The 144179-nt window shown below is 34.1% G+C and overlaps 4 protein-coding genes, 1 long non-coding RNA gene and 1 pseudogene across 6 annotated transcripts; 5 read left to right on the forward strand and 1 right to left on the reverse strand.

Moving 5' to 3' along the window:
• Positions 1-15259: 15259 nt before the first annotated feature.
• LOC128155498 (cholecystokinin receptor-like) lies at positions 15260-31396 on the forward strand. Its single transcript, XM_052817232.1, has 3 exons — positions 15260-16039; positions 28647-29024; positions 30451-31396. The coding sequence occupies exons 1-3, from the start codon at positions 15688-15690 to the stop codon at positions 30939-30941; spliced, it is 1221 nt and encodes a 406-aa protein (XP_052673192.1). The 5' UTR covers positions 15260-15687; the 3' UTR covers positions 30942-31396.
• Positions 31397-37501: 6105 nt separating this feature from the next.
• On the forward strand, positions 37502-47004 carry LOC128157311 (hemicentin-1-like). 2 transcript variants are annotated; one of them, XM_052819806.1, is made up of 15 exons: positions 37502-37543; positions 39087-39169; positions 40900-41181; positions 41320-41586; positions 41951-42217; positions 42635-42904; positions 43025-43297; positions 43462-43731; positions 44143-44436; positions 44566-44865; positions 45038-45136; positions 45286-45304; positions 45407-45483; positions 45758-45931; positions 46170-47004. In XM_052819806.1, exons 2-15 carry the CDS (start codon positions 39121-39123, stop codon positions 46493-46495), a joined length of 2967 nt encoding a protein of 988 aa, XP_052675766.1. In that variant the 5' UTR covers positions 37502-37543; positions 39087-39120; the 3' UTR covers positions 46496-47004. The 2 variants fall into 2 exon arrangements, with proteins under 2 accessions (XP_052675766.1, XP_052675765.1); XM_052819805.1 differs by lacking the exon at positions 37502-37543 and having other exon boundaries at positions 39033-39169.
• Positions 47005-48849: 1845 nt separating this feature from the next.
• LOC128192288 (hemicentin-1-like) lies at positions 48850-57457 on the forward strand (annotated as a pseudogene).
• Positions 57458-57516: 59 nt separating this feature from the next.
• Positions 57517-61563, reverse strand: LOC128192290 (uncharacterized). Its single transcript, XR_008244524.1, has 3 exons — positions 60640-61563; positions 60143-60242; positions 57517-59732 (listed from the first exon to the last, which is right to left on the reverse strand). It is a non-coding gene; the product is annotated as an uncharacterized LOC128192290 (long non-coding RNA).
• Positions 61564-69732: 8169 nt separating this feature from the next.
• On the forward strand, positions 69733-74757 carry LOC128192289 (uncharacterized). The gene is made up of 8 exons (XM_052864865.1): positions 69733-69902; positions 70035-70301; positions 71017-71280; positions 71846-72139; positions 72892-72993; positions 73144-73162; positions 73314-73390; positions 73478-74757. The coding sequence occupies exons 1-8, from the start codon at positions 69803-69805 to the stop codon at positions 74638-74640; spliced, it is 2286 nt and encodes a 761-aa protein (XP_052720825.1). The 5' UTR covers positions 69733-69802; the 3' UTR covers positions 74641-74757.
• Positions 74758-81379: 6622 nt separating this feature from the next.
• On the forward strand, positions 81380-88978 carry LOC128192287 (B-cell receptor CD22-like). The gene is made up of 12 exons (XM_052864864.1): positions 81380-81461; positions 83259-83350; positions 83588-83683; positions 85225-85515; positions 85643-85909; positions 86492-86761; positions 86889-87152; positions 87290-87583; positions 87771-87872; positions 87992-88016; positions 88167-88243; positions 88331-88978. Exons 3-12 carry the CDS (start codon positions 83614-83616, stop codon positions 88684-88686), a joined length of 2016 nt encoding a protein of 671 aa, XP_052720824.1. The 5' UTR covers positions 81380-81461; positions 83259-83350; positions 83588-83613; the 3' UTR covers positions 88687-88978.
• The last annotated feature ends 55201 nt before the right edge of the window (positions 88979-144179 follow it).

The raw sequence follows: 144179 nt of genomic DNA on the forward strand, positions 1-144179 counted from the left end.
AATGAACAGTGGCATTGTAAATATACACCAAGTATGGAAGATATTCAGGCCATTTCTTCTTCTTTTCCGGAGGTAATGTCCTTAGTCTATCATGCATGGTTCTATTAAATCTCTCACACTGTCCATTCCCTTCTGGATGGTAAGGTGTTGTGCGGGATTTTTCAATGTTGTAGTAGTTACACAGTTCTTGAATAATGAAACTCTCAAAATTACGGCCCTGATCACTGTGAATACGTTTAGGAATTCCATAATTCACAAACCAATCTTTAACAAGAATTTTTGCCACCGTAGTTGCTTTCTGATCTTTACACGGTACAGCTTGAGTAAATTTAGAGAAAATGTCTGTCATGATTAACACATTCTCACGTCCATCCGATGATTTTTCTAATACAGTGAAGTCAATGGCGAGAATTTCTTGAGGTTTGTAAGCTATTAAATTACTCATTGCAGGATTAATGGCTGGAACAGGGGCTTTCCCTATTAAACACCTTTCACAAGATTTACACCATTTATGGACATCCTGTAGCATCCTCGGCCAAAAACATCTTTTCTTCAGCAAAGAATATGTTCGCTCGACACCTTGATGACCTGCATGGTTATGAATATTTTCCAGAACTGTCTTCTTTAGGACTTCAGGAAGTAATAACTGTCTCTGTTCACCGGTCTCATCTGTGATCTTCCTGTGCAAGACACAATTGTCAATGAAAAGTTTATCCTTCTGATTAAGAAGTTTTCTCACATCTTTGTGTTCCTTTTTCAAGTCATTAACTGAAGGTTTACGATCTTCCTCCATCCAGTAACGAACTCTTTTCAACTTCGGGTCATGGTCTTGAAGTGCTGCTATATCTGCAGGAATATACTCTGGAAGCGTTGTCATGGCGCTCACTGTCCGCATTTGAAAGTCTGACATCTCTTCTGAATTCAACTGAGTCGGTAAACGTCTATCTAACATCTCTAACGATGTGCTCTGAGTAATCCTATTAAAGGAAACTTTCAATTCTTCTTCTTCCAGTGAAGTAGGTCTACGGCTCAACGCATCCGCGTTGCGATTAACCTTACCAGAACGGTATTTCACTGTAAAATCAAACTGAGCTAGCTCTCCTATCCATCTCATCGTCGTTGCATCTACTCGTTGTTTGGGTTTGTTGATGTAACTGAGCGGATTATTGTCGGTATAAATGACAAACTTCGATCCAAGAAGGTAATCACGAAATTTTTCACTAACTGACCACTTGAGTGCCAAAAGTTCAAGCTTCATAGAACTGTATTTTTCCATATTCCTTTCAGATTTTCTAAGTGATCTTGATGCGTAAGCTATCACAATCTTTCCGTTTGGTCTTTCTTGAGATAAAACTGCTCCGAGTCCTTCAAAACTTGCGTCTATTTCCAAAATGAATTCTTGTGAAAAATCAGGAAATCCAAGAATTGGAGGTGAAATAAGTTTCTCCTTTAGGGCGTTGAATGACTTGGTACACTCGTCAGTCCATAATTTTTGAAATTGCTCTGCTTTCAGTTTGGTATTCTTTGGTCTTGATAGTAATGCATGAAGAGGAGCTGCTATGCTAGCGAATCCTTGGACAAATCTCCTATAATAACTAGCTAGTCCGAGGAATGAGCGGAGTTGCTTTTCTGTAGTTGGAATAGGCCATGACTCAATAACAGCTGTTTTGTCAGGATCTGTAGATACACCTCTTTCAGAGACTATATGTCCAAGAAATCTTATTTCTTTTTGGAAGAAATGACACTTTGTCGGTTTAATCTTTAATCCATTGGATTTAAGTTTCATAAACACTTGATCTAATCTATCAATATGTTCTTCTATTGTCCTTGAAAACACTAGGATGTCATCCAAATAAAGAACTAGTATGTTGAAATTTTCATCCCCTAAACATGCCTCCATAAGTCTCTGGAAGGTGGCTGGGCTATTACACAAGCCAAACGGCATTCTGACATATTCGTAAAGTCCACCAGTACCTACACGAAATGCTGTCTTAGGAATATCTTCTTCTCTTACTGCTACTTGATGGTATCCTTGTATCAGGTCTATGCTACTGAAATATTTGGCTCCATTTAGAATATCCAAACTGTCTTCAATGCGCGGTAGTGGATATGCATCTTTGACGGTCTTTGAATTGAGTGCTCTATAATCTACACAGAGTCTTATGCTTTTGTCCTTCTTTCTGACGATCACAACAGGTGAAGCGTATGGACTGGTACTCTTACGAATAACTCCTTGGTTTAACAGTTTTTCTATATGTTGTTTCACTTCAGAAATTTGATTTGGAGGAATTCTCCTATGAGGAATTTTCACTGGTTGACTATCTGTCACAGTTATAGGATGAGTTACAGTTGTCGTATAACCCAAATCTTCATCACTTTTCGCAAACACATCTTCATGCTTAGAAAATAGTTCAAGCAGTTTCTGTTCTTGCTTGGATGTAAATGGAACATTTCCAAGATCAAGTTTAGATGTTAGCTCGGAATTATCAGAATTTAAAGTTTTGTTCGACACCGAGACACTACGAATGTTCAATTCTGTTGGTTCAATATCAACTGTATATTCTTGGTCTGAACTCTTCAAAATTTCTATCTGATGTAGAGTTCCAATACGAGTCTTTGGTTGAATCCAAACATCTTCTTCTCCAATGTTTAACATTCTTACTGGAATTCTTCCACTTTCAACAACACTAACAGTATCCACCACCAGTATATTTCGAGGTAGAGATCCATTCTCAATAGAAATAGGTTGGACGGCTGCTACGTATGGATGATTTTTCTTATTTTGTCGTGTTGATCCCACTATGGTTTTCATAGAGTTTGCTGGAATTCTTATTGTTTCTCTTCCTGCCACTTTGACAAGTCCAATCTTCACATCTACTTCATTCTCAGCTAACGCTAAGACAGACATAACATTGTTCCATATAGGGTCTTTCATAATAACATTATCACATTGACAGGCTGTTCTAATATGTTTCAGCACATTACATCCAAGAATCACTTGTACAGCATTTGGATCTGTTGTTACAGTTTCAACTAACATTCCCACGTCACTGAATAATTGGTCTTGAATCTTCAAGTCTACTTCAATGTATCCTAGATATGGTATTGTGATTTTGTTAGCAGCTGACAGTCGTAGAAATTTTCTCGTGTCTGTAATATCTTGTTGATGTAGGAACTGTTTATAAAACATTTCAGATATAGTAGAAACTTCTGCTCCTGTATCGAGAAGGCACTTGATAGGTTGTCCATTTATTTCAACTATTGTAGTGGGACTGTCTTCTGCAGCATTTTTTATTTTCTCTTTAATATCACACGAGTCTTTTTCACTTCCCTCTATCAGGCGACTCTTCACTGTGAGGGTTTCACTTTTGGGTCACTGTTCATAAATTTTGGCCTTGACTGTTGATAAGGTCTTCTGTTTTCTTTGTTCTGTGAGAATTCGTTTTTACGGTTTGCACATTCTGAAGCAAAATGTCCTTGTCCGTTGCATGCATAACAAATAACTTGAGCTGGTCTTCTGGTTCCTCGGTTGTGTACAAATCCTCTGTTTGGTCTGCTTCCTCTTCGATGAAAATCAGGTTGTTGAAATTTTTCTAATGTTTGTGCAATAGTATCAATCTGTTGTTGTTGTTTTTCTAGCATCGCTTGTTGTGTCTGCAACATGTCTGTTAAAGGGTCAGAATTATTCACAATTGCTGATGCAACATTCACCTGTTTATTTTCACACGGTGGATTATCATCGACCCACTTAAGCATCCTGAGTCTAAACTCTTGAAATGGAATGGTTGATTGTTCCACAACAATTTTCCTCAGTTCTTGTCGCACAACTCTGTCTCTAATACCATCTATAAATCTTTCGGTTAGATTGACATCAGTTATCTGCATCTTCCTATCAACTTTCTTATTAATGCGCTCCTGCATTTGCATCAAAATACGTGAATAGTTCTCTAGGGTCTCACTCTCATTTTGATCTCTTTGGTAGAATTTCTGAAGTAATTGTGTAACAGTGTCCTTAATCACAAAAACACGTTCTAAAATGTTAAGTATCTCTTCTCCAGTACGTCTTTGTTCAATTGGATGTAAACGGATTTCTGCCTTGGCATTTCCAGTAAGATGATCCATTACGAAGTCAGTGTGTCTGTCTTTTGATGTCGTTCCTCTGATGTGTTCTCTCATCTCTGAGATCCAGTCTATAACATCGGGATCTGTGTCTTTTTCTGGGTACCCACCGAACTTGGGGAATTTTCTTTCCGATTTCACGTATACTACAGGTGTGGGATTTTCTTTGGACTCGGTTGACTCTACTAAAGTTGAGACCTTTTTCTGTAGATGTTGAATTTCTTGACGCATTGCCACATTCTCCTGATGATCTTGGTCTTCTTTACTCTCCAAAATTTTAATTTTGTCTAAGAGTCCTTGGATGAGCTGTTCCATGGTAACTATAATACTGCACACTGTCGGAAATCACAAGAATCCTGTCCACGACGCCATTTGTAGCACATAAGAATAAAAACGGTCCTTATATGTTGCAGTTCTTTAATTCTTGATGGTTTATTATTTGGTAATATTGGTAATATTTGGTAATATTGACAGTGGTCCTAAAATAAACAATATCAATAATTGAAAATGATAGTCATACATCAACTGACATGATTTCATAAAAAAATGTTTATGACCTCTTGCTATTACACTTTATCATACAACATAACATCTAAGCAAGAAATAATATGAAGTATAAATAATGTAATAATAATGTACACATTTTACAAACCTAAGTAAGGAATGCTGTATTAGGGCTTCCGGTCACTGTGACTGTGACGTCAGCATATGAGGACTGTTCAATATAAATATCAGGTCTTACTTCTCAATTTATAAAAACTAAACATATTTGATAAGGAACCACTATTATAATAAAAACGTTTCGTATCAAACAATCATTTATAACATCGGGTCACCTATTATTTTAACCTATAAACGTACTTATACACAACTGACTAGATGTCAATATTACATCAATTCTCTGACTAGAAATAAACAACTTTCGATCTGTTAATTACACAGAACTTATAATTCCACAAAATATAGTTATAAATAGAATAATCAATCACTTGTAACATAAGTATTTGATCTAATATGAATGCAAGACAAAAATATCATTACTTACATCTATCAGACAAAAAGGTCTTTCCCGGTCAACATCTACGATGAAAATGCCGCCAAAAGATGGCCTACTGCCTATACCGTAAATTGACCAATCAATGGACAGATTCACAAGTGTAAAAAATTAATAATATAAATTACTTACAACCGAATACTGATATTATAACAGTTATTCAATTAGGATATAAACATAAAAATACTTTTTCATTTCCAAATTTTAACTTTTATAGAAAATATAAATGTGAATCTCGAACCCGACGTTAAATATACTTTGCCCTCTTACATAAAGGTTCAATGAGCTCTGTTTTATTTTATTTGTTTGGTTCACATTATTCACGACAACGATACCTGGTTTTATGACATAAAAGCTTTCATATAAATCGGCGACTTTTTCACTCCCGGTACAGATCCCTAGAAAACACAACGAATAAAACATTCCGTGCTTTCCCATGGTTATAACTTAATTCGTATTTAATAGCATCGTTAATTATGTTCCGATATTCGGTAGTCAACATCTTTTCAAGTTGTATTAATGCCGTAGTGTATATAAAATCCGTTGTTTAATTCGATTAAAATGTAAATATGCAAGGGGCGCAACTCAAGTTGCTCGCTAGATAGCGCCACCACATCACCGAGTTTTCGTTATGAAATCCGCCAAGGGTTTATGGGGAGCAAAGTGGACCGAAAACCCTTGGCTAGCGAAGATGTTCCAACTGTGGTGAGGGCCTTTTCCGAGACACAGATTATTAATTCAAACAAAGAAAAGTGTAGTGAAATTAATAGCACTATTGTAGGCTTATAGCTTTGTTATGTAAATGTCAATAATACGGTATGTCGATGTACATATTTCGTTAATGTCCGATATGCAATTGTCAATTGCACGCACGGGTCACAGTCTAGTATATAATAATTAATGATGTCGTTATCCTGGAAGGAACCTACATAACCAAGTGATCATACGATCGATTCTACATGTATGTTTCTGGAAAATCAGACAAGGTGATCTAGTCGTTAGTCTCAACAAAACAAAGTAATTATTTTTGACACAAGGTAGCTGTTTTGGCTTTTGTATCCTATAAGATAGCTATCTAGCCTACATACTACAAATAATTGGCACTGTCGTTTAACAGCATTCTGATTTATGTACAAAACAATTTTATTCAATGTCGGTGATGGTGATTTAAATGTTGATACGAACACAATAAAAAGTCACGTGTTGAGAGAGAGAGAGAGAGAGAGAGAGAGAGAGAGAGAGAGAGAGAGAGAGAGAGAGAGAGAGAGATCTTTGTCTTCTGAAAGGCATTTATCTATTATATTTTAACCCACAATGTAAATCAACGATAATAATTCTCTTTGAATTTTAATTCGTAATACGCCAGGCGCAGGTTTAAGTCAAGGGTGAAGGAAGCTTCCTTTAACAAAAATAAGTTTATTCTGCAACAAAGTTTCCGCATGCATCAGTTATATTTAATCTCAATATCTCTGAGATAGAGGAACTGCGGTACACTCTGAGGGATTCTCTCCCACTTATGATTGGTTTTCTGCATCATTTAGCTCGTTATAATTCTGTAACATAGAGCCAAAGCGTTGAAACACTACACCATCCATGGAGAGTCTTTTGGATCTTAGGTCGCTTTATCCTTTATGTTGTTAATATCTTTGTCAAAGGGATGGCTTGCATGTAAAATACTTCTTTGTTATACAGAGCGAGAATTATAGCTTAAAACGATATCCAGCGCTCTGGTAAAATGGACACATAATACATTACGACGATTTTCTGTGCAAGTTAAATAGAAAAAAAATGAAAAAAAATAAACGATTTTTTTTTCATAAAAATAACTGGAAACTTTATATAATTTCGGAACGTTTCTTTAATTGCTAACCATCATAAATACTTGGATTGCAAAATTCTCATAACATTTTTTATTTTTGGCTGTTACTATGTGTTACAATCTCATTGAATAGAGAAACGTGTTTTTAAATTTTAAGAAGTCTGAAACTTTTTCTTTCGATTGAATTACTGTAATGTAATGTGTGTACACAGATATATTCAAGCAAAATGTAAGACATATACCATGATACACAAGAAAATGTTCTTTTGATAACTGTAATTGACTGTATTGTGTTTTAAAGATAACAGATTGTTACAAATTTAAAAAAACACTTCCGCAGGTAAAAAACAAGCAACTGTAACTTCTTGCGGGTTAATGTTTCCCACCAATGATGCCTAGCCCCTGTACTGTTGGGATAATCCGCCAAATCTATATAGATCTTGACATGTTGTGTGTTTCCTAGTGTTTCTATCCTGAAAGCAAAACATTACAAATTACAAGAATTTCTCTTTGAATCACTAAAAAACAAACTGACGCTTTGGCGTCTATTTACAGACTGAGTCTTTAACTGCGAAATGAGTTCATTTCGGGATTTTCAGCACTAATCCAAGGATTTCATTGCAGCAGAAATCTTCCAAACTTTTAACTTCTTTACCGCGATCTTGTGGAGTTTTTTCGTTGTTTTTATGCTACGTTTTTATGTCTTTTCTTGTATCATAGAGTGCATTCAATAAACTCAACACTCATTGAATACGAACTATTCACAGGTTTGAAAACTCTCCGAGCATCTAATTAATGGCACCTGAATCTCTGTTAGATTGGTCTTGGGCTTTGGTGTATCACATAAACCAAACTGACCGTGTCGTAAATGATCTAGTACTAGTATTCAGAATCTGTAATATATGTACAACAAGCAAATTGCCTACTTTTAAAGCAAATTGTTCCCATTCTGGTAATGTGAATATACTCAAATTTGCTGTAGGACAGTTTTTTGAGAATTGCTTGAAATTCCTAAGTGTGCATTTGGACGTCTTTGTCATTTATTTTAAGCTCCTTTAGTGTAAAATTTATAAATGGAAGACATAAAATCGTGTAGCTATTATTGAGAGGATGGCAGCCAGATTTTATTTTTGTTTTCTGATTTTAAAAGATACAATACTAATTCATTTTAATTACGTCCTTTTAGTCTCTGATATAGCATTATTGTTTTCAAAGACAGTTCAACAAATCCAGAGAGAAGCCCCTGGTGAACAGCTTATCCCGATCTATATTTATAAATATTTTAGCATCTTAGTGTTTTTGAAATAATGGATATTCTGAATTATTGATACCAACCAGAAAAATCCTTCCTTTTACGCCTCGTTATTTGTAATGATCCTTTCAAATACAAAAAGGATTAAAGTTTGTTCCAATTACCAGTTTTAGCCGCCCATCTTTATACGCTGATGTAGTCGATATCCATGTCAATTTAGACAAGGTTTTCTGTGTTTTAATAACAAATACAATATTCTTTTAAAGAAATATCCTTTGAATTTACTGCTATGTGAAACACAATTTTAACAAGATGAATTCCTCTTCAATTTAAATTTAAAATAAAACTGATGTACTATTACACAAACATCAAATAATTGAAATGATGTTTTTAATGAATGAAGTAATGAGCATTTTCGACGAAGAATGACTGAATATTCGATACATTACACAAACATGTATCGTGCAGCACTAGTCAATAATTTCTAACGGGTTACAGCTTATCTTTGCGCCCAGAGTATACTCAATCCGACTTAAACAGACCGGGCCTGTCATATGATACCTACAAAAACAAAAGTGGTAATACACACTCTACAGGCAAAGGTTCATCGTGTGTAACATACCTTGACACTGGTGTAAGTGACCTTGAACTGTGCTCTTCTTTTTTGTATTTTGAACATGCTCAAGACATTAGAACTGTATGCCAAATATAACATACTTTACCTGACCTCACTGGGCACTTGAAGTATTTGGTTAACAAAGAAAGGCCAAGAAACGCTTGCCAATTATTTTTAAAGCGCATGCGCTGTCACCGTTTTGTTTATTTCTTTTTTGCTATATATTTTTTATATTTTTTGATAGGAGACCCACTCCTTGTTGCCGAAAGTTTATCCATTTTGCTTAACTTTGATTTATTACAAAAGGGTTTTTTTTTTCCAGACAGATAACACCAGCAGTTGTTTAATCATTAATTTGACTATTTCTTGTCTAGACGACATCTCATCGTCGTCACTTGAATAAGACTGATGTCATTCAACTTTTCGTTCCAGATTTAGTCCTTTTTTGGCACCTTCTACTCTATACAATTACAATGTAGCCTTTTGCAAGGAGGAGGTATGGTGAGTTGGGAAGGGGCATGAAGCAACACGTACCCTGGTTCATGATCACTTGAGGTCTGGAACCAATTCACTGACACGTTTCTCGCTAATTTGTTCTCGAGTGTTCACATGTATGGTGTTACATTTCCTCATCGGATCCAGAATACAGCCGTAAGGACTAGATGAGAGTTTTTGTTATTAAATTGCTAATTTAATTTGTTTGGTTCTATCTTAATTAGTTTAGTTTAATTTATTTATTCTTTAGCCAAATTGCTCATCAGATACAAAGAATACGTAATGATGTGTAGCAATATACGTATTAAATCCATCGAAGTATTATCTTTAACATGCAAACAAATTTCTGAGAGTTTTAAATTACTTAATTCAGTAGTATTTACAGTTGTATTTTGTCAGTATTTCCTGAGGGTATCGGACATCATTTTAATTCCTAATAATTATTATCCTTTATCTCGTTTTCTGGTATATTGTCAACAGTTTTGACATTTTCTTGGTATTATTTCCCCCTACTTTTGATTGTTATTTTCCAACATTTTGTGCTTACGCTTTTTTTCAATGTACATTTCTTGTCTGTATGAATAAAATCGAGTGTAATCATTCATGACCACAAAATCAATTTTATGAATAAAATAAAAAACCAACACTGTGGTCGATATGGCGCCCGCTGCTGAAGTTAAAGAATTCAGAGCCAGATGTCTACAGTTAACAAATCATCCTGTCTGACCGTCAGTCCCTGTCCTCCGCTGATCGAATGCCCTCCGTACATCGATGTGACGGCAACAGGAAAAGGTGTGCAGATACACACACAAAAACTATGTCCGTCACAAGATGCTGTATAGAGACTTGACGCAAATTATTGAAAAATGGTTTCCCTGCAACCTATTTTATCTTTTAAATGTTAAATCCCCCCCCCCCTCCCCATATGAACTGATCTATTTTTATCAAAAATATTTCAGGAAATGTACAAAGAGGGTCGTTATTTTCCATGTCACAACATCTGTTTCATATACATATACTTTTTAATGAATTCAACTAACGTGTACATTAAAATACCAGTACATACTTTTTAAAACTTGTTATCGTTCGAAATTAAATACTATATTAAGCTCATATTTTTTTTCTTGGGCACTGGTAAATTTTCTTAGATGAAATCAAAATGAGTAAAATACTAAATATTTCTTACTTTATACCGGTAAATTATGGTTTAACAAAATCGAAAAAATAGTTCGGATCATTTGATAGCAATTATACCTGAACAATTACAGCTCTGAATCTCATGAGAGATCATATTGTTTAGGTAAGATTCGCAAATCAATTTTGTTAAAAGGAAACTAGAGAGTTATATACAATTAAGAAAAATACCCAGTCAAGATAAAAATGTTCGCTTATTTTAGTAAACAATTGAAATATAGACAAAATTTTTCCCCCCCAAAATTAGAAAATGTTAATTGATATTGAAAGGATAAACGTTAAAATTATGGCGTATGATGTTTTGTTTGTATCTAAGAACACAGTAATAACCTTTTTGTTCATCATCACATGTACACTTGTTAAATCGAGCTCAGAACACTTTTTTTCGTAATCATAAAAAAGTGAAAAACATGTGGTAACCGTTATAAAGTCCTGTGTGTAAAAACATATGTTAACCCTTTTTTAAGTCTAACAGTGAAGTAAATAAGCAGTGACTGTGGAATGAGGAATTTTAATTTGAATATATGTACTTTAAAGTAAATGGTACTTTCAGAACAACATGGGTCACCGTGGATCAGGCATGTTAAGGTATACCTTAACATGCATAATTTAATCATATGATTCGATATGCATATTATACAACAATGATTATCTTATGATAGTCATATGAGAGGCAATGCATGCGGGAATCATATGTGGCGAAATTGCCTATGTATGTGACAATGGATGTAAGTGACGATGTGAATAGTTTACAGTGGTTGTAAGGTACATGTAAAGGTGTGTGACAACGTATGTAATTGACGATGTAAATAGTTTACAGTGGTTGTAAGGTACATGTTAAGGTATGTGACAATATTAGTGACGATGTAAATAGTTTACAGTGGTTGTAAGGTACATGTTAAGGTATGTGACAATGTAAGTAACGATGTAAATAGTTTACAGTGGTTGTAAGGTACATGTTAAGGTATGTGACAATGTAAGTGACGATGTAAATAGTTTACAGTGGTTGGAATGTACATGTTAAGGTATAATACAATGGTTGTAAGTGACGATGTAAATAGTTTACAGTGGTTGTAAGGTACATGTTAAGGTATGTGACAATGAATGTAAGTGACAATGTGAATAGTTTACAGTGGTTGTAAGGTACATGTTAAGGTGTGTGACAATGTAAGTAACGATGTAAATAGTTTACAGTGGTTGTAAGGTACATGTTAAGGTATGTGACAATGGATGTAATTGTCGATGTGAATAGTTTACAGTGGTTGTAAGGTACATGTTAAGGTGTGTGACAATGTAAGTAACGATGTAAATAGTTTACAGTGGTTGTAAGGTACATGTTAAGGTATGTGACAATGGATGTAATTGTCGATGTGAATAGTTTACAGTGGTTGTAAGGTACATGTTAAGGTATGTGACAACGTATGTTATTGACGATGTGAATAGTTTACAGTGGTTGTAATGTACATGTTAAGGTTTGTGACAATGGATGTAAGTGACGATGTAAATAGTTTACTGCGGTTGTAAGGTACATGTTAAGGTATATGACAACGTATGTAATTGACGATGTGAATAGTTTACAGTGGTTGTAAGGTATAAGGAACGCAAGTTTTAATTTTCAAAAACTACAGTATACGTGAGTTATAATGTACGTATGTGATAATGTACGTTGTAAGTAGATATAATATACAGGTAACATTAAGTAGTTACACAACATAAATTAGAGTATAGTATATGTTATCTACGGTTTATTAATATGTTGATATTAATGTTTGCGCTTAGGAAAAATATTAGAGGCATGATGCTTAATCATGAAACATTATTATCGCTTTTTGATTGTTATGTTGGTGGCATTATTAATTATGCTTCAGAAATTTGGGGCTCTCATAAAGGTAACAATGTTGAAAGACTACACCTTGACTTTTGTAAGCAAACCCTGGGTGTGAAAAGGTCTTCATTTAATGCTGCTGTGTATGCAGAGTTAGGTAGAATACCTCTTATTACAAAAATGTTTTGTTCAATTTTAAAATTTTGGAAGGATGTGTTATGTAGTAATAATTGTATTATACAAAAGTGTTACGAAGAAATGTACATTAACTGCGAATTACATGGACATAAAAATTGGGCTTCTGATGTAAAGAAAATTTTAAATGAAATTAAGTTCAATGAAGTTTGGAATAAACAAACAATTGATTCACTAACTCTAAAAGTCATAAATCAGCGAATCGCAGACCAGGCTAAACAAGATATATTTGGTAAAATAAAAAAAATCGCAGAAATGTCATTTTTATAAATATTTATTGGATGGATTTTATCTTCAATATTACCTTACAAAGTCAATTCCTGTAAAATTTCAACAGTGTATTTCAAAATTAAGATAGTCCTCTCATCGTTTAGCTATCGAATCTGGAAGGTGTGAATAGTTTACAGTGGTTGTAAGGTACATGTTAAGGTATATGTTAAGGTGTGTGACAACATATATAAGTGACGATGTGAATAGTTTACATTGTTTGTTTGGTACATGTTAAGGTATATGACAACGTATATAAGGGACGATGTAAATAGTTTACAGTGTTTGTTTGGTACATGTTAAGGTATATGACAACGTATGTAATTGACAATGTAAATAGCTTACAGTGGTTGTAATGTACATGTTAAGGTATGCGACAATGTATGTTACTGACGATGTAAATAGTTTACAGTGGTTGTCAGGTACATGTAAATCTATGTGACAACGTTTATAAGGGACGATGTAAATAGTTTACAGTGGTTGTAATGTACATGTTAAGGTATGTGACAATGTATGTAATTGACGATGTAAATAGTTTACAGTGGTTGTAAGATACATGTTAATCTATGTGACAACGTATGTAAGTAACGATGTGAACAGTTTACAGTGGTTGTAAGGTACATGTTAGGTATGTGACAACGTATGTAAGTGACGATATGAATAGTTTACAGAGGTTGTAGGGTGCATGTTAAGGTATATGACAATGGATGTAAGTGACGATGTAAATAGTTTACAGTGGTTGTTTGGTACATGTTAAGGTATATGACAACGTATATAAGGGACGATGTAAATAGTTTACAGTGGTTGTTTGGTACATGTTAAGGTATATGACAACGTATATAAGGGACGATGTAAATAGTTTACAGTGGTTGTTTGGTACATGTTAAGGTATATGACAACGAATATATGGGACGATGTAAATAGTTTACAGTGGTTGTAAGGTACATGTTAAGGTATGTGACAATGTAAGTGACGATGTAAATAGCTTACAGTGGTTGTAATGTACATGTTAAGGTATGCGACAATGTATGTAAGTGACGATATGAATAGTTTACAGTGGTTGTAATGTACTTGTTAAGGTATATGACAATGGATGTAAGTGACGATGTGAATAGTTTACAGTGGTTGTAAGGTACATGTTAAGGTATATGACAATGTATGTAACGATGTAAATAGCTTACAGTGGTTGTAAGGTAAATGTTAAGGTATGTGACAATGTAAGTGACGATGTAAATAGCTTACAGTGGTTGTAATGTACATGTTAAGGTATGTGACAATGTATGTAAGTGACGATATGAATAGTTAACAGTGGTTGTAATGTACATGTTAAGGTATATGACAATGGATGTAAGTGACGATGTGAATAGTTTACAGTGGTTGTAGGGTGCATGTTAAGGTATATGACAACGTATGCAAGTGACGATGTCAATAGTTTACAGTGATTGTAAGGTAAATGTTAAGGTATGTGACACCGTATGTAATTGACGATGTGAATAGTTTACAGTGGTTGTAAGGTACAAGGAACGCAAGTTATAATTTTCAAAAATTACAGTATACGTGAGTTATAATGTACAGATGTGATAATGTACGTTGTAAGTAGATATAATATACAGGTAACATTAAGTAGTTACACAACATAAATTAGAATATAGTATATGTTAGCTACGGTTTATTAATATGTTGATTACAATGCACTTAGTAGTAATGTATATGTGCACAGAATACATTGATTAAAAAATGAATAACTTACCATTCTCACAAGTTTCAGTGTATGTTGGTACATGTAACAACAAGTAACAATGTACAATGGTTACAATGTTCATACCTAACAGTTGAAACAGAGAACGATTAGGTTACAGTGTACAGGAACAAAAACACGCTCCAAATGTACATGTAATCAGATACAACATATAAAACACCGTCGCCTCAGAGCCCGGACATACGACTTCAAACATCAATCTAATCACAGAAATTCGTACCTAATACCTCTCCTTGGAATACATAACAAGAAGTAAAAGTCAAGTCAAAAGAAATTAAATAAAGCAGACAGACAAGATAACGGTAAAAATAGTAAATCTAATCAACGATCTTGTTACCAAATGAGCGCTGAAGTTAAACTCTGGCGGGATGAAGCAATTCATTACGATTTATTAATCGCTATCCGAGTGTTGTCTGTTTGTCCTACATCAAATCTTCTCCGTAATGATCGCGTGGACAAAAAAGGTCGTTTCTATTTTAAAAATTAAAACAGTAGGTGCACTTTCGCCGATATTTACATAGAATTCATCACAATTAGTATTTTATTATCTAACCTCCAAGTACATAAATAGCAACAGCATTTCTATATGCACTCTCCATACTGGACATGGGAATGATTATTAGCGACAGCTGAATCGAGGAAATGATGGAAAATGTCACTAAAGAAGCTGGAGGGGGTTACTTCTGTCATGTTTCTTCGCCGGCTGGCTGCACGAGCTGTATCACACACTAGGGATGTTAGCCAGCAGGAACATTCAACGGCTTAAGTCATTTTAAAAAAAAAGGAAAGAAAATAGTTTGATCCAGAAGAGAAATTTTCTACCGCCTCTCTCTCTCTCCTTGTGACGTCACTAACGTACAATGCATATATAACAGCAGTGAAAACTGGGTTCACCGTATTGGAAATGAAAAGCTTTAAGATGATATTGGTTTTAAAGACCTGCTAGTGGAGGACAGGATCAAACTCCTTAACTGGCAAATAGAGACGGGCTATCACAGAAGCGCAGGACCATTCAATTACATTGCTAATTGAATTCAACCTTGATTCGTTTGTTTGGCTTCCAGTATTTCATTTGATTTGACTTCCAGTACAATGGCGTCCGAGAACCTGTCCTTTGCGACACTGGATAACGTCCTCAATGATAGTTTATTCCCTCGCTACAATAGAACCATGGGCAGACACCCTGGATTTGACCAGGACGGGTACATACGGATTACTCTGTATTCCATCATCTTTATACTTAGTGTAGTAGGGAACGGGTTGGTGATTTTGACTCTGGTCCAGAACCAGAGGATGCGGACTGTGACCAACGTGTTCCTGCTGAACCTGAGCGTCAGCGACCTCCTGCTGGCCGTCCTCTGTATGCCCTTCACCATCATCCCACAACTCATGAGAAATTTCATTTTTGGAGAATTCATGTGTGTCACCATTCGATATTTTCAAGGTAAGCATAGTCTTCAATAGATCAGAAAAAAATGCAAATCAAGAACTTGGTTTATGCATTTTTTTTCTCTAATTCGAATACATTTGCAAGAGTTTTTTAATTCCAGTTTTCATACCATAAAGCTTACTTATAAATTTAAAAAATATAGAAGAGGATTAAGTCAATTAAGATCAAATATTCTTGAAATCCCTTAACGTATAAAAATTCTACAACCTATCAGGTTGCTATGTACAATGTTAATGATGCACCTTGAGATACTTCTATTTATTATTTCGTTTGATAATCCGGGGATTTTTCCGTCCGCTTTATGGCTTGCTATTTTAGAAATGTAAACAAATATTTTTGATTTTTCATATGAATTAACATTATATGTTTATCGAAAAATTCCCATACCATCTAGACACCGGGTAATGTACAGAGAAATGACTTCGTTTTATTCTTTTTATGTTTTGTCGTATTCATCAAATACTCAATGAATTTATTTCTTTGGAATATTTGTCTTTACAGTTAGCCATTAATTATCTTGTTAGTGGCATGTAAATGAAACGTTTTTCAACAATAGTAAAACGTTTTTCCCATTTCCTAAACACAGCCCATGCATCTTCCAACCTAGTTGTGCAACAATAAACTGTGAGCCATCTAACATTCGCCGTTTATTGAAGCACATTGTCCAATGATGGCGACAATTTGAACTAGAATGGCACCGGAAATGATTGTTATCCCGTCATTCCACGCGCCCTTCTGATTTGGGATGATACACGTTATTGCCATTAGTATCAACACCCATTCAATTTGTGTTTGATGTATTTGACCGTCATTAGTTGCAGGTGCCCGTTTCTTGCTACGCGCTGATGTATATAATTATTTGAATGTGCTTCTATTTGATTTAACCTGATTGACGTTTGATTTTATCTTTATTACGGACAGTGCAGATAAATAACACATCGACAGGGCGAATCAAAGCAAGACAGATTTATTTAAGTGTTAATAACCCCACAAACCGTTGTGCAAGATGATCAGTTCAAGACGCAAGTTCTGGATGGTATTTATTACAGCCCAATTAAATCAAGAATTTATATGACTCGGTTTGAGATTTTCACACAAAATTCGTTCGGAATGTGAAGTTTTTTTTGTAAAATGATATCCATCATAATTCTCTTACATCGAGTTTTCTTATAGATCATGTTGTTTGGCGAGCTTGTGCACGAATATGCAGTTCTTTGGAGTTTACGGAACTGCATAAAAATGTTTCATTGCATTACGGTTATAGATTCTTTAAAACATTCACTGCAACATTTTTTTTTCATTTACCTAATCCCTTTATGCAAGTTGTTTGTGTCATATATGCAGATGGAATGTTTGCATGCAAGATAACTTTATCTAAATATTGGTGTAACGTCTCTAAGTTGCAACTAAAATTCAAAAGATTTCGATGTTAATATGCCAAACCTTCGAATTCTTCTTCCTGATAAAATTTACACAATTCTTAGGATAACTTAATAAGTCTTCTCTAGCTGCACTTTTTAGTAGCATGGCAACATCTTTTCATTAACCAATACAAAACCTACACAAAAATAAATGGAGTCTGTTGTATTTGGAAACAAATAGTGGAGACAATTCCAACAATTGTGACAATTTTCGCCACTCCAGCAAACGATGTAGTTTTTTCATTGCTGGGAAACCGAAGTCTATTTGAATATTTTGACATTTGCAACAATCAATAACGTTTCGAAAATTGTGCAGTTCCTTCCAATTATCATGCCTTAGGACATAAAGCAATGATAGAATTGATGATATCAGTCAGCTCTTTACGAGCCGTGGTGTTCAAAAATTCATTAAATGCAGCGAAATGACAAGGAGCGGGTAAACTAGCACCATGGTCAACGTCCGTGCCGTATGGTTGGTGTTAATCAGTGGTTGTTTCGTATTGCTGTGTATTTACAATACATAGACCAATCTTCAACTGACGTGTACCAATAGGACTTATTGAGGATGACAAGCAGAAATTCAGCGAAGAAAGGTGTCGCTGCAATCCTATCATTATCAAGTGTCAACTTTGTCCACTTAGGAAATTCTCGAATGTTGTGTTATTATAAAAAGGAAAAACAAAACAACGGATGAATAACCAGAGCGTGTTATTTTCAAACTAGATGTATCATCTTTTGGCGAGTGATCCTGTTACAAAAGTGATTGCGGTTAAGACAATCGAACACGTCAGAGCACTGTCAATAATGGCAGTGTAAGAGATCCCGCTCTTCTGTTCCTAGTAATGAGGGGAGCCTTTGTATAGGGAGGATAAGTAGGACACACATATACAGTTCATCTTTCCATTTAATTTTAATGCGTACAAAAAGCGAGCGTAGGGACTTGTTCTAAAATTCCGGCTAAGAAAGTGGAAACTGTTGTCTACTGAACGAAATACACGCTGATTACAATGGTTTAATTAAAAACCGCCTGTGACACGCTGCAAAGCGGTGCAAACATTTTAAATTAATGCAGCACGACGCCAAGTATCTGCACAGAATCCTTTGTTTACGATATCATAAATATAAAGGTACTTTGTTTCAGCTATTGTATAAATGGTCTCAACATAATACATGACTTACAACAAAATAATATTTCTTGTAACTCTGTAAACTTTATATAGACTTAAAGGAAAATCCCTGATCTCTCTCTCTCTCTCTCTCTCTCTCTCTCTCTCTCTCTCTTATATTGATATTTTAATTACATGAGTGTCATCTCTAATGCTGCTGCATTCGCAAAGCATTGTCAGATAATCTCCTTCTCAGAAATGGATTAGCATAGATACCAATTCATTATTCATGTCATTTGCAGCAAGTCTTTTGAAGTCTGCTTAACTAAATCTTTAATTTTCCGGCAAAATCTTCCAAACAAACTAATACGTTTAACCTGCACACTTCACTAATGCCTCCTTATGTTAGCTTTACCCTTTCAGATTTAGAGAACAATAAACTAAGCGGTTTTTTGACAGTAAAGATTTGAAATCCATTAATTTTTGACAAGCGCAAGGAAAAATGATGAATTGACCAATCTTTAAGAAATAACATAAATGTGAAATCAATAAAAATCTTGAATTTCTGAATGTCAAGTTTAAGTTAACAAGGAAGTGTTCTGGAATTGTTAAAACTGCACGTCAGCCGAAAATGCACCGGTCTATTCGAATATAATAAAGTACAATCAAAGTTATAACATAATAGTGAGAATACAGATATATAAAAAACCCCAAAAGCAATCTGAACTAGAAAAATAAAGTGTAATTTTACAGGTAGCAAAACACGTGACTACATCTAGAATTACCTGGGAACATAATAGCCAATACATGCTAATTAATCTAGACTAATTAAACTAGAAAAATAAATTGTTATTTTACAGGTAGCAAAACACGTGACTACATCTAGAACTACCTGGAAACATCATAACCAATAGATGCTAATTAATCTGAGACTCACTCCACACCTGAGTAGAGCATACTATTTTCCTTTTGTTGTGATCGGCTTCGGCCAATCACAGTTGTGTTCAGCATCCGGCAAATTTTACTATTTGCGCACGCATTGCGCTCTGCACTAATTTATTAACAATGCAGTGACAGCTTCGAGTAAATCTTTTATTACATGAAAGTAATATTCTTATGCGGTTGCCTTGATAGTAAACATCTACACACTTACATGATGTTAAGAATAAATAAATGTTTTTCTTTACATGAGTAATATTATTAACCGGAAGTACAAATCGCCTACTAAGGGTTAAGTTTATTAATGCCTTGCTATTTTGGAAATAGACAGAACGATGGGATATATTGTTTATTGCATGTACCGTAATGTAGTTCTGGATTACATTAAAAGAAATGGCCGATGATATGATTATCACTTGCCGATCATTCCTTAAAAAGTACTTGTTTTTCACTTTCTAATCATTAAAAAAATAATGAATCGAGAGAAAAATCGAATTTCTAGATGTTCATCTCCCCTGAGATGTTTTAACTTCAGAACATGTTGGGTATAAATAGTGAAGTCTTTATTCTCGTAGAATAATTAGAAAAAAAAGGCGCGAATGAGATATTCATTGTCGTATTTGGAAGGATGATGTTATTCTGAATGCAAAATAAAAAGAAAAAAAATTATATCAACTATTAATAATGAAAAACCATCTTTTGAGTTTGGTATTATTTTTCAATTTCAAAATCTAGGCCATTAAACTTCTTTCTGAGTTATTAGCCTTTGAATATTTATTTGACAAATTAAAGAAATACCTCTCGAACTTTTACATTGTGATGGTAATTTTCGTATTTGTGAAAAAAAATATATTAAAATAACTTCCTTGAAGTCGAAATACAATCTAATAATTACAATGTAGCTAAACAGAAATAAACAAAAGGAACTAATTAACAATAATTCAAATATTCCAGTTCGATTTTCCTCAATCATTTTTTAAACTTTATTTATTTTCAAATTCAATTTAACAACAACAAACTTTAGATACTAATAACACACTCATTTTTTGTCTAAAACTACTTCTTTTGACCTATTCTTCTAACATTAAAATTGAAAGAGGCCGATGATCAAATGAGATAAACGCTGTCTATTGGTGCTTTGAGCATTTGTTCCTTCATTTTTTCGCATTGCATGTCTTACATTATCTGACGGAATCAATGAGATTAAACTAACAGAAAATCTGTCTCACAGATTAAAATACATCTTTTGATATCGTAGTGCGGCGAGAATTTATTTAGAGAAAAACAAAATCAGAAACATTTAGTGTTTATTCATGTTTTGCCAAAAAGTCTAGTTTTGTTTAAGCCTAATTCCATAAAATGATAAAAATATAAAATGTTATTTGAATATCTATTAAAAAAATTGGTTTAAAAATTCTTTATTAGGAATTACTAAAGCCTTTGGAATTTATAGCAATCCGAATTTGACAACTAGAGGCCTGATTAACCCTATCAATAAAGGTGGAATATTCTGTAATTATTACCGTATTCCGTCTCTTATTGACAGTCATACGCGTTAACGTCACTTCCTCTGTGATTTTCGCGTCAAGCTGTACGTCAGTTATCCCCGCCAGGGGTTAACCACATGCATATGGTCTCATCCACATCGTTTCTTCCTTCTTAATTTTTGCTTAATCTAGTAATTACTCGTGTTTTTGGCAGTTTGACTTTATTTGCGAGAAATTGGTTGTCGAAGGCAAAATTAAGATTTCGTCCTAAGAAAGTAGGCATCACGTGACCCAGACTAGCGGTGGAAAAGCACACAGTAAACTCCATTGATTTTTTTGTGTGTACTCTGATGGATGATAATCGCTTGAGGCCTCCTAAAAAGCAAAGCCTTATGGTCCCTTAAGATGTCACAAAATAGATCAATGATGTCATTTAATTACTAACATTGAGGTTCAATATTTTGTTTGGAAATTAATGGTTATCTTTTTGCATTTATTAAAAATAATTTGCTATTGATTTCGTATATTCAACTACAACTCTGTAATTCTGTATTTTGCTCTAAAAATTCGTTTCAAGCTTTATTTGATATTACATTCACTTCCATGTATTTAATATGATTTTGTATATAAGCGGGAAAATGGCCGCGTTATACCCGAGTACAATTTTGAGGAGAAAGGTCACTGTACTAAAGCTTGTAATTACTAGTTTGCTTTTAATGTATTTTTGATGTACAAAAAACGTGCCCATATTTTTTAGAACGTCATAATGGTTTTTTAAAATTGCCAAAACACAAAAAACCTCATGAAAACTTAAAAAAAGGATATATATGAGCAATAATGTACATGTAGTACTAGTATTTTTATTAGCAGAAAATGATAGACAATTTATTCTTAGAAAAATGGGAATTTGTAATTCACATTAAGCGAGTGGTATACGAATTAAAAAAAAAGATATGTGAATGTATTAGTTTATGATTCCTGGATGCTAATTTTGTCATATAGTACTAGCTTTAAGAAAATATCGATACAACCTCTTCTTCTATTGGTTTTATATACCGGTAAGATGAACTCAATTAATAAATTTCCGTTAACATTGACCAGTTTTATTGGGGTTTTATTTTTGTTATGATTTTGTTGTTTTGTTTATATTCCTGAGCTTTCTTGTTTGCTTCTTTTGAATACAGAATTCAAATCTCCCAAACCGGATTTATGGAGAGAAAAAGAGAAGAAAAATAGCAATTTTATGTAAATCCTTGTAAATTTGATTATGAAAAAATATGAAAGTCCAATTAAGAAACCTAACAACTCTAATTTGGTTTTTATGCCTTAGGGATATAAGTGTAGAAAGATATCGCTAGCAACAAAGAATTCCGGATATCTACACCGATTTGCCGAGTTTAATGAAACCAATTACGGTCTCCATTTCCTGGCAGCCGCTAAAAATACAGCTATATCGGTATATGTAATCGGTATATGTTATTTGAAATCCTGGGTCTTTATGCCTACTGATAAGAACAAATTCACTGGCTAAATGAAAGGAATACAAATAACATTTTTAAAGACACGGATTTACATCTATACTACTATATTAAAATAATAGACTCGAATTTTTGGGCTTTAATACCGAAAAATCGGAAGAGTACTGTCTTTTGTTTTATATATTTTAAACATCATTGGTAATTTAAGATTACCAATTTGTTTTTATTATTTCTCAATCAAGCTTCGCTAATTAATAATCATCAAAAATTCCTTTAAAAACTCCGGAAATCATGTGAATTTTTTGGATTTAACAATCTTGTGCATATGCATTACATTCACGCTAAATCACGGGAAGCTCTTTAGTTTACGTTTCCACAACAGTGGCGGATCCAGGAATTTGAAAACGGGGGGGGGGGGGGGGGGGCGCAGTTAAAGGCAGGGGGTCTGAAATCTAGATATTTTGAAAGGCAAAATCATGTTGTCTGGAGGGCCAATTTTTACTTATTTTCCCGTCATTTTAGTCACTAGATATGTAACCAAAATGTTATGTGACATTTAATTTTGAAGTAACAAAAGCTGCAGAAAGTTTCAATTGAGCTCTTACAAATAAGAAGTATTTATTTCATTGTATCTGGGATAAGACTTTTAACTAAATTTTGTTCATTTTGTAGGGTTTTGCAATTTTACTCAATAATATTGTTATTTGTCATAATTGTCCAGGAGAAAATTTGCACCAATGAGTTTGTCGGTCGTAAATAATTAAAATAAATAAATACAAGAAATACTTCAAAATATCGTACACAATTATAGCTGTTTTATTTAAATGGATTGTAAGACACCATTCTTCTTGGGTTTTTGTTAATGAAGATGTCGACAATTTTCTTGTAGTCTAGGGGAATATCTCTGTGAATTTGGAGAAGAGTAAGGGCGTTTAACCGGTCCTGTCCCATAGTACTTCTCTGGGACGATTTAATACGTTTTATTGCTGAGTTTCCTCGTTCAACAGTAGCACTCGACACAGGAATAAGTAATAGAAGATTAATTATTCTGTTAATATTATGTACTACATAAACCGAGTCTTACACAAGAAGTCCACTCGTACACAAGTTGAGCCGTTCCTATTTTTTTTTTAATTACTAAACTATATCGAATGAAATAACACTTCTACATGAATATGCCTACAAATTATAAATCTTTGTATTTTTCATTTTACAAATTGAATTTAATATTAAAGTAAAGCATGATCCAATGATCAGAAAAAAATCATCCACAAAAAAAAAAAAAAAAAAAAAAATCAAACGGGGGGGGGGGGGCGCGCGCCCGGCGCGCCGGCGCTGGATCCGCCACTGCCACAATATCACATCTGTATGGATAAACTCAGAAATGATAATACAAATACGTGTAAATTTTCATTGAGAATTTGCTTTTTATACTGTTCCTCAAAGAAAATACGGGAGATAAATCTAAATCTATTTTGTAAATATCCGATATCATATGCAATGTTAACCTGTACAGGCACGAGTCAAAGTCTAGTTTCAAATAAAAGATTAACACATCTTTTTTTTCTTACCTAAAAAAGTACATGTATGGCACCGAATTAATTAAAAAGTCATAAAAAACATTGTCATTAACGCTTTTGTCGTAAATGGAAATGATAAGGAGGTTTGTGTTTTCCCCCATTTCATTTTGTTTGTTTTGTTTTTTGTGTCGTTCTGACGAATATCGATGAACATGGAGACAGAATGTGGACATGCTTGTCCACCCCGTCACTTTGATTGATAGGGCTTTTTTCTATTTGGAGAAAACCTCCCAATGATAATGAAGACTTCAAAGCGCGCACCCGGACCATTGCATTCAAATACACGTCTACATCAGTGTTCAATCTCTTCTAAACACGACTTGCCGCGGAACGTGCTACATTGTATTCTAGTTGGAACTTTTTGGAAATTTCTGTGAATTTGTCGACAACTTTTTATTTTTTTTTCTTTTCATCAATTTTTTTTTATCGTAACGCTGTTTTTTTACCACTTTAGCGACATAAACGTTCATGTTCATAAACCTCCATCTTCCTGGCCAAGGGTTTCTGATCCGCACCACTTCTTACAAGCGGTGAGGATCGGAAACTCTTCGTTAACGACGATGATAATCCTCTGTTTGTCATATGTTTGTGTTTGGGGAAACTATTTAGACTACTGGAGCAGTTATTATCATACATGATGATGTATAAAGTGCGCTTTTGCTGAAATATAAAATTATGGCAATTACTTTTAGAGCTTATCTGTGTTGAAAAGAAAAAGCAAGTGATCCAGTCGATTACCTTTTGAATACATTTGTAGCATATTTCGTCTCTCCTCTTGAAGGAACTTGAATATGTCTTGCATAATAAGTCTTGTTTTTTTGTAAAATGGATTTCGTTATTGTATGGTTTAACGGAAGGGAAGAAAACTTGGCATAATTTCAGGGTATCTACATGAAATATTTAACATTACATGCAGTTTTCAAAATGATCCAAAACGTGTAGTATAAACATGGACCCAAGCTTATAAGTTCTGAGGATGTTGGCAAATAAACAGTAGAAAACAATGCCTCCCAATTGCAACAACGGAATCCTTCTATGCACATTGAAAACGCCGGGTTTTTTTTCTGTAAACAAACACTTCATTTCTCGTCAGGCTCCCACTGCTGGAGGTATTTGTAATTCTGTTAATGTAAGCGGGTCCCAGGGGGAGACCGGTGACTGGTCTCTCCGTCCTGGAGGCTGACAACCCAGCGACAAAATCTTTAATAATTCATAAGAATGAGCTTGAAAACGCAATATAGCGTACGTGTAAAAGTGATTTTTATCCTCACCAAATTGAATCCTGGTCAGGGCACCGTTTGACTGCGTGGGTGACATGTTTGTGAATGGGAAACACCTTCGAGTGAGAGAATTTAGAAGTGATAACACCCTTATTAGGCAAGAATGTCATAGACAAATTGTACTCTAGTAAACGCTCAGAGAAATATTAAATAAGGCTTAATTCGCTCCAAATCATTTACAGGTAGCTAAAGTAAATTCGATCAAATTCCAAAGTTCACTTTGGTGGTGCAGTATGTAAACTACCGGTTTGAAATCGAAATGAGCAGATGAAACTAGACTCTTCTGATTGAATGTACATATAAACCAGTGTTGTCAATGCAGCTACTTTTAAGATCGTTATACTTTTACACAGTCGAAATGTCATAAGCAAGTTTTATCAACTAACACTAACAAATTACAAAATTATGAAAACTACAAAAAATAATTTTTCCCTGTAGAATCATTTAATTTCTTAGGGCTAATTTTCGTGGATTGTTCTTGTTTTTTTTATTTGTGGGAATGTTATTTCGTGGATGCGTCGGTTTTCAGTTTTAATCAGAAAACTAACTCAGAACATATTTTCAGTTAGGATATAAATTTGTTGGTGCGGGCTACCCTCGAATAATGCAAAAATTGAGCCACCACGGGTTCTAATAATTCCAATGTAATTATAAAATTATTGATTCATAAATAAGATCTTGTTTCCTTCTGTAAACCTTAAAAGATTTTTGTCATTCATTTCCAGCGACAATCGGTCCCTTATTATCTATTCAGCATCAAATCTCGCCTTAAGCCATCTAAGTTCACGACTTTTCCCCAGTACATAAAGCTACCAACAACGTCTGTACGTCAATATATTAAAAGATCGGTATCTCTGATCTCAGATATCAGCAATGTTATCACTCAGATTCATCATATAAATCACAACGTAAGGATCTGCTGAAGGCAATCTGTCGGCCATCTCACGGGGTGAGCGGGGTTTTACGTTGCAAACTAATTAAAGAAGCTGATAAAAATCTCTCCTTATTTCACTTTTAGTGACGTTTGTAGTGTAAACGAATGTTTTAAGCTCCAAAAACCGAAGGCTCATTGAAATAAATGTGAAAATCATGTCGAAGAGGGTTTAATTCTTGCAGACGTTTTCTAATCGTTTCTCTGGGAAGGCTGTGGAGATAGATCCCGCGTTAACGTCGTTATTGCGGCTAACATTAGCATTAGACCCAAACGGCCAATAAAGATAATCACTATCGACGATTTTTACAAGCTTTTTAATGATCTGAATAGAAAATATGATCACTATTTGCAGAGAAGCAAGTGAAAGTTTAAGATCTCTGATTTATGCAGCAAACATGTCAGACTTTTCATGTTTTTGTGTACCTTTCAAGAAACAAAAAGGAGAGGGGTAATATTTCTTAACTAAATTTTTCAAGAAAACTGGAAAAAAAAATCGTTCAGCGAAAATCAAATCAGGAAAATAAGATTCCTGAGAGCTCGTCCCTTGGAATAGGTTCCTTCTTCCATTAGTCTTGCTTTTAACTTATCTTTGATGTGGTCAGTAGCTGCCATTCCAGATATTCTAATGGAAAATCCCAATCACGTCCTTTTAATACCAAAAACAAACACACAAATCCCTCAACTCTATTCAGTTTTCAAGTATAATAATAATATGCACTAATATACCAGCGCTATATCAAAGATTGAAAAAAAAAACTTACAAATGACTTGTTATTGCTTTTGGATGAAGGTATAGCAATATTAGCAACATTAAACCAACAATAAGCTTCACATAATTACAAATGAATGAGGAGTTTTGCAGCACCCTTCACACGGCCAACAGCTACTTAAACATACATAAACGTGTCCCCAATTTTAACCGCAATCTCTAATTACATAATTACACATTAGGATAGTGTTCGTTAGAGAGCGAATAGGTTAATTTGTGGTCTGCAAGTGTAATGTATGCGTAAAGGATAAACCCTGGGTTATTGGCAGTGAATGTTTAATGGAGTACATCAAAATCTACACATGTACTGAAGAGAGAGAGAAAGAGAGAGAGAGAGAGAGAGAGAGAGAGAGAGAGAGAGAGAGAGAGAGAGAGAGAGAGAGAGAATTATGCATGCATATATGTTACATTGGCATTTTGCTTTAATTTTTACATTAACATTATCTCATATTTAATATGAATACTTATTGGATCTGATTAAAAGCCAAACCTATTACATCTTATTAAAAGGGTTTCTTCAAAAGTCTTTCCATGCTAATTTTATGCCACAAAACGTATCGTACATGTGCAGTCTGAATATACATGTATTGTGAACAGTGTTTCCAAGTTGAAAAAAAAAAATCAGGGAAGGCACTTTATAGAAATTTGAACATTTTGATGTATTTTTTTTCACTTCGTGTTATGATAAAACTCGAGCAGAAATTAAATAACAGTTACTACGTACAGCACTTCAACGTCAATCCATTTACGGAAACTCTCATTACCACACCACGATTTCTGAAAAGGAATACCATGGCCACTATGTTCGAAGCATTATTTAAGTCTGTTTTACTTATGTGAAGCTACATGTAATATTGGTATTTGAGGATCCTGAGTAATAATGTCTTTGTCACTACTGATACCAGAAGCCACTTGGTGTTATTGGATACCAGAAAGTTAATTAGGAAAATAGCTGATTTTGTTTTAGTAATCATTGTAAATTGGTCCACGCCGGAAATATTAATGTATATATGTTTGAGATTTATACAGTGTAAATAACATTCAATAGCTCTTGTGATTTAGATCTAGTGCAGAAATGAACGTAGACTTTGGTTTTCGACAAGGTATTTTAAACTATGTATATCTGAGTATCTTTGTCGTTTTTCAGTATAAAATCAAGAATTCTGAGAGCATTACATAAAAAATACATGTTACATACCGGCCCTCGAACTTTTGAAACAATTGTCGTTTTATGGGCAAAGTAGGTGTAGAGAAAAAATTTGGTTAAAGATTTATTAAAAGGAAAAACCAGATTGGCCATAAAAACGAGTTGTTTAAGAATTATTTTCTTTATCATATTTGGGTACATTTTGGGTCCTTTCGGGTAAATAAACGTACCGGTGTAGAACTAACCAGATCATAATTTATTTACGACGTACAGTGTTAATAGATTGAATTTTTAACAGTACAACCAATGTAAATGAAATATAAAGTGTAGGCGTTTTTTGTCGTTTTTTTTTTTTAATGATAAGCCCCTACGTCTAGCATTTTGAAACTAATAATGCTTGTAAGGATTTTGTTTCTAATGGTCTGGAGCGAGCCCACCTGATACCATTGTTTCTTTTCAGCGGTATCCGTAGGAGTAAGCTGTTTCACCCTCGTCACGATTTCCTTGGAGAGGTACTTTGCCATTGTTGAACCACTCCGCTCGCGCCGATGGCAGACTCGTTCCCACTCCTACAAGTGCATCATGGGAATATGGCTACTAGCATTTGTTCTTATGATTCCTATAGCGGCATCACAGGAAGTTATTCAAATAGGAAATTCAGATCGCTATGCTTGCAGGGAGATATGGCCAAAGAATCTACAGGAAGTGGAAATAGGATACAGTGTTTCCTTATGCGCCATATTGTTTGTGATCCCCCTGTTTATCATGGCGTTGGCTTACGGCAGAATCGCCTATGGTTTGTGGGTAGATATCAGCCAGCAAGTTATGGACAATACGGGTAAGTCTATTATAATTAACACCCACATAAAGTTATCACACAAAACGTTGGAGATAAACAATATCGGTTAGTGCATTATCAATACACAAGGACCATTGGTAGCATGAAGACTACATCGGTCAGCAGATAAACGGCATTTTTTACATTCGGTAAATATGTTACATTACAAGTTTAAAATTTATCAATTTAAACTTAACTGTAACAGTTCAAACTGTTATAGTTAAGTTTAAATTGATAATTTTTAAACTTTTAATGTAACAAATAATTCCCCTTAATTATGTTTGCATTGGAAATTAAACTGTGACGTTCAATTTTGTTTAACACACGTCAAATCTGATCACAGCGTATGAGTACAATTAAACGTCAACACGCGTTTTGAATAGAGTAATTATAGTAATATTAAATGATTAAATAAAATTTTTATATAAGCATAATTAATTTGATGTTTAATTTCGAAATTAATCGTTAAATGTAAGAAAAAGCCAATGTGATCATACGATGTTGACAAATATGATCAAATCAAAAATGTATGATCGTTTAAATTCTCTATATATCACAAAAACCCATTTTTTGCTATATTTGATTCGAATCTATGAAAGGAAAGAGAGACATTTACAAAAAATTCAAACATTTACGACGTTATTGCTTTCGACAAGTCTAAAAATTATAAAAAAAATCGACGTATTTTGTATAGTCATTTGTTGTTTGGTATATTAAAACTTTTATTGCATGAATGTTCGGGAAATATGAAGATCTCTTCCCCCAGAAAAATCATATTTCCCTCGGGCAGAGCCCTTCGGGAACTATGATTTTTCTTGGGGGAATAAATTTTCATATTTATACTGTCACACAACACGCCGCCGCGCTAACACTAAGTATTGCGCCGTCACGATTCCGTTGTGTTACTCCAAGAGGTCGCATTTTGTGACGTCAGTAGTTGTCTTAGCGTGGTGGCGGATTTTGGCAGGTGCGATTGCGTGTTGCATTCATCCAATACGCTGTTGATATTTTTCAAATGCACCTTTATGGACACAATTGGCAGTTGCAATTTTATTATTAAAACAGCCAATAAATGCTTACACTTGTAGTGAGATTAAGTAAAATGCAATGTCAGTGGTGCTTTGCGTGCTGATGATCTAGATTGCATGTCGGTGGGCAGGAAGATTATCATATTGCGTCATTTATCAAGAGTGGCAAATTATTGCTGGAACTTTTATATTTAGAGTGAATATAAATGCTAGTATATCAATGACAATTAAAAGATTTGTCTAAATAAAAATATTCCTATGGTCAAAGTATTTAAATTTTGACTTAATATACGTATAGACCTAAAAACATTAATGTACAAATGCATTTTTACTAGAACTTAAAAACTGCAATATAAGTTGTAGAGTCACTAGAAGTGTTGTTTGTTTCATTTTAACAGAGTCCTCACAGTATAAATTGTCCAAGGAGGAAGGACTTGGATCCCAAGCAACTCCACTGCGCGAGGGGCAACATCAGAAAAATGGCGGCGATCACGTGAGTCTCCGGCATTCTAACCTACGTCACTGCGTGGCGAGCAGACGTAGAGTGATCCGGATGCTGTTCGTCATAGTGATGGAGTATTTCATTTGCTGGACACCGCTCTACATCTGCAGTACGTGGAAGATCATCCACTATCCATCCATCCACGAGCGTGTATCCAATCTGGCTTGGTCTTTGATGCTTCTCTTAGCTTATGTGTCATCTTTTGTACATCCTGTCACCTACTGTTTCATGAACAAAAATTTCCGGAAAGGATTTGTGTCCGTCTTCAAGTGTTTTTTACAGAAACGACTGTCGTCCCATACTGAGATGAGTAATTTGACAGCCAACTCCTCGCCCACGGTGAGGTTCCAATCATCCGAGTACACACGAGTTCAGTCCATTGAGTAAAAGTAGACAAGTTTACCAACCATTTACAGCGAGGCTAAATTTGAGTCCATTCTAGGGAGTGGAACGTATCATCTTGATAAAAAGCTTCAATTTCCCATGTTGACACGAGTCCCAGGTACAACGGGATAATACACAGCCGATTTAAAGCGAAGTTCCGTTTTACTAAGCAAACACGTCCCTTTTGAAGGCTAAGCTTCAAAACATATTTCCGCTAATATAAAGGATTCACAACGAGGCACCGATCTCCAGATATGACACAAGCTCAGGCCATTGTGTAATCACACCCGGACTTACATCGCGGTAATCCAGTAGGCTGGTCCACATGAATCCAATCCTTTGTGTCCATACAATGATGTAGTTGACGGTTCAGACAATTTTCGTTATCTCTATACTATTTATGATAGATATAGAGAAAATGGTTTAAGAGGCGACATAACAATGAACTGCAAGCCAGTGTTTTTAGCTCACCTGAGCTGAAAGCTCAAGTGAGCTATTCTGATCACATTTTGTCTGTCGTCCGTCTGTCCGTCTGTCTGTCTGTCCGTCTGTCCGTCTGTCCGTAAACTTTTCACATTTTCAACATCTTCTCAAGAACTACTGGGCCAATTTCAACCAAACTTGGCACAAATCATCCTTAGGCAAAGGGGATTTAAAGTTTTGAAAATTAAGGGCCACACTCGTTTTCAAGGGGAGATAATTAGAAATTAATGAAAAATTTCGAGAAATTTTCAAAAATCTTCTTCTCAAGAACCAGAAAGCCAGGAAAGCTGAAACTTGTGTGGAAGCATCCTCAGGTAGTGTAGATTCAAAGTTGTGAAATTCATGACCCCCGGGGGTAGGGTGGGGCCACAATGGGGGGTCGAAGTTTTACATAGGAATATATAGAGTAAATCTTTAAAAATCTTCTCCTCAGAAACTAATCAGCAAGGAAAGCTGAAACTCGTGTGGAAGCATCCTCAGGTAGTGTAGATTCAAAGTTGTGAAACTCATGACCCCCAGGGGTAGGGCGGGGCACAATGGGGGGTCGAAGTTTTACATAGGAATATATAGAGTAAATCTTTAAAAATCTTCTTCTCAGAAACTAATCAGCCAGGAAAGCTGAAACTTGTGTGGAAGCATCCTCAGGTAGTGTAGATTCAAAGTTGTGAAATTCATGACCCCTGGATGTAGGGTGGGGCCACAATGGGGGGTCGAAGTTTTACATAGGAATATATAGAATAAATCTTTAAAAATCTTCTCCTCAGAAACTAATCAGCCAGGAAAGCTGAAACTTGTGTGGAAGCATCCTGAGGTAGTGTAGATTCAAAGTTGTGAAACTCATGACCCCCAGGAGTAAGGTGGGGCCACAATGGGGGGTCGAAGTTTTACATAGGAATATATAGAGTGAATTTTTGAAAATCTTCTTCTCAGAAACTAATAAGCCAGGAAAGCTGAAACTCGTGTGGAAGCATCCTGAGGCAGTGAAGATTCAAAGTTGTGAAAATCATGATCCCTGGGGTAGGGTGGGGCACAATGGGGGGTCGAAGTTGTACATAGGAATATATAGAGTAAATCTTTAAAAATCTTCTCCTCAGAAACTAAACAGCCAGGAAAGCTGAAACTTGTGTGGAAGCATCCTGAGGCAGTGTAGATTCAAAGTTGTGAAAATCATGACCCCCAGGGGTAGGGTGAGGCCACATTGGGGGGGGGGTGTTAAAGTTTTACAAAGGAATATATAGAGTAAATCTTTGAAAATCCTCTTCTCAAAAACTAATCAGCCAGGAAAGCTGAAACTTGTGTGGAAGTATCCTCAGGTAGTGTAGATTCAAAGTTGTGAAAATCATGACCCCCGGGGGTAGGGTGGGGCCACAATGGGGTGGTCGAAGTTTTACATAGGAATATGTAGAATAAATCTTTAAAAATCTTCTTTTCAGAAACTAATCAGCCAGGAAAGCTGAAACTTATGTGGAAGCATCCTCAGGTAGTGCAGATTCAAAGTTGTGAAAATCATGATCCCTTGGGGTAGGGTGGGGCACAATGGAGGGTCGAAGTTTTACATAGGAATATATAGAGTAAATCTTTTAAAATCTTCTTCTCAGAAACTAATCAGCCAGGAAAGCTGAAACTCGTGTGGAAGTATCCTCAGGCAGTGTAGATTCAAAGTTGTGAAGTTCATGATCCCTAGGGGTAGGGTGGGGCACAATGGGGGGTCAAAGTTGTACATAGGAATATATAGAGTAAATCTTTAAAAATCTTCTTCTCAGAAACTAAACAGCCAGGAAAGCTGAAACTTGTGTGGAAGCATCCTCAGGCAGTGTAGATTCAAAGTTGTGAAGTTCATGATCCCTGGGGGTAGGGTGGGGCACAATGGGGGTCGAAGTTTTACATAGGAATATATAGAGTAAATCTTTAAAATTCTTCTTCTCAGAAACTAATCATCCAGGAAAGCTGAAACTTGTGTGGAAGCATCCTCAGGCAGTGTAGATTCAAAGTTGTGAAGTTCATGATCCCTGGGGGTAGGGTGGGGCACAATGGGGGTCGAAGTTTTACATAGGAATATATAGAGTAAATCTTTAAAATTCTTCTTCTCAGAAACTAATCATCCAGGAAAGCTGAAACTTGTGTGGAAGCATCCTCAGGCAGTGTAGATTCAAAGTTGTGAAAATCATGACCCCCAGGGGTAGGGTGGGGCCACAATGGGGGGTCGAAGTTTTACATAGGAATATATAGAGTAAATCTTTGAAAATCTTCTTCTCAGAAACTAATCAGCCAGGAAAGCTGAAACTTATGTGGAAGCATCCTCAGGCAGTGTAGATTCAAAGTTGTGAAATTCATGACCCCCGGGGGTAGGGTGAGGCACAATGGGGGGTCGAAGTTGTACATAGGAATATATAGAGTAGATCTTTAAAAATCTTCTTCTCAGAAACTAAACAGCCAGGAAAGCTGGAACTTGTGTTGAAGTATCCTCAGGTAGTGTAGATTCAAAGTTGTGAAGTTCATGATCCCTAGGGGTAGGGTGAGGCCACATTGGGGGGGGGGGGTGTTAAAGTTTTACAAAGGAATATATAGAGTAAATCTTTTAAAATCTTCTTCTCAGAAACTAATCAGCCAGATGATTCTTTTTAATTGTTAAGACTTTGGTTCCAGGACAATTCTTCGGCCTCACAAGAAGGTTCAGAGTTTGATGTAGCTTTATATCCCATATATAAACAATTGTAAAGGATCTTTTTGAGGACTGCAATACTCAACATGTGATATGACTATAAAATCATCCTGTTAGAAAAGGGACTAATGATTATAAACATAAGAATATCCAGGGGGGGGAATGGATTTTATTTTTACAGGATCTACATGTATTATTGTACATTGTCCAGATTGTTTGTATTATGACTTCATTAAGCTGATTTGATCATACCCATTGTTCCTCAGGTGAGCGATGTGGCCCATGGGCCTCTTGTTTGTAAGATACATCGGTGTAGTTGTTAATGTTGTTGTATCAACTATTTAAGAATAGTTGTTAATAATCGTCATTGCATCTTCTGGGCTGTACATTATTTTTCTTTGAAAAATGGAAAAGTTAGTGCATGGAGGCAGAGCGAGATCCTACATGTACTTGTTTATTATTTGTATTGTCAATTTCATGTATATGTGGTACTCCATAGATTACAAAGTACATTTTTTTAGATTTAGATCTAAATAATGAAATTTTAAAATGACTGTAGTATCGTGTGTAAGGCTGAGAAATGTAAATGAAGTTTCTGATTTTAATTAGGAATTCTTAATTGATATATTTTCGAATTTGGAACTAATGTTGTATATTTTTAATTAATGTAAACGGTAAATGTCTCGTATTTTATGTTACATTGTCAAAAATTGTTGTTACGATTAATCAAAATATACTAGCAGGCGAATAAACCGAATAATACAATGGTTATGTCCTGTTTGTATCGTTTTACCTTGACCCTCCTAGAGGCTATTATTACTTATTAGGTTGGTTACCGACTAACTACAGAAATATATCGAATTGATCAATTTCATAGACGGCGAGGCTTCGCCTATGAAATTGATCCACCCGATATATTTCTGTAGTCAGTCAGTAACCAACCTTATAAGTGAAGCCTCGCCGTCGATGAGATTGATCAGCTCGATAAGTCAGTCAGTAACCAACCTAATAAGTATTTTTTTGTTTTCCCTTGGACTAAAATGTCACACTTTCATTGGTTTAAATATAGCACGTGACTGCCTCATATATCTTTGTTAGTTCGGTGAGAATTAATATTAGGCAATATGGCCGTCTTCGGCCCTCGGTTCGCCGACTAATTTCGACATTTCATATTATTTAATACAAAAACCACATGCCACAAGTTTTTAAAATATTTGGAGTAGTAAACCTTTGAAATTTAAGAATTAGAGTAGTTGCCCTTTGAATATGGACGTCACATTGTTGTGTCTGAAGCAAAACAAAATCGCAGCGTCGAAATTTGCTCAAATCTCTGCAGAGGAAAGGTAGAAAACGTTTAAAACTGAATATCAACAAAACATTGTAAGTAAACATGGGTAGAGCGAAGATTTTTATTGAGTATTTAAAAGGTAAGATTTATAATTTTGAAGAGTTTATATGAGTTAAATTGAACAAGATGTTAGGCATCTTGTACATGCCTTTGCTTAGATCATCGCTATTTACGAATAAATATGTCACTTGTTGTCCTCGGGAAAACAAAACACTTAATATTAGGTTTGTTACTGACTGGTTACAGAAATGTATAGGGTAGATCAATCTCAAAGAGGCTCGGTCGGTCAGTAACAAACCTAAGTAATAGTTTTCCTAATGACTTTTAAGTGAGACTTTATTCACAAAAAGCGATAATCTACGCAAATCCGTGTAAAAATGACCTTACATCTCATCCATTTTACAGAAATTCTTCAAAATTATCATCTCACCTTTCATATAACCTTTGCAAATCATCAATGCACTCTTGTTTACTTACAATGTTTTGTTGTTATTCAATTTCAAACGTTTTCTCCCTTTCTTTCGCAGAGGTTTGAGCCAATCTCAACGCTGTCATTTTTTACACTGCTCCAGACATAACAATGTGACGTCAATTAAAAGGGTAATTAATTAATTTAGAAGCAAATCCAAAGGGCAACTACTTGGAATAATTTCAGAACTTACAATACGCTGTTTCTGTATTAGATAATAAAAATGTCGAAATGAGTAGGCGAAGCGTGGGCCACATTGCCGAATATAATTTCTCACCAGAAGGACATAGACATATCCGGCAGTCACATGTCATGTTTAAACCAATGAAAGTGTGTAGACTTTTCAGTCCGGGGGATTACAACATATTATGTCAGATTTTGATAAGGAAAGCAGAAAAGTACGGAATAAGCTCTTAAATAGTTCAATACTTACATAACGATACAACCGTAATGATATGCACTCGATTACATCCTCCTCTACTGTCTCTAATTTTGTAGAGTTCGGGGATCTTAAAATCCAACAGACACCAAAAGGATCAATTTAAAAAACCTAGTTGTTTACCTTAGAACATCACTAAAAACAGTCCAAAATAACTACCGGTTGCATATAGTGTACAACTCTATGAAGAGATTTGGGAACCAGTTTTTCTTTTATGAGATTAACGTCCTAGTATTCTGCTGGTGGATATGGTGAACAGCTTTCTTAAAAACATAAAAACAAAAATGTTTTGTTAAAACTTTTGTTTATAGATAATATTGTATATTATCTCGAATTTGTACTGTAGATTCCTAATCAAACGCAAGGTATTACTATCCATGTCAATTACAGGAAGCACATATCGCAGATTTTAATATCTCGATTTTATATTCTTGTGATTTGATGCAAAACTGTTGAATGGTGTAATTTGGTACTCCAGTTAATTAATGATTCTTCAGTTTAAATCGCATGCTTGTGTGTAAAAGAGAACAAGAGGAATGCCTTTATGTATCATTTAATATTTATTAGTTTAATAAGATATTGGCGCTTCTGATTGATCGAAAAATTTCTATGATACCTGCAACAATTAAATTTTGCTCATATGTTCTGAATAAACATTATTTATAAAGCGGGAGTTTCCAAAATAAACACTGTCAACAAAATATAAAATTGTGTCTGTTTAATTGTCAGAAAACAAAATACAGCTTGATAAATAGAAAAATTAAAAAAAGTGTAACCTTAAAAAATAAACAATATATATATAACCTTAAAAAATAAACAATATATATATATATACCTACTTACTGGCTGTGAAGACGATAGGAATTTTATAGTCCCACAAGAAACGCGCATTGACGAAGTTTTCCGGTCAGTTTTTCCTTTGATACGTCGATCAAAAGAAAAATTATTAAATTCATTTCTTAAATGAATTGATTTAATGATGACATTATTGACAAATAAAAGGAAGCTTGACCGAATTTTAAAACTTATTAGTGAGGTTAAAAGCTCGTTATAACAACCCAATAAGTTTGTTTGTCAAAGTCATGATCCTAAAACTTTTGCGGAAAGAATACTTGTCCTTGCAGCAACACGTGCTACAGCTTTAATAGTTTTTTTTCCTGCTGTATTCATACCCGAGTTAGACTGTTGACGTACTTGCCACAAGGTGAGATTAAACTTTCTCAGCAGCAAATTATGGCAAGTCTAAGCGTTTCAAATTTTGATTCTATCCATTTATATTGTATGATTTTTTATTGTAGAATAAAGTTTTCTACTTTTATAATGTTCTATTTGTATTGTATAAATTTCCATTTCTGTATCGTATAAATTTTTATTTGTGTTGTAAAAATTCTAATCGTATTGTCAAATATTTCAATCATTTGTATTGTATAAAAATTACACCATACAAATGAAAGAAATATAGTAGAATACAAAAAATTGTAAAATACAAGCACAACAATTAGATACAAATAGAGATGTTCGAATATTCAAATGTTCGATATGTTATAGAAAATGCTGATCTTTCTTACATCTCAATGTTGCAGTTTTAAAATGTTTGCACCATATTAACATCTATTTCATAATACATGTAACATGAACTAAAAATTTAAGGACTCGATATCTTGTTTCAGTTCTATACAAGTATTTCAAATGATGTGCAGGTATATATATATATATATATATATATATATATATATATATATATATATATATATATATATATATATATATATATATATATAATTGAAATAATAAACAGCATTGAAAAACAAAGTCATATTATGTATATATACATCTATATATCATTGGAATAATAAACAACATTGAATTACAAAGAACAAAGTCATATAATGTATATGTGCATGTATATATCATTGAATTGATAAACAGCATTGAATAACAAAGTCATATATTGCATGACAATAACGACATTTGTCTTCTAAATTATCTACACATCCATGAGTAGTGGAGAAATTACTCAATTTTAAAAGTTGGAAACTTGTTTATGTATTACTTCCTTAGTCACTTGTCTACATTTCAATGCATATGAATAAATTATTAATTTTAATGCAAGTAACATAAAAAAATCGTTAGAAGGAAATCGAGACTGAATTAATGAAATAAAATGTTTGAGAACATCATGTTATCCATATATTTCCTTGCATTTTTAAACTTCAATTTTTGTCGGTGACTATTTCGGGATTACACGTAACTCTGATATATTTCTATCAAAAGTATCCTTAACTGATCGTCTACATACTTGTAGTTTTTGTTTATTTTTTATAACAAAGGTTACAAGTAAAACGTATCGTAATCTTTTTCACATAATTGTTTTGGCTCTCATAATGTAGAATATGTAATAATGCAGTCTGATACAGATCAAAATTTCAACTTAAAATGGCTGTGGCCGTTTTTTGTATTCAATACAAAACTTTGCCATCGAGAAGAGGAAACATATTAACCTGCTTAATAACTTTTTATTATGAAATGGCACAACGTTAAAGCTTTGTACGTTTTTAGAGCAAGACCTATGTATTTCACCCCAATTGAAGTAGATAGATAAAACAGGAAGTTTTTTGGGGGGAGGGGAAGATAAACAGCGCAGTAAAAACTTTTAGACCGTATGTTTTCTTTTATTTTACATTGCAGCTTCTATACAAGTGTGAACAAATAGAAGGAAAATAATAAAAAAAATCTTCGTATTTAAGAGCTTACAAAAGAAACAACAACGGAATAGCTAAGATGAAAATATCAATCGCTTTGACTTTGGTGTATTTCCCATCTTTTATGTGTAAGTACTTCCTTAAGTTTTTGTATATGTTTGAAGAACATTAATATATGAACATTTTATTTCGTTTAACAATGCTAAAAAAATTATAATTCAAGACCATGATGATTTTTAAGGAACAAAACTTTGTGAAATTTAACCTTGCATAACTTAAGAATCTTTGTGAACATGGTTGCAATTCATTTTTCTGTCATTTTTTATCGTTTTACCTTGAGGCTCCATTATCAGACGCAGTTGAATACCACAGCAGAATATTCATTCATTTTTAAAAGAAATTCAGTTTATTATTCTAGTTTCTGATCAGTTATTTCGAAGCTTTTATGAGGATTAATGTAAATAATAATGCAATACATGTATATTACAGAAGCAAACATTGTTTGCAGAAATTATGCCATGAAACAAAGAAGAAGGTACAGTTTCTTTCAATATTTGCCCTAAAATTCAAAAGTTGTTTAGATCTAATAAATATACACATGTACTATCTTGAACATGTGTGTATATAAAGTACCATGTTAAACACTTTTATATTGTTTCAATAAATAGTTATGACATTTTGGCATATTTCTCAGATTTGGTGAAAATGATGACAAATGGCACATTTTCTCATAGTTTTTTGAAGAGGGAAATGTGTCTACAGCCGTCGCCTACTACGAAATTAATATATCTTATGTGATTTCACATGATAAAGTTATTATGTGAGTTTCATTGTGGGCGACAGCTGCGGACGTATTTTTCTATTAAAAAAAACTACTAATAAATTGGTGTCTTCTGCAAAGTTTTATGAAAATTACGGGAAAATTCACTGTTTGTGACGTCACAATTAAACTTAAGGAAGTCTAATCGGGTAACTATATATAGATTATTAATTTATGGGTATTCTTGTGTAAATAAACGTTACATTTCAATTTCTTGTGATATCTATGAAAATCACTCTAAAACAAGGCGAAATATGATTGAAACTGTACCTAGTTCTTTGGGAAAAAAAACCCCACATTGTCAATAATTTTATAATGTTTTACATAAAACTGATACTTATTAAATCAATTTCCTTAAAAATAATACGGACACCATTTTGTAACCAAATAGCAACAAGCTGTTAAACTCATTTAAATCAAAAATTGCATACAAGGTACCACTTTTTAACGGATCTTTTCTTCTACAGTAAGTTGTTGTTATGCAAATCAGTTGTACATATATCCGAGATAAGCATATTACTTGAAAAAAAAAATAACACCCGTTGAACTTGGTTTTTTTTTGGTAAAGAGAACTCCATTTCTCTGGATACGTATTGTTCATCAATTCATTGTTGACAAATGGATTATGAATACTGTTCACACAAACGAAAACCCGGTTTGCTGTCACATTGACAGTTTTTCTCTTGTTAAAATTTCGTAGTCTTTTCCTTCCTATTACAATCCTATTACGAACTCTAACTATGACTAAATGACTATATTTATTTTATTTGAAAAAATATTAACACGATCGACAACATGAAAGCATACTCGCAGAACCTCGGACGCCCTGAAAAATTCTAATTTACTCATAATGTGTGTGCACTAAAATTTAACACATTGCATGTTGTGCTGAATTCGTAAGGTAAAATTCCTGAAAATGGGCCTTGGAAACCCCATTCCTAAAACAAAAAACAAAAGTATCCCTGTGACCCGCCTCCCCTCTGAAATTTTTTCTGAATCCACGCATAAGGACTATACATTCTGTACTCTTTGTTTTAGACTGCCAGGTAATCAGTGAGGTAAAGGCGGATACCTGTATCACGTTCACCAAACCAAACTCAACTGTTGCCATGTATATAAAGAGATACTCCAATTCACTGTGCGTTTTTATAGAAGGGGAGATTTTTCCCAAACCAGACGCATGGAACAGGGCATTTTCCTGTAATGAAAGTTTGACTGAATTGTCCGTCTGTTTCTCCGATACAAAGACATCTGATTATGGTTGGTTTTACTTAATCGTCGGAAATATTCAAGAAAACAGTACGAATCTAGATGTTGAATGTAAGTGTAGAAAATTAACCGTATCGATACCCTGATATAAATATTATGAGTTGTTTTATTGCAACGAAATCTATTCTAACGAATTTTATCAAGTTGAATTGTTAACTTAGTAATGTCTTGTTCATTAATGGTGTCTAGATCCACCAACGGTACGGCAAATAGGTATACAGAGAACCATCGAAGGACGAAACCTAACTGTCACGTGTTCCTACACCGTAGGCAAACCTACTTCTACTATATTTTACTGGACTAAGGCCGATTCAGAGTTTAGATACGATTATAGGACTTTATGGGTTCCAAACATAGGAAGGAAAGACTCTGGAACATACACATGTTTTGCAGAGAACACCTACAGCAGTGGGAATAAAGGTACAGCAAACGCCACCATCGAGATTGATGTACAATGTAAGTCAATTACCAGTATTATCCTACTTATCTAGTTGACTTTTGTCTTGAATAACATTTCATAATTTACCAAACGGTTTAAAGGTTATTACATTTTCTTAAAATGCAAACTTTATCAAAAATTGAATTTTTATGGATGTTGCATAAATGAAATCTCGCTGTATAAATGCTAGTTAACACGCCTTGAAAAAGTATACAACCGAGTACCATATTTGGCTACAGAGACTTAGCTTTGAATTTTTCTTACATTAAAACATTTACATTTTCAATGTATTACAGAAAAGTTTAGACCAATTTTAAACCTATATTTATAACATATTGTTAACACAGTTTATCTTGCATTATTTTTAATACATTTTTACAGACCCACCCTCTATACAAGCATTTGATACACAGAGACCAGTTGAAGGGACAACGCTCGTCATTCCCTGTAACGTCACTGATGGTAACCCAGCTGTTACTTCCATATACTGGACTAGAGTTGGCTACAGCTCCAATTATTACGCCGCTAATTATACCCTATCCACGGTACAGAGATCACATTCTGGAACATATATCTGCCATGCACGTAACACGTACTATGACAATTCCCGAGGAGAGGCCGACCAATCCGTCACAGTCAATGTAGAATGCAAGTAATCATCAAGATAATTGAAAAATATTATTGAGATGTACATGTAACCCCATGCAATGGACAACGGACCCCGAGATCATAAACATAACAGAATGTAAAATAGATTTATGAGAGGGTTCATTTATAATGTTCAAAAACTGTTAAATGTTTCATCATTTAGAAATTAGAAATAAAACCGTTTAGCATAACTTTACAAAATTATTGAAATCAAAAAGTGTTATTATGATGCTAGATTCTCCATAAATACATTTCACTATCTGATTTTAAAATGCAGACTTTCTTTATGACAAACGCGTTAAAATATAGAACGAACAAATATGTTTATCAAGGAGTATATTTTTAAAAATTGAAACCATGTATGTTAAAAAAGTCATTTAATTTTTTGAAACATGAAGTTCCTTTTACTCCTCATAGATCCACCATCTGTGACGTCATTTAATACTCAATATCCCACTGAGCTTTCCGATTTGTCAATTCCTTGCTCGGCGATGGCGGGGAATCCCTCTAACCATGTTTATTACTGGACACGATCAGGAGATGACAGCTTCCGGGAAAATAATACGTATCTACGGCTGAACGGAATCAGCAGAAATGAAAGCGGAACTTACATTTGTACAGCAGTTAACTCCTACTCGACAGGAGGGGAGGGGAAGGATTCTAAAACTTTGTCAGTAAATGTCCAATGTAAGGAAATATTAAGTTAATGCGTTCGATTACTGATATGTAATTTGTGATTTTAAAAAAAATAATCATAAGATAAAACAGTTCAATTATAATATAAATATTATCATGTTATTTTCCAAGACCCACCAGTCGTGTCGCCCCTCCCTAATGTCAAACGGGTGGAAGGAGAGCATATCAGCATATGGTGTAACGTCACTTCAGGAAACCCTTCTTCTACTACAACTATTTACTGGACCAAATCAGGAGATTCCGGATTTAGGCAGTCGGGTTCAACACTAAGGTTCAACTATATAAGTAAAAGTCAGAGTGGAACATATTCATGTGTCGCTGAAAACAACTACAATAACGGAGAAAAAGGGGCAAACCACCAGTCTTTCTTTTTGGACGTGTTGTGTATGTATAACTTAATTAAAATGGCTTTATAGCAGCTATGATTCATAATTTATGATCAAGAGTAACATATGTAGGGCTAACTTTGAAATCTATTATTTAGATCTTATCAACTTTAATGAAAAAAGACAACTATGTTTTGCTTTTGTTTAATGAACTGTTTAAAGATGGCCCAGTCCTTACTCATGGTCAAACCCTGAGGGTTTCCGAGGGACAATCAGCCCGGATGTCCACCTCAATAACCAGTAATCCTGCCTCCAACGTTTCCTGGTTCCGGATCCGTGACAACCTCCTTGTATCTTCCCAGCAATCGGTCAATGGCACCACTAGCTACACCATCACAAGGACAGAGTGTACAGATACTGGATCATTCCAAGTGGTGGCCAGTAACGGCGTACAGTCAAACCAGTCTACAACAGTCAATCTTTACGTCTACTGTGTGTATCTCCAAATCAGTATTGTGTCTTTATACATGTGTTGGCTTTTTGTGTGTGTCAAATGACCTAAATAAAGACATGCGATTTTCTTTTCCAAAACACTTTATATCTCGTGCGATGCAAAAAAATGTTATTGAATAAAATCTGGGTTTAAAAGTCAAAATTTCAGAGAAATGAAATGGGTTCTTGTATGATAGAGATTAGTGTTATTTTGAAACTGCGAAGCCGGGGATCGTCCACTATAGTATACTAATATTGATGTTTATAATAAATAACGTAAAAAGTATGATTACTTGGCCAACAAAATGCCAAAATCAAATGTAAAGGAAGAAACGGGGCTTAAAACTACTTTTCGGTAACAAAGTTTGTGTCATTCTTTGTTTACATATGTGTTTAAATTTCTTAACACAGGTTCACCGCGACTGACTACAGGTAGGAGCTATGTGGAACTATACGTAGGCAGTAACCGCTATCTGAACGGACAGATTTCGCTGTTGTCTTATCCACAACCTACCGCTTCTCTTACACTCCCGAGTGGCGCCCCGAACACTCTCGTCACTATAAGAAGTGTTACTGCAGCAACCAATTCTTTCACAATCATCCTGACCAAGTCAAATCTTCAGTCGGATGATTTTGGGACGTACGTTCTAAGTGTTGCAAATCAATACGGAAGAAGAACAATATCCGTCAACATCATTCCTATAAGTATGAATACATTAGAGTCTAAAATTATCAACAGAACACCATTTCTAAAATTTTCAATAATAAACTTTCCAACATTCGATAAAACTCTAAACACATATTTCTGTTCTGTATGAATGGTTTTTTGTACAGGTAAGCCGTTCCATGCTACCAAGGTGTTGGTAACTTGTGGACACGGACAGGCTCTAGTTACCTGGCAGTCCTCGTATTTTGGTTATAGAAGACAGTATTCTCTTGTCCAGTATTCCACTGATAACGTCAAATTTATCAATGGATCTGAAATCACTACTGAATACACCAAAGAGGAAATTCTCCAAACATCCGTGCACAATCTACAGGACAGTACACATTACTTCTTCCGAGTATTCACGATGAACACGCACGGGTTTTCGACGTCCATACCGACCAACTGCTCCACGGCAGCAACTCAAGGTTTTCATTTTGAAATAAACTTTCTCTTATTTCGCGTTATATTATATGTTTTTTCAGTATTGGTTTTACGTGTTTACTTTATATTTTGATGAATTTACATTAGCATAGATATTATTAAATTCTATTGAACTACCAGCACCTGTTATGATGGTGTATCATTGTTTGTTTCTAGAGAGTTCTTCCACGTCCGTTGTCGTAGGCAGCGTTTTAGGATCACTGCTATTCCTAGCCATCGGTGCAATGGTTTTCATCTCCTACAAATACATCTCAGGTTTCCTAGATTTCTTTATAAAGTATCTGATAATATATCCTAGACATGTATGGGGTATGTAATTTGAGTGACATGACACACCTATGTACAATAAAGTATTACTAGTATAATGATTAAGCAATGTCTAAACAAAAATCTTTCTTTTTCAGAGAGAAAAGCTTCCGTAAGGTATCATTTCCTTTACATTTTACATTTGGTCCCTTTTGTCTCTAAGCATTTTTCTTTGTTACAGCTTTACTTACTAAAATACCATTTTTTATACTATTTTAGGTCGTATGACGCCCTTCAGAGGGAGAAAACCTTCGCCGACAACCATTCATATGAACCTATTGATTTTAGTGATCAAGGTAAATCGACATGATAGACTATGATATGACGATACACTGCATATATAAATCATGAAGTTAAACTTTCGTCCTTGTTTTATATTCCGCATTTCATTGTCAGTGGGCACATTTCAAACAGAGCTTATAAAACCGATAAGTTATATATTTCTTTAAAATTCATGTGCAATTGTGTAAATAGCGGTTTTTGTTATACATAGTGGTTGTTTATTTACATAACTATTATTACCTACTGTCATTCTTAACTTTCTTATGAGCTAACTTTGTTTCACTGCAGGGGTTTCAACTAACGAACCAAAAGATTCAAAGAAGATTGAATCCAAACCTATCAAAACCATTACATTGAAAAAAGAAAAGAAAACAAAAAATTTAAAATTAGAAAGGCTAGATGATTTAGATAAATCCACCGTCGTCAACAATGCGTATGAGACTTGTGTTCAAGATATGCAAGGTAAAGCCATGGAAATTAAAATAGGTATACTTAACAACGGGAAAAATGTTCAGGTGTTCAATTTTGCCACTTATGTTAAGCAAACGAATTTAATGATGAATTTTACAAACATTTGATTAGGCAAATACAATGGTTTATTTAAAAGTATAACGTTACACGAAGCCAAAATACTCTTGGAAAGAGTTGTCAGAAAAGTAAGTTTCTGAAATTTAAATCTTTAGTTTATTTCTAATTGCAGGAGTATTGCAGAAAACTTCGAAAGCTCCAAAGAAAAATGTTCTAAAATCTCTTTTTCACAAGACTCCAAAAGACATTAAGAAAATGGAGGGTTCAAAATTAGAAGCACTAGATGGTGCTACTTTAAAAGAATCCTCGTCTTCCGAACCAAATTGCTCTGAAAAGAAAGAAAAGGAGATACTTTATGTAAACACAACAGAGTTGGTCTGCGAGCATGATAGACGGAAAATCAAGGATTCAAAAGAAGGTGACCCAGACAAGGAAAATCCCAAGAACACAAAAACTAAACCAATGGTTCTCCCAAAACCCAAGACAGGCTCGTCGTAAGAAACACTACCTTTATGTATATTTTGGAATCTGTTCCTTGTTTTATGGAAAGGAAGCTGATAACACAAGACACATATCATGTTTTTTTTTGTTTTTTTTTTTACTTTCATTACATAATCGAACGTCATTACAAGTAAAGCGTAATATTTTTTGCAGTTTCTTGTATCATGTACATGTATACAATTTAACCTGCTTATTTTATAAATATGCAGTGCTACTTGTAATAAGGAAATCTTTACAATAGGAAAGTTAGATCTTTCGCTGTAGTTCTTAAGGAGGCTGGATTGTCAACAAATTAACCATCAGATCTTCCTTGTTTTAAGATATGATTTGTTTTGCTAGGGACTATTATCTGGTAAAGAAAAAGTCCACATATTTTACGTTTTAAATTTCGATATTTTCCTGTTCTTTTACATGGATTTCTTATTCTAAAGGAGTTCAAAACAGTTTAAAAATTGCGACAACCATCTCAAATACTTTTTTGTATGGATTTCTTGTATTTCGCTTTTTAAGTTCTTGAACGATAGTCAAACCATCTTTCATACTAGTAATACAAAGTTATTTTAACATTGTATAAATAGAAAGAAAAAGGAGAATATTGTATTACTAATTTTCTAATTAATGAAAGAATCCACCTTTGATTACTTCTACTTCTTCTATAACCTTGTACTGTAAAATTAATAAATAATTTAATTGTATGAAGTAAATTTTATAAAAGCTATGTTCAGGAGTTAAAGCATTATTATTATCCGGTAGACTAGAGCGTTATTTCACACACTAATTTTATTTTGATTGACATGGCTTCCTAATGAATACTAACAGTATTTGGTAGATGATTACTTACTAGTTGAAATGATCAGAATTGAGTTCTTCACAGAAAATGTGTTAAAATTTGGTTAACTTTTTAAATTTTTGTTTGTTTTACGAAATAAAACAAATATACATATATTTTAAGGAATTAGTTTATTTACAATCAAACAAATTATTTATAAATGTAAAAAATGGATATGACACTGGCCTTTATCTTTATCTTGTTTAAATTGTTTGCATTCAAAAGTTATCAATTGCCTATAATAAATGAAAATAAGAACCACTTTGGTTAAAATTTCATAAAAATGGATATCAATTTTCTCGGTGTCGCAGTGTCATACGTACTAAACAAGAGAAATGTAAATTTGAATCCTTAAATTTCAGTTAATAGAAAGTGTTTTAACACTAGTAATTATTTTCCTTATTAACCAGCAGAAAAATAACTGGTAGGTGGGGGGTTACTAGGGAGAGGAAGAATTATTATGTTAAAAAGATAGCTGAACAAGAAAAAAAATTGTCTGCTTTTTAAAGGGGCATTGCCACGATTTTGGTCCAATTTTTTTTTCTGATTTTAATATTTGCGATGCTTTAGAAAGGCATTTTTAATAGGCAACCGAAATGTGATTGTCATTTGTTGAGTTATAAGCGAGTTACAGAGCTTGGAATTCTTCGCTATGTAGAAATGTGAGCCCTGTATCTTGCTTGTAACTCTATAAATGACTCTCAACTTTTATTTGATCATTAGAAATTCATTTCTAAAGCATTGTGAATAACAAAAACATAAAAATAGAATTTGACCAAAATTGTGACCATGCCCCTTTAATGTAGATTATTCGTCATTTTTAATTTCATAGCATAGCGCACGTAATAACTTAAAGTAATTCAAATGTACTTATTAAAAATTTACATAATGATTTTACATTGATGCACTGCATTCATAAAAGAAAATTTATCGAAAATCAATATACATATCATGATAAGATCATTGAGGAACTTTTTTTTTCATGCGGAAATTTTCCAATGGAAAAAATCAAAATGATGCATTTAAAAAAAATAAATTTATTTTAATTCTGATTGAACTTTTGAATGCATGCAAATTCCGATTTGTAACTATTTGGAAAATATTCTATTGGTTCTGATCAATTATGGTGGCACGACACACCACTCCTGTATGGATTACTTAGAACCAACATAGTACAACATCAAAGAGCCCCCTTTTCCTTATTACCATTTCAAGTTACCTTCTTCTATGTTGTCAACATTTTGTCTCTGATTACAGTTGAAATATCACTTATTTCCAATAAAGGTCTTCCTCGTTGGAAAGAAGAAACATTACTAAAGTCATAGGAACGAAAGATAAAATAAAAATATCAGCATAAATATACAGGAATTCATTCGGTAAAGTGACATATGAAGGGAAGTTTCAAAATGTGATAAAAATGCATAGAAGTTATTTCTCTTATCTGCATTGATTTTTATGTCACATTTTGAATTACGCATATCGACAGCAAGAAGGAAAATATAAGATTAAAAATCTGGCATCTATGACCAAGGAAAGGTGCGTCCATAAACACTGAAAAATGAAAATTTTAATTTTCCTGACATTGGCGATGGTATATATTCCAACCTGTCTTTGTAAGTAGTGCTTTATTATTGAGTTACACAGTTTTTTTTATTATAATAAGAATAGGGAATACAACGCGTTTAAATAATTTTTGACCATGAAATTCAAAATTGATTTCTTAAAAAAAAAATAGAATTAGAATTAAAAAAAAAATCATAATTAATTCTTGTTTTGGCAATATCGTTTCATTTAGATATCTCATACACTAAAAACTAATATTTTTATAAAAATTATCCTAAAAGTCTGTGTCTCAGTCGACCATTCAGGTTCCTTAAACTTTTGTATTCGCTATTTTAAGGTATTTCTATCACCGTTACTTATCTATATCTTTAGTATGAATGAAAATAGCATGGAAATCGTTCGAAACCTAAAATACATAACGTAGCACAATTTGAAAGGAAAAGTTTTTTGACAGGATTGTTTTACAAATATCAATTTGTCTTATATGACATGTAATGATAACGAACAGTGTTCAGAATCACAGGTCTTAAGGAAAATCACCAGAAGGAGCAAAGCAAAAACGGCAACACACGGACCTTTATAAAATTAAATGTATGATCAGGTGTCGTAAAGGAATGAGCATCCTCTGCAGACCGGTCACATCCGACTTGTGCTCTTTGTCGTAAACTGTTCAAAAAACTGTTCAATCGTAAAGCATACACTAGGGTATCGAATTGACAAAGAAACAAAAACTCCTTCTGTAGGTAATTAAGGTATATTACTACAAAAGTAAGGAAAGTTACTGCATTTTGATAAAGCCTTTTATAGTTTGATAACGGGAATTGTTTACAATTTTCAAATCATTCAATATTCAGTCTAGACCAGCTGTTCTATATATCTGATATCGTTACTTGCATTTTTCTAGCAGGAAGTGGGATTGGGAGTTTCGGTACCAAACGTGTTCAAATCTTTTCTTTTGCTTATTTATAATATTATCTTTATCTTGTAGATTGTCAAAACCGGGTCATCAGTGAGATAATGGCTGATACCTGCATTATATTCATTAATCCAAATTTCAATAACTCAATTTCAATACAGAGAAATAATGAATCCTTGTGTGCTTTCGTAAACGGGATAAGTTACGTAAGACCTACCGCATGGAACAGAACTTTTTTGTGTAGGAAAAGGGATTCCAATTTTTCTGTGTGTTTCACTGACACAATGACATCTGATGCCGGTGAATTTAATTTCATCGTAGGAGATGTTCAAGAAAATACCACAACTCTAGATGTTGAATGTAAGTGAAAACCCATTTTCTATGCTGTCATGCAACAATGAGATATCTAACGATTAAAGATTTTTTTGCACTTATATAATTACACCAATTTCCATTTAGATCCACCAATGGTTTGGCCAAGTAGTACAAAGAGAACCATAGAAGGACGCAATCTTAGCGTCACGTGTTCATACACCGTAGGCGAACCCACGGCTACAACAGTTTACTGGACAAAATCCGATTCAGTGTTCAGATACGATGGACAGATGCTATGGATTCCAAACATAGAGAAAGAAGACTCAGGGACATACGTCTGTCATGCAGAGAACACATACAGCAGCGGGAATAGAGGGACTGCAAACACCACCATCCAAATAGATGTGCAATGTCAGTCATTAAGAGTTTTTATGTTAAATTTGATTTTCCTCTCAAAGCATTTCAGATTTTCATTTTTAATAACAGGTCAATTTTTTTATGTTTATATGTTATGTAGCTTATGCTTTAAAATTTCCATGGTGAAATATTACACGAAAATTATGTCATATTGCAATGCAGAGGGTAAGGAAATGGTATTGTCGATGTGAGGTATGGTCATGAATGATCGTTCTATATATCGTTTTAGATGTCTGTCGAGTACGTTGTTTAAGTGTTATGACTACGTTGCTAATTGTGTGTTGTGAAACGTTGGATGTCCGATAAAAAAAAACGGTCCCTCAATACAGATATACTTAACCCTTTTATGTACAAGTATAACATATGCTGAACGTTTATATTTTGCAGACCCGCCCTCTATACAACCATTTGAGACACTGAGACCTGTAGAGGGGACAGCACTCGCCATTCCCTGTAACGTCATTGCTGGTAACCCAGCTGAAACCTTCACACAGTGGATGAGAGACGGCGTCGGCTTCAACCAGTCAGGGACTAGTCTTGTTTTGTCCACTATAGAGCGATCACAATCCGGGACGTATGTTTGCATGGCCCAAAACACGTACTTTGACAATTCCCACGGAGAGGATAACAAATCCGTCACAGTCGATGTTGAATGCAAGTACACGTTAACTTCAAAAATTAATATCCACTTTTAATTTTACTAAAAATGGCCAGGTTCACCAAAATGTTATTAATTGGATCTATGGAGTATCTATGTCGAAGTATGAGCTCACAACTGATTGACCAAAATATTCTCGGAACGATTTTGTAGAGATTATATCTATTGAAATGACATAGACTTTCTGGTCGTTTTGATAACAGTTATATATATATATATATATATATATATATATATATATATATATATATATATATATATATATATATATATATATATATATATATATTTGTTGATGTTCTTTAAATCTCTAGATGATAATGACGACACAAGTCATTTATGCAAAATACAAACACAAAAACAAAAAAGCACATTAAAAACAAATTATTTAACTAATCCAGATTGAATAAAAACGATCCTGTTCACATAGTACAAAAGAGTACACCACGTTTTCATCGAACTTAATTATTTCAGATTTTTTTTTAAGTTACAATTTGCAAACCTTATTACAACCAACTTAACATTTTTTAAAAACAAAAAAGGACATCTACTTCCTTATATTTTTCATTATAATTTTGATCGAGAATGGTCTTCTTATCAAAGCTTACAAAAGCTTAAACAAATTTCCTTAAATACATTTTTCAAGAAAAAAATTGTCAATATTGTACTTTAATGTAAGATAACTATTATATATTACTTCTATTATATTAGTTTTATCAAGTGGTTTAAATATGTTAAAATGCTTAAAATTCGGAATTTCGAATAGACTATTTACTTAGTTATGTCCGAAATAATTATATCAGTATAATTGAACATATTTCAGTATAAACGTTTATACTCCATTGATCCATATAACTAAAGTTTGAACTTTTGCACAACCTTAAGAATCTTGAATAGTATACTACGACATTTAACTGCCAGATAGTATCTAACAAGAAGTGTTGTGTCATATTATATTTATTTTGTTTTCGGTTTATTGGAACTACTAGGTACTACTACATGTTGCGTCCCAATCTTTCTAACTTTTTACAAATTTTAAAACTTTTTAAATTATATTAAATAGGCTGGATGGTCAGTAAAGATTCCATCAGATCTCCTTTAGATGTTTAAATATGATTATTTACGTTAATCTAGCCCTCTTTTTAAAGGCAAAGTGGAAGTCACTGCAAATTCCTTTTGATCAAAACAGTGGATTATAAACTCAATAACGTAAATACATCTGTGATATCGTTATCCGAAACTTATTTTTTCAATTAAATATGGACAAGTTATCAATTTAGTTTTGAATATACTTAATATAATTAAGATACGAAGCAAATATCAATTTTTATTTTTTTTTCTTTTTATTATACCTTCTTTTGAAACAGCAAAATTTTATTGGCATTTGGGTGCTAAATTTTAATTTCCGATACATGTCAAACGGAAATAAAAAAATATTTCCTTTAAGAATTTTGTTTTATTGTGAAATACATATTTTTGTCTGATGAATATGGACAAAGAAATGTTTTTCAATTAAATCAATATATTTCATTCTACGTCATAGTATGTTTTCAAATTAGCTAGTCAAAATACGATAAAAATTTATTTTTTCATTTTACTATACTATCTATGAAACATCAAATTTTTTGTAATGTACACTCAAACTTTTAATTTAAGATACACGTCAAAAAGGAAATTAAAAAATATTTTCTTTAAGAATTTCGTTCTATAGTGAATACGTTTTTATTTTCTAAATATCAACCTTTTCCATCTTTATTGGCAAAATACTTTAAATTGTTTATATATTTTTTTATCACTCAAAATAAATTCCACCTAAGTCCTCTTTGAAATGCACGTTTAGACAAAACGAAATCGAATTAAGAAATGTTTCCAGCAATTCATTCACAGATTATAAGTACAAAATCATCTTCACTCTCTTAATAGACCCTCCATCTGTAAACACATTAGAAGTTCATTATCCTACGGAATTTTCTGATCTCCAAGTTTATTGCTCTGCGACACCCGGGAATCCCCCAAACCATGTTTATTACTGGACACGATCAAGAGATGATAACTTCCGGCAAAATGGTACATATTTGAAACTGTACGGTATCAGCAGAAATGAAACCGGAAGATACATTTGTACAGCAATTAACTCCTACTCGACAGGAGGGGAGGGCAAGGATTCTCAAACCTTGTCAGTAAATGTCCAGTGTAAGGAAATATATATTAAGTTTTTTTTAATTCCATTTCTTAAAATCAAATCGGTGACAGTTCATGTAAATTACAAAAATTCAATGATCATGTTTTTTTCCTAGATCCCCCAGTCGTGACGCCTCTTCCTAACGTCAAACGCGTGGAAGGAGAGCATGTCCAAATTACGTGTAACGTCATTGCAGGAAATCCACCCTCTACTACTATTTACTGGACCAAATCAGGAGATTCCGAATTCAAGGAATCTGGGCCAACACTTGTGTTTTCGAATGTAAGCAGAAGTCATAGTGGAAGGTACTCCTGTGTGGCAGAAAATAACTACTTAAACGGAGGGAAGGGCACAGACAAAGAGTTATTCGTTCTAGATGTGTTGTGTAGGCATTTATTTTTCTTACAAGATTTCAAAAGCCTTCACTATTTGTAATTGCATATTAACCATTATAAACAAATGTTTGAGTTTTTTAAGATTATGATTTCAAAATTCTATACGTACATTTGTTAAACCATTCAAAGAACAATTGGTATAATAATTTGTTTACTTACTGTAATGTAGAAAATGCTGAACTAATTTGTTTACGTATTCTTTTTAAGACGGGCCTTCATTTACCCATTGCCAAAACCTGAGGGTTTCCGAGGGACAATCAGCCTGGATGACGACGTCAGTAACCAGTAACCCCGCCTCCAATGTTTCCTGGTTCCGGGATAACATTCTTGTGTCCACGCAGCAATCGGTTAATGGCACCACTAGCTACACCATCACAAGGGCAAAGTGTACAGACACTAGATCATTTATGGTGGTGGCCAGTAACGGCGTACAGTCAAACCAATCTACAACAGTCTCTCTCTACGTCTATTGTGTGTATCTTAAAGTTAATTCATCCTCATGTCTTTAAAAAAAAAAAAAAAGAAAAAAAAAAAAAACACAACAGAATGACACAATTATGGTTTATATATAATTTTCTTTACAGTTTACAGGTATACCAAGCAACATTATTTGAACTTCAGAATAACAATTGTGATGTTTGTGTTTATTAACTTTAACACAGGTTCGCCGAGACTACCAACAGGAGGAAGCTCTGCGAAAGTAACGGTAGGCAGCAACCGATATCTGAACGGACAAATTTCAGTCCTGTCTTTTCCACAACCTAACTCTTCTCTGATTTTTCCGAGTGGCGCTCCAAACTCCCCCATCACTCTCAGAATCGATGCTAGAGAAACCAATTTATTCACAATTACAATTACCAAGTCAAATCTTCATTTGGGTGATTTTAAGACATATGCCCTGAATGTTGCAAATCAATATGGAAGAGAAACGATATACGTCAGCATAATTCCCAGAGGTATGTATTATATATGAACGAGTACCTTTAGGCATATATTACCTCAAACTTAACAAAAGTGAATATCGTTATACATCCATATTATATGATATTTTCTTTTTAGGGAACTACATGTCTCTATTATAAAAAGAGGAACTGAGTTAAAGGTCAAAGAACATATTTATTTAAGCAGTATTTAAATTAGGAAGATTTCATTGAGGCATATGAAAATATTTTATATTTTATAAATTAATGTATAGAACTATAAAAAAAAACCCGGTGATGAAAAGATTTATTTTGTTTTATTAATATAAATTTACTATGGAATTATTTATTTTACATAATTTGAAAAAGAGTACTGTAGATTCCGAATTAAACGCGAGGAATTATTATACGCGTAAAATCGCGAGAAGCACCTTACGCGGATTTTAAAATCTCGCCATTAATTTTTAAGGGTTGAGAACTACAAGTTTAAAAAATAGGGATAAAAGTTCCACAATTGCGATTTTACATTCTCGCAATTTGATACAAAACCGCGGGATCCCGGAATGAAGTACGCGCGTAAACTAAGGAATTTACAGTAACAACTACTCAAGAACAAGTAATGGAATTAAAATTGTTCGTTTTTATGGAGGCAAATGAATTTAAAGATTTTTTACTGGTCTAATCTTCCTTGGTTTCTGTTCAGGTAAGCCATTCCCAGCTACTCAGGTGTTGGTAACTTGTGGACACGGACAGGCTCTAGTTACCTGGCAGTCCTCGTACTTTGGTTATGGGAGACAGTACTCTCTGGTCCAGTACTCTACTGATAATGTCAAATTTATTAACGCATCTGACGTCACTAAGGAGTACATCAAAGAGAAGATTGTCCAAGAATCTGTGCACAATCTACAGGACAGTACACAATACTTCTTCCGAGTATTCACGACGAACACTTACGGTTTCTCGACATCTTTACCGACCAACTGCTCCACGGCAACATTCCAAGGTTTTCATACAATAATCACCTTTGTGTTTCTCTCTAGAGATTGTAATTATATATTTACGTCAAAAGTTTACGTTATACCCTAACAGAAGCTTTGGTATTATTTATGATAAGTGACGGTCAAAAAAGCATTTCCCCCTCGAAATAAACAATTAGGGTTCCCTGTATAACATTCACCAAACTTAGAATTGGCGTCCTTAATTTCACGAAAAACACAGACATTTGTAGGTTTTTTCTTTTGCAGAAAGTTCCTCCTCTAAAGTTGTAGGAAGCGTATTAGGAACATTACTACTACTAGCTGTGGGTGCAGCTGGTTTTTTCTCGTACAAGTACCTCACAGGTTTCATAGATTTCTTTAAAAAAATAATAGTTACTGTATAATGGGATTTGATGTCTATAATTTTCTACAAAAATAACGTTTTATCAATGAAACGATGAACTGAAAATAAAACAATGTATTATTTTTTCTTATAGTGAGAAGGGACCCCAAGAGGTAACATAAGAGTTTAAACTCCATAATGTATTTTCTTTAATACTTCCCTTAGTTTAAGTTAAAGTTTCAATTTTTCATCATGTTTAGGTCTTATGACTCAATTGACTTGGGGAATTCGATTGTAAACAACCATACGTATGACACTTATGAAAAACAAGGTAATGTATACAAGGTTAGAGGTCTATACCCAGAGAAGTTTTTTTTGTATCTTCGTTGTAATATCTTATTTTGCTCTTATTCTGTTTGATATATACAAATGGTACCAAGTTGCAACGTTTAATCATAGCTCTTTGTTTCTATTTTCCCTCTATTTCTAAATAAAACCCATTTAATTCTTAGTTCTATAGAAAATGACAGGGCTAGAATCTACATGATCAAGTTCTAACCAGTTTATTGATCCGTTGACATCGAAACCTTCCGCAACTTAAAAACAAACCACAGACTACATGAAATGATCATGATGATGTCAGGCTCAAATTTCCATTAAAGACGTTCTGGCTATTTCTTTTATACATAATTATATGACATCATCACGCTCTCATAAATATCCGATGAGAGCATTTTATTGTTTAAGTAGACACAATTAAAATTTCAAAGCATAAACAAATATATTTTAAGTTTGATTTGCCAAGAATATAAGTATCATTTTTTTTATAGTGAGCTCTTTTTAAAATATGTTAATCTCCTCCTTACAGAGGATGAAGGGGAAACTTCAAAACATTCGAAGACAAACGAGTTAAACCCTTTCAAAACTAAAGTTGTACCGAATGAAATCAGTTGGAAAACAAATTATTCAAAATTAAAATCGCTAGATGGAGGTGACAAGAAGAAGTCAATATCTACTGAGTCGAATCCCACAAAAACGATGAGAGGGGAGCGAGTATATGAAAACATACAGGACGTACCCTGTGATCACCACAACCCTAATCGAGGGAAGACCAGCGTGACAAGAGCAGGGGATCCACAAAAAGAGAGTTCAAATGCAACAAAAACAAAGCCAATAGTCCCACCAAAACCGAAAACATAATACAGCCCCGAGAGCATATCCTTAAGGAGACTGGGTGGTCAACATTAATAAACAGATGTACATGTACCTTAAATTTTTGAAAATGATTTGTTTAGCTCTTACCTATTGTTTAGTAAATAAACATTTTATATAATTTAACTTAAAAATATGAACATTTTACAATAATTTAATTCTGGTTGTAACGTGGCATTTGATTGGATAGAAAAAATTTAGTTAAATTTGATTAACCTTGTTTGCACGTCACAAGACACGTCACAATGCACCAACGTCAAAAACTAATCCGCTAGACACTGGATGAAATATCTGGTTTCAGCGCTGCGGAAACCCTTTGGAAACTCTGCGGAAACTTAAGGTTACTTTAAGTTTCCGACAGGTTTCAGCACGGAAACTTCAAGTTTCATTAAGTTTCCGCAGTGCTGAAACTTAGGCTGTCCATGAATCCGAATGGTTTCCGCAACGGAAACTAACTGAAACTTGAAGTTTCTGCATAGTTTCAATCTCCATATACGTTTGGGATACATATTGTTTACAAATGGTTTCCGCGACGGAAACTTACTGAAACTTGAAGTTTCTGCATAGTTTCAACCTCCATATACAATTGGGATACATATTGTTTACTAAGGGTTTCCGCAACTGAAACTTTCTGAAACTTTTTATATTTTTGCTTTCACAAAAGCTGAGCAAGGTTTCTACTTTATGTAAAAACAAAACAATTTCAAACAGTTCCAAATTTATTTTGTTCAAAAATCTGAAATTGTTTCCAATAATAAATAAAATACAGCCAAGATACAATAATGGAGAAACATCCATATGGCAATTCCCTTATTAGGGACTTTTATTTAAAAAATGATAAAATTGCACAAGAAAAAAAACTCCCATAGAAATCTTTACATTTGTATTCTCGATTAAATGCCTATCAAATCTCCCTTTAAAAATGCAACAAAGATCTTACTTTATTAAAAATATGAATGCAATTTACAAAATAACTGCACGTACATGAATAAACAAAGAAAACTTCACTGTTACATGAACATGATACACTTGTCTCAATTTGTTTTGAACTACAATGAATATGTACACCATAAAATATTTTTGAAAGTCTTAAGTATTCATCTTAAAAAAAAAAATACACTACAAGATAGTAGTTGACTATAGAGGTATGACCAAGATTTGATTTGAATATGTATGTCAATAAATTCCAAAATGAGGTCAAAGTGACCCACTTACAAGTTGGGATAAACCTTTTCTTTGTTAGTAATATAATCTAATGTTTTACAATAGAACAGGATTTGATATCATTTTTTTTATAATCCATTAAGTCCAAAGTGAACTTTTCATTTCCACCCATGATGTACCAACTGATCAGATTTTAATATCATAAGCCTGTCAGTATTTAATAGATGACCCAGAGGGAGATATGAAAAGCTTGTTGGCCAATAAAAAGCTAACAATGGAGCAGTCTGTCAAATCATGTGCAAAAATATGATGTACACATTTAATTAATTATGCTGATTGCAACACACTTCATTCCTGATGAATATTCTTCTTTACACACGGTTTACCTTCCTACATTTCACTACTTTACCTAAATTAATATTTTTAAATCCAAGACATGAAGTAAAATATACATTGTTTATATATGACAAGTATTACTACATGTACATGTACTTGCTTTTTGTAGCATGAATGTATAAAAAACAAAATATCACACAGATCATTCACCTTACAATTCTCATCAATACCAGCATTTTACTTATGATATAAAAGCTAATTCCAATATTAGTTACATAACACAGATTAAAATAAAACCCACAATGACATGGAAACAACTTTCCATCCAAGTAATTTTGTTATTTAAAAATTGTAATACATGGGGTATATGTTGTCTTTATATATTTTCATATACGACATAATTGAATATTGTTTGGTGTATTTTATCATTTCTATGACCCATGCATTCATCTCCTAATGCAGTGTTTTTACATTTAAGATTGGTTTCTTAATTTTTCGTATATTGCTGCAAATAAAAACTAAGTTATCAATAAATGTTTAAACATAGAAAATGGAAAAAAAAGTAGTTAACACTTATCAACTTGGAGGTGTGAGGATATATGTTACATGGAGTCTAATATTTTATGCAATATTTGCAAATATAACAAATTATTTAAGAAAATGAAAGTTAATATCTGCAAGATCTAATCAATCAAGTGCTTGAAATGAGAATACTTTACAGTTAAAAAGTCTTGTTCTGCAGAGGTTTAGTCGGGTCGTAGAGATGTGTCCATTCGAATCAATAAGGAGTGTCCTTGGCTGTTGTTGATGTAACCCGAGTCGTGGTTTATGGAAATAGGCCTTTTTGGGAGACTTTCGAGCATTGTCCAGACCGGTGAAGCACTCATATGATCACATCATGGCTACAGCAGACTTAGTAGTTCTGGACAGTGGTAGCATTAAAATTCTTCTTCTTGCGATGAACTTGTTCCTTTCACTGGGCTGTACTTTATGTCTGTTCTATTTATCTTAAACAAGAATAATAAAGTTTCATTTAGATTTTTATTAAAAAAAAATTTAAACAAGAAACATTCAGCCTAACATGTAATAAAAGCATTCTGAATAAAATTCCGAATACAGAAGCTACTATGCAGTTGCCAGTTGCTGTTTAAACTATGTCATATAATGAATACAGTAGTATCTGGTCTAAAATGTTTCATTTTATGTTTGAAGCTATGTTATTTTCATTATGATTCAATTATTGTTTGTTGAACAATGGAAAAACTTGTCAACAATAAGTGTGTTTCACCCCCCCCCCCCCCATCAACCTCCTTTTCAAGAACTTAGACCTGGATTTCCCAAAAATTACTACAGTAAATTATAAACATCTAACACATGTATAAGTTAATGGTGAAAATAATCAATTTCAAAGCAATACCTTGCGTTCACATCGTCCAGCTGGTCAAAACATTCACCCGAATCACCGAACAGAGGATGCAACTAATCACCGGAAACATTGACTTTGTATGCTGTCAATGCTGAAAAAGAAAAACGTGAAAGATTTCATTTTCCGGATTTAATTAATAATTTTTTTTCGTTACATTTAGAGTTTGTTAATTGTATAATGTGCGAAAGTTTCATTGTTCGTCTTGTTTACCAACCAAGCATTCATATATATATTAGGGACGTTTATGTAATTATATATGTGTATACCCTGCATAATCTTGATTATCATGCATATAAAGTTGGTTAATGGTTAACTTGGTCAAAACGTATATTTAAAAGAGATACGGTAATAAAAAATTAAAACGCCGAACCAAGTTTGAAAAAATGACGCCATCTTGATTTGATGGCGCGAGATCTCGTTTACAAATGAGAGATAAATTAGAGCCTTGAAAATGTTATTGGGAGTATCTATATTATGAATTAAGTTACCTTGACATGAGTTCTTCGTTCCTGCATTATCTCCTTGTTGTAGAGGCTATAAGTGCTTCTCAATTCTCCATTTTACAACAGCACCTTCTTGTCCATTTTAACCGTCGCTTGGAATCATAAAGTGCGCCAATACTAACCAATCAGAACCCGCTAAATCTTGAAAAAGTGCATCTTGGGATAGTTTAAAATGAATAATGTTTAATCAAAATTATAATTTTTTACCGAATAGTATACTTTTTACATGTATATTTATTTCAAATAAGAACTGTCGGAGTCAGTATTTCCTGGTTTAATACGACAAAGTATTGGCGTGTGTTTGTTACAATTGTATTTGAAACACGTGATTAACCAAAAAAAAATGGCCGACCGTTTGTTTACAAATGTCTAATGAAATTAAACAAGTTTTAATGAGACATATGTATCAGATTTTGTCTTTAACTATATTTTATTTACATGTACTGATGATTTTGCCAAACTAAATATGATATAGCCATATATAGTTTACTGACAAGTTAGTCTTGACTTGTCCAATTTTCACCGCGATTCTAAGCACGGTCATATTCTTATTCAAAATATAGAGGTGTGAAAATATTATGTTCATCACAGAGCAGGTTCTGCATGAACACACAGAAATCACAAATATGATTAGATGCCGATCAATTAACGGGGTCCGGTTAACATCGTTCACCCGTACGCTGAATTTACAACTACGATGAATTGATGGCAATTATTTTACAGTTACACATGTGCACTGATTGGTCATGTGATGAACAGTACGTTAAGAATACTTATGAAATTAAAATACAAACGCGTTAAAGAAGCCGGGAAGTAAGACCTACACGTCGGACTGATATATAAACAAAATATAATTTTAATTATTTGGTATACTTTCTATACTTAGTGCTTAGTGCAAAGTTAGACTTAACCAATATGCATATAGCCCCCCCCCCCCCCCCCCCCCACACTTTTTCTCGCCGGAAATGTAATTGTTCCTAAATTTACCTTGAAAGATTGAGAAGTTGGAGCAATAGGCATACTAGCCCCCCCCCCCCCCCCCGAACACGGATTAGGAATTTCATGATTTTGGGGGAAAAAATTGGGTAGGGAAATTTTTTTTCGGAAGTATATAGTATAGGTATACCCCCCCCCCCCCCCACGGATTAGGATTTTCATGATTCTGGAAATTAGGGTTTTTTCTCAATATTTCTGAGGATTAGTCTAGCCCCCCCCCCCCCCCACTTGCAATTTGCTTCCGACGCCAGTGAATCATGATACAGTCATACATGTAGTAAAGTCTGAAATGCATGTAAATAATTAAACAATTATTATATTAGACTCAAACTCCAAGTGGGTTTTACTTGTTATTATAAACTGTAGAATTAAAAAAAAAAATTCCTGTGTTCATGTGTTGGCGTGGTATTAAAAAAGAAATTAATTAGCTCTAAACTTCAGGTTGTACGAATATTTGGTACGATTTGTAAAAATTTACAACGACTTTACCTTAATTTGTTTGCTTAATTAGTTACTGTACCTCAAGGTTCATTAAAATGACAACTAATTGATTTAAGAAGGATTCTTACAAAATAGGTATATCAATATATTGAGTGTATTAAGTAAAATACTTCTTCATACAATGTTTGCGATATACAACTAGCTAGATTTTTGTTTACTAAATAATTATAATTTACTTATCAGTTTTACTAACTCAGGTACACACAAATTGAAAAAAAAATTCCCGCCGGGCTCCAGTTATAAACTCACGCTTCGTACTGTGTATATGTTATGTAACAGTCTTTTGTTCACTCCTGACAGAAAAAACCCTGCAATCCACACAGAATATACAGGAAAATCACAGAGGAGGTCACCTGAACAAAGAATGTATACACATGTATACACATGCCCGAGTACCTAAGATTAATGATTTCATCATATGCATTAAACAAGATCAGGCATCAGTTTTTCTTTTTAAATTCAATTAATTACTTAGTAAGGTTCTTAATCGCCTTATTTGCCACATTTGAAGATAGTTACATGTATACATATAGTTTCAGTCACGCTGAAACCTTACTATACATTTTAGTATGTACGGATTCATTATCATTAGGCTAGAATTAAACTTAAACCTGTTGAAAATAAATGATATCACTATTAAACTCAAATAAATTTTAGTAATAGTTTCAGCAATGCGTAAACCATTTGGAATCTTAACTTAAAGTTTCAGCATACTGAAACCTAGCGGAAATGATCTGAAACTGATTGATATATCCATAATAATTTACACAACTTTTCACATGATTCAAATTTAGTTTCCGCATTGCGGAAACCATCAGGAATCTTAACTTAAAGTTTCAGCATACTGAAACCTAGCGGAAATGTTCTGAAACTGATTGATATTTCCATAATAATTTACACAACTTTTCACACGATTCAAATTTAGTTTCCGCATTGCGGAAACTATCAGGAATCTTATACTTAAGTTTCTGCTGACTGAAACCTAACGGATACTTGCTGAATCGATATAATGGTTTCCGCATTGCGGAAACTATACATGAAACTTCAACTTCAAGTTTCAGCAAGGTTTCCATATAGTTTCAGTTTTGCTGAAACTTGATTTTTCATCCAGTGAGAGGTTACGTTTAAATTTTATACAGATAAATATCATTTCTAAAAGTAAAACGAATTTAATTTGTACAGCAAATTACAGAAAATTAAATTAAAAGAAATGAACTCAATATCTACCCAAGTTATACTCGTATAACCTGGGTTAAAGCAATTTACGCTTTTTTATAATCCGCTTCGCGTATAACTTGGGTATGCATTAAGTTCATTTCTTAAATATCTTAATACACCGCTCTTCTCTGAAAGGTTATATATATATATATATATATATATATATATATATATATATATATATATATGGTCACAACCACCTAGCTCTTTTATTTTTACACATTATTTTAATCAATCATTATGTTCTTGTTTTGTTGTGAATTATTATTGATTATATTTCATTTATAATGACGCTTTTATATTAATATTTCTATCAAATCATGTTAAAGTAACAACAGATGCTTTCTTTTACTTTTTTGTTTTGCTTTATCAATGTAAAAATAACAGGTTTGTTTCAATATAAATCATTAACTTATAAATTCACCATGTTTTCAGTATGTGATATGAATTGAATGGGGTTAATTATAAATGACTTTAAAGCTATTTATATTGACGCCGTAATGAAACTGTTTGAGGTAAGGTTTGCGGCATGTATTTTATTTCTTTGTGAAGAATCGTACCAAAGCTATTTACCAGTTTGTTGACTATACTAAAGTCTTTTTACTTAAAGAATTTGGCTGATTTTGCCAGAGTCGTCTGTTAGCTATAAAAATTCATGATTTCAAACTGTCAATATGACGAAATGTTAATCATTTCATGAAAATAAATACATGTTTCTTGTGACAGGAATGAGGGTTTTTATGTTTCAAATGCTCGAAAATGAATTAACTATTTATAACATGATTTGGTTTATTATAAATATCTAATGAACCATTTAAATATAAAATCAATACAACAAAAGTCAAAATTTTGGACTGCTTCTATGAAAACGAAAACATCTTATTTGAAATCTTTTCAGGAAAACCTTATGTCACAGTTGCATTCAAATTGTATAGGGTTCTTAAAACATTTCACTAATCTGGTAAAAAGGATGGTCCTTGTAAGTCAAACAAAACAATATTTACAAAACAAAAACAATTTAATTACAAATATACAATAAACAGGAGGTTGTTGACATCAGTTCTTTTCGGATGGACTAGCTGGCATTCTACAAGACGTCTCACATAAGGTAAGTTCCGTAGGACTGGGAATGCATAAGTTTTTGGTTCGGATATTAAGTGTCCCACCATAAGTCCTTGCAAAGATATTATATGGTCCACCACGTGCCCACTCCGTGGTCACCTATTTAAATATTGAACAACGTGGCATAATAAGTTTTCTTATACACATATTTGAATATAGATATTGACTCATTAAACACACAGCTGTGGTACATGTATATTACAATTCTAGGCTACCGTAACATAACAGCTATTTAAATTACAATTACACATACCTGTAGTCTAACTCTACTCACAATGCAAAACTAATATAAACCATAAAAAAAAAATATGACACTTACTGAGTTGTATCTCTCTCACACAAATAAGCCCACACAGGGATGCCGTTCCCAAGATCACACAGCATGGGAAACGCCCAAGATATCTCAGCAAGAGTACAGACAGTGAGACACGTCCACACAGCTTGTCGCCCAGAATACATCTAACCTCACTCTTTTAAAAATAATCGAGGTTTTCTCCAGTAGTATTACTACACCCAGTGACCACTCATGCAAGCAAAAATATATAGATAACTCACAAGTATGGAAATACATTTCAAACAACATTTCAAACAACCTTAAGATACCAGAACTCAACCAAAAGTATGGGAGTATGTTTGGAACATAACTGTGACACCTTATCATTATATATGTGTAAAATTATTTTTACTTTTTAAAGTCATACGTTTCCGACTTCATTTTTTAAGAAATATATAAAATGCTTGTACCCTGTTATTTTTCAAATTAAACTATAGAACCCTGCGAAATTAGAAAAAAACTGAAGTTTAAAAACTATTACGTCATATAGATCTTGACGTCATAATTCAAACCTCACCTTAATTTTTTGTATGTATGCTACAAAAGATGTGTTAGTAATCTAAATCATTAATCAATGTTATAGAATTGCATAAATGTGTTTACAAAACAATTTTTACCGAGAGAAAAATCATAGTACATGGGCAACGGATAACACAGTATCCAACTCTTATCGCACACCTGTACAGTTCTAAATGGCAATGGTTCATTTGCAAACGACCTTGAATTGCAAGGTCAGAGTTAGAGGTTAATTTATCGAAGCTATGTTTAATGGTCAACCAAACTTTGACTGTTGTAGAGTTGCAAACAAGATGCAGAATCCTTATGTCATGTTTTTGTTATATGTGGCATATCTAAACATTGCTCATCGGCTCATCGACTTGAAAATTCATTTTACACAAAGAAACATCTATGCACTGGTCTCAGGAAGAATAAGTGCACGTCATTTGATTATTTATCACCTATGGGGTTTTGATAATTCTTAAAATATCGGGCTAGGTGTATAAAACAAAGCTATCATCTGTTTAAGAAGATTTTTCGCAATATTTTTTAAAAATAGCTTGAATTTAATCTCTGTATTCTATTTTATTTCTTGATTAAAAGCTAAATTGAGAGCACAAACTCAACGGACTTGCATGAACAGACCTCAAACTTCCAAGGTAGCCACGGTAGCCTTCACATGCATAGAAAGTCGGCTGTTTCTTGTGTTACGTTTTCGAAAATAAGAGAGGGAGAGGGAGAAAGAGAGACAGAGACAGACAGACAGAGAGAGACAGAGAGAGAGGAGAGAAAGAGACAGAGAGAGATAACGAGGGTTATGTATTTTCTCTGCTCTGCTAGCTACTTTTATGCCACAAAAAAACACCAAAGGGGCAATATCAATCACTGTACATCATAATTTGTGACAAATCTCTGTACGACGTGGCTCACAAAACAACACACGGTCAAAATTAGGAACGTTTCAAATAATATATAAAACGGGATAAAAAAGAATGGGTATCATTTACTGACTATCAAGTACCTTTTGAGGAAAGAGTTTGACCAAACAGCTCACAAAGATCTGTCTTTTATTTCCCGTTGCAGTAATTCATGTTTTATTTAATTAGAGTCACTTTACGTTTTGACTGAAGCGAAGCGGTTCATCTTCACTGCAGCAAATTTTCGGTAAGGAATATACTGTAAGGTGACGTAGTATAAGTACGTATGTATGTGTAATGTACACAATTTTTGTTACGTTTTATTTCGGTTTTCCGGGTTTTATTACTTTTTTTTTCTTTTTTTTTTTTTTTTTGGGGGGGGGGGGGGTTGTTTTTGTTTAGGTTTTTTTGTGTTTTTTTTTTTTTTGGGGGGGGGGGGGAGTTGTTTGGTTGATATTTCTTTGGAGGGGGGGGGGGGGGGTTGGTTCTTTTGGGGTTTTATGGTAAAGAAAGTGTAATTTTTTTAATAAATATCTACATTTGTACATCTATAATTCGAAAAAAATTGCTTTATTTTGCAATCCTCATTGAGAATTTTATTTTAGATTTGTCTTACAAACAGTATTATTAACTCGGTGTTTACTCATTAGCAATATGTAGTTATGACTTCTAAGTTATAAGAAATCATTGATCTAATTCGGTTTGGAAAAAATACCGGGATTACTGTTTGGCTTCCGGATGAGGTATAATCGGATCAAATTTGTCAGCAGAAATTTTTATAGTTTCTCCTACTTTTGAAACCAAGCGATTTTGGACTTCCCTTGGAATCTATTTGGCACATAAAACAATATCCCCTAAATAAATTGGGAGTGCTCGAATGTGACATGTATTGCTTATGCAATACTCTAAGACTTAAAGTAGGGAGTAGTACAAAACTCTGCATGACATTTAACGGATAGTTTTTACATCTTTTTAAGTAGCTTCAGTTTCTGGTATTGCTTTCAAGCTTGAATTCAAGTATTTTCAAACTATTAATACATGTAAGTAATACGTTTCTCACAATGCATACATATAACCCGTATATTGTCGATTTAAATATGTTCGTTACAAACTTTATAATCAGACCACAGAAACCAAAACACTTATTTGTTGGGATTAAAAATTCTTTTAAAATCGTTGTCTAAAAGACTTCGCTACAGATAGTGATATATTATGAAAGAACCATGAGCTCATATAGAGTTATCTTAAAAATATATTATACATATATAATAGATATGAATATGTGGAAGAATTTTTTAACATCTCATTTACATCAAAATGATTGGTTATATTACGATGAAAGCGTCATGATATAGTATGGATATACACCGGTCCTGCATTTAACATGTAAACTTTTTAATTATTCGACAATAGGTTGTTAATTTTTATCTGTTCGTTTCCAAATTGAAATTATCAATGGCTGCGGTAGCATGTGACTAGTATTATTTCAATGTATAGGTGAGAGTCATACTTCTCATTCGGCAATATTCATTGTCTACCAATATCTCTACATTTCATTTGTGGGGTGTATAATTCTCAACAGAAATAGACATCCAAAAATGTTAAAGCAATTATTTGCAAAAGCTGTTAGAATAAGGTTTATAAAAGAAAATATATTTTTAAATTTCATTAAGGTCGCAAAGATAACAATGTACAAAAATTAACAAAATTGGCTTGTCGTGAAGCATTATGTAATGAGACAGACAGATGCCTATTTAAGTTTTAATCAGAATGGATAGATAAAAGATCCTGTAACATGGCACTTTTTGCTCATGTTTCAACGCAATGGCGGACCACTAATAAAAGGAAACATTGTCAATCTAGGTACACCCACAGTATTATGAAAAATAGTTTCATGTTTTCATAGTAATATTTAAGATTATACAATATTACGCAATGCTCTATTCATCGTCTGAATAAGGAAGTAAAAAGGAAGCATTTAAAGATGATTCGCAATTATTATTATATAATGAAATTAGCTTTCTTCCTGTATTATTTTATCTTCACAGCAAATATACATAATTTTTATCATAACAAAATGATTACTAGGTCAATTTACAAGGAATGAGACAACTATGAAACAACCAAAGTTGAAAGTTCTCATTGCCCTGACTTTCACAATGCTGTATTTTCCATCTTTTCTTAGTAAGTATCATTTATTTCAGATAAGTAGGTTCGAGTGTGTAATGTTGCTTAGATACATGAAAGGTTTTAAATGATGATCATCGATTGGAGAATGTTTCAAGTCAATATTTGTATGTAACATACATGTCTCTGACGTTAATGATACAGGGACCAGGAACCAGATGCAAAACTCACGGCTACAGTAAAATTCGGTTCTAGCGAAGTCCTAGGAACCAATGGATTAACTTCGTTATATCTGTTTTATCTGTATAACGAATTCGTAATAATAACTATAGCTTATTCATGTTTTCTTTCACCTGACTATAATATATGCTAATTGAGGCTTAGAATCAAAATACATTACTTTGATATCTTTAATAATCGGATTGAGAGTCGAAAAATTAATATGAAAATAAATTCCTTAAAGCTATTATGTTAAATGGTAGTGAAAACATTTTTAAATTGTAACGAAATTTATTATAAAAGTGTTAAATTTCGTTATTATTCACCTCAACGGAATTAAAAATCAGTTTGTTATATCCGAATTCGTTGTTTGCAAAGATTTGTCAAGAGTTTTATCGGGGACTCAAAAAAACTTCGCTATATTCGAGAATCGCTCTATCCGTATTCGTAGTAAACGAGTTTTACTGTATGACTATGAGTTGGTTCCAGAAATTAAAAGTTATTGACGAAGATAAATAACTTGACCATATACGGAAATAATAGATTCTAGACCTGAAATTGCATTGCATGTATATAATTAACTCCATAATAATGTAGAGTTAAGAATTGTACCAATTGTTTATTTCTCTGACAAGAATAAGCAGGGGTGGGAATAATAACTTGAAAAATAAGTGAAATACGAAGAAGTCAAATCTCGTTTGTATCTGATAAAATAATTTTTGGTATTTATTTTTCAATCTTGTGATTTTCTCTAAAATTAGATAAGATAATATTGTATCAAGAAGTGAAATATTTCAGCTCATTTAAAGCAGAAGTAACAGGATTTGAAAGTCGCTTACCTCATGGTTACAACAACTTGCATAAAAAATGACGGATTTTTTAAAATGACCAGTTCGTTCTTATTTTGTGTCAAGCCAACTATTAGAAACACTTAAAGGCAGATATAAATTCTTATTGCTTTTGAAGATAATTTAATGTCCTTGGTTTTAAATTCAATTTCTTACATGTAAACAATGTTACTATTTTAGATTGCAAAACTCTAATCATCAGCGAAGTAAAGGCTAATACTTGCATCACGTTCAACAAACCGAACTCTACTGACCCAGTGTACATAAAAAGAAACAATGGATCTTTATGTGTATTTATTGATGATGAGGGTTTTCCAAAACCTACCGCTTGGAACAGAAATTTCTCCTGTAGAATAAACATTTCTAGTATGTCTGTCTGTTTCTCTGACACAATGGTGACTGATGCAGGTGTTTTTAATTTTGTCGTAGGAAATGTTCAAGAAAACGCAACGACTCTTGAAGTCGAATGTAAGTTTTCGAAAAATTTACATTTTTTGATTGTTTGTCTGCAACAAAATCTAATTCATGAAAATCACCACTTAGATGTGTGTACTTTGTTTTATTTCTTCTTTCATTCAATCGTCATCCATTTATCTCAAGATCCACCGATAGTCTTGATGCAAAACACACCAACATTTGTGGAAGGACAAAATTTCTCTATCAAGTGTTCCTACAGCGCGGGAAATCCTATTACTACTTCACTTTACTGGACGAAGACAAATTCAGTGTTCAGATACAATGGTCAACTACTGCGGATCCCAAACATTCAACGTAAAGACTCTGGGACATACACGTGTTTTGCAGAGAACACCTACAGCAGCGGGAAAAAAGGGAAAGCAAACGCCACAATCGAGATTGATGTTCAATGTCAGTTAATAATGGTTATCTTTTAATTCTTAAAGCATAAACGTTTCGCCCTAATGGCATTTAAGTTGTTGATTAAGTATCAAATATAAACTTACATGTAGGTCAGTATTAATAATAAAGACTTCATAAGACATCATAATTTAACGTTAACGATGCCCGATCCTCACCAATGTTCGATGATTCTTTTCTGGATATTATATGTTTTAATAAGAGATTATGGAAAATACGTTTTCATGTAACTTTTTCATTGCACAATTAGTAAGGTAACATTGAGAATTATTAGTCTTATGTATTAGGAAGGGCTTGGCTCCTCAGATTATTTGGCATTAATCATTTGTTACCCATATCCCTACATTTCATCTTGGCATACAAGCTCAGGCTTTATTCTTAGTACAATTTCTTTTTATTCCAATTCATATATATAGTCTAGAGAACGAATTTCATGTCCCTTGTCAAAATAAGTAATATCTATAAATCAAAATTTCTTTATGACAATATAAACATAATTAATGTATTATTGCTGATAAATTGTCTAAACTACAATGACCAACAGTCATTCCTATTTAGCGTGTTGTGTAGGTATTTACTTTGCTAATAGTTCTTATTTGCGTAAGGTGTTAGGATAGTACTTCTTGATTTCTTTTAAAAATTGTACTATCTACGCACAATGAACTTTAACAATATCCATTTATTATGGTAATATGCACTACATAAGACGGACCTTCACTTACCTATGGCCAAGCTCTAAAAGTTTCCGAAGGACAATCAGCCCGGATGTCAACGTCAGTAACCAGTAATCCCGCCTCCAACGTCTCCTGGTTCCGGGACAACCTCCTTGTATCCACGCAACAATCTGTCAATGGCACCACCAGCTACACTATCCCAAGGACACAGTGTACAGACACCGGACCATTCCAAGTGGTGGCCAGTAACGGCGTACAGTCCAAACAAGCTACCAAAGTATTCCTATACGTTTACTGTGCGTATCTTGTACCTAGTAGATTTGTTTACTGAATTTGAGGTAGTCCATCCATAACAAAGGCAAATTTAACAATTTTGATTAAACTATACTACATCAAATACATATTTTTAAGTTATTTTAAGGCTGACATAAACCAAAATTGTGACTATGTATGTAGTCAATTAAAAAAAATTTTGGCACTGAAAACTTTTTTTAAAGAGTTGTCTGCCCTTTAAGAAAATGAAAAAATTCATTTTCTGAAAATATGTGTGGTCAATAATGAATATTTTAGCATATTCGAAGAAAGGGAAAGCTTTTGCAACTTTTTACCAAGAAAAATGGGAGAAAATTACTTTGGTAATATTCATTTTTTTTTCAATTTCAGCGGTGAATCTTTATTATTTAATAAACCCTTTAAAACCACACTCACATTTTAGTGATTAAACTTGCAATGTATTAGATATGAAATATGATAGTTATAGATGGACTACATTAAGTTTAAATGTATACCATGGAGCGGTTTTGTTTATTCTTATTGACATAACCAAACATATGGTAATTTCGTCTCTTCAATCTAACACAGGTTCGCCAAGACTTACAACATGTGGGAGCTCTGTGGAGCTTCACGTAGACAGTAACTTCAATCTTAAAGGAAAGATTTTGGTGCTGTCTTATCCACAACCAAACGCTTCTCTGACACTCCCGAATGGTGCTCTGAACACACTTATCACTCTCAGGGTCAATTCCACAGCAACCAATTTATTCACAATCACACTGACGAGATCAAATCTTCCCTCGGATGATTTTGGAACATACGTTCTGAATGTTGCAAATCAATATGGAAGAATAACGATTTACGTATACATCAAATCTAGTGGTATGCAATCTGGGTCTATTTTTTTTTTAAAAGAATGCTTGATTTTTTTATGGAACATGGTCACGATTCTGGTAAAATTTTATTTCTCTATTTTCATTGTTTACAATGCTCAAGAAATACTTTTTAATGATCAACCAGAGTGTCAGTGGTAGAGTTATAGCTCGCAATTATCTGCAATGTAAACAAGGCTCGTGCCCTGTTTTTGTTAAAATTGGTTCAATATACTTATAAAAGTTGCGTTCAGGCTGATTTTTCTCTTTTTGAATTTGTTTTAGCATAAATAAATAGATCCTAACGTTTATCACTTTTCTTTAAAGTCAGTAAACTTAAATTTTACTTCAACATTCAAAACATAAATGAAAACGTGATGTAAGCTTTGTTTACATGATAAAGAACTATGAGCTCTGTATTACGCTTATAACACAACGATTGACACTCAAATTTTGGTTGATTATTAGAAATGTCTTGCAAACATTAAAACTGAAAAAATAATTGTTGACCAAAACTATGACAATGCCACTTTAATTTCAATTCTGGTTTAGCATCAATTGATAAGCACTCTACAAAATAAGTAGTAGTGTTTTTTTAAAATACATAATTTCGTTAGAGTCACCAAAATTGCATCCTCAGTATTTGAAACTTGTTTCCATTTTTTTACTTGTGCGGCTTCCATTCAAACTCTTCAAACACCACTGTGATTTATGTTTATAAAAATGGTCGAATTGTGTCGTTTTGTTGTTTTATATTTACAGAGAGCTTTTCTTCAACGGTAGTCGTCGTAGGCAGCGTTCTTGGAGGAGTATTATTCCTAGCTATCTGTGCATTTGTTTTTCTTTCCTACAAGTACCTTTTAGGTTTTTCAGCTTTCTATAGTCAGAAACTGACTTATCATTTGATAAAATTTTCTAATACAAATGGTATTATACCCCCCCAAAAACCTGAACATTTATTTCAATACAACCATACATAATCCGTATTTGAAATAGAGTTTTATTTATTTTTAGTTAGAAAAGTGCCTACAAGGTAATATATGTTTTACAAATGTCTTTGAAAAATGGGGAGGGTAAATTTTTTACGCTTTAATCATTAATATTTTATGTAAATAACACAGTTTCTTTAAATACTTCATGTCTTTATTGTACATTTTGAACTTTATTTGGTTTTTTGACTACAGGTCTTACATCACACTTGAAAAGGAGAAATCCAAAGTAGACATTCATATGTATGAGCCTTCTACCTGTGACGAGAAAGGTAAATGCAAATAAAATCAATAAAACATCACGAAAATCAATACTTTTACTTTTGGTTCTTTACGTTTAATTTGCTTTTTTATAACAGCTGCTGTAGAGGAAACACAGAAAATTTCGAAGTCAAATCAATTTAAACTAATCATCTTTGATATTTTCAAGAAAAAAGGAAGAAGGAAAATAAATTATCCGACGTTAGAAACGCCTTATTGGGTTCAAATTAATGAGTCGCAAGTTACAGAAACTAATTTTACGAAAACAGGAAAAGAACTATATGCAACAACTAGCGACCAGAATAGAGGGAATACCAAAAGTAAAAAAGCATGTGACACAGAATCGGGGAATATCGGAAAGAAGAAAACAAAATATTCGACGTCAGAAACGGCTAATTGGGCTAAAACTAATAAGTCGCCATTTACCAAAACTTATTTTACAAAAACGAAAACTGGAAAGGAACTATATGCAAACGCCGAAGAGTTAGCCGCGACAGCCTGCGACCAGAATAGAAAAAATACCAAAAGTAAAATAGTAGGTGACACAGAATCGGGAAATCCTGGAAAAAAGAAAACAATAAAATCGACGTTAGAAACGCTTCATTGGGCTAAAACTAATGAGTCGCCATTTACGGAAACTAATTTTACGAAAACCGGAAAGGAACTATATGCAAACGCCGAAGAGTTAGCCGCGACAGCCTGCGACCAGAATAGAAAAAATACCAAAAGTAAAATAGTAGGTGACACAGAATCGGGAAATTCTGGAAAAAAGAAAACAAAAAATTCGAAGTTAGAAACGCTTCATTGGGCTAAAACTAATGAGTCGCCATTTACGGAAACTAATTTTACGAAAACGAAAACCGGAAAGGAACTATATGCAAACGCCGAAGAGTTAGCCGCGACAGCCTGCGACCAGAATAGAAAAAATACCAAAAGTAAAATAGTAGGTGACACAGAATCGGGAAATTCTGGAAAAAAGAAAACAAAAAATTCGAAGTTAGAAACGCTTCATTGGGCTAAAACTAATGAGTCGCCATTTACGGAAACTAATTTTACGAAAACGAAAACCGGAAAGGAACTATATGCAAACGCCGAAGAGTTAGCCGCGACAGCCTGCAACCAGAGTAGAGGAAATACGAAAAGTAAAAAAGAAGGTGAAACAAAATCGGGTTATAGCGAGAAGACTAAGTCTAAGCCTTTGGTCCTTCCGAAACCCAAGAAAAAACTGTCTAAAGCAAGCAAAGCCTTCTCATATTTTTAAATCATTTAATTTAAAAAATTTCACCGAACTTTACTTTTACATGTAAACAATAAGATAAACTTTATTTTATTGTTTTAAGATTAAGGTGTTTCGCTTGTGATTTAAAAAAAAATCACTGCGCAACTCTGAATGTCAGAAATTGATATGAATGTCGTTTTTGTAACACACTAATAAGAATAAAATTGATTTATTTTTTTATCTGATTTTATTGTAAATTTTAAGAAAAATCATAATCATAAATTATTTCTATAAAAACAGGATAGCGATATAGAACGTATTTATCATTATATTAACGACATGAAATACGTGACTATGATAATGTAAACAAAATGATAAACATTTAAGACGTGATGTGACGTTTAAGGGTAAAGAGGAAATAGTACAACAAACTACAAAAGCAATGGATTTTTATTTTTAAAAAAAAGAGAGAGAGAGAAATATAGGAGAGTATCTGACGGACATTATCCCATTCTGCCTGTATTGTGTTTGGTAAATATAAAATGGTACCATATATAAGAACGGCCAATCATATCTCTATAGTTACTTTACCAAGTAATTTCCCTCTATTTTGTAGGACAACTGATTGTGATTCTTAACTCTTTAACTGACAGGGCTTAAATCAACACTATTTATTTCTAACCATTTTTTCCGTCTTTCGATCTACACGAAATAATCAAGATGATGTCAGGTTCAAATTCCCATATAAGGCGTTTTGGCTTTTTTTTAATATAACATACTAATGTACATTAACAATAACTTAGTTACTTAGTTACTTACTCTTAACGATCAATTTCTTAATTTGTTAAATTAAAAATGTAAATAAGATAATCAATCAATCAATCAATCACCGAGTCCTCTTCATATTGGAGTTGCGAGCATATTGTAATTTTATTCGTTGAATTAATCAAAGTATCATAATGCTCTTGTTTTGTAATCAATCATTATTGACCATTTTTCATTTGACAATGATCATTTTTTATTAATCTTTTAATTCAATTATCTTATGAGAACAGCAGATATTTTTCACTTTTTGCTTTATTTGTGTACAAATTACAGATTATTTCAATATATATCATCAATTCAAACATCCACGGTATTTGCAGTTTGTTATAGAAATTAATTGGGGTTAATTATAATTGACCTTAATAATCTCTTTTAGAATTTTGTATTGACGCCGTAATGCAACGGTTTAATTTCGAGTGTTAATGTTAAGGTGGTTCTCTACACCAATCAAGTGTGGGATTTTTTTTGCATTCATTTGCAACCATTAGTAAGCCCAGTATTTAATAGAATAAGACCCGTAAGTTTAACAGTATATTTATTTTTAGAAAGTTTAAAAAATATTAATTTTCTAATTAACAAATTTTTCTGTGTTTTTAGTCTTTTGAAAGTGAAATGTTATTATAATAATATTTTGAAATTAAAAAAAAAACATGAATTAAGTTTGTATAGTTTTCAATTGAATCCACCAAAATATGAAACTGAAACATAAATTTTTTTTTAAGCAAACAGATGGATGAAATCCCACCAAAATCAAAAATATAAGCAATATTCATTGATTAATTCGATAAACAAAGGATACTAAATGAAACTGAACAAAAAGAAGAAGTACAGAGTTATTTCAAAGTGTAAGTATCAGAGATCCTTTTTAGGAGTTATTTTTCTTTTCCTTTTAAATAACCATTTATTGTGGTATTAATGCCTTAATAAACTAAAAAAATCACTAAGAAAGATAAACAAAGGAACAAGTTCAAACTAAATATGTAGATATAATGCAGCTTAGGGAAGTGGTGCTTAAAATAATGTTTAACCTGGCTCATTGTATTTTAGATTAATAAATTTCATATTCAACTCTTTAAAACAAACATTTTAATAGCTAAACTGCCTTTTACTTCTCTACTTACGGCAAATAGAAACAACCAAGCGCATATTATTACATACACAGCTGTCCATAGACATGTAAGTGTGGTAATGAAAAACATGATCCTTTTCAGAAATCTGTTGTTTCCCTTTTTTGCTTGCAAAACTTCATTGCTGCTAAACATAATTTTTTAAAATTAAAATACATTAATTTGATTTCTTGCATACCAATTACATTTCGATTATCCACTACAACAGTATTGCAAATCTTTTATTGCACTGGTTTTTTATTTGGGCAGTTTTCAAGACATTCATCATAAATATAGTTTAAGTGAAATATTACATCTTATTACATTTATCATCGGTAATGTATGTATACTAATTTGCTGCAGATAACATGACAAGTGTATGGCCAATATCAAGAAAACAGAAAGCTTTTTGAAGTAAAGGTTTTCTGTACAAAACAGCTGATAATCAATGTTAGTCGAAAGATCAATTTTAAATATTTATAAGCGTTTTGGTGATTTCATTACTCTTTTATCTCCCACGTAAGAAGAGTTTAATTTAAACGCTGTTACCTCGACAGCACAAAATGTCGTTTCAAACGGATGTCACACATGGTGTAACGATATAGCGACCCACCTTAAAAAGAGATTTGTTAATTTTTTTCAGTCATTAAGGCATGCAGTTGAATGGTTTTAACGTGTTTACAAAACAATTTTTACTGAAAGAAAATCTCGAACATTAAACATTTGGTAACGGATGATAATTGCAAGACACATCATTTGACTCTTATTGTATATCTGTACATTTTAAATTGTTCATAAAAGGGCCTTGAATTGCAAATCAGAATTCGATGAGTTTAAACTGCATTTGTCAACCAAACATTAAATGACAATTGTAGAGTTGCAAGCAAGATAAAGAACCCACAATGCTTTATTATGCCATCATGCTGTATATCTATCTAATTTTCGTAATGTTATAACACTAAGCTTTTATTTAAAAAACAGATTTATTTCAATTTCTGTTTTGTGTCATATTATTTTTTGAGGGGGAAGGACTGACCTCAGATTTTCAAGTAGACAGATTTCCAAGTACATGTAGAGTGTTGTTACCAAGCTAGCCTTCACCTATATGAAAACTCATACGTGTTCCTTCTGTGTTACGTTCTGGACAATAACAATAGTTTTTTGTAATAATACTCACTTTTTAAGAATATTGGATTTAATGATCTTTTAGATGGATGTAAATATAAACAGTAAAATGTTTTTTATTTGTTTTTCATTCGGGTTATGAGGGTAACAAGCATTGCAGGATGAGAACTAACGCGGGTTATTTATTTTTTTTTTTTTTGGCATCTAAATATATGTCATATCTCTGTATGACGTTGGTACGAAAGCCGAGAAGGATCATTCGAGATTCGAGATTCAAAATACGAGATTCGAAATACGAGATTCGAGATTCGAAATTCGAGATTCAATATCTATATTAACCAATCAAATTATAGATCTGAAACCTGTATCCTAGCAACATCAAACTGTTCTAAATAAAGATCATTCGTACATGCTCTTTCCTACAAATAAATGTCTTAATAGCTCTTATATTGTGGTTATAAAATGGTTGAATTAACATTGATAAATTGACCCCACACAGGATAAACAATTAAATTAGTGATAACACTGTGGGCTTTGCAAATCTATGTGATTTTGTTTGTCCTGTATGTATCCTCCCCCCGAACCATTTTAACCCGTTGTGTATTCGCCCCAACTGTGTAAAAATCGGCTCGCGAAGAAAGATCTGTTTAATCTAAATAATAAAAACTGAGTGTGGTTTTAGCTATGAAACGAAATTCAATGAAATAATCGACATGTCAAATTATAGGTTATCATAAAGTTTTAAACCATAGAAGATATAATGATTTACAACCTCAACGACAACAATCCAGATAGGAATAGTGTATTGTAGGGTATCAGTGCCATTGTCGATGAGAGAGAGAGAGAGAGAGAGGGAGAGAGAAAGAGAGAGAGAGAGACACACAGACAGACACAGACAGACGGACAGACAGACAGAGAGTTTTGTAGTGTCAAATTCAGTTTTGATTTAGAATTTGAAATTAATTTGATTTGTTACAAGCATATATAGACAATAATTAAGCCTCTAAAAGGAGAAAAGAGAGGAGGTAGCTAGGGTAAGGCAGACCAACTATAGCAAGCTTTAGCATTTCCTTTTCCGTGAGGGGGTTTGGGTTATTTGTGATGTCTTACATTAGCTAGCGAAAATGATAAAAAAAAACAAACCATGAAATGTTCTTTAAATTTTGTGCGGATGTTGTACTCCAATAATCTGTTTTCAGTTTATACATTTCAAGGGGGGGGGGGGGGGGGCTATATAGTCCTAATTAGTTTGCCAGTTATTCTGTCCCCACTCTGCTTTCTCTTCGTTTTCCAGGATTTTTTATTTGGCTCGGCAAATTAATATAAAACTTTCTGTGTAGCTCCATAACGATGCACTGTAGATAAATTATGAGTAGTTTTACTTTTGATAAACAGGTACATATCCGTACTTTATTTTCAATTTGACTCTTATAATCGGATTTAATATTCCAATAAATATAGGGTAGGAAAGAGTAGACGGGACTTTTTTGCGCATATCCTACTGTACCATTCATTCAACACAGGTATTAGCACTCATCGAGTTCGACTTGCTTTCCTTTTTTCCATCCACTGGATTTAAAGCTATTAATTTTTGAAAACATTTTGAATTGATGGCCTGATTATATATATATTAGAGCTGCGCTGGTGCATCTATTTACCCAAATGGACCAAAATATAACCAAATGAATCTAAAAATTTGACAAAATTAGTTTTAAACGTACGACTCTTTTTCAATTCTAATCGGGTATGTACTTTAGAAAAATCTTGAACCACACACATTTTAGCAAATAAAACGACAATTGTTTCATTTTTTTATGGGGAGGGAGGTGGTGCCGGTAAAGGACATGTATTGCTTGTGGCAGTTGTGCTATACTCTCATTTGTTATAATAGGTAATACTACATATTGATATAAAATGAAAGTTTCCAATTACACTGTACATAGCTTCTATCATGCATTTTGACCCGTGCGATAGTTTAAAACAATTTTCAAAGCATTTAATGTAATTCAACCGATCATTTTTAAAATTTAATTTTCTGGATCCCCGCCTGATACGTCCGCCTTCTTGTATATTAGAATTACATGTACGTTGACCATATGTACACATTAACTTAATGTTATGGGACGATAACATTTTTTATCAATGTTAATGATAAAGATATGTAACAAATAACAGCCTATTTGTGGGTTTTTGCACTGATTATTTGAGATAATTTGCCGCCATCTTTTATGCATTCCACACACCACTCACAGTTTCTTTATTTGGTGTTCTGTGTGTATGGCGACAAATTGGTAAATTTGCATCACTCACTCCTTGTAGCTTCATCCTGACTACATTTTTTATCTGGCTAAGTGTAATGTAGTAGTATATTAAATACACACATCTTTGTTTGCAGTTCTTATTTACTAGTACATCTTTAGATCTTTACTTACAAAAAAAGTAAACATTTGTATGACTTATATGTAATTATTGTCAATTTTGGTGCGGGGGGGGGGGTAGGAAACTACAGAGAAACTTAACTTGGCTGTGAAACATATGCTTTTATTCTTTCTTGTTGATATATCAATAAATGAATTATAACAAAAAACATGGACAACAATTAATTTTGAAATATTCATGCACAATCAAATTTTTAAAAAGTTTTACTGTTCTCTGCACAAGAAATCGGCAAAGTGAACAAATTGGCACCCTATCATCCCTACCTTTAATTGTAGAGAGTAGGTATCCTTCTATATTGAAAACAATTCCAAAAGTGAGACTCATAATAAGTTGTTTACTGAGGAAAAGGAAAATAAATTGTATTAATTAATAATTCCGTATGATGTGATAATACCGGTATCTCAATGATTTGTTTATAATCATAGTACTAGTGTATCACTGTATGCATACATAAAAACGATAAGTAATGCTTATATTTATTAGTGAAACAGGACAGATTATTTATATTTAGATTATTTAGATACATGTACTAATCTTCTTGCGGGGATCTGGAAAGGAGGGGGTCAGGGGATCTGGACCCCCTCCTCGGGGAAAATTGGAGCTTATTAAATTTACATAGTAAATTTTTTTAAAATTGGCCTAGGAACCCCTACAGAAAAAATTAGCTACGCTTATGAAGTTCTCTACCATAGCCGCATTTTTACACAAAAGGGAATAAACCCGGGTTTTAAACTATTACTGGTGGTGAAATACCCCAGGGTTCAAACGCATCAGGTGGAAATGCACCAGGGCAAACAAAATCATTTTAGTTAGATCCGTAAAAGCACACCGCATTATTACTAGTCTACTTAGATATTCTGTGTAAAAGTAAATACAAATAATCATTTAGTTAGGTAGGGAGAAGTGAACATAGCATTTATTTGTAGAAAAGAGCATGTACGAATGATCTTTATTTAGAACAGTTTGATGTTGCTAGGATACAGGTTTCAGATCCATGATTTGATTGGTTAATTTAGATATTGAATCTCGAATTTCGAATCTCGAATCTCGTATTTCGAATCTCGTATTTTGAATCTCGAATCTCGAATGATCCTTCTCGGCTTTCGTACGTTGGTCTAGAAACAAAGCGCACCGTCAAGATCTGAAACGTTTCAAATGAGATATAAAACGGAATGAAAACCAATGGGAATCATTTAATAGCTATCAACTACCTTTTGCGGAAAGAATTCGAGCAAACAACTTACAATGATGTACGTCGTAAAAAATTTCATTTATTTCCCGTTGCAATAAATTATGTATCGTTTAATTAGAGTCACTTTACGTTTTGACCGAAGCGTAACGGTTCACCTTCACTGCAGTAAATATATGGTAAGATTTTTTACTGTAAGATGTTGTAGTATGGAATTGTATTGGTATTTTTAATCGTTTTTAATTGAAATCTACATTTACACGTGAAAACATGCATTAATTTTTTTATAATCTTAATTGAGGGAAATTCATTTTCTTAAAGACAGTATTATTAACAAGGCAGCAAGTACTTAAATCTGTAATTAATCAATGCAAATTAGATCTGAGAAAACAATTTTTTACTTAGACGACCGGATGTTAGCTTTTCGGATCAAATTCGTAAGCAGACGTTTTTGTAGCTTCTCTACTTCTAAGCTAAATGGTGGTGTTGGACTTTCCTGAAAATCTATTTAGCCTAGAAAACAACATCCCTTAAGTAAGTTTGGAGTGCCCATAGGGGACTTGCATACTCTAAGAATGCTTGTTCAACTTCAAGTCCGTGGGTGTGTAAAACTCTTCATTAGAATTAAGGACCACATTTTGTACCAAAAAAAGAAATGGTCCGATGTTTATAATTATGGTATCATTTTGAAGGTGTTATAAAATCAAAATACTACACCAAAGGACTTTTCAAAAATTGATTATTTTCAAAAAAATTGAACGTTGAATTTAACATTGAAGTTACTGGCAAACGCATGTTTCATTAAGATATTGTAAAAAGTAACTTATAATTCAAGCAAATCTCTTGGTGCATATATTCATAAACTTTATTGAAATATGAAAAAAATGAATCATTTACCGCAGATATTTTGGCACAATAATGATTTCTTCTTTTTCAAGGAAAGATAACTCTTCAAAAAAGTTTAGGGGACAAAATGGCTGACTTCTTACACGTTTTTTTTCAGTTATGTGAATTTGTTTTATTATACTTTAGTTGTTACCTAGCAATACGTATTATCTGTTTTAAAACGATTCAAAAGTGTTCAAAATCCCCTCATTATACATTAAATACCAAAAATAAATACAGTTTGTGGTATTACTTTGCAAACTTCCTGTTATTAAGTAAATTCAAGTATTTTCAAACAGTGATCCCGGACTTAAAAAGTGGCTGTAGGAAGGATGTGTTATTCTGCATTAGAATAAATTAGAAGATATTTTAATGGGAAACACAGTTCTATATGCCATGGGGTTTTCCCAAAGCATACAGTCCGTATAGTGTAGATTCACATTTGTTCGTGACAAACTTTGTACCTTTGATCAATGATAAGACCACAGAAGCCATCATACTTCATTGTTGGGATAATTAAAAAAAATATTTTCAAAACTTGAAAAACTACGCAACAGACAATGATATATTGTTCAAGATCGTGATTTTGCATAGAGTTTGAAAACAGTTCTAAATAAGAATGTGCAGGGGTATTTTTAAAAAAAAAATCATGAACAACGCAACAGTTATATTACAATGCAGGCATCCTAATGTAGTATGAATAGATACCGGTCCGGTATTAAACCAAATCAATAATTTGTTATCTTTTACCTTTCCATTACACAATCGAAATTATCAATAACTACGGTAGCATGGATAACTTCTATTCTAATATGTATGAGGTAATATAAGAGTACGACTTCTTATTCAGCATCAATCATTGTTTACCAATATCTCTACATATCATATGTGGGGTTTATATTTTTTTAACAGAAATATATATATAAAAATCTAAAACAATTATTTGCAGAAACAGATTGATTTGAATTAATAAGAAAATATATTTTTAAATTTTCTTTCAGTAGCAAATGTAACCAGGTATATTCAAATATCAAAATCGAACAATAAACATTAAATGTAATGAAGAAGACTGATATCTAATTTTTAATTAGAATGGTGGCATTTATGATGCTGTGAACTGACACCAATTTTAATGTATACAATGGCGTGGTACCACTTGTAAGAGGAAACACTATCCATGCAGGTAAAACCACTGTATTCTGAAAAATAATTTCATTTTTGGTCGCATTTTTTAATTTTATTTAATGTTACAAAATCCTCTATTCATCGTTTGAAAAAAAGAAGAAAACAGGAAACATTTAAAGATGCATCGCATATTATTATATTTAAACACGGTTAGTTTTCTTTCCTTAATTATTTTCAACTTCGCTGCTTATGTTAAGTATGCTAACAAAAACAAAAATGTTATGATATTCACCAGGTGATAATACAAGAAACTGGACTACTATGAAACAACCAAAGTTGAAACTGCTGATTGCTTTATCTTTGGCAATGCTGTATTTTCCAGCATTTCGTCGTAAGTATCAATTATTTCCGATTCAGTCGAATAAAATGAAAATTTCATTTATTTTAATACAGTTCTTTGATTGAATGGGTCACAATAATAAACAATATATCCAGTCTTATTATTTTTGTCAGAGTTTGTATTGCTGCTCATGTGTTTAATGAAACACACGAGTATTTTAATTTGTTTTATATCATTAACTGTCTAAGCTAAGGTAAATGTAGCAAAGGACAGGTCTTGATAATGAAACCATCAACATATATTTGTAAAACTAAGAGTAACTCTTTTAGAATGATCAATTGTGATATATTGCTTATGCATGAAATGATGTTAGATGACAAACATCATTTGAAGAATATCTTTTGTCAAAATCAGTATGCAACATACAGGTCTCTAATGTTAATGATGAAAGGATCAGAAATCAGATGCAAAATCACAGTTTTATATTTGCATTTCCATTGTTCTTTCCCACTGTAAGCCCATACGGAGGAGCTGCAATTATTTCTCTATAATCGCAATTGCTCTGTCAGTATACTATGACGTCATAAAGGTGTAACGTTATATAAACTTTTCCATGACGTTATAGATTTAAACCACTATACGATACATCATGTGTTTTCTCCAACTCCATTAAAATTGACGTATTTACATGTAATATTAAAACATGTTTTTGATAACATTTTAAAGGAATTACTGTTATATAACATATCATTGATTCTGTTAACAAATCTATGTGAATTAAAAAGATACATTACAGTCTGAATGTTTACTTTTGATGTAATAGCTAAATGTCAATGTCTAGACTAATACAGGGTATTTGCGAGTGGTAAAATGCAAATATAAGTAATAAACAACGATTATTTAGTGAACATGGCATTATGAATAGCAACTGCTCTGCTGGCATATTTTCCATGATGCGCTAGCGCGCATCATGGAATATGCCAACAGAGCAATTGCTATTCAATACGCCATGTTCAATAAATAACGTTGTTTATTTCTTAAATAACTATAGGTTAGCTTTACTAATTAAAAGGGTATGTCAACTACAAAGATTATCAACATGGCCATACGTGGATGTGAGAAAGTAGACAATAGACCAGAAATTGTCATGTACCTTTATAGTATTTAGACGTAAAAATTGTACAGATTGTTATTTTCTCTGCCGCGAATTAACAATCTTTAAGGCTGAAAATAAAAAGTTGTAAATCGATGCGATATGATCTCGTTTGAATATAAAAAAAAAATTGGGCTTTAAATTCTTAATCTGGTGATTTTGTCCAGAAAACGATTATAAGAAAAAAAGATGGTGTTTGTCGAGAGCAAAAAAAATACAAGATTTTGAAGTCAATTACATGCACATCGTTGTTATAGCACACCAAAATAACAAAAATACACTCAATGGTCAATTTAATGTGTCGTGAACAAAATATTATCAGGTCAACCACTAAAAACATCTTGAAACAGATATATATGTTTATTGCTTTTGAAGTATAAAACGCCGTTCTAAGTGTTTAATCATTTACTTACATGTTAAAATGGCGTTACTGTTTTAGATTGCGGTAGCCTTATCATCAGTGAAGTAAATGCTGATACCTGCATCACATTCAACAAAAAAGCAAAGTCTACGGACCCAAAGAACTTAACGAGAAACAATGAATCTTTATGTGCATTCATTGGTGAGGAGAGTTTCCCAAAACCTACTGCCTGGAACAGAACTTTCTCCTGTAGAATAAATATTTCTAATTTGTCCGTCTGTTTCTCCGACACAAGCGTGACTGATGCCGGTGTATTTTATCTTATCGCGGGAAACGTCCAAGAAAACACAATAACTCTTGAAGTTGAATGTGAGTGTTAAAATAATGTACAGATCTACAATTTTCTTGTAAAATCTAAAACAATGATTATCATTATGCAGTTGTGCTAAGTTTGTTACTTTTATAACTGATTTAATTGCCATCTTTGTATATCTAGATCCACCGACTGTCTCGCTATCAAAGGCACAAAAAACCGTGGAAGGACAAAATCTCTCTATCACGTGTTCATACAGACCAGGAAATCCAACTACTACTTTTTTTTACTGGACGAAGACAAATTCAGTATTCAGATATAATGGTCAACTTCTATGGATCCCAAATATTGGACGTAAACACTCTGGGACATACACGTGTTTTGCAGAGAACACCTACAGCAGCGGGAATAAAGGGAAAGCAAACGCCACCATCATGATTGATGTACAATGTAAGTCAATAAGCATAATATTTCATTATCAAAGCTTAAAACACTTCGCCAAGGTGGTTTTTAGATGTTTAAGTAAAACCTGCCTACTTAAACGTTAACTATGCCTAGTCCTTAGTAATGTTCGATAACTCTTAAATCTAGACAATATATGTCTAATGAATTTATTCGGTTTAATGCTATAAAATACGTGATTTTCATTTATCTTTCTCAAGTTAAACAACTGAAATATCACTGGCTATAGTAAAATGAAAAACTACTGTTCTATGAGGAAAGTTTGACTCCCCGTTCATGTTTAGTAGCTTACTTTGGAAAACAAGCTATAGCTTTTATAAAAGTCTTACATACAATTGTAAAATTTGCTTCGTTTTCAATTAATATATTTCAAATTAAATTCAATGACATTTCAAAATAAATAATATAAATAAATCAAAATGAAAATTCAAACAAGATGTATCTTTTCTTAAGGATACTAGAATGATACTAGAATTAGAATTATACTATGCCTTGCCTTTGCGTTACATTTTTTTCCTGTATGTTGTAAAATACAAAAAACATAATCATTATCATGTCATATCCTTGTAGATCCCCCGATTGTGTCATCTCTTCCTGACGTTAAGCATGTGGAAGGAGACCATGTCAAAATAGTGTGTAAAATCACTGCAGGAAACCCAGCTTCTACTATTATTTACTGGACCAAACCAGGAGATTCCGGATTTAGGCAGTCTGGTTCTAGACTTGCGTTTACCTCTATAACTAGAAGTCAGAGTGGGGTTTACACCTGTGTTGCAGAAAATAACTACATAAGCAAAGGAAAGGGCGTTGACCAACAGTCATTCCTACTGAGCGTGTTGTGTAGGCATTTGTTTGCTAAAATTGCTTTATTTTGCAAGAGGTTAAGGTTATATGTTTCGATGTTTTTTATCTGTACATATTGAACTGTAAGGAATTCGTATTATTTTGGCATCATGCTATATTTAAGATGGGCCTACATTTATCCACGGCCATAGCCTGTGGGTTTCCGAGGGACAATCAGCCAGGATGTTGACGTCAGTAACCAGTAATCCCGCCTCCAACGTCTCCTGGTTCCGGGACAACCTCATTGTGTCCACCCAACAATCAGTCAATGGCACCACTACTTACATCATCCCAAGGACACAGTGTACAGACACCGGACCATTCCAAGTGGTGGCCACTAACGGGGTCCAGTCCAAACAATCCACCAAAGTATCCCTATACGTTTACTGTGCGTATCTTGTACCTAATAGTTCACTTAATATGATATGGGTTTTAAAATACATCATGGAGCAGGTTCGTTTCTTCTTTTTAAACATCATAATGATTTTAAACAAATAAGCATTGTGGTTTCATACTATAATATAGGTTCGCCGAGACTAACAACATGTGGAAGCTCTGTGGAACTAACCGTAGACGATGACTTTAATCTAAACGAACAGATTTCCGTCCTGTCTTATCCACAACCAAACGCTTCTCTGGCACTTCCAAGTGGCGCTCTAAACACCATCATAACTCTAAGAATCGATGCTACAGCAACCAATTTTTTTACTATCACTCTGACCGGATCAAATATTCAGTCGGATGATTTTGGAACATACCTTTTGAATGTTGCTAATCAATATGGAAGGAGAACGATACATGTCAACATTACTTTTGAAAGTATGTAATGTACGCAATTTATTTTTTTAATACTTGATTTTTCAGATTTTAATTCTGCTGTTTGTGAGTCACAAAAACTCGCACCCTCCATGTAATTCAAACTCTGAATGAACTCTACGGAAATCCATTTTGATTAATAATTTAAAAATGGGTCGTTTTGGTTTTCTTTTTGTGGTTTGATTTACAGAGAGCTCTGTTTCCACTTCCGTAGTCGTAGGCGGCGTTCTTGGAGGACTACTGTTCCTAGCTGTCTGTGCTATTGGTTTTCTTTCCTACAAGTACTTCTCAGGTTTTCTTATTTGTACATACAGCGTTATCTTTCTGCCAAATAGAACTAGAAAATTTTAATAAGATAACGATATAGATATAACATACTCTATTTAAAGTATAAATTTTATTTATTTTTAGTTAAAAGAGCTTCAGAGTCTCTAAGGTAATGTCTCTTTTAATTTGTTTTGAAGTGGTTTGGAGGTTGCATGTTTTATGGTTATTTCTGTATGATCCTTTTATGTTTATAACACGATGTCTTTATAAGCTGGTCTTTTTCTACAACTGAAAAATTTGTCTCTGTAACTGACTACAGGTCATACGAAACATTGGAGAAGGAGAAAGCCATTGTGGACAATCATACGTATGAGCCTTATACCTGCGATGAGAAAGGTGAATGCACTTACAATCATTGATATATAACAAAAATCAAAACTTTTACTTTTAATTCTTTAAGTTTATTTTGTCTTCTTATAACAGCTGATGTGGAGGAAATACAGAAAATTTCGAAGTCAAATCCATTTAAACTACCAATCTTTAATAATTCGAGGAAAGAAAGAAAAAAGAAATGTCCGACGATAGAAACGCTAAATCAAGCTAAAACTAAGGAGTCGCCATTGACCAAAAGTAGATTTACAAAAAAAGGAAAGAAACTATATGAAAACGCCGAAGAATTGGCCGCGACAGCCTCCGACCAGAATAAAGGGAATACTGAAAGTAAAAAAACAAATGACACAAAATCGAGAAATATCAAGGAGACCAAATCTAAGCCTTTGGTCCTTCCAAAACCCAAGAAACAACTGTCTAAAACCAGCAAAGCATTCTCATATTTTTAGATAATTTTGAATTAATAAAAACTCACAAAATGTTACTGCTATTCAAGTACATAAGTTAATCTAAACTTAAAAAGTTATATTTATAAATCGAAAACTTTCCATTCTGTCAGATGTTGTACAAGCCGAAACGCAATAGCACCACGAGGACAGTACAGTATCTGACAGAATGGCATGTTTGAAACTTATAAATTACTGAAAACATTTCTCTCTTCATTGCTTGGGAATAATTCTTTTCGATCGGTCTGCCTCACTAATTTTATCATGCACTATCCAATAAATAAACAATAAGTATTAGCCCAAAACAGTTCATTTTGTGCCTGGGTATGTAAATAAACTAAAGACGATGAAGCATGTTTAGATATACGATTTTTTTAGCATAGGTACTGTAAGTCAACATTGCGTCATGACAAAACATGCGTAAAGGTGAGCATATTTCGAAATCCCCGCACATTGGTCATTTTTGTGCAAACAACAGTAGAGGATGGTGTGATCCTGTAAAATTAAAATGTTAATGCATGGTTATATGAATTTTAAGTTCATTGACAACTAGACACGATCTCGTTGCGAGCAACGAGGAGGTCTTCCGTCCGATTTTTAGAAGAGGAAATGACCTTGCCTTTTATCTTCATCAACAAAACATATCAGGGAATGCAGATGTGATCTAAAAGAGCGATGGATGAAGGATTATACACCCCATTGGATTACTAATTTGAAGGACCAGCCCAATTTTATTTCATATTAAATAAGAGGTCTTTTGACCTTATAACAGGTCTTATAACCTGTAATAAAAAGAAACCGAAGAAAAAAAAAGAGGGTCTTCCTTTGTAAACGGAAGACCCTAATAACAATAAGAATAGAAGGGTCTTCCGCTGAAGACGGAAGACCTTAATAATAAAAGACTGTTTTTGTCTAAATCTTAATTGAAGAGTGTTTTTAACTTGTACTACAGTCCAACAACCCTTTTATGTTGAATGTTTTAGTAAGAAAATTAAATAAAAAGGAGAGAAAGAAATAGAGAGAAAGAACAAATCTTGGCTCCGGCGAGATTAGAACACACAGCCTTAGCAGGTGTCTCAAAACATGGCTGACGCGAAATAAATCCCGAATTTGTGTTTGAATTTGGGAAGTTGCCGCCCGGGAGAGGAGCTGAGTTTTTGTATGAGATGAAAAACAACGTGTAAGATGTCTGACTATTCAGGTTTGGTAACAGTGCGAGGTCATTTGAAATATTGATGCGTGTTTTTGTCTCGAGGAGGGTGAAAAGACCCGAGCTTGATTTCCGTCTTAAATAAATCGAAAATAAATTTTGAGGTGTGGATTTTGGATTCGGTTAACAACAATTAGGGGAAGGTCTAAAACAATGACCGATGCATTTTACCCATGTTTTTAAGTGTTGAGATATTTTTTCGTGTCGTTTACTATTATGTTTGACTGTTTTATTTCAGCAGGATTGATAAAATCTTTATAAATGTAGAAATAACGAAATCAGTAACACGTAAATTTATTCGGTAAAAATTTGATGACAGTAATTTCCACAGTTCTAACATTCATAAGTAGTTCACACGCTATCGTAGATACAGATTAAACGGAAAACAAGAAATATACATGCAACAGAAATATTACGTGGCTGCACAGGGGCCAAGCCCGTTTAAACATTAATTTCAATGAAACCATAAATAAAGAAAGGGGTCGAACTCTGACTCAGATAGAAAACTATCAGCTCGCTTCAAAAGCCTAATTAATCAATTAATTTTTAAAACACTCGCAATATGCATGTATTTTTCATAAAAGTAATGTCTGAGATACACTCATGCCGAATTTTAAGTTGATGGGTCTTAAAACAGCGGAGATATACGTCATTATTCTCCTGAAGTCGCCAGTTTATTTTTACTCGGACATTTACCGGTCCAGAGCTTACGATGAGATTTTGCCTTTGCCAACAGCAGTATTGCAACAAGTCGAGAAACATTCGCACTAATCTTTTAAAATCTTACATCAAACGCAATTTATGGATTTTATTTTTACTTCTAAAGTTTTCAGAAATAAGATATATAAAATGCCATAACATTTACATGCTAAACACTACATATGTATGATGAGAGAGAGAGAGAGAGAGAGAGAGAGAGAGAGAGAGAGAGAGAGAGAGAGAGAGAGAGAGAGAGAGATGAGTTAAACAAAAATCGATTCGGCAAAGAAATTAAAATGTTTTTATCTGTTTCTTTGATAAATCGATTATTTTTCTTTTTGTCTCAAGTTTATCTTTGCCGACTAACACTGTAAGATAAAAAAAATCTGCTAAGTCGGAAAATAAAATAACATACATCCTACAAATGTTGCATGGTTAATTATCCCCCCTTTTCCCGAATCCACTCGATGCACCAGTGTTATGTCTAGCTGCAGATCTGTAGCTCTCTGGTTGAAAAAATTCGGATAGACAAACCAGAGAGCTACAGTTCCAAGCGTTGTAAAAACCTCCGATTTACGCCGCCGTTTTTGTGTCGCTCGCTTCGGGAATTATATCCGACTTTAAAAGCATTCAACCGCCTAAAAAATTGGATTTATTAATTAAACATATAGTTTACCCTAACTCTGCTAACTTTGTTTTCCTTTCAATGGTTCACAACGGCCATCCTTCGCCTTGGAATGTCATCGTTTTAAAAAACTCGCCTTATGACAGCCATGTTTACCTAGTAGCGAGATCTCGGGTGCGTCGATTTACCCAAATGGACCCAAATGAACCCAAATGGACCCAAATTCAAGCGGAAAACAATTATAATAAAATCCTCATAATTTAGGGAAATTTGGAAAAATAAAAGCCGAAGGTCCATAACAATAATTAAAATTATTTTAAAAAGTTGTTTTATTTTTATATAATATATATATATATTTATATTATTTGAATATAATTACATACATTATATACTTTGACAAATCGAGATAAAATGTTCATCTTTATTTTTCAAAAACAATTTTTAAAGATATACTGAAATAATTTTAATTATTGTTTTGGACCTTCGGCTTTTATTTTTCCAAATTTCCCTAAATTATGAGGATTTTATTATAATTGTTTTCCGCTTGAATCGCCATTTGGGTCGCCATTTGGGTCTTTATTTTTCTTAATAACGGCTAACAACCCCATGAAATGACTAAAACAAGTGATAATATTAGTAATAAGGATTTTATTATAATTGTTTTCCACTTTAATCGCCATTTGGGTTCATTTGGGTCCATTTGGGTAAATCGACGCACCCGAGACCTCGCTACTAGGTAAACATGGCTGTCATAAGGCGAGTTTTTTAAAACGATGACATTCCAAGGCGAAGGATGGCCGTTGTGAACCATTGAAAGGAAAACAAAGTTAGCAGAGTTAGGGTAAACTATATGTTTAATTAATAAATCCAATTTTTTAGGCGGTTGAATGCTTTTAAAGTCGGATATAATTCCCGAAGCGAGCGACACAAAAACGGCGGCGTAAATCGGAGGTTTTTACAACGCTTGGAACTGTAGCTCTCTGGTTTGTCTATCCGAATTTTTTCAACCAGAGAGCTACAGATCTGCAGCTATGTTATGTCTAAACGATCAGTGTTAAGCAATCGGTTTATAAGATAGGACATTTATGAATTTTTGACCCCGATACTTAATCATTAATCCCGCTTTTGGGCGAACATGTACATGTTTGTAGACTTTTTTTAAATGAATATAAACTTCATGACTGATTTTAAATGATTATAATCCCTATTAGTATACACCCTGCCGTAATGATTTTTTTAAAATCAAAAGTAAATAATCAGACTCTTTGTTTTAACAGTGTATTTCCATGATCGGTGTTTACATCTGTTAATACCTAGGCCCAAACACACATACACAGGTGATCAGTTTTCACACTGTATTGCAGTCACGAAGTCGTCAGAGAGAGAGAGAGAGAGAGAGAGAGAGAGAGAGAGAGAGAGAGAGAGAGAGAGAGAGAGAGAGAGAGAGAGAGATATTTCATAGTGTTTTATAGTGTTCAGGAAATCAATACATAAGAAACATATGTCAATAAACGCATGTATAGATGCATGCATGTATCTATATAATAATGTGAATAAATACTAATCAGTCCCCCTTTTAAAGCCATCTAGAATAACGTTGGTGCGTTGCTAAATGTTGTGTGCATACAGTCATGGATATAGCGGCATTTCTTTGATGCCGGCAAAGCGACCCAGTGAACTCTAATGCGGTCGTATTGCAGGGGCACTTCGGCGGCATGTCTTTGATACCGGCTATGCGACGAGCGTATGAATTAAGATAACTGCTGACAGAAACGAGCTCTATATTTGTATTAAAAAATCTGTTATTATTTTTTTTATAATAAATATAAAACGGAAAACAATAAAAACCATCATTATAAAGATAAAATCGTTTAACAAAACAAAATTAGGGAAGAAAAAATAATCGGCACTCGGGGACGGAACCCGGGTCGCCTGGGCACAAGTCCAACACTCTAACGACTGAGCTACGCGGACTCTCGCTTCAGAACTTTTGAGCTCAAAAGCTCGGGAATGCTTGGATCGATTTTAAAACGAATTTCATATTCTGAAGTGTTTCAAGCGTCTCTATTGAATAAAAACATAAATAAAATTCAAGTTTAAAAAATTGAAAAATTAAGGTTTTTCATTTACTTCCGGTGACAACCTGAAGTAACGGCGGACGTTCGGATATGCAAAGGGCACTGCGACCGTTCGTTCTCTACCATCTCTGAAAATTTGAAGGTTCTATCTTAAATACTTTTGGAGAAAAATCGTGAACAAGCAAAAACGTAAAATCTTTTATACCTCGGTACCGGAAGTGACGACCAAAAAAATGCTCTCGTATTTTTCTTACAAATTTTGTCATGAATAAGATCTGAAAATTTAATGAAAATCGGCTGAAGCATTTTTGAGAAAACGTGACAGAAAAAAAAACAACTAGACGCGATCTCGTTGCGAGCAACGAGAGGTCTTCCGTTTGAATTCGCCTTTAAAACCTATTGGGATAGTGGTTTTTTTCCTTCATGTCTTATCACTACTTCAAATTCCATTTAATCCTCTGTAGAGATACAAATAGACATTTATTTATGCTGGAAATAAAATCGTTTCTATTGTAGTTTAAAGATTAAAACGGATATAAGAACATTTTTTTCGTAGAAAAATTTTAAATTCAAGTAGAATAAAGGAAGAAGAAACATTAGTATTTAGTGATTGAGTACGGATTGTCTTGGCACAAGTCCATCACACTAACAATTATGCCACGGGAAGTCTTGCTTCAGATGTTGGAGCCTGAAAATTTGAGATTGCCGAGATGGATTTTAAAATAAATTACATATACCGTATTTATTAAAGCGCGCTTATTGATAAATAACAGAAAACTATTTAAAAACAAAAAAGTTGAAAATTTCATGTTTATAGTTCTTACCGATGACGAACGGATATGACGGCGGACGTTAATTTATGCGATGGACACTTCGGCTGAGATTAAAATCTGATTAGTTTAAAATGTTCAATACACATGAGCTGTTTCTGTAACACTTGAATAGGTATTTAATCTTCGTATCCTATTCATGCTACATTGTTTTTATAATGGTACATGAAATAATAAACTCGGTTCCGTAATTAATCATTTTATGAATTTGGCAACTATCATTCTTAGATCGATATGATGTCTAATTAAGCACATTATTGGTGAGCATGGCTGTGTTTTAACCCTAATTTTATAAATACATAGTAAACTGTACAACACGCTCAAGCTCCTATTTAACATACATTCTACAACTTTGAGGTAACACTAGTTTGAAAGATGTGAATAATGTCCTGGGCAGAAATATGTGAAGTAATGACACTAGTTATGTTTACCCGTTCGGGAAAAAATAACTCTACTTCGAGATAAACGGGGTTAAAGTAGGGTGAGGCTCTTCAATTTACTTCGATATAAGCGGAGTATTCTAGATTTCCGTATTCGAGTTTTAAAACATTTACTTGGAGAAAAAGCCGGGTCCGGCAATCGACTTTGACATATTAAGAGTATTCATGTTATCCCTTGTTCACGATACCAATATTAACGTGTATATGCATCTTAACAATATAATAACCATGTGTTTCTTATGCTCTGTGGTATTTGGCGCTCATAGATATTTGCTTGTCAGCAACAAGTATGGAACATTTCAAGCATTATCATCATTTGGATAAATTGTGGCAACAACAGCATCATGATAACTAAAGTACGTGGACAATTTGTTAACGCCCACTTGCAAAGATCCAGATACATACACGTGGTCAAATTGTTGCCCCTTCTGTTGTATTGAAAGAAACAAGCTGCCTAAATCCCTGATTTTTCATGAACGATTGTATTGGTCCTGTCAAGTGTGCATCCTCATTGAAGTCCCCAATGCAAACAATGTTCCAGTTGTCTTTCCTATAATGTTCAAGTAACTTTTGAAGGCGCTGTAGAAACTTGCATGCAATGGTTGTGCCGGGGCGGTATAAGGTAAGAATTACTGTTTGAATGCTTTGTAAATTGACAGCAATACCTTCAATATTGTTCACAGGAAGAAGGTTAACTTTTTTATCATTTTCATTTTCTTTAATGTACACAGCAACTCCCCCACCCTTTTTAACACGTTTGGTATGCAAATCTATAGACTGATCATCATATACATTTCCTCTCGCTTGAGAGTGGAAAGAAAATCCATCCAAAGAAAATTTGAAGAGATTTTCATTTGGTCTCAACCAGGTCTCAGTCAAACTGATTATATCTGCATCTGTAAAACGTAAATCGTGCTGCAGATCTGAAAAGTGTGCTTTAAGACTCTGAATGTTGTGAAGTATAACTTTGGTACACAGAGATGACCTATCAAATCTATTTGGAAAGTTTAATTTATTCATACCAAAGAGGGCATTTTTTACTTCAGCATCGGCGTATACCTTTTTATGTAATGTACTGACATCGTTAGTTTCGATGAACAATCCGTCTTTGCATTTCACTCTTGTTAAGGCAACATATCCTTGACCTGCAGAAAATGTTCGGTCTAAATTGACAACGACTTTGTCAACCGTCATTCCTTGAACCTTGTGAGCTGTACATGCCCATGATAGTCGTAGAGGAAACTGATGTCTGATAAATGATCGTGATTTCTTTTCAACAACTTCCTCCTGCACCCTCTCGATTAAAACAACATTTCCTTCTGGGGTTTTTCTCCCAGTTCTTTGTCCAACATTCATATTATCGAATAACACACCAACTGCAAGAACATGATCAACATTTCCATCTTTCAATAAAAAATGCAAAATTTTTCCCATGACACCGTTTACAAGTCCGTCCTCTACATTACAATTTCGAGTAAGCATTACCCGTGCATTCACCGCAACCAAAAGGGAGCTGGGCAAACCTTCTGTTTTTGATCTAGATATAGGCTTTTTTCTCAGAGTTAGTTTCCCTGTTGCTATGTCTTTCTCGAAATCCTGAGCATCAATCTCAACAAAATTATCGCAACTGTTACGCAGCATTTTAAGATTGTAATTGTTTACTTCGTCGTTTGTAGCATATACATGTAACACATCCTCTGGCCCCTCCCTAACACACTCATGAAGCATGGACAAGGTTTCATTATTAAGTGGTTCCTGCAATTCTCGTGTACGTAGATAATTAAGAACTTCTGCAAATGGTATATCCTGTTTTTGTCTCATGATTTCTGATAACTCGACAACTTTGAACAATTCTTGCCAATGATCAACTGGATATGAAATATTGTCTTTGTAGAGTCTTTCATCTTTACGTTGTTTCACAGGAGGTAGTTGGTAAAAGTCACCTACCGCAATGACACTTACTCCCCCAAACGGCTCTTTGCTCTTTTTTATTTGTACAAGCCTTTCATGAATATAATACAGCAGTCTCTTGTAAACCATTGACACTTCATCAATTACCAGTACATTAAGATCTTGAAGCTGTATCCTTAATTCACTAAGAGTCTGTTCTTTTAATGGTTCATATGGTAGACGCATAAACTTTGGCATTGAAAACAGGTGATGAATTGTATTTCCACCAATGTTAAATGCAGCTGTTCCTGTGAAAGCAGTCAGCAATACTGCTAAACTATCTGGCGTCGTCATGTTCTTTGCAAGCAAACGTGAAGCTTCATAATGAATAGCCTTGATAACATGACTTTTTCCGGTACCTGCACCACCTGTTATAAATATGTGAAAGGGGTCTGGGTTTTGTCCTGACGTTTTCTCTAGACACCAGTCTCTCACATAATAAAATAGATTTCTCTGTGTCTCATTAAGGTTTTGGATTATATGCATGGCTTCTTCTCTGGATTGGTTATTTTGTTGCACTTTGAACATGACATCAGCTGAATTTGCCTCGGTTTCCATATCTGGTATTTCATCGACATGATCATCCAACACATTTAGAGTACTTCTTTCATCCATACATTCCTTTCGTATTAGTTCAGTTTCTGGACATAAACTTGCCCATGCATCCTGCGGTTCCCCGATAGTGTCAAACGTTTCTTGTGCATTCGATATTATTTCTTCATTTTCCGCAAATTTTGCATGATTTCTATCGACCAATAACTTGACTGCCTGTAAGTTCTGATCATTTTTAATTTTAACATGACCATTCTCATAAAATGTCTGATAGAGATCAAAAGCTGGTGGTTTTAATTGAGTTGCTTTCTCGTGAGGCAGGAAAAGCTGTAGGAGACACTGATAATATTTTTCAGACATTTTGTCAACCCTAAACCTTGGGTATCTGATAACAGCTGGTTTTGTTCTTGTTCTCTTTTGTATAAATCCCTTTAAATTCTGCAATTCGAATACATTTTCATTTGGAGTCTTCGGAACCTGCGATTTTGCAAGAACGCGGTATTCTGAACAGAATTCAGCCAAACACATGTCATGAAACATTGTTATGTTCGGTCGATTTTCATACCTTTCAACAATGTTTGTCATCCATATATCCTCCTCCTCATTTTCCTCCTGATTTGTCTCTTCTTTCTTCTTATGTGTCTTTTGTTTTATCTGAGAAAGCGGTTTGCTTAAACGGGTTGGGTTTTCTCCAACTGGTACAAATACTACCTTCCTTGAACACTCTTTCATTTTCAAATTACAGACACGATACACAGCCTCTTGTGCACTCACTTCCCGGTGTTTCAAGTACGCAGAGCCAATTTTCTTCAATGTTTGGCGTGCTTCACAGTTCCCTTCTTCGGCTTCAATTTTTGTTTGTTTAAGCAACATACCCATTTCTCTTTCGGACTTTGAAATATAAGAAATGATATAAACTATGCAGCTAAATGGATCCAAAACAAATTGAATATCCATGTTTGCATCCCAGGACCTTAAAAGACACGAGTTGTACTGATTGGTCCAAAGCTCACATGGTTCTCTTTTTAGAACAATTGCCTTCTTTTTCGTAATCATGTTATATGCTGTTTCGTATTGTTCTTGCGTCAATCCCAATGCATTGAAAATATCCTCTACTGTCCTTGAAGAATTGTTGTCGAGTTGCATTTGATCCCAAACACGCATAAGCATATCTTTAGCAACGGTTTTCTGTGCCTCGCTTTTTGTTTCTGCTTCAATATTTTGATCAATTTCATCAGTTTCAGGTGAAGTGATGAATGTGCGCACGGAAGGCGGTCTAGGAAAATTAAACCTGCATTCTGAGCCTTTCTTTCTGCATGACTTTGAGTGTTTTTTACTGTGTTGTTGAACAGCTAGCACAATGTTTCTTAACTCAGCGTCTTCTTCCTCTGAAGGAACTGCGCAAGTAACATATTTATCAATGAAATTACAAACTGCCTTTTCGCCATCTTGATCAATTTTAGGAGAATTTTCAACCCAATATAAGCAATGCATGTGAGGTGATCCTCTTTGTTGAAACTCAACTCTCTGAAAAAAGTCTACAACTTTTCCAATCGGTTCCGATGGTGATAAAATGACATCTCTCTGAAACAAGTGGAACCTGTGCTCAAACATCCTCGCAACAGTAACTGGATTACTTCTCAGTACTTCATTTTTTTCAGACCAATCCAACAAATCTGGATCTCTGTGGTCATTCTGTTGTTGTAAAATTGTTCGAATAGCATCATTCCATCTGTGTTCTGCAGCAGAGAAAGAACAAAACCATGTAGGTATTCCCAACTGCCGAAGCATTGCGAAGAGATCTTTTTGGGCTGCAGACCAATATGCTGGTGTTCCACGAATAGGTTGCATAAACCGTAATGCCTCGTCGTTTCTTAAGAGCTTTGAAAGGGTGTCAGGGTCTTGTAACATGTCTGGTGTAACTAATTTCTCACCACCAATCTTTGTGACAGATTTTCGAATTGAGATTTGAGTTTTTTCAATAACTTGGTTCAGTTCTGATAAATATTGGCTAAAGAAAATGTAACTTGTATCTTTAGCAAATCGGTTATCTGCATTCATTAACCGGTTGTTGAAATATCTAGATAACGTTATCCTTTCCGACCTTTCGTCATTCCACGAAAACTTTCCGCTAGGAAAAAGATTTGGAAAGGATTTAGCTTCGTTTCCTGGTTCTTGCAACATACGTACTGGATTCTTACCTTCACCAGGTGCAATACTGTATATGTCATCAAAATAATGATCCAAAACTTCCTGTGCAATATCTAATGGCTGTAAACAAGTATCAGTAGCTACTTGGTTTTCTTCATCATCTAGTTGTATTTCCTCAATGATGTCTGCAACTTCATCATAATCATTTTCTTTCCAATTCTTGTCTATTGTTACATTTGTATACCATTTGTTATTCTGTTTCAAATAATCTAAGGCAGCAAAAACATGCTTCGGATCTACAAACTGATATTCAAAATATCCTTTGTAATTCAATTTCCTTTTCAATTTAACACGCAACAACAAATTTTCATCTTCCTTAAGTGGTAGACTTGTTACCTTTTTCATGTCTGATGGCACACACACAACTGGTCCATGAACATTCCTTTGACCACCATGAGGAAGCCCCATTACCTTCATAAAAGGTATTTGCAATGCAATTAGGTGTCTTTCGAGGCAATTCAAATCAGAGAGTTCCTTCGGAATATCTTCTAAAAACAAATTGTTCACTGTTGCCTCCGCTGGAATTTTCCCTTTAAGAATCTTCCTATGACAGGTAAAGCAAATCCACAATGATGATTTTGTACAATTTGGAAGGCAAACCTCTGAACACTGATGGAAATGCTTTTCCTGAATGCAAACCTCGGCTGCTAATGCTGCTTCTGTGTTCTTCTCATAAGTATTGGGATTGCATCTTTGGACTTGATTTTGAAATAAGAGTCGATTGCAAGAACAACATATGTAATCAATGCCTTCCTTTACTTTACACTTAAATAAGTTTGCTACTTCTTCTTCGTTCTCTAGTTTTTGACTTTTTGCTCTTCTTTGTTGTATTACTGCATCTTTTTTCTTTAATCTGACAGAAATACTTGATGCATACATTTCCTTACTATTGACTTTCGCTTTTGATCTGAAGGCTTCATCTGTTTCATACTTCACAGACCTTTTCCTTAGATTTCTTTTCCTGTATGATTCATCGGTATTGTATCTCCTAGTACTTGCAGAATTCACACGCTTTCTGTGAGCTTCATCATTATTGTAGATCTGCTTACTCCTATTCTTTACATTTTCTCTGTGTTTTTCATCTGATTGGTATCTAGTTTTACTTCTCTTCTTCATCTCTTCTCTATGCTTTGCATTAGTTTGATACTTCACTGTACTTCTCTTCTTCATCTTCTCTTTATGTAAAGGATCTGTTTTGTATTTCTCTTTACTTCTCATTTTAACATCTTCTCTATGTGAAGTGTTCCTCCTGTATTTCTCTGTACTCCTTGCTTTGAGATCTTCTCTATGTGCTGTGTCAGTATTATACTTGATTACACTTCTTCTTTTAAGATCATCTCTATGGGCATAATTATACCTGTACTTTGTTTTGCTTATCTCTTTCTTACCATCTCGAACTTTGTCATACAACTTCTTACTTCTATCTCTGTATTTGACATCAGATTTATACTTTTCCCTGTATTTTTCCTTCACAGTTAGTTTGTAATTCTTGTTTTCTCTATACTTGAGAGCTGCTGCAGCTAATTTCCTGTTTCGTAGTTCTTGGTTCTGTTTATATTTCTCTTTCTGTATATTTTTTCGCCTTTCATAACATGTTAACCTTGATGAAGTTTTTCCAATATTCCTCCTTTGCATGAAATTTTCTCTTGTGTCCCCACACATAAGACTTGTTTCATTACTATCAGAGTTGTCATGCATAGAAATCACAACATTGTAATGGTTTTCATGTAAATGATGCAAATAAATTGCTCCGTGTCTTTTATTCATACATTTGAAAACCATGTCTCCTGAAAACTTCAACCATCGACCTTCAGAATATGTGAAAATATCAACATTAAGGAAGTGTGCCATTGCCAAAATCTCTACTTCAGTTGCCCATGTCCCTTCATGTGTCATATGCGAAGCAGAAAGATGACTGTCAATAGATTCCTCTCCATTACGTAGAAATGTTTTGAATAACTCTTGATTTTCCATCATGTGTGTGCAAACAGCACTGCGAATGGTGCTATGAAAATCTTCAGAGTTAGACACACTGAATGAAACTGCTCTGAAGAAACAATTCCCATCTCCAATAATTTCTTTTTCTTTTTCAGGTGAAGTTAATTCTTTTCCTACATCTTGAGAGATACCTACATTTTCAGTGCACATTAAAGGAACATTCAGTTCTTCACACAGATCCCTTTTGACATCTTCATTTAGAGGGGTAAAAGTAAACTGTTCGATTTCACTACAAAAAATCACAAAATCATCATTCTGCAGTTCTGTATTGTTTTCTTCTGATTCTCCTTCTGCAGCAGCGGTTGAAGCAAATGGTTCAAACTCACTCTCTGTGTTTGTCATACCTGAAGTTTTGCAATACACCCCAGTTAAATTACAAAGCACGTTCTTCGAGTATCCCATTGAGAAAGCCAAGGAATGAAGATGCATATAGACCTGGCCCATATCTGCTAAAAGAATTCTTGTGCTTTTGCCATTTTCATTTACCATTCCATCAATAGACCTTGAATGAGAATCAAACAAAAAAAAACCATGTTCAAATTTGCCAATTAAAAAAGAGTTTCCTCCATAACAAACAAAACAACCATCAGTCTCTCCAAGAGAAATTTCTAATGCTTCATTCAGTGGCAAGGCATTGAAATCTGTATAATTCAATTCATCACTAGGCAAAATCACAGTGGTCAGAGGCTCATCTGCTTTAAAAATATATGACATCTCGAAACATTCAAAGAGTTGTGGTAGTTCCTCTACCAACAAGTATCTATTATTTATTGATGAACATCTTTGCAGAAATGTGTAAAGTTCATTGCCTGTTATAAGTATTTTGTCCATGTCTTCTGATGTCCAATACATTGCATTTCTGAATTTGTGATAAGATATACTTGCCAGACAATTTGCAACACACTGAGTACCAGCATTTTCTCCGAACATTGTGTCTCCCTGATGAAATGACCCTTGAATTACTTTTTTTGAAACCAAACTAAAGTTTTCATTATGTGGAAATTTAGCTTTCTTAACACCAGCTAATTTATTGTCATTGAGCTTTACTTGCATGTAATTTCTTTGTGATGTAATAACATTCCTTTGCCTCTTTCTCCCTCTTACATCATTTTTATTGGCTTCAAGATCATTCTCATTTTCTATTTTATCACTTACACCCCTCTTTGTTCTTGTCTGTTCATTTTGATACATTATCACATTTATGGCATTCACACGGTTTTCATTTCTTTTTTCTTTAACCTCATTCTCATTCAGATTACTTGATATCTCATTATTATTGTCATTCATATTCTCTGAAATCTTAATACATTGGTTCTCTAACATATTCTTCAATCTCTCATTGTTTTGCTCATCATATATTTCCTGCGATATATCATTGTTCTGGTTCTCATTTATAGTTTCTAGTATCTTGTGTTCGTTCAGAATATGTTTTGGTTTTCGTTCAGTATCCGTTTTGTTTCTCGTTAAGGTTTCCTCATCTTTTAGCATACTGCTGGTCTCCTCCTCCCTGGAGGTATCCAGCTGCGCCTGACCTGCTGGACCAGACACGTGCACGGTGTCCGGTCCAGGTGCCCTCGGTGGAGCACAAACCCACGCTGGGGAGTCAGGGGACGGTGCCTTGTCCTGTTCACGGACAAACAGACGACTTCCCCGAGGAGATGGCAACCTCGGGGCAGGTGAGTGCATTCTCTCGCGAAGAGAGGCCTGCACTCTGGCCAGGGGTTTTTTACTATGAGGAAACCCCATGGAAACCTGCCCCAGAAAATTCCTGGGGGGAGCAGAGATTGCTCCATCCATTCGTTTAATAGAAACGTTGGACTCAACAACCAGCTCATTGGGAGGAGTGTCTGGACACTGAGACTGCTGTCTCTTCTGCCTCATTCTCATTTTTTGTTTCTCCCTCTGCTTCCTGCCATCAAATGTTTTACGTTTTGGCATCTACAAAATGACAAAAAAAGTCTTTGTGGTTAGATAAGATTCTCTCTTCTGAAGTAGTATCATATCTTCCACCAAAACTGTTTACATTGACTGAAAGTATTTTTAAGACTTGACATAATTTTCTTTCTAAATATATTCTCACTAGGTTAAAGTTTAATAAATGAAAGAAAATTGTAAATTTAGACCATGAGAATTGTTTTCCAGAAGAAGTTCTTTTAAAAGATTTTAACAAAATATTCTAATGTAAAAAATTCGACCCCCCTCCATTGTGGCCCCACCCTAGTATATGGGATCATAATCTAAACGAACTTGAATGTACACAAACTGATGAAACTTCCTTATAAGTTTCAACTTTATTGAGGAAATGGTAATTGAGAAGAAGTTTTGTCCATACAACATAACCATATTAAGAATTTTAATTAATATAACACTTCAACATCTGCATTTTATCTGAAACAGACCCTTATTTCAATCTAATAACTACTTTTCTCTCTCTCTCTCTCTCTCTCTCTCTCTCTCAGAATAAATATAACTAATTTTTAATGTAAATTATCAATAAATGTAACTGTTTTAAGAAAAACAAGAGATGTTTGTGAAACACTTATGCCCCCCTCCCTTGGAAACATCCACAAAGAAAATGAACGTAAACTGCAAATAACTGGAATTTTTCTACGTCCAAGGGCGATAACTCTGTCGAACATTACTTGATCACACCCAATATCGAACTTAACCTAGATATTATCATGATAAACCTGTATACCAAATTTCATTTCATATGTTCATCCTATGCAAAGAAAATGAACGGAAACTGTTGGTGGACCGACCGACTGACAGACAGCAGCAAAGCAATATGCCCTCCCTTCTTCAAAAGGGGGCATAATAATATATTATAAGTGTTGATGTCTAAAATACTGTGTTATTATATGAGGATAAAAGTGGATATTGTACAGGGTTTCAATCCTTACAAAAGGTAGCACCTTAAATCATCCACAAAATTATGCATGATTCAGACAGGTTTATTGTAAAACACAAAGGACAGCACAATTTGAAATAAAACCCTGTTAAAGACTGTAAATAAAGACGCGTTTGTGTAAATATTGGCATTTCTGCTGCAGTGGTTCTTGAGAAAAATTTTTTTTAACATTTTTCTTGCATACTTTGAATCACGCGTGGGGCCCCAATTTCGGTCCAAGGGTCACAATTTTTATAATTCAAAATATTTACTATATAAACAAGCTTTTGTGTAAATATAAGCATTTTTGATGCAGTGGTTCTTGAGAAGAAGATTTTTAAACATTTTTCTATGTATCTCCATGTTCAACTTTGAACCCCATCTCCAGGGGCCCCAGTTTTGGTCAAAGGGTCACCATTTTTACAATTCAAAATTTTCACTATGTAAACAAGCTTTTGTTTAAATATTGGCATTTTTGGTGCAGTGGTTCTTGAGATGAAGATTTGTAAAGACACACACTCTATACACCCTGTTTTGGAATTATCTTCCTTTCCTTTTAAAATGGGCTTGCCTTTTTTTTTTAAATTTAGAACCCCCTTCCCATAAGGATGCTTTCTACGAAGTTTAGTTAAATTTGGTAAATTTGGTTTTAGAGAAGAAGTCAAAATGAGAAAAGTTTATAGAAGGACGGACAGACGGACGGATGATGGATGACGGACAACAGTTGATTACAAAAGCTCACTTGAATGTTCGGTTCAGGTGAGATAAAAATCTATTTAAATATATATTTTATTTCATCATCTAGAGTTAACTAATTGGTGATATTTAGAACAGAGTTATTGTTTGTGTTCAATCATTCTACATGTGGTTGAAAATGTTAACATTGGGGTGCTAAATAAAATCATAGCATCTTTGATGCTTTTGGTGTGCAATACTGTGTGTACAGTGCGTTTAAAAAAAAAAGAATGGGTGTATATTTTGTATAAAAAGTTAGTATATTGAGCCATTTTCAAGGAACAATGTGCATAAAATAGTATAGTTTTTCACTATTGATGCTATTACTAAGTCAGGAGCAGGTCGAAAATTAATCCTTAGCAGGATTGCTACTAAGCATGTTAATTGTTGCAAGAGCAGAAAAAAACCTATATTTTCTGTTTTTACATATATTCCTAGTGCTAAATTTATCCATCAATTAATGAAAATGAAGTCTAATATCCATAAATGTCTAGATTTTATATTTGACTACAAGTACCTAGATTCTAGGAAACAGATATTGAATAAAGATGAGGCACGATTTTTACTGTGAAACTGGAATGGTCAAATAAAACAATGCGGTCTCAATTTAAATGATAATAACATTCCGTGGGCTCTCTCTCTCTCTCTCTCTCAATTAAATGAAAATGAAATTCAAAACTTAAAAAATAAATTCTGAATGTTGACATTGCTAGAGGGGAATATATAATTCATCAAATTTTCACGAATTTTTTTTCTTCATGTATATAACTAAGACTAAAAAATTATCTTTATGAAATGAGTAACCAATTAACTCAATTGATGGCCAATAACTGTCAGCATTGAATGCGGCAAGAACAAATATTCAGCACTATCGTAAGTATACAATTGATCTATTAAAATTATTAGACATCTTTTTTTTCGAATTTTCTAATCTCAAGACATTCAAAGAAAATATCAACAATCAGCTCCATTTAAATGAAAAAAAAATATATAAATTCCCTCAATCATATTTCCTGTATTTCTGTGTGAGAAGAAATTGGAGAATGTAACTTGAGTTTAGATTTTAACAAATTTTATTAAGTTGAATAAATATGGAATGGAAACCCTTAAAGATTCAAACTCATTATCTGCAGTTCACAAGCCTGATACTTTAACCACTGAGCTATGATGATATACAAGCAAATAAATTGATACAAATTAACAATCTAACAAAACAATTACAAGTGAAAAGCTGTCAACGTGACAGCAAACCGGGTTTTCTTTTATGTGAACTGTATCCATAATCCATGTCAACCCGTATCCAGTGAAATGGAGTACCCTATATGCAACATTTTGCCAAAAAATGACTAAGTTCAAAAGCTAGTATTTTTTTTCATAAATAATCAGAAACCAAAATCCTAGCAATATGCACAACTCTGATATATGTACAATTAATATGCAAAAGAACAACTTCCTTTCTCTAAAACTGTAGGAGGAGTTATCCATACAATGATATATGCAATATTTTGCCAAAAAATGACTAAGTTCAAAAGCTGGTATTTTTTTGATAAATTATCAGAAATCAAAATCCTAGCATTATGCACACCTCTAATATAAGTACAATTGATCCGCGGAAGAACAACTTCCTATCTTGAAAACTGTAGGAGGAGTTATCCGTACAATGAGGGTACCCTTTATGCAATATTTTGCAAAAAAATGACTAAGTTCAAAAGCTGGTATTTTTTCGATAAACTATCCGAAATCAAAATCCCCTCAATATGCACACCTATGATATATTGATCTGCAAAAGAACTTCCTATCTTGAGAACTGTAGGAGGAGTTATCCGTACAATGAGGGTATTGGCAGCCGCCCGCCCGCCATTTTCACCATTTTAATAACCGGATTTTCCGTTGGAAAACCCAGTTAAAAATGCCATCTTGTGACGAAGTGTCTTAAAAAGTTTAAGTCTTGATATGGTGAGGTACCTTAAAGCCAAAAACAGTTTCCATCTAAATTCAAATTCACAAAACCATGACTGTGTGGATGAAGTGAGTAGCTGTACCTACAGTTACATAGTTTTACCCTGTGATAAACTGCCATCAATGTCACACCATGAAGAATCGGTATAAATAAGTCTTCTGATTATTAAAGATATGAACTAGACAGGAAATATCTATATATATTTACATTTTCCAGTGTCTTTGCCTGTGATAACAGTACGTATCAATTTTGTACTATATAACCCATAATACAAATGATGCCATATTGAGGCGCCAGGGGGGTTTGCAATTTTATATTTAAATATTTAATCGTATGATGGCTCAAAATTATATAAATATAAGTAATAAGGAATCATTCATTGAATATTATAAGGTGATAATTTCGGTCGGGGCGTGATCAAATCTATCATAAAGCCCTTCGGATTTGATCACGCCCGACCAAAATTATCATTCACCTCATAATACTCAAAGAATGATTCCTTATTCCTTATTTAGCCACAAAATTTTAAACCTTACTTAAGGGTGAGATACACCTTCCCTCTAAGAAACAACAACTAACAAGGTTTGATGACCCTTAGCCTTTATATTATTCAAAGTGGAAGTCGGACACAGAGAAATTAACAGACAGACAGGCATCATTGCCATAGTATAATACTTACATTCACTTTCATTCCCCCTATTAAATTGCATTCATTGATTTGAGTGATATTTACGCAAAACAGAGAAGACCCAATCAGGTGTGTAGAAATACATTCAGTCTTCCTTGAGTATTTCTTGAAGAACATCACTGACTCTCCTTGCAACCTCAAACTGGATCACGACCCGATATTAACTTATGCTTATTAATATTTCATTGATGTAATTTTTTTTAGAGCTAAATGAATTCAATTGATTAATTTCGTTGTATACCAAAAGTAAAATAATCAAATTACAAAATGAGAAATAAAATTGTGTTATTAAAATTCTAAATGCTGTGCACTATATTTGTCAGCATAATTCGACTGTTCCAATGGCTCTTCCGCTAATTGCGCATTACTCATCTAATAAGGATGAGATTTTTAAAATAAATCATTTTTGCGGAAAGAGAATAAATGTTAACAAGAGGCCCATGGGCCACATCGCTCACCTGAAAAACCATTAGGTTTGATCAAATCAGCTTAATGGAGTCATAATACAAACTATCTGGACAATGTACAATAATGCATGTAGATCCTGTATAAATGAAATCCATTTTTCCCCCTGGATATTCTTGTTTATAATCATTAGTCCCTTTTCTAACAGGATCATTTTATAGTCATATCACATGTTGAGTATTGCAGTTCTCAAAAAGATCCTTAACAATTGTTTATATGTGATATAAAGCTAAATCAAACTCGGAACCTTCCAGTGAATTTTCCTGGAGCCAAAGCCATAACAATTATAAAGAATCATCTCGTTGATTAGTTTCTGAGAAGATTTTTAAAGATTAACTCTATATATTCCTATTTAAAACTTTACACCCACCCCCCACCCCTTCCCCAATGTGGCCCCACTCTACCCCCAGGGATCATGACTTTCACAACTTTGAATCTACATTACCTGAATATATTTATAATATATATCATATAAAACAATAAAATACCGTAATAAACAATAATGAGATATGATATTGTAATGTATGATATGATATTGCATTGTGTTATACCTTATTGTATTTGATCACATAATACAATATCATAAAATATAATACAATATAGTATTATATTACAATATCATATTACATAATACATCATAACATTGAAACATATTATATTGTATAATATAGTATGATATTGTATTGAATGACACTGAAACATATTTGATACATTATATGATATTATATCATATAATACAATATAATTTGATTCCAACATTGTATCTTATCAAATGATACAATATTATGTGATAAAGCAAAATATTATAAAATACATTATTATATTATACATATTGTATCATATGACACAATAATATATATTACAATATCATATAATACTATTTCATGTGATAAGATAATATATCATATAAACCAATATCATATCATACAATATCGTATGATACAATATTATATAATATTACAATATCATATAATTCTATATTACTGAAACCAATATCATATTATACAATATTGTATGATACAATATTATAGAATATACAATATTGTATCATAGGATACAATATAATATTTTGCAATATCTTATGTAATTGTATCATGTGATAAAATAATAAATTAAAAATACAATATAATATTATACAGTATTGTGTCATAATATACAATACTATACATAACAGTATCATGATACAATATCATATCATAAAATATTCAAAAAATTGATACAATATCATATCGTATTGTATAACTTTTTATGATATAACATATGATATCATATTGTATCATATCAAACAATATTGTTTCATATCATACAATACTATATCATAGGAATCATGTTATATCATTTATCAACAAACACATCTATCTATCGAGCTGGTTTGAGTGAGGTTAGAGATTTCTTTAGCATCCTTGATAATGGAGATCAGGCTCTGCATATAAAGCAACCTCTGCATTTAATTTATAATAAAGTTAAATCAATTATGCAAGCTATCATCTATAAAACATGTGACCTGTTCCAAAAAACTCAACCTCATCCAGCATCCGAAACCTATGGCTCAGATTCAGCATTCAAGCCCATCAGGTGCATTGGTATCATAAGACGCACCATCCATACAAGTTTGGTGAAGTAAGGACCAGTAGTAACTAAGATATAATCATCAGAGGGCACCTGCAACAAAAACTTTAACCAGCTCTAAAAACCTTAACCTCTTCCAGCATCCGAAACCTATTGCTCAGATTCAGCACTCAAGCCTGTCTGGTGCATCAGTATCATAAGACGCATCATCCATACAAGTTTGGTGATGTACGGACCAGCAGTAACTAAGATATTGCTATCAAAGGGCACCTGCAACAAAAACTTTAACCTGGTCCAACAACCTTAACCTCCTCCAGCATCTGAAATTTAGGAGCCAGATTCAGCATCCAAGTCTTTCAAGTCCATAAGTAGGTCCAGATGCATCACCCATGCAAGTTTGGTGAAGATAGGACAAGTAATAGCTTAGATACAGGACCTGCTACAAAAACTTTAACCAGGTCCGGACGCCGACGCCGACGCCGAGGGTATAGAATAAGCTCTCCTTGACTTTGTCTCGGTGAGCTAAAAATGTGTAGCCCTTAATTTTCACAACTTTATATCCCCTTTGCCTAAGAATGATTTGTGCCAAGTTTGGTTGAAATTAGTTCAGTAGTTCTTGGAAAGATGTTGAAAATGTGAAAAGTTTATGGACAGACGGACGACAGACAAAATGTGATCAGAAAAGCTCACTTGAGCTTTCAGCTTAGGTGAGCTAAAAATCGTAAATATAAGCATTGAATCATTATTTTTTGAAAGATGTGGTTTCATAACTGCAAAGATGTGTCAATACAAATTTTCATATGATAACGCGATAAATGATTCAATGGTTAAATATCGCATGTGACAGTCATAGACGAGGACATAACAATTGGGAATAGATATAATTAAATCCTGTTATTAAACTAATATCTCCAACTGCATTGGAACAAAAATCATGAACCTTTCTGCGCGTCCAGCACAATCTCTTAATTTAGCCATATAATTTGAAAAAGCTGTATAGCTTTTTTAAGCTATTCATAATTGCTTGATAAAGCTTTTTATATGCAATTTTTCATGAAAATGTTTATTATAAGAAATTGACAAAAAATCACAATTAACTAAGTACTCATATTTGCACCATAACCATTAAATAAGAGGCCCAGGGGCCACATCGCTCACCTGAGCAACAATTGCCTTAATTCTGATCAAATTAGCATTACGGTATCAAAATATCTTGAAAACTAAGTACAGTAGATCTTGCTAAAAAAAATTGAAAATCTGCCAATTTTTATCCATCTCTCTTTTTTTTGGTAAATACCAAGCCCCTTTTGTTGTTGTACCTGTAAGAAGATTTTTCTCTATTCCTATATACCCCCACCCATTTTGTGGCCTCACTTTTCTCTAGGGAATCATGGTTTCATTAAACTTAAATCTGCATAACCTGTGCTTTCACACTTAGTACTGAGTTTTGGACCGAAAACTTTCCAAGAATATTTTTAAAGATTTTCTCAATATATTCCTATGTAAAAATCAAACCGCCATCACGGCCCCGCCCAACCACTAGGGACTGTGATTTTGCAAACTTAAATTTACACTACCTGAGGATGCCTCTACTCAAGTTAAAGCTTTTCTGGCCAAATAGTCTTCAAAAAGAAGATTTTTAAAAATTTTCTCCATATATTCCTATGTAAAAATCCATCCCCCATTGTGGCCTCACCCTACCCCCTGGACTATTATTTAAACAAACTTGAATCTATACGATCTAGGAATGCTTCCACTCAAATTTGGGCTTTCCTGGCCTAATAGTTTTGAGAAGATTTTCTCTGTATATAAAAATGTATTCCCCATTGTGGCCCCGCCCTAGCCCCAGGGACCATGATTTGAACAAACTTGAATCCACATCATCTGAGGATAGTTACAAGCCAATTTGAGCTTTCTTGGCCTAATAGTTTTTGAGAAAAAGATTTTTAAAGATTTTCTCTATATATTCCTATGTAAAACTTCATCCCCCTATTGTGGCCCCACCCTACCCCAAGGGACTATGATTTGAACAAATATGAATCTACACTACCTGAGGATGCATCCATTTTAATTTGAGCTTTTCTGGCCTGATAGTTTTTGAGAAGAAGATTTTTAAAGATTTTCTCTATATATTCCTATGTAAAACTTGATCCCCCTCTTGTGGCCCCTCTCTACCCCCGGGGACCAATGATTTGAACAAACTTGAATCTACACTATGTGAGCATGCTTCCACTCAAATTTGAGCTTTCCTGGCCTAATAGTTTTTGAGAAGAAGATATTTAAAGATTTTCCATGACTGATCTCCTTTATATGTCATTCACGAAGTAACTGAGTGGTCATGAATCAATTATACTCTGTCCCGAGTTTTTGCTTCCACCACTTTTTGCTTGATATTTCGATAATCATAAATACCTTTGTCTCAAACTACGTTTATCCACTAATATGAAAAATGTCCAGATTATCTGTTTTGAAACGGCCCCTCTTCCGCTTCATGTTTCAATACACATCCCAAAATAAAAAGTTTACGGGGATTTTGCATTGCATCAGCCATTGATAAGCCCAGATGATAACGTTGAAAAATTGCGCGAGGTATCCCGAGTATTTCCGATGTAAACGTTTCCCATTATAAATCTCCCTAAGAAATTTGTTTTCGTTCCTGTGAACTTTTATAAGTGAAAAATGATAATTGTTCAATGAAGATATCTTGGATATATTCCCTTTCATCAATTTCAACCGTATTTCCTTCACAGGTATGTGTATTTTTATTAAAAATCATCAAAAAGTGATGGAAGCAATAACTTGGGACAGACTTTACCCCAACACCTTAAGGTGGAATAACACACCTGGAAAAGTCACTCGAATTAACAGTAAATTATTTGATTATGAAAGATATTACTGTACATATGTCAAATAAGAGAAAAAGTTCCAGTTTGGAGATAAAAAATAAACATCTAAAAATTCAATTCAGTCAGTAACAGCAAAAGCCCCCAATGGATTCGAACTTGGGATGTACGGATCACAAGCCTAACACTTTAACCACCTGGCAATGAAGTAAAGTGTCGAATGTTTACGTTGATAAAATCCTTTTAATATAACGAAATGTCGTTTCGATCAGAGGTCAGCCATTTTGTGACGATGTGTTATTCCACCTTAAGAGCAAAGTCTCTTTAGACAATTTGATAAGCAATTTTTACATGCATTGTTTACAGAACAGTAAAAAGTTATAATTAATTGAAAACTATCACTGCACCAAAGTGCAATTTTTTGGATATGCTGAAAAATACACTTTTCAGAAAAATGTCTGACAAATAGCTAAAATAAAACAAGCTATTCTTAATAGCTTTAATAAAGCTATACAACTTTTTCAAGCTATATACAGCTATGTAGCTAAATCATAAGATTGTGTTGGACCTTTTCAGCTGATATATAGTGTAGGCCTATAAAGTATTTTTTTTTTACAAAAAATTGTATAGAATCTATAAAACAGATAATAAACAAAAATCTTTAACTACAGTTTCACAATTTATTGCAACTTAATACAGCTAGGTTCTGCAACTTCAACCAGACATGAATTTAACGTTAGGCCTAACCATACTTGTGTCTTTGATGCAACTAAAGTACGCCGCTCAAAAGCTTAACATTGAAATCCAGCAATTACTATGTACAGCACATACTTACGGCGAATTCTTGAGCTGGGAACACGTTATAGAAGTTTTGTTAGACTTGTAACAGACAGTAAACACTTGTCTAGTTTTGCTGACTCCGAACTGTGTAGATCTTTCACTTGTGTAAACAAGCTGACGTCACAAATCGTTTTAAGTAAAGCGTACTGAAAATGTTTCGGATTAAGTATCGTCGCCTGTGTGTTAATTGAATTAAAAGAATAGTTTCCTTTTGTAAAAAGAGGGCAAAATAAATACATTACGAAACTGTCAAGATCATAAATTTGTTGGGAGGTGGTGTACATTTATTCACGGCCGGTGCCATCGTCGCAAACCACGGATTTTGTGTCCATTTTTTTGTTTTTGGAAATAGCCGGGCAAACGAAAAACAAAAAAAATACAGTTTCTTTATTAAAACAAATTAAATAATGAAGGAAGACTTCCTAATTTCTGAAATATTATTTTCATATGTATTAATATAATTTTGTCAAGAGTAAGATCTGCAAATTTCATCAAAATCGGCTGTTCAAGCGTTTTTCTAAAAACGTGACAGAAAAAATATAATAATACCAGAGAGAGAGAGAGAGAGAGAGAGAGAGAGAGAGAGAGAGATTGTGGTTGTTTTTTTTAATATGTCCAGGAAATGAATATATATACGACATATGCCAATAAATGCATGTATACATGCATGTATGTTTATTTATATTTGTGAATAAATAGTAAACAGTCCTCATTTAGAATAATTGACACATGGCCTTATTTTTTAGCAGATCGTTTATATCCCGCAATTGCTTAATGTTTTGTGCATGTACAGTCATTGAATTGTCGCCATTTCTTCGATACCGACAAAGCAACCCAGCGAGCCCTAAGTCGGTGGTACTGCAGGGGTACTTCAGCGGCATGTCTTTGATGCCGGCAAAGCGACGAACGTCTAAATTTAGCGAGCTACTCAGAAGAAATTCCCGCCACTGTCACTTTCCCACGAACACACGTAGCTCTATAGTTTTACTGAAAAAAAGCCGCTATTATTTTTATTCATGACAAAAATAAAACGGAAAACATTCAAATCCATCATTTCAAAGATAAAATCATTAATCAAAACCCAAATATGAGAGAAAAAACATTCGGCACTCGGGGACTGAACCCGGGTCGCCTGGGCAGAAATCCACCACTCTAACGACTGAGCTACGCGGACCGTCGCTTCAAAACTTTGGAGCCCAAAATCTCAAAAATGCGTGGATCAATTTTATAACAAATTTCAAATTCAGACGTTTTGAGAGCGTCTCTATCGATTAAAAAAATAAAAAAATTCAAGTTCAAAAAATTAAAAAAATAAGGTTTTTTCATTTCCTTCCGGTGACGACCGGAAGTGACGGAAGACGTTCGGATATGCGAAGGGCATTGCGGCCGTTCACTTACTACCATCTCTGAAAATTTGAAAGTCTTATCTTGAATACTTTTGGAGAAAAATTGTGAACAAGCAAAAACGTAAAATCTTTAATATCTCGGTACCGGAAGTGACGAACAAAAATATCTCGTGTAATTTTCTTACAAATTTTGTCATGAATAAGATCTGAAAGTTTCATTAAAATCGGCTGATGCATTTTTGAGAAAACGTGACAGAAAAAAAAAATAATAATAACTAGACGCGATCTCGTTGCGAGCAACGAGTAGGTCTTCCGTTTGAATTGCAAGAGCAACAACTTAGATCCGATTTTTCAAATTAAAGCTGAACACCGCTCGTAAATAGGCAGTGTCCGCCATATTTCTCTTTCATTACTGCTGTTCCTACAACCCTTATGTAAGGCGAAGACCTCGAAACAGTTTAAAGTAATTTGCTGTAGAGGCTTCACCTGTGTGGGTGTACAACTTGCCTCGTCGTATTACTCAAACGCGATGAAATTATCAAGTTGTACGCACTTTTTTTAAAGCCAAGAGAATACTTACATCAAATAAATTGGTCAATGCATTATTTACAAAATTTACAAAATTTATGAAACACTATAATATTCATCGTTGGTGACCTACATGTGATTCACATCGATTATCTCTATCATCACTTGAGAAAACTTGTGGACTCAAAACCGTGGTTTGCGATGATGTATAATATTTGGCGTTATATTTCCTGACCAGCAACAAGAATAGAAAATGTCAAGCATTATGATCATTTTGATAAACTGTGACAACAATAGCTTCATGATAACTAAAGTACGTGGACATTTTGTTAACTTCCACTTGCAAAGATCCAGACACATACACGTGGTCAAGAATTGTTGCTCCTTCTGTTGTATTGAAAGCAACAAGCTGCCTAAACCCCTCTTTTGTCATGAAGGATTGTATTGGTCCTTTTTTGTGTGCATCCTCATTGAAGTCCCCAACGCAAACAATGTTCCAGTTTTTATTCCTATAATGTTCAATTAACTTTTGAAGGTGCTGTAGAAACGTGCATACAGTGGTAGTGCTCGGGCGATATAAAGTAAGAATTACTGTTTCAATATTTTGTAAATGAACAGCAATACCTTCAATATTCTTCACAGGAAGAGGATTAGCTTTATTATCATGTCCATTGCTTTTGATATACACAGCAACACCGCCACCCTTTCCAACACTTTTGTTTTGCATATCTGTAGACTGATCATCGTATGCATTTCCTCTAGCTTGAGAGTGGAAAGAAAATCCATCTAAGGAAAAGTTGAAGAGATTTTCATTTGGTCTCAACCAAGTCTCTGTCAAACAGATTATATCTGCTTCTTTAAAACGCAAATCGAGCTGCAGATTTAAAAAGTGTGCTTTAAGACTCTGAATGTTGTGAAGTATAATTCTGGTACACAGCGATGACCTCTCAAAGATATTTGAAAACTTCAACTTCGTCATATCAAAAAGGGCATTTTTTACTTCAGCATCAGCGTATACCTTTTTCTCTAATGTTTTGACATCATCGGTTTCGATGAATAATCCGTCTTTGGATCTCACTCTTGTTAGCGCAACATATCCTTGACCTGCAGAAAATGTTCGGTCTAAATTGACAACGACTTTGTCAACAGTCATTCCTTGGACCTTGTGAGCTGTACACGCCCATGATAATCGTAGAGGAAACTGATGTCTGACATATGATTTTGATTTTTTTTCCACCACTTCCTCTTGCACCCTCTCGATTAAAACAACATTTCCCTGTGATGTTTTTCTTCCAGTATGTTTTCCAACATTCTTGTTATCGAATATCACCCCAACTGCAAGAACATGATCTACATTTCCGTCTTTCAAAATGAAATTTGAAATGTTTCCCATGACACCGTTTACAAGTCCGTCCTCTACATTACAATTTCGAGTAAGCATTACCCGTGCATTTACCGCAATCAAAAGGGAACTGGACAGACCGTCCGTTTTTGATCTAGATATAGGCTTTCTTCTCAGTGTTAGTTTCCCTGTTGCTGTGTCTTTTTCGAAATCCCGAGCATCAATCTCAACAAATTCCTTGCAACTTTTACGCAGCATTTTAAGATTGAAATTATTTACTTCGTCGTTCGTAGCATATACATGCAACACGTCCTCTGGTCCCTCTCTAACACATTCATGAAGCATGGACAAGGTGTCAGTTTTAAGAGGTTCCCGCAATTCTCGTGTACGGAGAGAATTAAGAATTTCTGCAAATGGTACATCCTGTTTTTGTCTCATGATTTCTGTTAACTCGACAACTTTGAATAATTCTTGCCAGTGATCAACTGGATATGAAATGTTGCTTTTGTGGAGTCTTTCATCTTTACGTTGTTTCACTGGAGGGAGCTGGTAAAAGTCGCCTACCGCAATGACACTGACTCCTCCAAACGGCTTTTTGCTTTTTTTTATTTGCACAAGTCTTTCGTGGATATAATACAGCAGTCTCTTGTAAACCATAGACACTTCATCAATTACCAGAACACTCAGATCTCGAAGTTGTACTCTTATTTCACTGAGAATCTGTTCTTTTAATGGTTCATAAGGTAGATGCATATACTTTGGCAATGCAAAAAGGTGATGAATTGTATTTCCACCAATGTTGAATGCAGCTGTTCCTGTGAAAGCAGACAACAGAACTGATAAACTATCTGGCGTCGACAAGTTTTTTGCAAGCAAACGTGAGGATTCATAATGAATTGCCTTAATAACATGACTTTTTCCTGTACCTGCACCACCTGTTATAAATATGTGAAAGGGGTCTGGGTTTTGTCCTGTTGATTTTTCTATACACCAGTCTCTTATATAATAAAAGATGTTTCTCTGTGTCTCATTTAGGTTTTGGATTATCTGCAAGGCTTCTTCTCTGGATTGGTTATTTTGTTGGACTTTGAACATGACATCAGCTGAGTTTGCCTCGGTCTCCATCTCCGGTATTTCATCGACATGATCATCCAACACATTCAGTGTACTTCTTTCTTCAATACATTCCTTTCGTATCAATTCAGTTTCTGGACATAAACTTGCCCATGCATCCTGCGGTTCTCCGATAGTCTCAAATGTTTCTTGTGCGTCCGCTATCATTTCTTCATTTTCTGCAAATTTTGCATGATTTGTATCGACCAATATCTTGACTGCTTGTAATGTCTTATCATTTCTCACTTTAACATGGCCATTCTCATAAAATGTCTGATAGAGATCAAAACCTGTTGGTTTTAATTGAGTTGTTGTCTCGTGCGGCAGGAAGAGCTGTAGGAGACACTGATAATATTTTTCAGACATTTTGTCAACACTAAACCGTGGGTATCTAATTACAGCTGGTTTTGTTCTGGTTCTCTTTTGTACAAATCCCTTTGAATTTTGCAATTCAAATACATTTTCATTTGGAGTCTTTGGAACCTGAGACTTTGCAAGAACGCGGTATTCTGAACAGAATTGAGCCAAACACATGTCGTGAAACATTATCTTGTTTGGTCGATTTTCATACCTTTCAACAATATTTGTCATCCATAAATCCTCTTCCTCATTTCCATCGTCATTGGCTTCTTCTCTCTCCTTATGTGTGGCTCGTTTTATCTGAGAAAGTGGTTTGGTTAAACGGGTTGGGTTTTCTCCCACTGGTATAAAAACAACCTTCCTCGAACACTCTTTCATTTTCAAATTACAGACACGATAAACAGCTTCTTGTGCACTCACTTCCCGATGTTTTAAGTAGGCAGACCCAATTTTCTTCAATGTTTGGCGTGCTTCACAGTTCCCTTCCTCGGCCACTATCTTTGTTTGTTTCAGCAACATCCCCATTTCTCTTTCAGATTTTGAGATATAAGAAATGATATAAACAATGCAGCTAAATGGATCTAAAACAAATTGAATGTCCATGTTTGCATCCCAGCACCTTAATAGACATGGGTTGTACTGGTTGGTCCAGAGCTCACACGGTTCTCTTTGCAGAACAATTGCCTTCTTTTTTGTAATAATGTTATATGCTGTTTCATATTGTTCTTGCGTCAATCCCAATGCATTGAAGATTTCGCCCACTGTGCTTGATGAATTGCTGTCTAGTTGCATTTCATCCCAGACACGCATTAGCATATCTTTAGCAACCCTTTTCTCTGTCTCATTTTTTGTTTCTGTTTCAATATTTTGATCTATTTCATCAGTTTCAGGTGAAGTGATGAATGTGCGTACAGAAGGCGGTCTAGGAAAATTAAACCTGCACTCTGAGCCCTTCTTTCTGCATGACTTGGAGTGTTTTTTACTGTGTTGTTGAACAGCCAGCACAATGCTTCTTAGCTCAGCATCTTCCTCCTCCAAAGGAACTGCGCAAGATACATATTTATCGACGAAATTACACACTGCTTCCTCGCCATCTTGATCAATTTTAGGAGAGTTTTCAACCCAATATAAGCAGTGCATGTGAGGCGATCCTCTTTGTTGAAACTCAACTCTCTGAAAAAAGTCTATAACTTTTCCAATTGGTTCCGATGGCGATAAAATGACATCTTTCTGAAACACGTGGAATCTCTGTTCAAACATCCTTGCAACAGTAACTGGATTACTTTTTAGTACTTCGTTTTTTTCAGACCAATCTAACAAATCTGGATCTCTGTGATCATTCTGTTGTTGTAAAATTGTTCTAATAGAATCATTCCATCTATGTTCAGCAGCAGAGAACGAACAAAACCATGTAGGTATTCCCAACTGCCGCAGCATTGCAAAGAGATCTTTTTGGGCTGCAGACCAATATGCCGGTGTTCCACGAATAGGCTGCATAAAGCGTAATGCCTCGTCATTTCTCAACAGCTTTGAAAGGGTCTCCGGATCTTGTAACATGTCTGGTGTAACTAATTTATCACTCCCAATCTTTGTGACAGATTTTCGAATTGAGATTTGAGTTTTCTCTATTACTTGATTCAGTTCTGACAAATACTGGCTGAAAAAAATGTAACTTGTATCTTTAGCAAATCGGTTATCTGCATTCATTAACCGGTTGTTGAAATATCTAGATAACGTTATCCTTTCCGGCCTATCGTCATTCCATGAGAACTTTCCGCTAGGAAAAAGGTATGGAAAGGATTTAGCTTCATTTCCTGGTTCTTGCAACATGCGAACAGGATTCTTACCTTCTCCAGGTGCAATACTGTATATGTCATCAAAGAAATGATCTAAAACTTCCTGTGCAATATCCAGTGGCTGTAAACAGGTGTCAGTAGCTAATTCTTGGTGTTCTACATCATCTAATTGTACTTCATCAGTTACTTCTGTAACTTCTTCACCAAAATCATTTTCTTTCCAATTCTTGTCTATTGTAACACTTGCATACCATTTGTTATTCTGTTTCAAGTAATCTAAGGCAGCAAAAACGTGCTTTGGGTCTACAAACTGATATTCAAAATATCCTTTGTAATTTAATTTCCTTTTCAATTTTACACGCAACAACAAATTTTCATCTTCCTTCAGCGGTAGATTTGCTACCTTTTTCATGTCTGATGGCACACAAACAACCGGTCCATGAACATTCTTCTGACCACCATGAGGAAGCCCCATTACCTTCATAAAAGGTATTTGTAATGCAATTAGGTGTCTTTCGAGGCTATTCAAGTCGGAAAGTTCCTTCGGAATATCTTCCAAAATCAAATTGTTCACGGTCGCCTCTGCTGGAATTTTTCCTTTTAGAATCTTCCTATGACAGGTAAAGCAAATCCACAATGATGATCTTGTACAGTTCGGAAGGCAAAATTCTGAACACTGATGCAAATATTTTGTCTGTATGCAGACTTCGGCTGCTGATGCTCCTTCTGTGTTCTTTTCATAAGATGGGGGATTGCATCTTTGGACTTGATTTTCAAACAAGAGCCGATTACAACAACAACATATGTAATTAATGCCTTCCTTTACTTTACACCTAAACAAGGCTGCTACTTCCTCTTCGTTATCTAGTTTTTGTCTTTTTGCTCTTCTTTGCTGTATTAATGCATCTTTTTTCTTTAATCTGACATTAGAACTTGATGCATACATTTCTTTACTATAGACTTTAGCTCTTGTTCTGAAGCCATCATCTGTTTCATACTTCATTGACCTTTTCCTGTATGATTCATCAGTATTGTATCTCCGAATACTTGCAGAATTTACACGCTTTTTGTGAGCTTCATCACTATTGTAGATCTGCTTACTCCTAATCTTAACATTTTCTCTGTGTTTTTCATCTGATTGGTATTTAATTATACTTCTCTTTTTCATCTCTTCTCTGTGTTTTTCATCTGATTGGTATTTAATTATACTTCGCTTTTTTATCTCTTCTCTATGCTTTGCATTAGTTTGATATTTCACTGTACTTCTTTTCTTCATCTCCTCTTTGTGTACAGGATCTGTTCTGTACTTCTCTTTGCTTCTCAGTTTTACATCTTCTCTATGCGAAGTGTTTCTTCTGTATTTCTCTGTGCTTATCTCTCTCTTAACATCTCGATTTTTGTCATACAACTTCTTACTTCTTTCTCTGCATTTGGTATCAGATCTATATTTTTCCTTGTATCTTTCCTTCACAAATGATTGGTAATACTTGTCTTCTCTATATTTAAGAGCCGCTGCAGCTAATTTTCTGTTTCGTAGTACTGGGTTCTGATTATATTTCTCTCTCTTTATGTTTTTCTGCTTTTCATAAGAGATTAATCTTGATGAAGATTTCCTGATATTCCTCCTTTGCATAAAATGTTCTTCAATTTTCTCATGCATAAGTACTGTTTCATTTCTTTCCAAGTTGACATGCATAGAAATCACAACATTGTAATGGTTTTGATGTAAATGATGCAAATAAATTGCTCCACGTCTTTTGTTCAGACACTTGGTAACCATGTCCCCCGAGAACTTCAGCCATTGACCTCCAGAATATGTAAAAATATCAACTCTCAAAAAGTGTGCCATAGCCAAAATTTCTACCTCAGTTGCCCATGTCCCTTCTTGTCTCATCAACGAAGCAGAAAGATGACTATCAATAGACCCCTCTCCATTACGTAAAAATGTTTTGAATAACTCTTGATTTGTCATCATGTGTCCGCAAACAGCACTTCGAATGGAACTATGAAAATCTTCTGAGTTTGATACACTATAGGAAACTGCTCTGAAGAAACAATTACCATCTCCAATAATTTCTTTTTCTGTTGCAGGTGAAGTTAATTCTTTTTCTACAACTTGAGAGATATGTTCATTTTCAATGCACATTAAAGGAACATTCAGTTGTTCACACAGATTCCTTTTGACATCTTCATTTAGAGGCAAAAACATAAACCGTTCGATTTCATGAGATAAAATCATAAAATCATCATTCTTCAACATTTTATTGTTCCCTTTTGACTCTCTCTCTGCATCAACAGTCCTAACAAGTGATTCAAAATTACTATCTGTGTCTGTCATAACAGCAGTTTTGCAATACACCCCAGTTAAATTACAAATCACGTTCGACGAGTATCCCATTGAAATAGCTAAAGAATGAACATGCATATACACCTGTCCCAGATCAGCTAGAAGAATTCTTGTGCTTTTCCCATTTTCATTCACCATTCCATTAACAGACCTTGAGTGAGAATCAAACAGAAAAAAACCATGTTCAAATTTGCCAATTAAAAAAGAGTTTCCTCCATAACAAACAAAACAACCATCTGTCTCTCCAAGAGATATTTCTAATGCTTCATTCAGTGGCAAGGCATAAAAATCTGCATAATTCAATTCATCACTTGGCAAAATCACACTGGTCAGTGGCTCATCTGCTTTGAAAACATATGACATATCAAAACATTCAAAAAGTTGTGGTAATTCCTCTACCAACAAGTATGTATTATTTATAGATGAACTTCTTTGCAGAAATGTGTACAGTTCATTGCCTGTAATAAGTATCTGGTCCATGTCTTCTGATGTCCAATACACTGTGTTTTTCATTTTGTGATAAGAAATACTTGCCAGACAATTTGCAACACACTGAGTACCAGCATTTTCTCCAAACATTATGTCTCCCTGATGAAAAGTCCCTTGAATTACTTTTTTTGAGACAAAATTAAAGTTTTCATTACTTGGAAAATTAGCCTTAACTATCAAATTTTTTCCACAAGCAAATTCATTGTCATTGAGATTTCCTAGCATGTTATTCCTTTGTGATGCAATAACATTCCTTTGCCTCTTTCTCCCTCTTCCAGCATTTTTATTTACTTCAAGATCATTCTCATTTTCTATTTTGCCATTTATATCCTTCATTGTCCTTGTCTGTTGATTCTCATACAGATTCACATGTATGGCAGTTACACGTTTTTCATTCATATTCTCTGTAACCTCACTCTCTTCATTCTCATTAAGATTCTTTGATATCTCATTATGGCTGTCATACATATTCTCTGATATCTTAATGCACTGGTTTTCTATAATACTTTCTGATATCTCATCATATATATTCTTTGATATCTCATCATATATTTCCTCTGATATATCATTGTTCTGGTTCTCATATATAGTTTCTAGTATCTTGTGTTCTTTCAGAATACGTTTTGTTTTTCGTTCAGTATCCGTTTTGTTTCTCGTTAAGGTTTCCTCATCTTTTAGAATACTGCTGGTCTCTTCCTCCCTGGAGGTATCCAGCTGCGCCTGACCTGCTGGACCTGACACGTGCACGGTGTCCAGTCCAGGTGCCCTCGGTGGAGCACAAACCCACGCTGGGGAGTCAGGGGACGGTGCCTTGTCCTGTTCACGGACAAACAGACGACTTCCTCGAGGAGATGGCAACCTCGAGGCAGGTGAGTGCATTCTCTCGCGAAGAGAGGCCTGCACTCTGGCCAGGGGTTTTTTACTATTAGGAAACCCCATGGAAACCTGCCCCAGAAAATTACTGGGGGGAGCAGAGATTGCTCCATCCACTGGTTCAACAGAAACACTGGACTCTACAACCAGCTCATTGGGAGGAGTGTCTGGATACCGAGACTGCTGTCTCTTCTCCCTCATTCTCATTTTTTGTTTCTCCCTCTGCTTCCTGCCATCAAATGTTTTACGTTTCGGCATCTACAAAATGACAAGAAAAAAACCAAAACAGTGGTGATTAAATTCAAGATTCATTATTCTGAAGGAGTATATGTTCCCTTAAACCCTTAACTTGGACTGAAAGTAATTTTAAGACGACGTAATTTTCTTTCCAAATGTATTGTTACTAGGCTCAAGTTCAACAAGAGTCCCATGGGCTTAATTGGTCACCTGAGTAACAGCAGTGTGGCTTTTGTACATTGATGTGCATTATAATTACAGGGCTGATGAAATCCTTTTTGAAGCTTTATAGTGCAATGGATTTATCCCTTAAGTGTAGTTAGGTTTGGCATGCATCCTCAGCCATTTTAAGATACTAGTATGACCTGAACCGTCTGAACGGGATTCCGTACATTTCCAATAGATGTACAATTGATGTGCAAAATAAAAATCTTGTTGTATTTTTCTAATAAATTACAAAAAAATTCAAAGTACAAGAACTATGCTCATCTCTGATAAAAATAAGAACTTCTTAACTTGAGAACATTTGAGTTTTTATGAATAATTTAAATGTTTTCCTTTGAAAAATTGGAATCCCCCCATCTACCCCCCCCCCCCCCCCCCCCCCATGTGGACCAACCCTACTCCTGAAGAATATAATTTTGACAAATTTTATTCTTCACTATCGGAACTGACTAAAGTTAGAGCTTTTCTAGACAATTTGTGTTTTAGAAGATGATTTTTAAAGATTTTTCCTTACATATTCCTATGTAAAATTTGGACACCCCCCCCCCCCACCCCCATGGATCATGATTTGAACAAACTTGAATCTTCTCTAACTGATGTTGCTTCCATACAAGTTGCAACTTTTCTACATGATCAGTTTCTGAGAAGATTTTTAAAGATTTTTCTCTATATAATCAAATTTGAAAATTCAACCCCCCCCTGTGGCCCCACCCTACCCATAAGAATCATAATTTTATCAAAGTTAAATCTACCTTAACCACGGATGTTTTCACACAAGTTAGAGCTTTTATGGCTGATCAGTTTCTGAGAAGATTTTTAAAGATTTTTCTCTTTACATTCCTATGTAAAAATTTGACCCCAATTGTGGCCCCATCCTACCCCTGGGGATCATGATTTGAACAAACTTGAATCTACACTACCTGAGATGCTTCGTCACAAGTAATAGTTTTTCTGGCCAATCAGTTTCTGAGAAGAAGGTTTTTAGAGATTAACTCTATATGTTCCTATGTAAAATTCAACCCTCCATTGTGGCCCCACTCAACACCTGGGGATCATGATTTGAACAAACATGAATCTACACTACCTAAGGATGCTTCCACACAAGTTTCAGCTTTCCTGGCTGATCAGTTTCAGAGAAGATTTTTAAAGATTTAATCTATATCTTCTTATGTAATAATCCCCCCCCCCCCAATTGTGGCCCCACCCTACCTTCGGGGATCATGATTTGAACAACTTGAATCTACACTACCTGAGGATGCTTTCACACAAGTTGCAGCTTTTCTGGTCAAATGGTTTTTGAGATTTTTGAAAAATACCAACAAATTTTCTATTATTTTTTAGTATCTTCCCTTGAAAGAGGGCGTGGCTCTTCATTTTAATAAACTTGAATCCCCTTACCTAAGGACGCTTTGTGCTAAATTTGATTAAAATTGGCCCAGTGCTTCTGGCGAAAAAGTCAAAAATGTAAAAGTTTACAGACAGACGGACGCTGGACAAAAAGTGATCAATAAAGCTCACTTGAGCTTTCAAAACCCAAGCACTATGAACATTCTGATATATGTACAATCGATCAGCAAAAAAAACTTCATATTTTAAACACAGGTAATCAAAGATTATGAAGCTCACCTCGACGAACGTGATTTATAAGTATGGCAACTCTCGCATCATATTATTATGTCTAGTTAGTGTACATCTCAAGATCAATTTAATATATTAAGTGTGTTTAAGTAGGACTTAAAGTTACTTGGACATAGACCTGTTCAAAAGACTTTTAACCTGTTTACTGATTAAGAAAATTTTGGTCATTGATAGCAAGTCTGGATGTTTTCATCCATACCGTCTTGTATAAAATCTAGTCAAACGTCTATCAAAAAATTATTTGAATGCGAGGATACAACTGATTAACAGCAAACCCCTAAATATAATAAAATTTACTTTTATCAATTTCATTTCCCATTTGAAACAAGATTACCTATGGTATGGTTGTTTGCAAACAAACCAACACCACATCCGTCGATCTGCCGTTTGTGTAATGCTCCACCAAATCAGGTGCAATATCATGTTTACTTATTGCAATAAAATGACAATTTTATCACTTACATTTAATTTGGAGACCGAGTCCAACAAAAATTAAATTTACATAAATTTAATTTTTATCGGGTACGGTCTCCAAATAAAATGTTAGGGAAAACCTAGCTAATATCATATTTGGTGAATTTTTATACCTTATCGTATTTTTACCACCATATCTTGATTAAGCAATGTTAAATGTTATATATTTGCAATGATTTGTCAAAAACCAGGAAGGCACCATTTGGTTTTAGTGTACAATTTAGTTGAATAAATGAAAAAAAAAACCTTTTAATACTTTAAGAAACTTATTTCTTATGTGCATTTATATGGCAGTGCAGAAAAAAAATCTGGATAATTGCCAACTTGACAATTGCTAGAAGACTGGTTAGCTGAACACCTTAATAATAATCGGTCCAAATTACACCACCCTACACTATATTATCATAAGAGCCGTGCCCTAACACTACAACCTCTGATCCAAAGGCCATGAAATTCATTATTTTGAAAGAGGCACTCTTCCTCATCATAACTATGTACTTAGTTCATGGGCTTAATATCCAGGAGCAGAGAAGACTTTAAAAAAATTACTGTTTTTTCACTAGGTAATTAGTAGAACCCTGCCCTAACACAAGAACCCCTGACCCAGGGGCCATAAAATTCATTTTTTTTTAGGAATCATTCTTCTTCATCATAACTATGTGCCATTACTAAGTTCAATGTCTAAATACCAGGAGCAGGAGAGGAGATTTTAAAAGAATTAATGTATTTTCACTATATAATCATTAGAGCCCAACCCTAGAGCAAGAACTCCTGACACGGGGGCTATGAATTTCACAATTTTGGTAGAGAGCTCAATGTTTATAACAATCATGCCAGCAGTTCGACTGCTTGAGATCCAGGCGTAAAGAAGAACATTTTTTAATGATTGCATAAATTTTGATGGTTTTAGTCCCACCCCTCAGGCCCAGGGGTGGGGTGGGGGGGTTTCAGGGGCCATGAATTTCACAAGTTTTACTACCCTTCAGCCATAGATACTATATGCCAAATTTGGTTGAAATTGGTTCAGTGGTTCCAGAGAAGAAGTTAGAAATGTTTTAAAAGTTTGGAACTGACGAACAACATGACAAACAAAAACAGATGGCAATAAGTCACTTGAGTGATTAAGGTGTCCTAAAAAAAAGAACAAAAATTCTAAACTTAGACCATGAGAATTCTACTCCAATTTTAAAAAACACATTTCATACATTATACAATAGAACATTTTCTTTTTCTAAAATTCTTTCCCGTTAACAAACAATGCTGTTTATTAATTAAACAAAATGAAATCCGTACTATTTAGAAATACATGTCCACTTAAAAAAATTTATAAATCACTAAAGTTTTCAAGTTTCATGATTAAATGACAAACAAAAACTCTTCAATTACAAATTCTTCAGTATATGCCCTAAAATTCAAAGATTGTCTGAATCTAATGAAAATACACACTACCATCTTAAACACATGTTTGTACTTTGTATAAAGAACTAACTTATATATACACTTCTATCCTGTATTCAACAAGAGGCCAATGGGTCACATTGCTCACCTGAGTAACATTACCCATAAGTCTAATAAAAGCAGCTACATGTAACTCTAATCAAAGTAGCTTTATAAAGTCAATAAAATATTTAAGCCAGTGCTGTTTCAGTGGTAGTTGTGTCAAAAACTAAAAGTAAATGCTTTAATACATAACATTTATATTTTCTACTGTATTTGTCTGTGATATCATTTGGCCTAAAAAAAAAATAATTGTTTGTTTCCGCTTTCATGCTGAAAAAAATTTTTCAAATATTTTTTTTCCTTTAATATTGCATTATCCATACATGCAAGTTAGATACTGACACTGCTGAATGGTAAAAAATGAGAAATACTTTTAATATCTTTCCTGACTATTAAGCTGGTCTAAAGAAAACACAAAAATGATATAATATATCAGACAAATACTTCCTCTGCCAGTGATGAGAGTATTATTAATACATGTATCTACAACACAAGGAAATATACACCCATTTTGAAACAAAACATTTGAGTTACACTGATTTGAAAAGAGTAATTGCTACAAGCGTTTTTGTGACCAAAATTTTGAGTAATTTTCTTCCAAATTGGATAAAAATGCAAATAAACGATTTTCCATCAAAATTCTTTTACCCGTAATAAAAGTTTTGAGTCGGCGTAAAAAAGTTAGGGTCGGTCGGGAAAATGATAACAAACAACTTTTTTATGCCTTACGAATCAATTTTGAAGCATAAAACATAATCATTTCATAAATGATGAGTGACACAAAATGGGCAGGTCTTATAGCATAATCAAGAAACATATGGCTGCATTGTAATACATAACAGGTGCTACATAAAGAAATAGTGACTTTAATTTATGTTGTTTTAAAGTGTAGAAATTGGAAACAATATAAATACATGTATAAGTAATAAAGACTCTTTATTTGAATATTATGAGGTGATGATTCCGGTCGAAGTGAGGTCAAATCTATCATACAGCCATTCAGGCTTTATTGGATTTGACCACGCCCCAACCAAAATTATCGCCTCATAATACTCGAAGAATGATTCCTTATTCGATAAATAATATTCCAAATGGTAGAATTGCAGTTCTTAATAATTAAAAATATTTTGAATAGGGATGTCAACAAGTAATCAAGTCCTTGACTATCACTAGTAGGTCATTAATCATTGACTAAAATTTACTTGTTATAAAGTGGGAAAAAATCAAAACATATTATTTTAACTCCTCACATGTTCTTTTTGCAGCATTCTTAATTCCTTACAGTCTGTTCCATTGGTGCTCCTTGAGAATTTTTTTTTAAAGTGGTTAATATATCGGATTTTTTCATTTTGTTGAAAATTCCTGAATTATTTATTATTAACAAATACATGTATAAAATGTTCTTGAAAAAAAACCAATGAATTAATTTAGGAAACATATGAAATCTAAATAGAACATCTAACTTATTACTTTCAATTGCTATGAGTATAACCAATTTAATTATCAATTAGCAATCAGACAAAGGCATTGCAGCCATTACGATATTGTGATTATAATTATAAGTGAAATGGAATCATCATATACTATACTCTGTCCCAAGTTTTTGCTTCCACCACCTGTCACTTAATATTTCAATAATCATATAGACCTCTGTGCTCATGCAAACAACATTATCCGCTATTCTAATATGAAAAATGTCCAGATTATCTGTTTTGAAGTGCCCCCTCAACAGCTTCAGCTTTCAATACACAACCCAAAATAGAACATCTTCGCTAGCCAAGGGTTTTCGGTCCACTTTGCTCCCCATAAACCCTTGGCAGATTTCGTTACGAAAACTTGGTGACAAGCTTCATTTTATGATTAGCTGCAGCTGCGAGTAGCTGATCCAATCGCAGTGCTTGAAAATATAAACTTTAAAAGAAAATATGTGTGATCTTTGGTAAAACATTCGGTGCTTTTAACCAGTTGAGACACAAGTTCTCGGGTACAGTGCCTCCCCAACGATGGTCGAACCAGATCACTTTAAAAACCATTATATGTTACTGGGATTGAACATAGTTCTATAAACTTGTCAAGGCTCGCATGCTAGCATGGGAAGTAAACATGGCGAATATAGAATTAAAGATTCCTATCCCGCTAGTATATATACGTTTTTGCTTGTGGTTATTGCTTATAAAGGTTCAATGAGCTGCGTTTTATTTGATTTCTTTGGTACGCAATATTCAAGACAACAATACCTGATTTTATGGCATGAAAACTTTCATATAAATCGGCAACTTTTTCACTCCCGGTACAGGTCCTTACTAAACACTATGAATAAAACATCTCATGCTTTCCCTAGATTATAACCATAATTCATATAAAATAGCATCGTTAATCATGTTCTGATATTCGGTAATCAACATGTTTTCAAGTTGTATTAATGCCATGATGTGTATATAACCCGTTGTTTAATTCGATTAAAATATATCTGAAATTTAGGACCCAGATTCAGCATCCAAGTCTTTCAAGTCCATAAGTCCAGATGCATCATCCATGCAAGTTTGGTGAAGATAGGACAAGTAATAACTTAGATACAGGACCTGCAACAAAAACTTTAACCAGGTCCTGACGCCGACACCGAGGGTATAGCATAAGCTCCCCATGACTTCGTCTCGGTGAGCTAAAAATGATGGAAGCAATAATTTGGGATACTCTATATGAGAGCGAAGCTGTAAATGATCAGAAGGACATTAAGGGGGGAGTTGTCCAGCATTTGATTAACATGCATCACCAGCTTCCTTACCATTTTGAAGGAATATTGTATAAATTTTTTAGAAAAAAATATAGATAATTAACAAAAAAAACCCGTTCTCTACAGTTTCACAATTTATTGCAATTAAAATGCAGCTAAGTTCAACAACCTTCTGCAGCAGAAGTACATCATACTTCTGCCGCTAGCAGCTCAAAAGGGTAGCCCCAAGATGTTTAGGCCCTTCATTGATAAGACGCTTAGGCCCCAAGATGTTTAGGCACCAGCCTACATTTTTCTAACTTAATTATAATTTTCATTTTATTTTTTAAATGAATAATGGTTTAGGCACCAGCATACATTTGTCTAAGTTAATTATAATTTACATTTTATTATTTAAAACTTCATTTACAAGGTGGTTTATAAGGTGGTTAATGTGTATTTTTACTGCATATATATATATACTGTAAACGTCTTTAATTTCATGTGTCTAAAATTTCACGATTTCCTGTATAAGTACCTTTCACAGTGTTTTTAATTTCACTGATAATCGATTTCTTATCCTAGAAAAGTAAATCCTGATTATAAATAATCTGATGAGTGATGAACCTGCATCATGTAATTTTGTTATTTTCTTTTGTAAAACGTAAAATCAAAGCCTTATTTAGGTAAAGTGCTATGAGAATAATAAAACATGTTTGTGTCGAATGTAATAAGCACTGGTGTAAAATGCGCATTTGATATTTTGGGCACGAAAATTATGGGGGAAACGTGTGTGAAATCTGTTAGAAAGAAGTACACCGTTATAATCAATCAATCCTAAAATGAGCTGTTCAAGATGGATGCCGATCGCAAACAACTTCATGGTTGTACAGGGGCTTTTGCCCTAGGGAGATGTCCGAGATAATAAGTGAAAATTAGTACCCGTGTTCACAATGGCTTCGATAGGGCCGCAGAGATAAAGATGAAACGAATATTCCGTTATAAAAATTGTTTAATTACGATATTAATTGTATTAAATTAATGTAATACTCATTCTTGCTATTTTTAACGAATTTTAAATATACTATGATTACGATAAACAAGTAGTTACTTAGGCCGGGCTTAAGCTTATTATCTGTAATGGCGGCCTACACGGAGATGGTGAATGCACAGCTGAATATATTCACGGTGGCTAAATGTTCATGGAAAATTGTCTGACCGTGAACATAGTGAAATTAAAAACACCGTAATGTTTTCCACGTCTACAGTATACTTAACATGATATGCTTAAAATGATTGCTTGTTTATTCAATGATTTTGTTTTTCATTGATAATAAAAGAATATAAATGATCTCGATGTGTTTTTGTTTTGCCTGCCAAAGAAATACCAGAGAATAATGTTACAGTCATTTCACGCATATCTTTTACAATTTAATGCTATGCTATGGTATGCGATTTTAATGATATGCTATGAGATTTGTATGGTATGCTATGAGATTTGTATGCTATGCCATAAGAAATTTAAATGAAGGGCTTAATGATATGGTATGCTATGCTATGCTATGCTATGGTATGCTATGAGATTTGAACAAAAACGCCTCCATACACAGAAGAGTTCCACACATTTCGAAGTAAAATAATAAGAAGATAAAGTGTACCACAAATCTATCATGTAAACATTTATTTTTTCAATAAAAACATTTAAAACCGAGTAAAAATAATATTGTATGCTATGCTATGGTATGATATGACAAATGCGATTCTAAGAGATTGTATGCTATGGTATGAAATTCCAATGCTATGATATGAGATTTCAATGTTATGCTATGAGATTTTAATGCTATGCTATGCTATGGTGTATGTTGTAAAAGATATGCTTGAACTGACTGTAATAATCTATTTATTAAAATATACATCTACATACCCAAATACAAGTTTTTGAATTGCGAACTGCGTTCTAGAACGCAGTTCACTAATCGATTGCGAAAAGGTCAAAATTTCAAAAAGTAGAGAAGACTTCTTCACCAAATTTTCATGATGGCAGTGGTATACCACCAGTAGATGCCCCTGAAAATTTCGAGCCCCAAATATGAATTCTAACTTTTGAATTGCGGACTGCGTTCTAGATAGAACGCAGTTCACTATTCAATTGCATATTAGCCCGATTCTTAAAAACTAGAGAGAGCTGCATCACCATATTTTCACAGTGGTAGTGAAATACCACTAGTAGATGCCCCTGAAAATTTCGGGCCCCAAATATGAATTCTAAATTTTGAATTGCGAACTGCGTTCTAGAACGTAGTTCACTATTCAATTGCGAACTGCGTTCTAAAAACCGATCGCCATTGTATGTTTACTACAAATCAAAGTAAATTGCATTTATTGGCTCAAAAGTGCTTAAAAGCCATGTTCTTTTAACTATCAGTTATTATTATAAACAACATGTGCCTAAACATCTTGGGGCCTAAACATCTTACCTGGGGCTAACCGTCTTGGGGCCTAAACATGTTGGGGCCTAAACGTCTGCAATTCCTCAAAAGCATTGAAACAGCTATTTTCGATGTGCAACACATATTCATGATACTTACAGTGATTTCTTGAGCTGGGAAAACGTTCTAAAAATTTCGTAATTCTTAGAACAGTTAGGTAAACAGTTGCGTAGATGAAAGTTTGCAGAACTCTGAACAGCGTAGGTTACTTCCACTATGTAAACAAGCTGACGTCATACATCATTTATAGTAAAGCGTACTAAAGATGATTCGGATTGCGCAAATATGAAATTATAAGTGAGGCGTGTAAAATGTCTATACACGGACAGATAAGATTTTGAATATCAAAATATCAACAAACTTACAATTTTAAAAAAAATAAATATATTTAAAACAACAGATATATTACATATCATCATTTAAATTATGTTTAATATATATATATATACTTTGAATATGTTGATTCATATTGGGTATATATGTATGTACTTATCAGAACCTCCAAATAGTGTCATTTTTAGAACTCTTATAATGTTGGTCTGGGATCCATATTTTCGCCATAATCTCAATGAGATTCTTATGGTTTGTTAAATATATTAAAAACTGAATATAGTTAGAAATTGTGCATGGTTTTGCAAATTTGCATTAAAATATATTTTAATAGATGTAATAAAAAAATAGATTAAAAATATTATTGTATTTTACGACTAAACCAAGTGCGCGTTTGCGCTATCTTATCCCCTCTCCTATCTTCTTTAAAATCCTTTTGTAAAAAGACGGCAAAATAAAAACATTAAGAAACTCGGCATATTGTAGATCGGTTGGGAGGGGTTATATATTTGTTTAGTACACATGCAGGCTTTCAAAAGCGGATTCTACACATATGCTTCGATTACCAGACGCATCCCCTCCATTTGTTTACCTTTGCCGGACTCATGCCTGCACTGGCAAGTGGGGGCTTCAAGGCAGACCCCGACTTGTTACTACCTCCCTTGTGAACTTTCCGCATTTGCAACATATATAACCCGGTGCACGTACATCCTATAATCATCGGGCAAATATAACGAAGAAACTGCAGGGGTTTTTTGAAGAATAAAAAAAAGAACTCATTTTTTTAATTTTCATAAGTATCTATTATCTACATCTGAAATTGTAATTACCGAAGATTCTGGAGGCTTCGCCTCCTGCACGATCCCCAACAAGGTGAGAATAAGACAGGTTGATCAAGCAAGGTGTGAATATCGTCTTAATGTGTTGAAGTCTGGCTTGTTATTTCATCAGAGTCCACGCAGTAATTAACAGAAATAAACACGCCTAACTGTATTAATCTTTTAAAACGCTAGTATATATAATTTTTTTTTTAGAAATAAAAATATACCGTTCAAATCGGTCTAAAACGTTGCATAATATTTCGACTTTTTGTTTTTACGCACTAATGCTAAATCAAAGGATAGTTGATATTCTTTTTATCTATATCAATATAACTGAGAAAAAAAAACCCAGTTATATGAGTTGAATTATTTTCTTACAAAGTATCAGTGAACATGCATTTAAATTATTTGTGGTTTAAAAGGTAGAAGAACACGAAGCGTTGTGTATTAGAGAGAGAGAGAGAGAGAGAGAGAGAGAGAGAGAGAGAGAGAGAGAGAGAGAGAGAGAGAGAGAGAGAGAGAGAGAGAGAGAGAGAGAGAGAGAGAGAGAGAGAGATTTAGTGTTCAGGAATTCAATATAAACGCAACATTTGTCAATAAACGCATGTATACATGTATACATATCTAATTGTTTGAATAAATACAAAACAGCCCTTCTTTTAAAGCCATGTTAAATACTAAAAACGTTGGTGTATTGCTAAATGTTGTGTGTATACAATCATTGAGATGGTGGTATTTCTTTGATGCCGGCAAAGTGATACAGTGAACTCTAATGCGGTCGAATTGCAGGGGTGCTTCGACGGCATGTCTTTGATGCCGGCAACGCGACAAGCGTCCGAATTTAGCGAGCTGCTGACAGAAGAGAGCTTTATATTTGTACTGAAAAAAAGCCGCTATTATTTTTATTTATGACAAAAAGAAAACGGAAAACATTCAAATCCATCATTATAAAGATAAAATCGTTAAACAAAACACAAATAAGCAAGAAAAAATAATCGGCACTCGGGGACTGAACCCGGGTCGCCTGGGCACAAGTCAACCACTCTAACGACTGAGCTACGCAGACTCTCGCTTCAGAATTTTGGAGCCCAAAATCTCGGGAATGCGTGGATCGATTTTAAAACAGATTTCATATTCAGAAGTTTTGAGACCGTCTCTATCGAATAGTAACATAAAAAAAATTCAAGTCCAAAAAATTGAAAAATTAAGGTTTTTCATATCCTTCCGTTGACGACCGGAAGTGACGGCGGACGTTCGGATATGCGAAGGGCACTGCGGCCGTTCACTCTCTACCATCTCTGAAAATTTGAAGGTTCTATCTTAAATACTTTTTGAGAAAAATCGTGAACAAGCAAAAACGTAAAATCTTTAATATTTCGGTACCGGAAGTGAGGACCAAAAAAAGCTCGTGTAATTTTCTTACAAATTTTGTCATGAATAAGATCTGAAAGTTTCATGAAAATCGGCTGAAGCATTTTTGAGAAAACGTGGGAGAAAAAAAAAAGAATAATAACTAGACACGATCTCGTTGCGAGCAACGAGGAGGTCTTCCGTCCGATTTTTAGAAGAGGAAATGACCTTGCCTTTTATCTTCATCAACGAAACATATCAAGAAATGCAGATGTGATCTAAAAGAGCGATGGATGAAGGATTATACACCCCGTTGGATTCCTAATTTGAAGTACCAGCCCCATTTTATATCATATGAAAAACAACGTGTAAGATGTCTGACTATTTAGGTTTGGTAACAGTGCGAGGTCATTTGAAATATTTATGCGTGTTTGTGTCTGCACCCCTGCGAATGTGTTCGGAATGTTTTCTTTATCGTTGCTAAGTAAGTAATAAATCCAGAGGTGCTCGAATGAAACTTCACGAGACTTCACCGATATTTGTTCACTTCCTGTGAAATTTCGAGCGGAAGTATAAGTGTTCGGATAATATTCTCAAAATACGTAAGTACTGGTCGTTTTTCATATCACATCCTACTATGATTTATGTTAATACAGGAAAAGCTTTCAAGATGTATGTCTTATTTTACCATCTAGCAGTTATTTATATTAAACGATAATATTCAGAACAGAGTTATCGTTCGTGTTCAAACACGTGTAGAGTGGTTGAAAATATAACCATTGGGTTGCTTAATAAAATCATAGCCATGTTTGATGCTTGTGGTGTGCAATACCATGTTTTAAAAAAAAATAGTGGGTGTCTGTTTTGCATTAAAACTTAGTATATCGAGCCATTTTCAAGGAACATTCTGCATAAAATGGTATAGTCTGTTTCACTATTGATGTTATTACTAGGTCAGGCGCGGATCAAAAATTAATCCTCAGGAGGGATCTCTTTTAAACATGTTAGTTGTTGCAACAGCAAACAAAAACTAATTTTTGTATAGTCACATTTATTTCTAGAACACATTTTATTCACCAATTAATGAAGATAAAGTTTAAAATCAATAAACCTCTAGATTTTATATTTGACTACCTATATTAAGAACCTAGATACATGTACTGTGAAATAGACTTTATACACGAGGTACGATTTTTACTGCGAAACTGAAAGGGTAAAATAAAACCACGTGGTCTAAAATTTGAATGACAATAACATTCGCAGGGATGTCTGGAGGGGGGGGGGTGAAAAAACCTGAGCTTGATTTTCGTCGTAAATAAATCGAAAATAGAATTTTGAGGTGTGGATCTCGGATTCGGTCATTCCATGTAGTACAGTAATCTATAATTGAACTAGGTTGAAAATAAAGGTTCAAGATGAAAGATCCAGTAAAATCAGGCCAGAAAAACTAAATGATTTTCTGAATAGGAAGGGGGGGGGGTCGGTGCGTGTACTGTGTAAATTTAATTTTCCGGTATAGGCAATAAGCGCCGTTTAATCTCAGGAATTTCGACTTGATTGTTCAATCCGCTGCATATTTGGCAGACAATAAGAATGGTGTCCGAGGTTCATTTTCACGAATTTTCATTAGGATTGAGTGAAGGGCTTGGGAGTTATGATTTTTTTTACAGTACATGTCAATCACGACAATTGAAACTCAAATGCCAAAAACTTCATAACTCTGTTAATAATGAACGAATAGGTCTGGTAATTAGTACAGTAATCTAGAATGGTAATTAGTTGAAGTTAAAGGCCCAAGATCAAAGATCAAGGAAAATTGGGCCAGAAAAACTAAATGATTTTATGAATGGGGGGGGGGGTCGGTCGGTGACTTCTATATTAAACGTAGACTATTGAATTCTAAATATCACAAATTACACAATTTCTAAACAATATACATATGTTAGAACAATGTATAAGCGTTGTTTGAAAGATGTAACTATTGATTTTTTAACATCTGTTTATCTTAGGCTCAAACACTCGTAAACGGCTGGTCAGTTTTCAAACCATGTCGCAGTCACCCGTTCGTTTGTATAGTTACGTGTATAAACTTTGGAGGTTTTTCTTAATCCCAGACAGGCAACAGATTTGTATCAGTATATAGACATGCACAAAAAAAGGAAAACGTCCACCATCTTTAATTTTAGCGTTGACTTCCAATCAGTATGAAGACAATCATTAAGCAATAAATTTCAAATTATTTGAATCCATAGACATTATCCCGTAACTTGAAATAAATACATGTATACTTTTTGGACGCCAATGTACATTTAGCCTCTGTCCAATTTACTGCATGTTACCTGTACAAGTACTTTAGAGAGAGAGAGAGAGAGAGAGAGAGAGAGAGAGAGAGAGAGAGAGAGAGAGAGAGAGAGATTTTCTAGTTTTTTATAGTGTTTAGGGAATCAGTATATCAGCAACGAATGTCAATAAACGCATGCATACATGCAAGCGTGTATCAATATGTGAACAAATACTAATCAGTCCTCCTTTTAAGGTCATGTAGAATAACGTTGGTGCATTGCTAAATGTTGTGTGCATACAGTCATTGAGATGGCGGCATTTCTTTGATGCCGGCAAAGCGACCCAGTGAACTCTAATGCGGTCGTACTGCAGGGGCGCTTCGGCGGCATGTCTTTGATGGCGGTGATGCGAACTGCTGACAAAAACGAGCTCTATATTTGTACTAAAAAAGCTGTTATTATTTTTATTTATGATAAAAATAAAACGGAAAACAATAAAAACCATCATTTTAAAGGTAAAATCGTTAAACAAAAGAAAATTAGGGAAGAACAAATATTCGGCACTCGGGGATGGAACCCGGGTCGCCTGGGCACAAGTCCAACACTCTATCGACTGAGCTACGCGGACTCTCGCTTCAGAACTTTTGAACTCAAAATCTCGGGAATGCCTGGATCGATTTTAACACGAATTTCATATTCTGAAGTGTTTTAAGCGTCTCTATCGAATAAAAACATAAATAAAATTCAAATCTAAAAATTTGAAAAATTAAGGTTTTTCATTTCCTTCCGGTGACGACCGGAAGTGACGGCGGACGTTCGGATATGCGAAGGGCACTGCGGCCGTTCACTCTCTACCTTCTCTGAAAATTTGAAGTTTCTATCGTAAATACTTTTTGAGAAAAATCGTGAACAAGCAAAAACGTAAAATCTTTAATATCTCGGTACCGGAAGTGACGATCAAAAAAAGCCCGTGTACTTTTCTTACAAATTTTGTCATGAATAAGATCTGAAAATTTCATGAAAATTGGCTGAAGCATTTTTGAGAAAACGTGACAGAAAAAAAAAAACAATAAAAATAATAGTGAAAAAGAAACAAAGCAATAACAATAAGGTCTTCCGTTGGAAACGGAAGACCTTAATAATAATAGAGGAAAAGAATCAAAGCAATAACAATAAGGTCTTCCGTTGGAAACGGAAGACCTTAATAACTAGACACGATCTCGTTGCGAGCAACGAGGAGGTCTTCCGTCCGCTGAAGACGGAAGACCCTAATAATAAAAGACTGTTTTTGTCTAAATCTTAATTAAAGAGTGTTTTTCAACTTGTACTACAGTCAAACACCCTTTTATGTTGAATATTTTAGTTAGAAAATTAGACAAAAAGGAGAGAAAGAAATAGAGAGAAAGAACAAATCTTGGCTCTGGCGAGATTAGAACACACAGCCTTTGCAGGTGTCTCAAAACATTGCTGACGCGAAATAATTCCCATTTTAGTTAGAAAATTAGACAAAAAGGAGAGAAAGAAATAGAGAGAAAGAACAAATCTTGGCTCTGGCGAGATTAGAACACACAGCCTTTGCAGGTGTCTCAAAACATTGCTGACGCGAAATAATTCCCGAATTTGTCTTTGAATTTTGGGAGTTTCCGCCCGGGAGAGGAGTTGAGTTTTTGTATGAGATGAAAAAAAACGTGTAAGATGTCTGACTATTCAGGTTTGGTATCAGTGCGAGGTCATTTGAAATATTGATGCGTGTTTGTGTCTGGAGGGGGGGGGGGTGAAAAGACCCGAGCTTGATTTTTCGTCTTAAATAAATCGAAAATAGAATTTTTAGGTGTGGATCTCGGATTCGGTTAACAACAATTAGGGGAAGTCCTAAAACAATGACTGATGCATTTTACCCATGTATTTCAGTGTTGAGAACGTTTTTCGTGTCGTTTACTATTATGCTTGACTGTTTTATTTCAGCAGGATTGATAACATCTTTATAAATGTAGAAATAACGAAATCAGTAACACGTAAATTTATTCGGTAAAAATTTGATGACAGTAATTTCCACAGTTCTAACATTCATAAGTAGTTCACACGCTATCGTAGGTACAGATTAAACGGAAAACAAGAAATATACATGCAACAGAAATATTACGCGGCAGCTTACATGTACTGTGTAAATTTTAAGTCCCCGTACAGGCTATACTCGCCGTTTGATCTCAGGAATTTCTTCTTAATTGTTCAATCTGCTGCATATTTGGCAGACAATAAGACTGGGGTCCGAGGTACATTTACACAAAATTTCATTCGGATTGAGTAAGGGGCTCGGGAGTTAGAATTTTTTCTACAGTACATGTCAAGCACGCCAATCGAAACTCGAATTATTTGAATCCATAGACATTATCCCATAACTTGATATAAAATATGTATAGTTTTTGGACGCCAATGTACATTTAGCTTCTTTCCAATTTACTCCACGTTACCTGTACTAGTTCTTATTCAAATGCTAAAACATTTGTACTTGAGAGAGAGAAAGAGAGAGAGAGAGAGAGAGAGAGAGAGAGAGAGAGAGAGAGAGAGATTACATAGCGTTTTATAATGTTCAGGAAATCAATATATAAGCAACCTTTGTCAATAAACGCATGTATACATGCATGTGTGTATTTATATATGGGATTAAATACTAAGCAGTCCTCCTTTTTAAGCCGAGTAGAATAACTTGGGTGCATTGCTAAATGTTGTGTGCATACAGTCATTGAGTTGGCGGCATTTCTTTGATGCCGGCAAAGCGACCAAGCGAACTCTAATGCGGGCGAACTGCACTTCGGCGGCATGTCTTTGATGTCGGCGATGCGACGAGCGTTGTAATATAGAGAGCTGCTGACAGAAAAGAGCTCTATATTTGTACTAAAAAAAGCCGCTATCTTTTTTTATTTATGACAAAAATAAAACGGAAAATATTCAAATCCATCATTTTAAAGATAAACCCATTCATCAAAACACAAATGAGAGAGAATAAAGATTCGGCACTCAGGGACTGAACCCGGGTCGCCTGGGCACAAGTCCACCCCTCTAACGACTGAGCTACGCGGACCCTCGCTTCAGAACTTTGGAGTCCAAAATCTCAAGAATGCGTGGATTGATTTTAATACGAATTTCATATTCTGAAGTTTTGAGAGCGTCTCTATCGAATGAAAAACTAAAAAAAATTCAAATCCAAAAAATTAAAAAATTAAGGTTTTTCATTTCCTTCCGGTGACGACCGGAAGTGACGGCGGACGTTCGGATATGCGAAGGGCACTGCGGCCGTTCACTCTCTACCTTCTCTGAAAATTTGAAAGTCCTCTCTTGAATACTTTTTGAGAAAAATTGTGAACAAGCAAAAACATAAAATCTTTAATATCTCGGGACCGGAAGTGACGACCAAAAAAATCTCGTGTAATTTTCTTACAAATTTTGTCATGAATAAGATCTGAAAGTTTCACGAAAATCGGCTGAAGCGTTTTTGAGAAAACGTGACAGAAAAAAAAAATAATAATAATAACTAGACACGATCTCGTTGCGAGCAACGAGGAGGTCTTCCGTCCGATTTTTAGAAGAGGAAATGACCTTGCGTTTTATCTTTCTCAACGAAACATATCAGGAAATGCAGATGTGATTTAAAAGAGGGATGGATGAAGGATTATACACCCCGTTGGATTCCCAATTTAAAGGACCAGCCCCATATTTTATTTCATATTAAATAAGAGGTCTTTTGGCCTAATAACAGGTTTAATGACCTGTTATAAAAAGATATCGAAGAAAAAAAATAGGGTCTGCCTTTGCGAACGGAAGACCCTAATAACAATAAGAATAGAAGGGTCTTTCGCTGAAGACGGAAGACCCTAATGATAATAAACTGTTTTTTAAATCTTAATTGAAGAGTGTTTTTCAACTTGTACTACAGTCCAACAACCCTTTTATGTTGAATATTTTAGTTAGAAAATTAAATAAAAAGGAGAGAAAGAAATAGAGAGAAAGAACAAATCTTGGCTCCGGCGTGATTAGAACACGTGTCTCAATTTAAACATGGCTGACGCGAAATAATTCCCGAATTTGTCTTTGAATTTGGGGCGTTTCCGCCCGGGAGAGGAGCTGAGTTTTTGTATGAGATGAATAACAACGTGTAAGATGTCTGACTATTCAGGTTTGGTAACAGTGCGAGGTCATTTGAAATAGTGATGCTTGTTTGTGTCTAGAGGGGGGTGAAAAGACCCGAGCTTGATTTTCGTCGTAAATAAATCGGAAATAGAATTTTGGGGTGTGAATCTCGGATTCGGTTAACAACAATTAAGGCAAATCCTAAAACAATGACTGATGCATTTTACCCATGTATTTCAGTATTGAGAATTGTTTTTTTGTATCGTTTACTATTATGTTTGACTGTTTTATTTCAACAGGATTGATAAAATCTTTATAAATGTAGAAATAACGAAATCAGTAACACGTAAATTTATTCGGTAAAAATTTGATAACAGTAATTTCCACAGTTCTAACATTCATAGGTAGTTCACACGCTATCGTAGATACAGACAAAATGGAAAACAAGAAATATACATGCAACAGAAATATTACGCGGCTGCTTACACCCCATGTACTCTGTAAATTTAAAGTCCCCGTACAAGCTATACTCGCCGTTTGGTCTCAGGAATTTCTTCTAAATTGTTCAATCCGCTGCATATTTCACAGACAATCAGAATGGGGTCCGAGATACATTTACACAAAATTTCATTAGGATTGAGTAAGGGGCTCGGGAGTTAGAATTTCTTTCTACAGTACATGTCAAGCACGCCAATCGAAACTCAAATGCCAAAAAATCATAACTCTCTTAAAAATGAACGAATATGTCTGGTCATTAGAACAGTAATCTAGAATTAAACTAGGTTGAAAATAAAGGTTCAAGATGAAAGATCCAGTAAAATCAGGCCAGTAATACTAAATGATTTTGTGAATAGGTAGGGGGGGAGGGTCGGTGCGTGTACTGTGTAAATTTAATTTCCACGTAAAGGCAATAAGCGTCGTTTAATCTCAGGAATTTTGTCTTAATTCTTCAATCCGCTGCATATTTAACAAACGATAAGAATGTGGTCCGAGGTTTGAAAGATGTAACTATTGTTTTTTTTTTTTTTTTTTTTACATCTGTTTATTCTTAGGCTCAAACACTCATAAACGGGTGGTCAATTTTCAAACCTTGTCGCAGTCACCCGTTCGTTTGTATAGTTACGTGTATAAACTTCGGAGGTCTTTCTTAATCCCAGACAGGCAACAGATTTGTATCAGTATATAGACATGCACAAAAAAGAAAAGAAAAAGTACACCATCTGTAATAAAAATGACTTTTTAGCGTTGACTTCCAATCAGTAAGAAGATAATCATTAAACAATGAATTTCATTATCCCGTAACTTAAAATAAATACATGTATAATTTTTGTACGCAATGTACATTTAGCCTCTATACAATTTACTGTATTACTTGTATTAGTTCTTATTCAAATGCTAAAACAGTTGTACTTTAGAGAGAGAGAGAGAGAGAGAGAGAGAGAGAGAGAGAGAGAGAGAGAGAGAGAGAGAGAGAGTGATATTTCATAGTGTTTTATAGTGTTCAGGAAATCAATATATAAGCAACCTATGTCAATAAACGCTTGTATTCATGCATGCGTTTATCTATATAATTATGTAAATAAATACTAATCAGTCCTCATTTTAAAGTCATGTAGAATAACGTTTGTGCATTGCTAAGTAAATGTTGTGTGCATACAGGCAAGGAGATGGCGGCATTTCTTTGATGCCGGCAAAGCGACCCAGTGAACTCTAATGCAGTCGTACTGCAAGGGAGCTTCGGCGGCATGTCTTTGATGCTGGCGATGCGACGAGCGTCTGAATTAAGCCAACTGCTGACAGAAACGAGCTCTATATTTGTACTAAAAAAGCTGTTATTATCTTTATTTATTATAAAAATAAAACTGAAAACAATAAAAACCATCATTTTAAAGATAAAATCATTAAACAAAACAAAATTAGGGAAGTAATATAATCGGCACTTGGGGACGGAACCCGGGTCGCCTGGGCACAAGTCCAACACTCTAACGACTGAGCTACGCGGACCCTCGCTTCAGAACGTTTGAGCTCAAAATCTCGGGAATGCATGGATCGATTTAAAAACGAATTTCATATTCTGAAGTGTTTTAAGTGTCTCTATCGAATAAAAACATAAAAAAGAATCAAGTTTAAAAAATTGAAAAATTAAGGTTTTTCATTTCCTTCCGGTGACGACCGAAAGTGACGGAGGACGTTCGGATATGCGAAGGGCACTGCGGCCGTTCACTCTCTACCATCTCTGAAAATTTGAAGGTTCTATCGTAAATACTTTTTGAGAAAAATCGTGAACAAGCAAAAACGTAAATTCTTTAATATCTCGGTACCGGAAGTGAGGACCAAAAAAAGCTCGTGTAATTTTCTTACAAATTTTGTCTTAAATAAGACCTGAAAATTTCATGAAAATCGGCTGAAGCATTTTTGAGAAAACGTGGGAGAAAAAAAAAAGAATAATAATAATAATAGAGGAAAAGAATCAAAGCAATAACAATAAGGTCTTCCGTTGGAAACGGAAGACCTTAACTAGACACGATCTCG

Source organism: Crassostrea angulata, chromosome 7 (assembly GCF_025612915.1).
Source record: "Crassostrea angulata isolate pt1a10 chromosome 7, ASM2561291v2, whole genome shotgun sequence".
NCBI classification, from domain to species: Eukaryota; Metazoa; Mollusca; class Bivalvia; order Ostreida; family Ostreidae; genus Magallana; species Magallana angulata.

Excerpts from the sequence above, each read along its gene's own strand:
- LOC128192289 (XM_052864865.1), top strand. The coding sequence starts at position 69,803 with ATGTCTGTCTGTTTCTCTGACACAATGGTGACTGATGCAGGTGTTTTT. Across the intron at positions 69,903-70,034 it reads AACGACTCTTGAAGTCGAAT|ATCCACCGATAGTCTTGATG; the intron begins GTAAGTTTTCGA and ends ATTTATCTCAAG. Across the intron at positions 70,302-71,016 it reads AATCGAGATTGATGTTCAAT|ACGGACCTTCACTTACCTAT; the intron begins GTCAGTTAATAA and ends GCACTACATAAG.
- LOC128157311 (XM_052819806.1), top strand. The coding sequence starts at position 39,121 with ATGAAAATATCAATCGCTTTGACTTTGGTGTATTTCCCATCTTTTATG. Across the intron at positions 41,587-41,950 it reads CATCGAGATTGATGTACAAT|ACCCACCCTCTATACAAGCA; the intron begins GTAAGTCAATTA and ends ACATTTTTACAG. Across the intron at positions 42,905-43,024 it reads TTTGTCAGTAAATGTCCAAT|ACCCACCAGTCGTGTCGCCC; the intron begins GTAAGGAAATAT and ends TTATTTTCCAAG.
- LOC128155498 (XM_052817232.1), top strand. The coding sequence starts at position 15,688 with ATGGCGTCCGAGAACCTGTCCTTTGCGACACTGGATAACGTCCTCAAT. Across the intron at positions 16,040-28,646 it reads CACCATTCGATATTTTCAAG|CGGTATCCGTAGGAGTAAGC; the intron begins GTAAGCATAGTC and ends GTTTCTTTTCAG. Across the intron at positions 29,025-30,450 it reads GCAAGTTATGGACAATACGG|AGTCCTCACAGTATAAATTG; the intron begins GTAAGTCTATTA and ends TCATTTTAACAG.
- LOC128192287 (XM_052864864.1), top strand. The coding sequence starts at position 83,614 with ATGAAACAACCAAAGTTGAAACTGCTGATTGCTTTATCTTTGGCAATG. Across the intron at positions 87,873-87,991 it reads TTCCTACAAGTACTTCTCAG|TTAAAAGAGCTTCAGAGTCT; the intron begins GTTTTCTTATTT and ends ATTTATTTTTAG. Across the intron at positions 88,244-88,330 it reads TTATACCTGCGATGAGAAAG|CTGATGTGGAGGAAATACAG; the intron begins GTGAATGCACTT and ends TTCTTATAACAG.